Genomic DNA, 144179 nt, shown 5'->3' with positions numbered 1-144179 from the left:
AGATTCTTCTTCTGAAATGTGTTAAGTGAAAGGCTTCGAGCCGATAAAGTGTTTATTCTACTGGTGGTTCAGGAGTTATGATGAAATTCTTGTACTTTCGCGTAGCAGCATGATAGGTGCAATGAGCGGTTTGGAATTGGAATTTAAGGGTCAAGGTTGCGATCCAATTTTGACAGGAATGTCACTAGCTCGGAAGATTTGGGGATAGATTTCAGATGTTCAGAGTATGCTGGAGCTATTTTGAGTCGCCTGAGAATGGTGTTCTGTGGAAGAGGCATTATGTGTTGTTTTGTGGATTCTTAATTGGCATTTCAGAAATAGTACTGTTGATGGCATGGACATGCAGACTTTGCTACCTGGTGCGGGAAGTCGTGGAAGTATCTCACACGGGATGATCATATAAATGTTGTGTGTCAGTCATTTAAGGGGCAGAAGTTGAAATCAGGTAAGGAGATTCTGGTACTGTCACTGATGGGAGAGTTTATGTCTGAGAAATGCTCTGTTTCTTTTGTTGTGGACTGTGGGAGTTTGTTCCAGATTGGATGGTAGATTGTATGTGTCATTAATAAGGTCATTGTGGATCTTTGGAAGGTATTTGGTCCATTTTTGGATGATCGGAATTGACTTGAGGTCCGTAAGTAGGCCTATTGTGAATGTATATTTTATATCAGATCAGGTATGCTTATTCAGCATAGCATCACTTATGGATGGGTCATCGGGCATGGTGGATGATATTCCCGGCGAAGTCTATTTCAGGTGCTACTCTTTTGTGCCATGTGGGTTGCGAAACGGCTTAATTATTCACATGTGTGTTGTGATCCGGCGTAGCTTGTGGTATTATATGAGTGAGATGGCTCTCAAGATGATGGTTGCTTATTGCACCTTCATCGTGCTTGGGCTTTTGTAGTGCATGATGTTATCTGTCTCCCCAAGATAGTGTTCATGGGTATGAGCATTATGGCTTGATGGGTATTTACTTACTGATTGTTATGTGTGGATCGGGTGGCACGCCACCACGGGTATGATATTTAGATTGGGTTGCATGCGCAGTAGTGATATATTGAGTACGGTTCTTTGTACTTATTTTATGTGTTTTGTTTCTCACCCTTGTGATATTTCATAGCGTTTGTCTGGTTGATTTGAATGTTATGTGGGCTGGACAGTTCTTTACCAGAGTTCGTTCTTCTTTATTGGTCATATTCTAGTTGTAACTTGTTGGTGCGTTGATGGCGTTGTATGAGGTTTCAGACGGTGTTTGAGAAGGCTTATTGCCCAAGCAACTTGTACTGGGTGAGATAAGGTTATTGGACCTGAAATAAGTGCAATCGGATTTATATAATGTATATTAGAGAAAAAATATCACTAGTCAGTTCAGAGTAAGGCAATGGTTCTTGTCAAGCAAAGAGATTCCATGAATTATTGATTTGACGGGTGGTTATGAGTTTCTACACATCTCTTTCATCATTGCAGTATTTCGAGGGTTGGAAACAGACTTATATGTGTTATGAGGTATAATACGGGCATCAGGTTCATTAATTTGCAGCTATTGTGGTTGGAGAATGTTATTGCGGGCATATGAATTATGTGGTGCATTATGTGACTACAACATGGGTGCATGGTCATGTTTTGGTTTAACGTGTTGGGATTGATACGGTGTTTGTATGTAAGAAACAGACCTGCTAGAGAATTTTGGATGTTGGAATTTGGTTCTAAGGCTTGTAGGCTAAGGTATCAGGAAGTATCTTCAGTCTGTCTTGAGCTAGTATGCTCATGTGGGTTGTGGTGGCGCAGGTAGGTACACGAGGTGTTAAATAGTGATTTTGGGCAACTTCGGAGGTGTTTTTGGCACGTTCGAGGACAAACGTATGTTTAAGTATGAGAGAATGTAACGACCCGACCGACGGTTTGAGGCTTTGAGTAACTTCACTTCATGTATTATGACTTGTGCGTGCAGTCATATTTGTATTTCAGGAAGTTTGGAGTTGATTTGGAAGAAAAATTCTCAATTTGGAAGCTTTAAGTTGAAAGAGTTGACCAAGATTTGACTTTTGAGTAAACGACCACGGAATCGGTATTTGAAGGATCTAATAGGTTCGTATGATGATGTTGGACTTGGGCGTATGTTAGGGTTGAGTATCAGATGGTCCGGAAGCATTTCGACACTTATTGTGGAAAGTTGGCGTTTTGAATATTTTAGAGTTTCCTAAGTTTGATATGAAGTAGACTTCGGTGTAATTGATGTCTGTTTAGAATTCCGAGCTTTGGAATGGGTTCGTATTGTGATTTATGACTTGTACATAAAATTTGGCATCGTTCCAGATTATATAAGTGTGATTCGGATGCATTCGGCGAAGTTTGAATGTTAGAAAGTTAAAAAAAGTATTTTGATCGTCAATTCATGGTTTTGATGTTATTCGTGGCGTTACGAGCCTTTGAATAAGTTTGGATAAGGTATTGGGACTTATTGGTGTGATTGGACGGGGGCCTCGGGTGTGTTTCGGGATGGTTTCGGGTCATTTCTCTATGTGTTGCAACTGTTGGTTTTTGGTGTATTTGGTGTGCATCGTGATCGCAGGAGAAGGGTCGCGATCGCGAAAAGTTAAGTGGACTGGTAGGGACTTTGTTCTTCATGATCGCGAAGATGGTGTCATGTTCACAAAGCTCGATCAGGTTGTGCTTCGCATTCACATGGTGATGGTCGCGAACGCATTGAGTAAGAGAGGCTGGCCTGGGTATGGATGGTGGTTCATTGCGATCGCATGGCTTGGCCGCGATCGCATAAGGGATTTTCAGAAGCTGAAGGATTTGAGCTTCGCGTTCACGTAGCTGGCCTCACGTTCGCGAATGGTTGGGCAGGCTAAGCTTCACGATCACGAGGGTTCCCTCACGTTCGCGTAGTGTGATTTCCTGTGCAAGGTTGGTTGGCCTTCGCGATCACAAGGTGTTTTCCGCGATCGAGAAGAAGGATTGCTGGGCAGAACACTTCTTCAAATCGGATTTTGGTTCATCTCATCTTATTTTTCTCATTGGAGATGAGTTTGGGGCGATTTTGGAGAGTCATTTTCATCATCTATCATAAGGTAAGTGATTTCCACTTATTGTAAGTTAAATACATGGATTATGTATGGATTTAAATATGGAATTTTGTGGAAATTGTGGGATTTTGGAAGAAAACCTAGAATTTGATATTTTGGATTTTGACCACGAAATTGGATATGGAATTAAGAATAAATCATATATTTTAGTTCGTGGCATTATGGGTAATGATTATCTTCGAAATCTTTTGGAATCGTGGCATGTGGACTTAGAGGTTGACTTTGTTGACTTTTAGAGCAGAGTTGAAAATTGTTATAAATTATTAAATTACGAGTATTGGAGTATATTTTGATTGGATTGCACGTTGTTTGGATAGTTTCGGATCGATGGCATGGGTTTGAGCTGTTAGAGAGGCGTTGGAGCCGATTATCAAATTTTGGAACGAGGTAAGTCTCCTGTCTAACCTTGTGAGGGGGGAATTACCCCATAAGTGATATATTTGTTATGTGTTACTCGTTGTGGGGGCTACGTACACACGAGGTGACGAGAATCTGTACGTAGCTAAAATCATGCTTATGTCTGGGTAGACTTAAGACTATATCATGCGATATTTGTATTACCTGAACTCAACTTGTTAGTCTAATTACCTAAACTTATAAATGTAATTTGATTAGAGATCATGTTAGGTCGAATCTCGATACCTTGAGTTGTTTGGCGGGATATCCGATTGCTGGTAACAATTATGCTTACTTTATGTTCCTTCTCTTGGATTGCAAACATGTTACTCATAATTCGATAAGTTTCTCCTCTTTATGTAGATCGGGCTGAACGCCTCGACAATATATTTGAGGTGCATCTATGGTTTGCGCCGGTCGACCCTCGACCGTGTACACACTATTTTGGATCGGGCCATACGACATCGGCATAACTCGTACGTAATACAGTTAGGAGTCCGAATATTCATGAGATTGCCCTTTGATTGAGATCTGGTTGTTACATGATATGCCTTATTTGTTGGAGATAGCGCTTTATATTCCTTACCCGTTTGAGGTAGCCTTTGATTCTTCTATTTGTTGAGATAGTATATGAGATTTGAGAAATTTATGTTGTCATCAGGTTGGAGGATTATGTTAGTTACAGATCTTACCTCATTATTGTTGTTGTATTTCATATCTGTTTATAATCTATTATATTTATTTATTAGACTACTAGTAAGTATCGATATCGACGCCTCGTTACTACGTCTCCGGGGTTAGGCTAGATACTTACTAGATACGCGTTGATTTACGTACTCATGCTACACTTCTGCACTAATTGTGCATGTATTTTTGTGGTCATTTGGGCGCATAGGCACAGATGCCGGGTGGACTTTATGGTGAACTATATTCTATGTTACAATCTGCAACACACACAGTCTCAATCATATTTATTTACTTTATCTTGTCTATCTTACATTCCAGACAGATGTTGTATTATTATTGTACTTCCTAGTAGATGCTCATGCACTTGTGACACCGAATTTTAAAATTTCTCGTAGATGTTTATGGACCATATTGTAACCTTCTTAGTTTATGTTTTACTAATATTATGTATATATTCACGGTTTATCTAAGCATTAATTTCTTATTTAATAAAAGCCTTGATTTTAATAATAACAGAATGAATAGATAAATGGTTAGTTCACCGTTTACTTGCCTAACTATGACGTTGGATGCCATCACGGCCATTTGTGGGAATTGGGTCATGACATACCAATTGATGAATTATTATAAGCTGCGAAAGTAATCCAGTATCAAAATAACATATAATCTAGACAACTAATATATTTGGGGTTTCACGGGTTACCTCTTGAAGCGTGAACAAAGCTCCTCTATCACATGAGCTTTCAATTTCACAACAACTCAATGAAATCTCCACCATCAGCACGGTCACGATTCCGGAACGTTCCACGGTCTTAAACTGTATTACCCAAATAATATTCGAAAATAGTAATTTCGTGTGGGCGAAATTTCTAGAAAAACTTGGCTAAAATTTCCGGCCACCATCTATTACTCCCTCTAGTTGGAAAACCTTATGTATTTATAGCATAAGTTTTAAGGGTTAAAACCCTTTTTCAAAACCTGTTGGGTTTTCTTTTCCGCCAGGAAAAGAATTCCTTTATTTCCTATTATTTAGGCACAACATGAACCACAAAATTTAGTTAACAAGGTTTTCAATTATAGAATTAATTTTTAATTTTTGAAATTAATATCCACCATAATTAATTAAGAATTATTCCACTAAAAATTCATAGTTGCACTCTTTATTCAATTTCGAAATTTATCGATTAAATCTTATTTAACTTTCTATGTTACGATTCATATACTAATCAATTAAATTAAATTACTTACAATTTAATTTATTGATTATTTCCTTTAGACTTTCGCTTAACTTATTTCATGTGTCACATACAAACCGGTCGAGTTTACACATGAAAACTTATGAGCTTTCATAAAGGTGTATCATCAATCTCTAAACCGAGACATGGATTTCATCAACTAACTATTATTTCGCCAATGTACAATATTATTATCCAATTTACCAGGCATATTGACCCACGAAAGAATCTCGCCTTTTAATAAATTAAAACAATAATAATATACATAACTAATAATAATTATATCAAGATTAAGAGTATAAGTACATTTAATGGCTAGAGTGTTTATTTTATTATGCCAGTATAAAATGTTTATCTCTACTTAGTCCGTTCAATACATACAAATTGTACTAGCACAAGAAGTTAAAATTAAATTATTCCCATAATCAAGATAAATTATATTATATCTTGTGTTACAATCATTGTTTGTCTAATGTCATCTTTAGATTGTAAACACAAATTTTATACTTATAAAAACCATGATTTAATCTTCTATACATTAAATCATCTACTATATAAGCAAATGACACATACTAATATATAATCTATTTAAAACTTAATTAAAATGAATAAATAATTATTACATAATAAATATTATATCCAAATCAAACTTATGGTTAATAATACATATCCCCACACTATGGGCTGCATTCAATAGAGTATTTAATTGCTGGCACGCGCTGTCTTAAAAATTAGGAAATAGAAGGACTTGGGGTTAAATAACTCAGTTCGAGTCAACTTGAAAAATTGGATGTCCCCACTTATGTCCTCCATTCAATAGACATATACAACTATAGATCAGCAACTATATTCCCTCTCCCTTTAAATTCCTAAAATACAGCTTTAGCAAAGCGAAGATCTAATCGCTAAGGGGCTGTAGAAACTATCCGCTCCATTTACCATTCTTGCTTATCCAAAATAAAGTAAGATGGCAGATGCAGTACTGAGTTTTTTGGTGGAGAACCTGTTGCAGATAATAAGCGAAAATGTGAAGCTGATTGCTGGTGCAAAGGGAGAGCTTGAACTTCTGGTCGAAGAGGTTAAGACCTTAAATGCCTTCCTAGACGAAGCTGCAAAAACTCAAAGCGATAACAAGCTTTGGAAACAGTTTATCAAGGATATTCGAATTACAGTATACAAAGCTGAGGATATCATTGATAAGTTCTTGGTTCAGGCGAAGCTGCACGCAGATAAAAATATAGTTAAGAGAGGTTTTGATTATAACTATGCCGGTGCAGTAAAAGAGCTCGGAGAGCAGGTCGGTATCGTCCTTCAAAAGGTCAAGAAACTACGCGAAGACAATAAACAGGCTTTTCAGCCGACGCCAGTGTCTGCTCGTCAGGGGGAAACAAGTACACAGGGCCAGGAGACACAGGTACGCCAGAAACCTAGCTATTTTGAAAACTTATCTTGTAAATATAAGCTTTTCTCTCTTTTCATGATAATATATTTCAAAAGCAAAGTATCATCTACTACATCTGTTTCAATTTAGGTGGCACTCACACCATGTTTAAGAAGGAAAAAAAAATATTTTTGAAACTGCTGTATTAAAAATTTAAAAGATAAATTTGTGTACTTATAAAAAAAATTATCAATAAGTTAAAATAAAAAGTTTAAAATTAAATTATTTTCAAAAAAAAAATATTTCATATAAATTGAGGAGTAAAATGTCTACTCCAAAAATAATAATGTAATAATAAAGAGCATTTATTGTTTGAATTCGTACAGTAATTAAAGAATCTAAGGTTCAAATGAGAAAATGATTTGTAGCAGAGTTGACCAATATAGGGAGACCGCGTATAAGAAAAGAAAGAATGTTATCAATTGAGGAATATAAACTATTGATGATCTTTCAGTTTCTTATGCAATAATTTGAGATCCACAGACATTTGCTGTTTTTTTCTTTCAAAAATATACTCTGTGTGATAATGTGAAGGAAAAGTTTGTCCTCGCAAAATGATATTTTCTGGAAAATCTTATCGATCCGTGCTTTTCGCTCGAGGAATGAAAATATTTTTTTGATAAAGTTTGATAACAGTTTGATAGTGCTTACATATAAAGTTTTTGGTGTTAAAGAATGATAATAGTGTCTGAGCGTTGTTTGATACAAGTAATTTGGAGTAAGAGTTGGGATATTTGAAGGGGAAAAAAGAATATTTTGGACCATAAGTGAGGAAAATTATTTTCTTCCGAAAACAACATTGGGAAATGACTTCATTTCTGAAAATATTTCCTTGAAAATTATTTGCACTCTCTTGGCCAATGTGTATAATTTATTCTTTGGTTCATTTGGGACTGCTATTTCTCAATTTTGATCTCCGTAGTAGTTTTACATGATTGTTGAACTATTTTACAGCTCTTCATTTAGTGTAATTGTGGGAATTGGTTCGTCGTAATCAAACAATTTGCTACACAAAGTCAACAGCAAAATGGATTATTTTTTGAGTCAAATTAACTTGTTTAGTATAGGTCTTATATCTAATCATATGAGGAAAAAGAATCCAAAAGGAACTTTCACTTATCGAATTCAGAAGATTGAACTTCTTGATTAAAAGCAATTGTCTCTTTGTTTGTCAGAGACTTAGTGGGCGTTTGGACATAAGAATTGTAAAATTCCAAAATAGGGTGAAAAATATTTTAAAGTGAAAATGGTATTTGAAACTTAGAGTTATGTTTGGACATGAATATAATTTTGAGTTGTTTTTGAAGTTTTGTGAGTGATTTGAGTAAAATTTTTGAAAAACAGCTTTTTAGAGTTTTTCAAATTTTCGAAAATTTTCAAAATGCATTTTCGTGAAAATTGAAAATTTTATGAACAAACGCTGATTTCGAAAAAAAAAAAAAAATTTGAAAAAAGGAAAAAAATTTTTATGTCCAAACGGGCTCTTAAATTCTCAAATAATCATACACCTTATGATTCTTTAACAAAAAATTACTAGATTAGTTTTGTCACTTTAAAATCATACAAGTTACGATTTTTTTTTTTAACAAAAGTCACGAAACTAATTTTTGACACTTTAAAATCATTGAACTTATAGTTGATTGCTCAAAAATAGATTTGACGGAAAACTCATTATATCTGACTAGAAACCTAAGTAAACATGCAAAGTCAGTATTATGCCAAGGTAGCTTTTAATGCCAGGAAGTAGAGCTAAATATTCACCCACTTAAAGTAAATAGAGACTATAACATAAACATGACTAAAAGTGATTTGCAATAAATAATGTACAACAACAACAACCCAGTAAAATTTTACAAGTGGAGTCTGGGGAGGGTAGAGTGTATGCAAACCTTACCCCTATCCCGAAAGAGCAGAGAGGTTGTTTTCAGTAGACCCTCGGCTCAAAAGGACAAAAAGAGAGATAATATATCAGTACTATCAACAGAAAATAATAAAAATAATTATGCATAGCCCCACGACCTCATCGACTTTAATGCGCATACAGTACCTAAAGTCTCGGTGGCTCTCGGAATGCCCCAATTCACCGAGCACAATGTCTCGATCCCCTTCTTCATTCAGAAGTCTATGAAAGTAAGTATGGCATCTCTTTTTAATTTGGTCCTCTCCCATCAATACTGTATCGTCCTCATCCTTGATGCACCTCATCTGATCCAAATCTCGAGCCTTCCTCTCTCTCGCCTTGGCCAGTCGGAATAACTTTTTCTCCATGCCTTTGGCCCTAGTTCCTCATACAGACGACTAAACGCCACAGTCACAGCCTCCGTGAGCGACAATTTTGCCTCCTTCCTAGCTACCTTATACCTCTCTCTGTTCGCTCTTCTCTGTTCGCTCTACTCTCCTCCTTGTTTGTGCTCCCTGCTAACTCCAGTATGCCACCTTTTTCGCTTCCACTTTACCTTAGACCACTTCATTCCACCACCAGTCGCTTCTGTGCCGGCCAGAGTAACCCTTCGAGACCCCTAACACCTCTCTCGCCACCTCCCTTATACAGTTCGCCGTTGTCGTCCACATAGTGCTCGTGTCCCCACTACTATTCCAGGTTCCCATAGCCGATAACCTCCCCTCCAACTCCTTGGCTTTATCCTTAGTCAAGGCTCTCCACCTGATCCTCGGTCGACCTCGTACAAACCTTTTCTTCCTCTTTATCATGATACCGATATCCATCACCAAGAGCCTATGATGTATCGTGAGGTCTCACCCGGTATAACCTTGCAATCCTTGCATAACCCTCTATCACACTTCCTGAGGAGGAGATAATCAATTTGAGTCTTCGCCATCGCACTTTGGAAAATAACCAGATGCTTCTCCCTCTTCGAAAAAACTAAAGTTCGCAAACACCAGCTCAAAAGCCTTAGCGAAATCCAACAGCGAAGTACCTCCTTCGTTCTTATCCCCAAAACCGAAGCCGGTATACACCTCGCCATAGCCACCAACAGTTGACCCAATATAACCACTGAAATCTCCTCCTATAAATAAACTCTCAGCAGGCAGAATACCACGCACAATCTCATCCAATCCTTCCCAAAAACGCATTTTAACCTCCTCATCCAAGCCCGTTTGCGGCGCGTAAGCGCTAACGACATTGATGGTGTACTCTCCGACCACTAACTTGATAGTCATTAATCTATCATTCACCCGCCTGACCTCTACCATAGACTCTAAGGTCCCTATCCACCAAAATACCCACTCCGTTTTTACCCTTCAAGACTCCAAAATACCACAACTTATACCCGTCCGCATCCGTTGCCTTCGATCCTACCCATCTAGTCTCCTGGACACACGTTATATTGACCTTCCTCTTCTGGAGAATATTCGCCAGCTCTATAGACTTACCAATCAATGTTCCTATGTTCCATGACCTAATTCTCAACCTACAGGCTCCCTTAATCCCCTTACCTCCCTTGCCTCCCGTCCCATCTCCTGACCCCTGCCCCACCCCCACCCTCACTTAGGATATGACCTTACTCTACCATCCAAAACCATAGCCACTATACCTACGACAGATTAAGAAAGCTCACTACACAAAATAGGCAACGGACCAAACTGAAAGAGGACAAGTTGTAACTACAGGCACGTTACTAATATGGCTAAGTTAATGCGAACTAAAATGGGAACAAGTTAACTAACACAAAGAAGGAAACAGGATAGCGGAAGGTACCAACTCCCGAGAGTAGTATCTGAAAATTCGACTTGGTGCACACCCGATGTCACAGACACTGGCGTACTTCCTTCCAACTCCCACCAGCCTTTGCAAACACCAACCAGGGATGCTCCAAGCTGCTCGCTCGTACGCCTCGCGCTCGTCGCCAACTGCCGCGACTAACAACTTGAAAAATCACAATACACCAACCGCAAAACCAACAAAGGGTTGCTGTCAACCCGCCACCGCTCACTGGTGTTTAATTCTACGGCAGCTCGGGATGCCCAACTAAACAACGGGAAGATCGGCGGCAATTGCAGCGGGAGGGTCGAAGAAATGATGAATCAAACACAAAGAAGGGTAAAAGGGGTGGGGGAGGGGGAGTGACTCAGACAGAAGAAGAAAAGAAGAAAAAAAGAAAGAGAGGGGTCGCCGACCGGGGCTGTTGCCGGCAGAGGCTGCCTGTTAGGGTTTCCAGCGGCATGGAAAACAAAAAGGGGGAGGGGAAGAGAGCAGAAAGAGAAGAGAGAAGAAGGAGGAGAGATGAGAGGGGTCGCCGGTTGGGGAACGCCGGCAGGGACTGGGGCAGGGGAAAAGCAAAGAAAAATAGAGGGGGAGAAAGAAGAAACGGGGAGAAAGAGGGGGAGAAAGCAAAGCTCAGTTCGAATAGTAATGCTATTGATCGTAATCAATGGAATAGACAACCAGAAAAATCGATTAAGTTGGTGACTTATAATCAACCAATCATAGTTCGTTAACTTCCGAGATGTTAGGGAAAATAAATTGTTGTATGTAGACCTCCTTCTTCGGGGAGCATTTTTGCGATGATATCACAAAGGACATTATTTGGCAAAGAAAAAGAAAACAGTTTTTTTAGGACAAGTGGTTTGTTATGATAATTTTCAGCAAATTGCTTCTCTCATATGGATATATTTTTTGTGAAAACAGCCACCTAAGTTTTAGGTTATATTATTTTTTTATTTTTTTTTTAAGCAACTATACCACTCGACAGCACTTGCCTCCAAAGCTTACAAGATGTCCAAACCAAAATAGAAGTTGCATGAAGCTACTAGCTATTAAAAAGATAGAAAAACTAAAATCTAATGAACTAGCTATTACAACATAATAAGTTGAATGCTTCCTTCTCCTATCAGTGTATGTGAATCCAATTGTCATTGGCAAATACCAAGCAGCACCTATCAAGCTCTCACCAGGCGCCAGGGTATACTGTCCATAGGCTAAAATTATTTTACAAATATCTCCACCACAGAATTGAAGCCAGCATAGTCTTCCAATTGTAGCTACTATATGATCTCCATTTGCAGTGGATTGATTTTGTCCAAGTATTAATCATCTGAGTCTTTACAGAAACAACTTTGCAAGTTTTTTTTTTTGTTTTCGGGAAAGAGCTTCCGATTGAGATGGTTTTGCAAAAACCAAATATATTTTTTAAATATTTTATATGCTAAAGATACTAAGTTAAGTGCAGAAATAGTTGGCTTTGTTTGTTGACGTGAAAAGTCATCTTGGCATTTTAGATGATACGGGTGTTGCCTACTTGTCATTTGGCAAGGAGATTAGTGGAGTAGTATAGAGATAGAAAAAAGGATTTGTATATGGTATTCAGTGACTTTAAAAAAGCGTACGATAAAGTCCCGAAGCAAGTTCTGTAGAGGTGTTTGGAGGTCAGTAGCGTTCCAGTAGCATACATTAGGGTGATTAAAGATATGTATGATGGTGCTATGATTCGGATGAAGACTGTAGGAAGTGACACGGAATATTTTCCAATTATTATGAGGTTACACCAGGGGTCGACTCTCAATCCTTTTTTATTTGCCTTGGCGATGAACGTACTAACGTGGCATATCCAAGGGAATGTGCCATGGTGCATGTTATTTTCCAATGACATAGTATTGATCGACGAGACGCGAGGCAGGGTTAACGCAAGATTGAAGGTTAGAGATAGACATAGGAGTCTAAAGGTTTCAAGTTGCACACGACCAAATTAGAATATTTGAAATGCAAATTCAGTGACGAGACTCATGCAGCAAATGTGGATGTGAAGTTTGATACTCAAGTTATCCCCAAGAGAGGCTGTTTCAAGTATCCCGGGTCTATAATCAGGGTAACAGGGAAATTAACGAGCATGCCGCATATCATATTAGAGCGGAATGGATGAAAATGTATGTACACATCCAGTGTTCTATGTAATAAGAATGTGTCGCTAATACTTAAGGGTAAATTCTACAGAGTAGTGGTTAGACCAACCATGTTGTATGGGGCTGAGTGTTGGCCAGTCAAGAATTCACATGTGCAAAAGATGAAAGTATAGCAGAAATAAGAATGTTTAGATGGATGAGTGGGTGTATCGGGAGAAATAAGATTATAAACAAAATTTATTCGGGACAAAGTGGTAGTGCCTTCCGTGGAGGATAAGATACGAGAATCGAGGCTGAGATGGTATATGCACGTTAAGAGATAAAGCATTGATACTCATGTTAGGAGGTGTAAGAGCTTGGCCATGGTGGGTTTGAGAAGAGGTCGAGGTTGGCCAAAGAAGTACCGGGGAGAGGTGATTAGGCAGAACATTACATTGCTTCAGCTTACTGAGGACATGACCCTTGATAGGCAGTGCAGGTCGAGGATAAGGGTAAAAGGTTATAAGTAGGTAATTATAAGTTTCTTCTTTTCATACGAGTAGATTTAGTATAACTCATGTACCTTATATTCTTAGATCTATGTTACGTCATGTTGTTAAGTTCGCTTCAATTATCTACTTTTACTGTTGTCACTATTTGATACTACTTATTCTTTTCTTTCTCTTTTTATTTTCTCTTCTTTTTTTTCTTTCTTTCTTTTTTTCTTCTTCTGAGCCGAGGATCTATAGGAAACGGTTTTTCTACCTTTACTAGGTAGGGGTAAGGCCTGCGTACATATTACCTTCCCCTTCTTATAATAATATACTGGGTTTGACCAAATTTAATGGTTTCAGTACCATAATTATTTTTTGTGTCATAAGTTTAGTGATTTTAAAGTGACAAACTAAGTTTGTTCACTTGAAGTGTCAAAAATTAGTTTAGTTCGAACTAATTAAAATAATCAAACTAAATTAGTTTGAAGAGGCAAAAATTATTTATTAGTTTGAAAGCATCTTAATCAAACTAAATCAAATTTTGCCACTTCAAAATAGCTAAACTTATGATTGCTTACTCAAAGAATTATTCAGTGACTTCTCTAGGAAAGAAATTGAAAATTAAATTATAAGTGACAAATATTAGTCTATGACTTTTGTGTAGAAAAGCGAATGATTATTTGAGTACTAATATTTTTTTGGAGTAACTTTTATGACATACTTATTGTGGAATTATTTCACAAGACATATAAGCTGCTCAATTTGTTATTATTCGACTTGTTTACGTGGAATTTTATCTCACAGTAGCATTACACGATAAAGAAACCTTTGCCAACTCTTGGAAAATTTGAGAAAAAAAAGTAAGTTTGTGCTAAAAGAAAAGGATACTTACAGTTTTTTTGAAAATTGGTGATTATTTCGTCATAGAGAAAAAAGGAATTATTCTTGAATATTACCCTAAAGCGCCATTTCTTCAGAGAGCAATTCCTTTTTTTAAAAAAAATCTGCAAATTCTTGAAAAAACTAAACAAGCACGTTTTAAAAATCTTTCCGCGCGCTTTGGAAAAAAATTCAGCAACAAGCGTGATTATTTTTTTACTTAGAGAATATGAGAATTCTGTAGTTCTGCTTTTTGATATCCAATCCGTTTGATCATCCTAAAGGTTCCACACTTGGAGGATGCTGAAGTGGTCGGTTTCGACAAGGAAGCAGAAACAGTGATCAAGCGACTCGTGGAAGGATCAGATGAGTTAGAAGTCATCCCTGTTGTGGGTATGGCTGGACTTGGAAAAAGCACTCTCGCAATAAAAATCTATAATGATTCTAAGATTTCTTATGACTTCTTCAGTAACATTTGGGTTTATGTTGGCCAGAATTACAAACTAAAGGAGGTACTTCTTAGTATTTTGAAATCGTATACGAAACAGATGAACATATATCAAGATAAGAATGAGAATGAATTATCCAAGATAATATGTGATTTTGTGTCCAAAGGAGGTAAATGTCTCATTGTCTTGGACGATGTATGGAACCCAGAAGTTGTAGATTCTGTCATGAAAGCTTTCCCAAAAAACAAGAAAGGCCACCGAATCATGATGACCACTCGTGAAGGACGTGTGGCGAAATATGCCAATGACAATCCTCACAATCTGAAATTTCTAGAACATCATGAAAGTTTTGAGTTGTTAGAAAAGAGAGTTTTTGGCAATAGAAGTTGTCCTCCAGACTTAGTAACACATGGAAAAAGCATTGCAGAAAAATGTAGTGGAGTACCACTCGCAGTAGTGGTGATTGCAGGAGCTTTAAGAGGTCGTACGAGTGAAGGTGAATGGCAAATAGTTGAGCAAAATGTAGGCAAGTACCTTATAGATCAAAACGACCCTACAAGCAACTGTTTGAAATTTGTGGAAATGAGTTACAATCGTTTGCCTGAAGATATGAAGGCATGCTTCTTGTATTGTAGCGCTTTTCCACAAGGCTTTGAAATTCCGGCTTGGAAGTTGATTCGCTTGTGGATCTCCGAAGGATTGATTATCTCCAACTTGCCTGGCAGTACCCTCGAGAATATAGCAGAGTATATTCTGAATGACCTTGTCAATAGGAATTTGCTGATAATATTGGAAAAGAAAGCTGATGGTAAAATAAAAACATGTCGTCTTCACGACATGTTGCACATGTTCTGCAAGGTTAAAGCTACTGATGAGGGTCTTTTCCAACAAGTAGGTGAAAAACCTGATCAGGTTGGTCTTGGTATACCAGAGCAAGATACTTGTCGCCGGTTGTGTATTCAACTCTCAATTCTGGATGATTTTATCTCCACGAGACCAATGACAGAGCATGTTAGATCTTTCTTATGTTTTTCCTCAAAACAAAAAGGAACAATTGAGCTGTCCACTGGAAACATCCGAAACTTCCACAAAGCATTTCCTCTTATTAGGGTCTTGGACGTTGAACGCATCAAATTTGGTTTCTCAAAGGATTTTAATGCACTATTTCATCTGAGGTATATTGCTATCTCAGGTGACTTCAAGTCCATTCCTCCGTCCTTTGGTAAGTTTTGGAATTTACAGACAGTTATACTTAATACAAGTACATCAGAGGGCATTCTTGACATAAAAGCAGATATATGGAACATGCTACGGTTGAGGCATCTGCACACCAACGTCCCTGCAAAATTGCCGTCCCCTTCTAGTACTCCAACAAGTAAACATTCTTGCCTACAAACTCTTTCTAAAGTTGCACCAGAAAGTTGCAGAAAAGATGTGCTTGCAAGGGCTTGTAATCTCAGAAAATTATGTATTCAAGGGCAAATGGTAAGCTTTTTTGAAACTAGCAAGGGCGGGTTCAGCAATTTTGGAGAGCTAAAGTGCCTGGAACATTTGAAGCTGTTGAATGATGTTTTAACCAAAGATCTACACCTTCCTCCAACATTCTTTGGATTTCTTCGCAATCTGAAGAAATTAACCTTGTCAAAAACACAGTTTGAATGGAGTGAGGCGAACAGATTGGCACAATTGGAATGCCTTGAGGTCCTAAAATTGAAAGAAAATGCATTTATAGGGACGTCCTGGGAGTCTGAGATAGGAGGTTTTAGCCTACTCAAGGTATTGTGGATTGATAGGGCAGACCTCAAATCTTGGAAGGTTTCAAATGCTCAATTTCAAAATCTTAAGAATCTTGTTCTTAAATCCTGCGTTGAGCTTGAAGCTGTACCAATTGAGTTGGCTGATATACGTAGCCTTCAAGAGATGAGGCTGGAGAGCACAATCAAGGCAATCAAATCTGCAAAAGAAATCGAACTCAAGAAACAACAAGCTCCACAAAGCAGCAAATTCAAGCTCACTATATTTCCTCCTGAAAGTACTGATTCCAAGGCCACACAGTAAAGTTGACAAGGTTAGTCAAATTCATTTTTTCATGAGATGATTTTAAACTTCTATTATGTATTTAACTATTTGTTTGTCTTTACACTATTATATTCATGTTCAACAGTTATATATCTATTATCTGTATAGAGATTGCTATGAGACTACATCTGCATCTATACTATATGATTTCATTTTTGTGATATGAGCGTGGAAGTGTCTTTTATGATTATTCTGATCTATCAATCTATAAAATTCAGTTATTCTGGTAACACTACGCGGTGTTGTTAGTCATATGTTATAGCATTTGACAGCATGTTGTATCGGCTTCATCACCATTATAATGTGGTCTTTTAGTATCAGTTACTAAATTAAATGGCTCGACCTTGATTTAGTCCATATTATTTTATTGTAACTTATATCGACTTTTTTGTTACTATACCTTATGGAGTGTTGTGAATGAATTAGTGGTTTCTTCTCCAAACCACGTAGAGATCTGTGAGAAACATCTCCTCTGCTTTATTTTCTTGCTTGTTATTTCCAATACTAATTTTCTTCCTTTCTCCAGGAGAGAATCAAAGCATGACGTTGAAGGGACCCGTTGTCGGGCTTGAAACAACCTTCCTGCGTCTGTTGCATTTCGAATTCTCCATCATGTGGAGTGCTTTCTTTCTCACTTGTGGAACTGTTTGCGTGTTTTGTTCTGTTATGATTGTACTCCAACAGAACATGTTTCATTCTTGTATTTTCGTGTTTTATCTTCTGTTATGGTTGTATTTGCTTTGTTTCATTCAGGTATTTGTTTTCTTTCATTCTTGTACGAGTGTTGCTTTCATCTATCATTGTGTTTTTTGTCGAAAGACATGTTATTCCAACCAAATAAAATGGTGTGAGTTTTATTTTTACTCGTAATCTTTCACATGAATTCTAGTTATTTAATTGGAATGTTTCAAATTCAAATTATGACATCTAGTTTTCTCTGCGATGAGTTTTTCTATACAATGACAACATAATAGATTGTTTATATCATGTCACCGGAAAGATACTTATAGGTAATTGTTCATAAGAAGTGGGATTAATTGATAAACTAAAAAGTTAAGACAAGCTGCTACATCAAATTAAAATTGATATTGTAAAATTCTTTACAATATCATATACAAGTATCGCTCTCCAAAAAGAGAGCTTAACCGGCAATCGGTTCCATGCACTCGCATTCATAATGAAACAAGAGCATGGGTGGATTGTGTCCAATTTAAAACATAGTTGATTAGAGATAGAAATAGTCGACTAATCATTTCCAGCAGGTTCGATTGAGCAAAAGTAAATTATGTAGAAACAAAAACAGTAAAGACACATGAGTTTTATATTGGTTCAGTACCGGTGTGGTACCTACATCCAGTTCCCTTAGATCACAAGGGTTCTCTTAGATCTTCAATATTGAATCGTTACAACAGTTATGGTTTTAGTTCGTTCACCACTAACGATATTCAACAACAGTGTTTGTCTTTGCTTGACACAACTTTTGTTTTGTTTTCTAACTCTTCCTATCTTTTGTGACCCTAGTAAACTCAAGAATACAATGTTTGCACTAAGAACTAGAAAGTTATAGAAACATGTATTAAGTTGCGTCATTCTTTCTTCTATCTTCCAGCCTTTTTATAGGAATGACTTGCGGTCTTTAATTCTTCTCTTAAACTAGCCATTGCAGATCGATCATTGATTGAGGCAAGAATATTCTAAGAGATTTGATCCAAGGGTTGCCTCTGAATTCAGCTTACAAGGAAGGCTGAATCCAATTATCTTCTTTCCTTCTTGCGTTCCTGATATATAGGAATGATTTGCGACACGACTTGATTAATCCATCACCAGAATCTTCTAGTCTCTTTCTCCATAGACTCTCCTTAATTTATGAACTGATTTCCCCATAGCAGTTGCATTTGATCTTATTTCCTTTTGATAGCATTGCTTCCCTGATTTCCTGCAATTGATTAGAGTATATAAGATTTGCACTATTGTCATCATTAAAACTTAGGTGTAACAATCTCTTTTTTTTTATGATGACAATCAAAACGAGTAAATAGAGCAGATGGCACTTCCCTTTTAGTGAAGGCTCCCCGAGTGTGTGCATGCCAGAATTTTGATGCTGATGTTGCTCCCACTGAATTGTTACACTGCATTACTCTAATGTTTCTCCACCTTTGACATCAATCAAAAAGAAAGAAGAAAGTGTAGGGAGACATGAAAGTAATATGACAAGTAACATGCAAGTAGCAAATAATAAGCATGGCAGATAATGTAGAAGATATTATGCCTTTAGCTGAGGCATATGATAATGGTTCTTACATACCAAAACCAAAACAAACAGTACCAAAAAAATTATTTTAGACACATACACACATAGTGGGCCTCAGTTCCTCCCCAGAAAGTATTTCAGGATATTGATCACTTTGGTGCAGATAGCATTGTAGAACGTTTCAACTTCTTTGGTGACCTTCTTCATCTTCTCTGTCATGGAATTGAATGTCCTGATTCCTTATCTTTTTGTGGCTCCCATGTCCATCCTGAGTTTGGCTACATCTGTACCTGTTTTTTTTAGTGACATCACTAATCTTATCCATTTGCTCTTTCATGGCAATGAGCATGGTCTTTACTCCATCCAATCCTCGCTGAATTTGCTGTAAGTTGTTGGTGGCAGACGACTGAGTCTCTGGTGGTTCAGTAGTTGGCTCAACCTGCACTGGAGTACTTCTAATTATGACATGTCTAACCCATACTTCTACACTTAAAGTGTATCCCATCATAGCAAAAGTTGTCTTATCATAGATACTTGAGATGAATTTGGGAGAAAAGGGTACCAAATCAACCTTCATGACTTCTAGAATGTGGGAGATAAGCAGACCATAGGGTAAATAGGAAGCAGAGGATAATACATCTCTAATATTTTTAAGCATATACCGACGAATACACACAAACCAGTCAAGTCATTTGTTGTTCAAAAAACAGTACATAACAAAAATATCCCTAATGGTTAAAGTGATGAAGGATCCAGTCTTGGGAGAAGGGTGATTGCAATCATGTGAGCTAATACACGATATTCAAATTTAAGACTTTTGGGACCAATATCAGGGGGATTTCAGACAGGGTAGCTTTTGCCTCTTCTAGGTTTACTTCAAAATCTTATGGCCAAGAGTTCTGAACAAACACATCATAACCATGAAACTTTGCAGAAAAGATTTTCTCAAATTGATACACATCAAGCACAATACGAGTACCTAGGACAATTGACTCCAAATCATCTTGGTCATTCATAAATAGATTTGTATAGAACATTCGCACAAGTTCTTCATACACAGTATTTCCAACAGTATCAAACATAGGAGAAAGGCCTTAAAAATCAAAAATTGAAACAATATCACAGTAAACATCGAGAGAGACTTACAGTGCGCCCATAAGCCATAGATTTTGACTTATAGAATTCAAACCTCGATTTCTCAGTTGGACCATAGAAGTTCAACTTATCCTCAGGCCCAAAATCAGTGCTTCGCACTTTCCCCTTTTTGCATGTAGGCCTTTTGGATGTTTGATCCATGGGTCTCTTGCCGGCTCTTTTCTGGCTTAATACTCGATCCACCGACGAATCACTACTCTCATTATCACTTTTGAGAGGGTCTGAATCAAGAGATGATTTAAGGTCGACAATTTCTTTAGGGTTTTGAGTCTTTTGAAACCGTCTACTTCATCTTGTGACAGTTGAAGAGGAGAGGGTTTTCTTAGCTATGGTAGAGAAGTTTGGCGAGAAGTGAGGAATAATGAGAGAAATGGGGTACTTAATAGGCCGCTTGGGAGATTGAAGGATTGCATTGGTTAGAGGAAGGGTTAGGAACAGATCAAAGTAACACTTATGAGGAAGGGTTAGGAATAGATCTCCCATTAGTACCATTGGAACATCTATGGACATACGCGAATAATAAAACCTCTAGACATGTACCTACCAATAAAAGGAGGGAGGCTCGCCAAAGTATAACCAAGGCCGACTCTAAGGTGAAGCTATTAAGGCCATTTCCTTAGGCCCCCAAATTTAAGGGGGCCCATTTTTAGCAAAAATAGGTTATAGGCTTATAGTTTTATTTTCCCTATATATTGAGAAGTTAAATTTAAGAAAGACATAAACATACTTTATGGAGTTTGATATGTATAGAACCTTTAAACCTGAATTTTATCATTAACAGTGTAAGATGGGGAGTGCAAACACCATCATAAGTAAATTAAGTTCCTTTCTCATTTTTCATACATGTGTTTCTTATGCCAATGCCTCAACTATTATTGTTGAACAACATTAATTGATTTGAAGGTTCTTATTACTGGTTACATTGCTCAACAAAAAAATATTTTTCACCATTGAAATATAGAAATTGGATTTGATAATAATGGTGTAATTTATAAAAGAAAATATTTGATGAAAATGTTAATAATCGCAAAGTCTCTTGAAGATTTTTTTTTAAGTTGGTTGCTTCTTATATGTAACACACCAAGCCAAGTTCACTTCAGAATAGATTTAAACAATTTAAAGTGTATGTTCTTTAATATTTCTTAAAACATAATAGTCACTCCAATATTGACGATTTAGACTTATTTTTTAAATTAAAAATGTTAAATAATTTAAACTTACCTAAGAGCAATAATGTCTCAAAAAATATTAAACGAGTTAGCTATATTATCAATTGAAAAAGAAGAATTAGAAGAAATTGATTGTAACAAAAAAATAACTTTGCTTCTCACAGAGCATAAAAAATAGACTTCAAATAAATAAAGATTTACTTTTTTAGTTTAAGTTCTCCATTAAACTTTGGCTTTAGGCCCCTAGTGTAGTTGAGCCACCCTAGAGTATAACAGAGAATGGAGTAGATTAAACTTTGGCTTTAGGCCCCTAGTGTAGTTGAGCCACCCTAGAGTATAACAGAGAATGGAGTAGATGTATAAAGCCCCATAAATTTTAAAATTTTACTTCGGTCTAATTACGTACATAATAATGTGATTTAGAAAATCTTGATATGTGTAAAACCCACATGAGGTTGTTATATCCTTAAATATGTTAACGAGGTTATGGTATGCATTAGAGAAAGTTTGGAGTTGTAGAATAGGAAATAACCAAAACATGAAATTATATATGTTCGTCACCTACCTCGCATATACGTCACCCCCAAAATTTAACTAATATCATAGCCAATGAGGAAATTACCCTCAAACCAAAGTTAGGAAAGATATTTATCTCTTTCGGGCTAGTTTTCAATCTTGAATCGCGTCAGAATCTATATCTAGCCCTCCAATCGCGCAAATACATACCAAACATCATCTAAGGAGGTCAACAATGCCATATCAAGCAATCCCAATCCATAAAGTTTCGATCTTTGAAGAAATTTCCAAAAGTCAACAAAAGTCAATCAGGGCCCACGTGCCCGAAATCCGAAATAAATACTAAATTCTGATGGACCATAATCCCAAATATGTAATTAGTTTTCATAATTGAGTCCAAATCGGTGCTCAAATCCCCAAAATACACTCTCTTAAAGTGTAGACAAAACCGCAAATTGTCTTTCAAAAATTTCATGTTTTAGAAGTAGAAATCCATGGGTAATTAAGATATAATGTCAAATCCAAGTGACAATTGCTTACCTCCAATGTAATAGCGAAATTGCACTTTAAAATTTTTTCCTCTCAAAGTCTAGGACTTAAAATATGAAATAATAGGCAAAGTTTCGAAATTAGCAACTTAAATGCACTGCCCCGCGGTACCCTACACACGCGGTTGTACCCTCGCGATCACAAAAGATCAACCTGCCTCCAGCTCTAGCTATGAATTGCTAACTCAAAGACTCATACGCTAACGCGACGTCCACACTGCCCTGGCTTTCGTGAATGTGACGCTTCCCACCCGAATGTGATGGCCAAAATCTCACAAGGCAACAAAGCTCCACAAACGCGATGACTTTATCGCGAATGCGATAAAGAAATCACAGGGACCCCAAAACACCCTCTATGATCACGATGCTCCTTCCGAGATCGCGAATCTCATTAGAACAACACCAAAAATCAGCAATGCAACACAACCCAAATAATAATAGGGTTCAGCTAAACGTAACATGAGGATAACTAGACATGCTTTTCAGATATGACGGTCAAGGTATCAACTTTTAGAATTCACTTAGATAGATATTTAACAAGATAAAACGTTCAGGTCAAGCTCTAAACATCAAGTAGAGACATCAATTACAAAATTGGCATGAGGAGTAATACAACTTTATGCTTGCATGTCAGATTTACATGCCAAATCAACAAAGAATCATGGTTGAATATCAAGTATGCGTAATCCCAGCACATTAAAAGTGTCTAGCACTCAATGCCCCTCAATCATTGTCTCAACACACTCACGGTGCCTGGCAAGATGCCCATGGATCCTCACATACACATGCATACGTACTCTTACCACTGTACGGGTGCCTGTCATATAGCCCCTCACTCAGTACATACCAAGTTCCTGCACTCACATGACCCAAAGACCATGGGTTATCACCTGACCCAGGAGGGGCGGATCCTAACCCAAGCACTGATTGGATCAAAAGTCAACGATCATTATGACTTAGCCCAAATGGCCTGGCGCTCGCCACCTTTATATAAATACCACTCATCCTAGTAGGTGGACTGGCGTATGCGTCAACTCAATATTAATAACAATACGGATCTATGCCCCAGCTCAGTCATTAATCCGCTCAGAACTCAGTATACCAATATCTCATAGTATCAAAATCAATAAACCGCACTAATTGTGCCAACGTGCCACAAATTTTCTCAAACTCATGTTAGACAAGTAAGGACACAAACAACATATGAGATAGCATGTAAGAAGTATACAAAGATGGTGATATAACACGCGGATATAATATTATGATTGAAAAGTATGACTACGGCTAAGACAAATATGTGATGACCCGATAGGTCATTTTGAGATTTAGCCTCTATTTATGTACTCTGAGACCTCGATTAGCTCCATTTAGTGTTTCTCGATTTGCATGCGCAATCCATGTATTATTCCAGAAAGCCTTTGTTTTGACTCATTTTTCCGAAATCTAGCATTTTTGAAAGTTGAAAATTTCTAGTTTTGACCGTAAGTTGACTTCTTAGCTAATGAGTTCGGATTTTGATGTTGAAACTTGGAATAGGTATGTATCTCTATTTGAATCTTGCCCGTAAAGTTTGGTTCAATTCGGAATTTATTTGACGTGATTCGGACGCTTAAATGTGATTCTAGTGTTCTTGAGTTTCACTTTGAAAGTTCATTTGTTTTGATGATTGATTTGTAGATTTAGATGTTATTTTGGTGATTTGATCGCGCGATCAAGTTCATATGATGATATTACACTTGTGTTCATGTTTGTTTTGGAGACCAGGGGGCTCAGGTGAGTTTAAGACATATTTCAGATGAGTTTGGCTAATGCTAGGACCGCTGGTGCAACACTAGTTCTGGTGCTCTATTGCAAATCTCGCAATTGAGAGGTCAGGCTCACAATTGCAATCCTCTCTTTTGTGAATAATTGTTCGCATTTGCAAAGGAATGGTACGCATTTGCGAAGGTTGGGAGTTTGCATTTGAGAGCCAAATGTCACATTTGCGACTTCTTCTCTTCTGTGTCAGGGTTCACATTTGCGACCCATGTTTCACATTTTTGATGTTCGCAATTGCGAACAAGACATCACAATTGCAACATCTGCAGCTCGGTAAAAGAGGAGGGAAATGGGACATAGCTCATTTCTCACCATTTCTCAACCCTAAACACTCTAGAGGTGATTTTTCAAGAGCGTTTTCTTCCCAAATTCATTGGTAAGTGACTTTAATCCATTTCTTTTTAATTACCCATTACATTTCATGAGATTTCGACATCAAATTTAGGATTTCCATGGTAGAAATTAGGGATTTTGTTAGAAGTGGAATTTTTGTAAAATTGAGATTTAGACGTCGAATTGGGGTTGGATTTCAAAACAAATCACATAACCGTGATCAGGGTGAATGGGTAATCGAGTTTTACTCTGAATCTGAGTTTTGACCAATCGGGCCCGGGGGATGACCTTTCTTGACTTTTTAAAAAATAATCAAAATTGAACCTTTTCATTTGTGGGTAATTTCTAAAACTTATTTTGAATCATTTGGTCAATAATTAGCTAGATTTGATTGGTTTGGAGGCTTTCTCAAAAGGCAAGGCCGTGGTTGATTGATTTTTTGAGTTGCGATGTGAGGTAAGTATTGGGTCTAACCTTGATTTGAGGGAATTAGGAACCTTTGAACTACATGTTATGTGCATTACGTAGGAAACAACGTATATGTGAGGTGAGGAGTGTATATGCACTGTTATGTAGTTACTTCCATGTTTTTGTTACTTCATGATATATCTTGTTTCACGCCTACATGCTTATTTGACTTCCATGCCATAATCGTTACTTGTCATTTAGCTATCTTTGTATTAGATTGTCCATCTCTTTCATGATTCCATGCTTATTTGCTATTTGTCTCCACTTGCTTTACTTGCATATTTAAATTGTCATATATCTTACTTGTCTTATAATTTTGTATATTTGTTTCCTTCTATAATGTAGTTCACTTGTATAAGTTGTTAATTGGTAGATATCGATGAGTTGGTAAAGTTGAGACATTCGAGTTATTAGAGATTCTTTGATTATTATGTGATTCTTCATTGCCTTGTACATTTCCTCTCTTGATATAGAAATTCTTGTAAATTTTGATTGTTGAATTGCTATGGTTGATTGAAATCGTTTGGGGAGCGGGATGCACGCTGTATTGGAAATTGAAAGGTAACGAATTGAAATGGCGGAATAAGAATGGATTATGATATTGACAGATAATGATATGGTGTGATCGGATTGCGCGCCGCAACGGATTGTATAAGATGTATTTATTTGTAACTGTTGGATTTGTTTCGGTATTTGAGATGAGTTTATAAGACTTATTGTTATAGGCCCTTCTGGTAGTTGGATTTTGAGTTCGTTGTTATGAGTTAACTGCTTTATTTCCATTCCTGTATTTTCTGTTATTATTATTATTATGATTATTATTATTATTATTATTATTATTATTATTATTATTATTATTATTATTATTATTATTATTATTATTATTATTATTATTATTATTGCGTACATGTTATTGTAAATGACCTGTCTTAGTCTTATCACTACTTCGTAAGGTTAGGCTCGGCACTTATAGAGTACATGAGGTCGATTGTACTTATACTACACTCTGCACTTCTTGTGCAAATACCAGAGTTGATCTGAGCTGCGGTGAGTGAGGTTTTCTCAGATCTAGCTATCAGTGGAGACTTAAGGTATAGATGCATGGTGTTCGCAGCCCTCAGGTCCCCTTCTACATCATTTTAGTTGTTTATTTTGATTCAGACATTTATGTTTTATTCACACCATTATCTGTGGTACTCTAGATGCTCATGTATCCGTGACACCAGATCTGAGATTGTATTTGGATTTCGTCGTTTATTAGTTTATCACCTTATTTCAGACTATTCCGTTTTATTGTTGTCATTTAATTTGGAATTGTTAAAAATGGTTGATAGATATAGCTAACATTGGCTTGCCTACCAAGTGAAATGTTAGGTGCCATCACGATCCCAAGGGTGAAAATTCCGGGTTGTGACAAGTTGGATTTAAAGCACTAGGTTGTCTAGGTCTCACGAGTCATGAGCAAGATTGGCAGAGTCTATAGGATCGGTACGGAGACGTCTGTACTTATCTTTCGAAGGCTACAAGGCTCTAGGAAAATTTCATTTCTTCCTTTCTCTATCGGGTGGTTTATATCCATTATTGAAGTTTGAACCATTCTACTCTTGTTCTCTCACAGATGGTGAGAACTCGCACAGTGTCTATAGTCGGGCAGGAGCTAGAGCCTCCTAATGCAGCCACTACTAGAGGTCGGGGCAGAGGCAGAGCTCAGCCTAGAGCACGAGTAGCAGTAGCACCCATGGTGGAACCTCAGACTGACCATGAGGAGGAGGTCTTAGTTTAGGCTGCACCAGTCGGACTCGCTCAGTTCTTAGAGGGATTTATAGCCACTCCCGTACTTCAGGACGCTCTAGTTTGCTTAGTTGGACTCATGGAGATTGTGGTTCAGACCGGAGCATTTCCTATGGCACCAGGCATCTCTCAGGCTGGGGGAGGAGTATAGACTCCTGCCACCCACACACCGGAGCAGATGGTTCCCTTATACCAGACTCCAGTAGCTCTAGCAGTTGGAGTAGTTCAGCCCTAGTTGCTACACAGCCTGGAGAGAGCGATGTCTTATGAGGGATTGATGAGGTTAGACAAGTTCACCAAGATTTTTCCTGTTCATTATAGAGGTGCACCCTCTGAGGACCCACATGATTACTTGGACCGTTGCCATGCATTGTTGCACAACATGGATATTGTTGAGACCAATAGGGTTTACTTTGCAGTGTTCCAGATGACCGGCTCTGCCAAGAGGTGGTGGCAGGATTTTGAGCAAAGATGACCAGTCGGTTCACCTTCACTTACCTAGGATCATTTTTCACAGCTATTTCTGGAGAAGTTTATTCCTTTCACTCTAAGAGAGGACTATCGTAGGCAGTTTGAGAGCCTTCAGTAGGGTGGCATGACCGTCACCCAGTACGAGACCAGATTTGTGGACCTGGCATATCATGCAGCTATGTTGACTCCTACAGATAGAGAGAGAATGAGGAGGTTTATTGATGGTCTTACCTTCGGTTGCAGGCTTTAGATGGCCAAGGAGACAGGTGATGATATTTCTTTCCAGAGGGCCGTAGAGATTGCTAGACGGATCGAGATGGTTCGTGGTCAAGATAGAGGGTCGACATCTGAGAAGAGGCCCCGTCATTTCGGTGGCTTCAGTGGTGCCTCATTTGGAGGCAGGGGTTCTTTTGGTAAAGGCCATCCTCCTAGGTCGATTTAGTCAGCTCTTCAGGTAGCCCACATTGCTTCAAGCAGTCGTGGTTTTTATAGGTCTAGTCTTGAGCAACTAGCATTCAGTGCACCTTTAGCTCTTATAAGTGCACCACTGCGTCAAAGCTACTACATCAGCTATCTGGGCTGTCAGGATCAGTCTCAGCTTCAGCAGCCTCAACAGCCGAGGGCGTTCTTTGAATGTAGGGGCATAGTTCACATCAGGAGGTATTGCCCTAGATTGGCGAGCAACAGACCTCAGCAGGGTTCTCGTGCCATCATGCCGGCACCAGTTTCTCTACCAACCACACAGCCAGTTCGAGGCGGGTCAGGTTGTTATAGGTGGAGGTCAAGCCATTAGAGGTGGAGGCCAGCCAGCTAGGAGTCGCTCGAGGGGCGGAGGTCAGAGTGGTGGGGGCCAGCCTCATTTTTTTGAATTCTCAGCTAGACCTGAGGCAGAGTCATCTGATGTCGTCATCATAGGTATTGTTCCTTTTTGCCATAGAGATGTTTCAGTTCTATTTGATTCGGGCTCTACTTATTCCTACGTGTCGTCCTATTTTGGTTTATATCTGATTGTGTCTCGTGATTCTTTCAGTACTCATGTATATGTGTCCACGTCTATGGGAGATTCTATTGTTGTAGATCGTGTTTATCGCTCGTTTGTGGTTTCTATGGGAGCCTTGAGACTAGTGTAGATCCCCTACTTCTTGATATAGTGGACTTTGATATTCGTTTGGGCACGGATTGGATATTACCTTATCATGCTATATTGGACTATTACGCCAAGACGATAATACTAGCCATGTCGGGGTTGCCTGATTAGAGTGGAGGGGGACTCCTGGCCATTCTACTAACAAGGCTATTTATTATGCGAAGGCTCGGTATATGATTAAAAAGGGATGCCTAGCATATTTGGCCTATGCTCGTGATTCTAGTGCAGAGGTTCCTTTCATGGATTCAGTGTCTATTGTGCGTGAGTTTCCATAGATATTTCCTGCAAACCTGTCGGGGATGCCACCCGATAGGGATATTGATTTTTGAATTGACTTTGCTCCAGTCACTCAGCCTATCTCTATTCTACCATACCGTGTGGCGCCACCTGAGTTAAAAGGAATTGAAGGAGCAGTTGCAGAATTTGCTTGATAAAGGATTTATTAGGCCCAGCGTGTCGCTCTGCGGTGTGTTAGTGTTGTTTGTGAAGAAGAAGGATGGTTCGATGAGGATGTGTATATATTATCGGCAGTTGAAAAAAGTTACCATCAAGAACAAGTATCCCTTTCCAAGGATTGATGACTTATTTGATCAGCTTCAGGGTGCCAAAGTATTTTCGAAGATTGATTTGTGATCTGGCTACCATCAGTTGAAGATTAGGGCATAGGATGTCCCTAAGGCAAATTTTTGAACTTGGTACAGGCATTATGAGTTCCTAGTGATGTAATTTGTCTTGACAAATGCCCCAGCAGCATTTATAGATTTGATGCCCTACTTGAAGTAATTTGTAGTCGTATTCCTTGATGATATCTTGATCTACTCCCGCAGTCGAGAGGAGCATGAGCAGCATCTTCGGGTGGTACTTTAGACCCTGAGAGATAGTCAGTTGTACGCCAAGTTTTCTAAGTGTGAGTTTTGGTTGGACTCGGTTGCCTTTTTGGGTTATGTTGTATCTGTAGAGGGTATTAAAGTGGATCTTAAGAAGATTCAGGCAGTTCAAAACTAACCTAAACCTACTTCAGCTATAGAAATCCGGAGATTCCTGGGTTTGGCGAGGTATTATCATTGGTTCATGGAGGATTTTTCATCCATCGCAAATTCATTGACTGGATTGACCCAGAAGGGTGACCTATTCAGGTTGTCGGATGAGTGTGAGTTGAGCTTTCAAAATCTCAAGACTGCTTTGACTATAGCTTCGATATTGGTATTACCCACAGGTTCGGGATCCTATACGGTGTATTGTGATTCATTACATATTGGGCTCGGTGCAGTATTGATGCAGGATGGCAAGGTGATTACATATGCGTCGCGGCATTTGAAGATTCACGAGAAGAATTACCTTGTTCATGACTTGGAGTTGGCAACCATTGTTTATGCATTGAAGATTTGGAGGCATTACCTTTATGGAGTGTCATGTGAGGTATTTATGGATCATCAGAGTTTACAGTATTTGTTCAAGAAAATGGATCTCAATTTGAGGCAGCAGAGGTGGTTGGAGCTGTTAAAAGACTATGACATCACCATTTTGTATCATCCCAAGAAGGCCAATATGGTGGCCGATGCCTTGAGTAGAAAAGCTGTAAGTATGGGTAGCCTTGTATATATTCCAGTTGGTGAGAGACTGCTAGCATAATATGTTCAGGCCTTGGCCAACCATTTCGTGAGGTTAGATATTTCGGAGCCAAGTCGGATTCTTGCTTGCACAGTTTCTCGATATTCTTTGTATGAGTGCATCCCAGAACGTCAGTATGAAGACCCCTATTTTCTTATCCTTAAGGACACAGTGCGACACGGTGATGTCAAGCAGGTTACCATTGGAGATGATGGGGTTTTGCAGATGCAGGGGTGGATTTATGTGTCTAATGTGGATGGGCTTCGTGAGTTGATCCATCCATCCGTGTGCCGCCAAGATGTATCAGGATTTGAGGTAGCATTATTGGTGGATAAGGATGAAGAAAGATATAGTTGCACATGTATCTCGGTGTTTGAATTGCCAGCAGGTAAAAGTACGAGCATCAGAGTCCTGGTGGTTTGCTTCAGAGGCTTGAGATTCCTGAGTGGAAGTGGGAGCGTATTACCATGGATTTTGTTGTTGGGCTCCCACGGACTCATAAGAAAGTTGACGTTGTACGGATGATTGTGGATAGCTTGACCAAGTCGGCGCATTTCATTCCGGTAGTTGTTACCTATTCTTCAGAGCAGTTGACTGAGATCTATATCCACGAGATTATTCATCTGCACGGTATGCCGGTGTCCATCATTTCTAATAGGAGTACGCAGTTCACATCGCACTTCTGGAGGGTCGTACAACATGAGGTAGGCACAGGAGTTGAGTTGAGTACAGTATTTCACCCCAGATGGATGGACAGTCCGAGCGCACCATTCATATATTAGAGGATATGCTTCACATCTATGTTATGGATTTCAGGGGTTCTTGGGATCAGTTATTGCCACTTGCGGAGTTTTCCTACAACAACAACTACCAATCAAGTATTCAGATGGCCCCATATGAGGCATTACATGGGAGGCGGTGTCATTCGTCAGTTGGTTAGTTTGAGCCGGAAGAGGCTCAGTTGTTGGGTACAGACTTGGTTTAGGATGCCTTGGAAAACGTCAAGATGATTCAGGATTGACTTTTGCTCAGTCCAGGCAGAAGAGTTATGCCGATCATAGAGTTTGCGACATTTCATTCATGGTTGGAGAGAGGGTATTGCTCTAGGTTTTAGCCATGAAGGGTATGATGAGGTTCATAAAGAAGGGCAATTTGAGCCCTAGGTATATTGGACCTTTTGAGATTCTTGAGAGAGTGGGTAAGGTGGCCTACAAGATCGCATTGCCACCTTGTTTATCAGCAGTCCATCCGGTGTTCCAGGTGTCCATACTTCAGAAGTATGACGGTGATCCATCTAATGTGTTAGATTTCAGCTCAGTCCAGTTGGATAAGGATTTGACATATAAGGAGGAGCTGGTGGCCATTCTAGCCCGGCAGGTCCAAAAGTTGAGGTCTAAGAGTTATCCTTCAGTTAGAGTGCAATGAAGAGATCAGCCAATTGAGGCAGCTACATAGTAGTCCGAGTCCGGTATGTGGATTATATACCCACACCTTTTCACAAGTCCAGTACTTTTTTATGTTCGTTCAAGGACGAACGTTTATTTTAGAGGTGGAGAATGTGATGAATCGATAGGTCATTTTAAGATTTAGAATCTATTTCTGTATTCTGGGACCTTGATTAGCTCTGTTTAGTATTTTTCTATTTGTGTGCACAGTCCGTGTCTTATTTCGGAAAGCCTTTATGTTAAAAATTGAAGAAAATGTGAATTCTTGCCTTAAAAATGGTTTGAGTTGGCAACGGTCAATATTTTGTGTAAATAGACCCGTATCAATACTTTGACTATCTCGGTGGGTCCGTATCGTGATTTGGGACTTGTGCATACGCTCAAAATTGAATTCAGAAGTCCCTAGCTTATTTTGACTCATTTTGCCGAAAACTAGCATTTTTGAAAATATAAATTTTCTAGGATTGACCATAAGTTGACTTCTTAGCTTAACGGGTTCGGATTTTAATGTTGAAACTTGGAATAGGTCTGTATCCCTATATAAAACTTGTCTGCAAAATTTGGTACAATTCAAAATTTATTTGACGTGATTCGGACGCTTAAATGTGATTCTAGTGTTCTTGAGTTTCACTTTGAAAGTTCATTTGTTTTGAGGATTGATTCATACATTTAGATATTATTTTGGTGATTTGATTGCGTGATAAAGTTTGTATGATGATATTACACTTGTGTGCATGTTTGGTTTGGAGCCCGGGGGCTCAGGTGAGTTTCAGACGTGTTTCAGATGAGTTTGGTTAATGTTAGGATTACTGGTGCAATACCAGTTCTGTTGCTCTGTCGTAGATCTCGCAATTGCGAGCCTCGCTTTTGCAAATATTTTTTTGCATTTGAGAGCATGGGCTAGACTAGGTAGCCTTGCATTTGCGAGGAGGATGTTTGCAATTGCGAACTATCAGAGTTCGCATTTGCGATCTCAGAGTTGCATTTGCGATCTCAGAGTTGCATTTGCGACTCAGTGTGTTCTTGGGTTACGTTCGCATTTGCGGAGGAATGATCCGCATTTGCGAAGGTTGGGAGTTCGCATTTGCAAGAAAAATATTACATTTGCGACTTCTTCTCTTTTGTGACAGTGCTCTCATTTGCGACCCTTATCTCGCATTTTCGATTTCGCAATTGCGACATCTGCAGTTGAGTAAAAGAGGGAAAAATGGGACTTAGCTCATTTCTCAACCCTAAACATTCTAGAGGTGATTTTGCAAGAGACGTTTCTTCCCAAATTCATTGGCAAGTGACTTTAATCCATTTCTTTTCAATTACCCATTACATTTCATGAGTTTTCAACATCAAATAGGAACCCTTGAACTACATGTTATGTGAATTAAGTGGGAAACGGCGTATATGCGAGGTGACGAGTGTATATGCACTGTTATGTACTTGCTTCCATGCTTTTGTTACTTCTTCATATATCTTATTTCATGCTTTAATTGCTACATGCCTATTTGACTTCCTTACCATAATTGTTACTTGTCATTTAGTTATATTTGTATTAAATTGTCCGTCTCTTTCATGATTCCATGCTTATTTGCTATTTGTCTCCACTTGCTTTACTTGCATATTTAAATTGTCATATTTCTTACTTGTCTTATAGTTTTGTAATACTTGTTGCCTTCTATAACATAGTTCACTTGTACAAGTTGTTAATTGGTAGATATCGATGAGTTGGTAAAGTTAAGACATTCGAGTTATTAGAAATTCTTTGATTATTATGTGATTCTTCATTGCCTCATACATTTACTCTCTTGATATGGAAATTCTTGTAAATTTTGGTTGTTGAATTGCTATTGTTGATTGAAATCGTTGGGGAAGCAGGTTGCACGCCGCAAAAGAAATTGAAAGGTAATGAATTGAAATGGCAGATTAAGGACGAATTATGATATTGATATATGATGATATAGAAGAATCAGGTTGTGCGCCGCAATGGATTATATAAGATGTATTTGTTTGTGACTGTTGGATTTTCCTCGTTATTTGAGATGAGTTTATAAGACTTGTTATTTGGGGTCCTCTGGTAGTTGGATTTTGAGTTTGTTGTTAACTGCTTTATTTCCATTCCTGTCTTTTATATTATTATTATTATTATTATTATTATTATTATTATTATTATTATTATTATTATTATTATTATTATTATTATTATTATTATTATTATTATTATTATTATTATTATTATTGCGTACAGGTTATTTTAAGTGATCCGCCTTAGCCTCGTCACTATTTTGTCGAGGTTAGGCGCGGCACTTACATAGTACATGAGGTCGGTTGTACTCATACTATACTCTACACTTCTTGTGCAAATATCGGAGTTGGTCCCAGCTGTGCTGAGTGAGGTTTGCTCGTATCTAGATATTAGTGGAGACTTGAGGTATATCTGCACGACGTTCGCAACCCTGAAGTCCCCTTCTACATCATTTTAACTGTTTATTTTGATTCTCACAGTTATGTTTTATTCAGACCATTATCTGTAGTACTCTAGACGCTCATGTATGCGTGACACCAGATATGGGATTGTATTTGGATTTTGTCGTTTATTAGTTTATCACCTTATTTCAGACTATTCAGTTTTATTGTTGTCATTTAATTTGGAATTGTTAAAAATGGTTAATAGATATAGCTAACGTTGGCTTGCCTAGCAAGTGAAATGTTAGGCACCATCACGGTCCTGAGGGTGGGAATTCCGTTGCGTGCCAGCTCAACATTGTAAAAATATCCCTATTATGCTTCAATAAATACACAAATATCCTAAACATGATTTCTAGCATGAATAATAGCCCACGTATTCGTAGGAGTGGAGAATACAGGATGTCAAATAAGCATGATGGAAAAATAAGGCATTTAATGGCCTAAGAACTACCTAAATCATGAATAACCATGGTGCACACATATACACTCGTCACCTCACATATACTTCACCCAACACTTAACAAATATCAGAACCAACGTGAAACTTAGCCTCAAACCAAATTTAGGCGAGATACTTACCTCTTTCGGGCTAGTATTCAACCTCGAATCACGTCAAAACCTCGATCTAGCCCTCCAATCATGCAAATCTAAGCCAAATATCATCTAAGAAAGTCAACAATGCCATAGGAAGCGATCCTAATCCAAAAATCTTCAATCTTTGAAAAAATTCTCAAAAGTTAACAAAAATCAACTCGGGCCCACGTGCCCGAAATTCAACATAAATATCAAAATCCAATTACCCATAACCCGCCACTTCCAAAATTGAGTCCAAATCGGTGCTCAATCTCATAAATACACTCTTTTAATGTGTAGACAAAAATCCCAAATTATCTTTCAAAAGTTTAAGTTTTATGTGTAGAAATCCATGGATAATCAAGATATAAAGCCAAATTATAACGACTCGGCCAGTCGTTTTTAGTATTTTAGCTTCGATCCCCTATTTATTGCCTCCTATATGCTGTATTGTAGTTATCTGACTTGCAGGGGTGTTTGATTTTGGTTTCGGGTGAGTTTCAGAGTGACATAGTCCCTAGGATGCTTAAGTTCAAAGAGGTTACTGTAGTTTGACTTTTGTGTAGATAACTCCGGAATGGAGTTTTGACGGTTCCAATAGCTTCGTATGATAATTTTGGACTTAAGAGCGTGTCTAAATATTGATTTGGAGATCCGTAGGTCATTTCAGCTTGAATTGACGAAAGTTGGAAAGTTGAAGGTTTGGAAGGTTGAGAGATTTGACCGGCAGTTGACATATATGATATCGGGGTTGGAATCCGATCCTGGAATTCAAAATTTGAGGTCAATCGGAGTTTCCTTGGTATGATTCGGCGTTAGTTTTGAAAGTCAAATGTTCATAGTTTTAATAGGCTTGAATTGGGTTGCGATTCGTTGAATCAATGTTGTTTGATGCGATTTTTGGCCTCGAGTAGGTTCGTTATGTTTTTTGGAACTTGTTGGTATATTCGAACGTGGTCCCGGGGGCTCCGGGTGTGATTCAGATTGAATCCGGGACAAATTTGGACTTGTGTGATTGCTGAAGCATGGTTGTGTCTGGTGCAATCGCACCTGCGCACTTTGGGCCGCAGGTGCGGCACCGCAGAAATGATATTTGGACTTGTCAACTGCGACGGCAAGTGTAGTCATTTATCCGTAGAAGCAAACTCATTGGTGCAAGGAATGCATCGCAGAAGCGGAATGGGCTAGTCAGCCTTGGGATCGCATAAGCGAAGAACCCTCCGCAGGTATGCAAGCGCAGGTGCGCTTAGGGGTTCGCAGGTGTGAATCTTCAAAGCTTTAGTAGGAACTGCACCTGCGATGGATTTTCCACAGGTGCGGCATCGCATGTGAGACCATGTGCCCTCAGATGCAAAATCGCTGGGCAGAAGAGGCTTAGTTCGAGGGTTTGATCTCATTTTCATTTTTGGACCTGGAGAGCTCAGTTTGTGACAATATTTCGAGCGTTTTTCAAAGAAATCATCGAGGTAAGTGATTCTAACCCGGATTTAACTATATTACACGAATCCATTGTTATTTTCTTCATTTAATTAGTGATTTGAGTTGAAAATTTGGGGAAAAATTGTGAAAACTTCTTAGACTAAATTTTGGGAATTTGAAAGGCGATTTGAAGTTGGATTTGAGTAATTCTTGGATGATTGAACTAGTTATCGAATGAGTATTCGGATTTTGTAATTTTGGTCAAGTTCTGAGACGCGAGCTCGGGGTTGACTGTTTGAGTTAACTTTTTGTTTCTCTTTAACGATTGTACCTTTATTGTTCGAAATAGTTTCCTATAGTTTATATTTATGGTATGAAGTTGTTTTGGCTAGATTCGAGCCGTTCAGAGTTAGATAAACGAGGGAAAGGCTTACTAGTGGATTGAGTAGCGTGTTTTGAGGTAAGTGTCTTGCCTAAACTTGTGTGGAGAATTACCCCTTATGATTTGTGTTGTTTTATTTTAATTGTGATATGTGGAATCCGTGTACGCAACGTGACGAGTGTGTACACTGACTAAATGTGGAATTTGAACGGTTCTAGGTACGTATATTTCTTTCATGGCTTTAATTGTGTTACCATAATATGTTATATTCGTCAGTATTTGTCTATCTTCACATGTCTTACTTGTCTGACTTCTTACGTGTTAATTGTATTTACATGCTTGGTTGAAGTTATTGTTTTCTCTATTCCCTATTCATTATTTAAACGTCGAGTTCCTTACTTGAAATTGTTATTTCTTGGAATATCTTGTTGGCAAAATTGATATTGAGTTATAAATGTCGTGATTCACATTGAGGCAACTTGTAAAGTTGTGAAATACTATTTTTGTTGAGTTATTCACTTCTTTGTGACTCTTGTGTATATTGTGGTTGAGCCATGGGCTATTTATTATGGAAACACCGTTGTTGTTAAATTCTTTGGCATGTTGTGATATTGGGCACTTGATGTGCGATTTGTGATATGTTGTATATTGATACGTATGCAGTGGTATAAGGATTGGGGTTGAAATGCATGCGGTGAGATAAGGTCGGCTTGATACGCATGTTGCTAGTAGGGGAACTACTTGAAGCAACATGGTGTGATAATCTGGGCTAAAACGCGGGAAGCTATTTCGGAAAAGATGATTTACAAAACTAAATGCAAGTCTCCCGAAGTGATTTTCAAAACTACTTGAAGCCACGTGGCCTCAAAGTCACCCTCTATCTAGTCTACTTCATTTTCTTTCCCTTTTATAGACACTGTTGTATAGGGATGATCAGTCCTTACTCGTAGAGCTTGTGACTTGTTATCACTAGATTTTGGGAAGTTTGTTTATGCAGAGTACTGAAGTTTCTGTTATGATAGTTGTTGAGTATTTGAGAGATTTATCATTATTTCAGTTATACTCTACATGTACGTTAGGCCTACCTAATCTTAGAGACTAGGTGACATCACGACATCCTACGGAGGAAAATTGGGGTCGTGACAAGTTGGTATCAGAGCTCTAGGTTCATAGGTGTTATGAGTCACAAACAGTTTAGTAGTCTCACGTATTGGTACGGAGACATCTGTGCTTATCTTCGGGGGGCTATGGAACTATTAGTAAAAGATTCACTTCTTTGATTCCTTATCGTGCGAATTTGTTGACTTTGAAATTCTAAATCTTTGTCCTTCTATTTTCTCACAGCTGGATCTGATGATCAAACACCTGTGCCTCTTGCTAGAGCCACGAGAGGCCGGGGCAGAGGCCGAGGACGGGTACGTGGTGAAACCAGAGCACCTCCCGAGCTGCGACTGAGGAGACATCAGTAGCTCCAGTTGGGAGGCAGGCACTTGAGACGCCTATTACTTCCCCTGCACTTTAGGAGACCCTCGCCTAGTTTTTGAGCATGTTTCGCACTCTAGCTCAAGCGGGGTTGATTCCACTTGCTCCTGTCATATCTCAGTCCAGGGGAGGAGCACAAACGCCCACCGCCCGTACCCCAGAGCAGCGGGTCCAGGTTGACTAGGTCCCAGAGGCCATACCAGTACAGCTGGTTATCCCAATTCAGCCCGAGGTTAAGGCAGCATTATCTGGGGGAGGGGGGGCAGCTCAGGCTCGAGAGGTGCCAGAAGTACCATCCTCCTACTTTCAGCAGCTAAGCTTCAGAGGATGCACATGGTTTTCAGGAGGAGTGCCACGGTATCCTCCATACTATGGGTATTGTGGAGGTAAGAGGGGTTGCTCTCACTACGTTTGAGCTTAAGGGACTGGCTTATAGTGGTGGTGAGCGTACGAGTTGGGTAGCCCGGTCGAGGCAGTTTCACTCATATGGGCTTAGTTTTCAAAGATGTTCATGAGAGAGTTTGTTCGCCAGAGCCTTCGGATGCATGGCGCGCGGGGTTTGAGCAGTTGTGCCAGGGTGATATGACCATGTCGGAGTATGCTGTCAGGTTCAGTGAGTTGTCCAAACATGCACCAGCCTTAATCTCCACTGTGAGAGAGCGAGTACATCGATTTATCGAGGGTCTCAACTATTATATTAGATTCAGCAGGGCTCGTGAGACTAATACCCTATACAAGCAGGTGGTAGATATCACCCAGAGATTAGAGGGTATGAGGGGCTGGGAGAGAGAGGACAGGGAGGCCAAGAGGCCTCGAGATTCTGGCACATATAGTGGTTCGCATGCCCCAGTTACAGCCCATCATGGTAGAGGCTATTTGAGTAGTCCATTTCACTCAGCACTTCCAGCTTCCAATGGTATTTCAGCTACTCCCAGGTCTCAGGTTGCCAATTATGCACCACCACTGTCATATGCACCTCCTGCACGGGATGCTTTTAGTTGTCAGTCCAGCCGACCAAGCCCGAGCCAATTTCAGCAACCACGTCCTCTAAGGGCTTATTTTGAGTGTGGCGATACTCGTCATATGGTGAGGGACTGCCCCAAACACAGGAGGGGTGCAGCTCCACAGACTGCTCGGGCTCCACGTATTCCATAGGGTCCCCAGACTTATCAAGCAGTGGTTACCGCACCAGTTGTCACTCCACCTGCACAGCCAGCTAAGGGTGGAGGTCAGGCAGGTAGGGTTCTCCCTAGAGAGGAAGGTCAGGCCATATATTATACTCTTTCAACTAGGACGGAGGCGGTTACATCCGACTCAGTTATCACATGTATTGTTCTAATTTTTCATAGAGATGCATCAGTCTTATTTGATCTATGCTCCACTTATTCATATGCATCATCTTACTTTGCTTCGTATTTGGGTATATATCGTGATTCTTTGAGTTCTCCTATCTATGTGTCTATACTTGTGAGAGATTTTATTGTTGTTGACCATGTGTATCGGTTGTGTTTAGTTTTTCTTGGCGGTTTTGAGACCATAGTTGATCTATTGTTTCTCAATATGGTATATTTTGATGTTATTTTGTGCATGGACTGTTTGTCACCCGATCATGCTATTCTTGATTGTCACGCCAAGATGGTGACATTGACTGTGCTAGGTTTGCCGCGGTTGGAGTGGAGGGGTACTTTGGATTATGTTCCTAGGAGGGTGGTGTGTTTCCTTAAGGCATAAGCGGATGGTTGGGAAAGGGTGTGAGGCGTATCTAGCCTTTGTGAGAGACGTCAATGTTGATACTCCTACCATTGAGTTAGTTTCGATAGTGAGGGACTATCCAGATGTATTTTCGGCAGATCTTCCAGGCATGCTGCCCGATAGGGATGTCGATATTGGTATTGGTTTTTTGCCGGGCACTCAGCCCATTTCTATTCCACCATATTGTATGGTCCCAGTGGAGTTGAAGGAGTTAAAAGAGGAGTTGTAAGAGTTTCTTGATAAGGGATTCATTCGGCCTAGTGTGTCACCTTGGGGTGCTCTGGTCTTGTTTATAAAGAAGAAGGATGGTTCTATGCATATGTGTATTGATTATCGACAATTGAACAAGGTTACAGTGAAGAACATGTATCCATTTCCACGCATTAATGACCTATTTCATCAACTACAGGGCACCAAAGTGTTCTCAAAGATTGATTTGCGGTCAGACTATTATCAGTTGAATATTCGGGATCCAGATGTTCCGAATATTGCTTTTTAGGATGCGGTATGGTCATTACGAGTTCCTTGTGATGTCATTTGGGCTGACCAACGCCCATCCAACATTCATGCACTTGATTAACAGTGTATTCTAACCCTATCTTGACTCATTCGTCATTGTATTTATTGACGACATCTTGGTTTACTCCCGGAGCCGGGAGGATCATGAGCAGCTCCTGAGGATTATGCTCCAGACCTTGAGAGAAAATAAGTTGTATGCGAAATTTTCAAAGTGTGAATTCTGGCTTGATTCAGTGGAGTTTTTGGGCCATATAGTGTCGAGTGAAGGGATCAAGGTAGATCCGAAAAAGATTGAAGCAGTGCATAGTTGGCCCAAACCGTCTTCAGCTACTGAGATCCGGAGCTTTCTTGGTTTGGCAGGGTATTACTGTCGTTTTGTAAGGTTTCTCATCTGTTGCTGATCTTATGACCAGATTGACACAGAAGGGTGCTCCATTCAGATGGACCGAGGAGAGTGAGGAGAGCTTTTAAAAGCTCAAGACTGCCTTAACTTCAGCCCCAATATTGGTGTTGCCTACGAGTTTAGGGTCTTACACTGTGTACTATGATGCGTCACGTGTTAGCCTACGCAGTGTTGATGCAAAATGGTAGGGTGATTGCCTACCCATCTAGACAGCTGAAAGTGCATGAGAAGAATTATCTTGTCCACGAACTTGAGTTAGAAGCTATTGTTCATGCCTTAAAGATTTGGCGGCACTATTTGTACGGTGTCCCTTGTGAGGTCTATACCGACCACCAGAGTCTACATCATCTGTTCAAATAGAAGGATTTTAACTTTCGGTAGTGGAGATTGTTAGAGTTGCTTAAGGACTATGATATCACTATTATCTATCATCCCGGGAAGACCAATGCGGTGGCTGATGCCTTGAGTCGTAAGGAGAGAGCTTGGGCAGTTTAGCATATGTTCCGGCAGCGAAGAGACCATTAGCATTGGATGTTCAAGCCTTGGCTAACCAGTTTGTCATAATGGATGTTTCGGAGCCGAGTCGAGTTTTGGTCTGCATGATTTCTAGATCTTATCTATATGATCGTATCATAGAACGTCAGTATGACAACTCCCATTTGCTTGTCCTCAAGGACACGGTTCAGCACAGCGATGCCAAGGAGGTCACTATTGGGATGAAGGTTTATTACGGATGCATGGCTGGCTTTGTGTGCCCAATGTAGATGGTTTGCGTGAGTTGATTCTTCAGGAGGCCCACAGTTCACGGTACTCCATTCATCCGGGTGCTGCTAAGATGTACCAGGACTTGAGACAACACTATTAGTGGAGGAGAATGAAGAAAGACATAGTGGAGTATGTAGCTCGGTGCCTAAATTGTCAGCAGGTGAAGTATGAGCATCAATGGCCAGGTAGGTTACTTCAGAGGCTTGAGATTCCAGAGTGGAAATGGGAGCGAGTTACCATGGATTTTGTTGTTGGGCTCCCACGGACTCAAAAGAAGTTTGATGTGGTATGTGTGATTGTGGATAGGTTTACCGAATAGGCTCTTTTCATTCCTGTGGTGACTACTTATTCTTCATAGCAGCTGGCTCGGGTCTATATTCGCGAGAATGTCTGACTTCATGGTGTGCCGGTATCCATCATCTCTGATCGGGGTACGCAGCTTATATCGCAATTCTGGAAGGCCGTACAGTGTGATTTGGGCACATAGGTTGAGTTGAGTGTAGCATTCCACCCTTAGACGGACAAACAATCCGAGCGCACTATTCAGATATTGGAGGATATGCTTCATGCATGTGTTAAGGAGTTTGGGTGTTCTTGGGATCGGTTCTTGCAACTTGCGGAATTCGCCTACAATAACAATTACCAATCAAGCATTCAAATGGCTTCGTATGAGGCCTTGTATAGGAGGCAGTATCGGTTTTCGATGGTTCAGTTTGAGCCGGGTGAGGCTAGGCTATTGGGTACTGACTTGGTTCAGGATGCTTTGGAAAAGGTTAAATTGATTCAAGATCGGCTTCGTACAGCCCAATCTAGACAGAAGGAAGGTTTGTGATGTCGTATTCATCGTTGGAGAGTTGGTCTTGCTTTGGGTTTCGCTCATGAAGGGTGTTATGAGGTTCGGGAAGAAGGTCAAGTTTAGCCCAAGGTATACCGGACCTTTTAAGATTCTTGAGAGGATTGGTGAGGTGACCTACAAGCTTGCATTGCCACCTAGTCTAGCGTAGTTCATCCAGTATTCCATGTTTCTATGCTCTAGAAGTATCGTGGTGATCTGTCCCATATGTTAGACTTCAGCTCAGTCCAATTAGACAAGGAGTTGTCATATGTTGAGAAGCCAGTGGCCATTTTGGACAGACAGGTCCGAAAGTTGAGGTCGAAGATCATTTCTTCAGTGAAGGTTCAATTGAGGGGTCAACCAGTCGAGGAGGTGACTTGGGAGACCGAGCATGATATGCGAAGCCATTATCATCATCTTTTCACCACTTCAGGTATGTCCCTGTACTCGTTCGAGGATGAATGTTTGATTTAAGAGGGGAGGATATAACGACCCGGTCATTCGTTTTGAGTATGTTAGCCCCGATCCTATATTTATTGTCTTCTCTATGTTTTATTGTGGTTAGGTGACTTGTCGGGGTATTTGGTTTTGGTTTCAAGTGAGTTTCGGAGTGAAATGGGACACAGTCCCTAAGTTGGAGGCTTAAGTGGAAAGAGTTTATTGTAGTTTGACTTTTCTGTAGACGACTCCGGAATAGAGTTTTTACGGTTCCAATAACTTCGTATGGTGATTTTGGACTTAGGAGCGTGTCCGAATGTTGACTTGGAGCTCTGTAGGTCGTTTTGGCTTGAATTGGCAAAAATTTAAAAGTTGAAGGTTTGGAAGGTTGAGAAGTTTGACCGTGAGTTGACTTTATTGATATCAGGGTCGAATTCTGATTCTGGAAAGCGGAATAGGTCCGTCATGTCATTTATGACTTGTGTGCAAATTTGAGATCAATCGGAGTTGCCTTGGTATGATTCGGTTGTAGTTTTGAAAGTCGGATGTTCATAGTTTCAATAGGATTGAATTGGGTTGCGATTCATTGAATCGATATTGTTTGATGCGATATTTGGCCTCGAGTAGGTCCCTAATGTGTTTTGGAACTTGTTAGTATATTTGGACGGGGTCCCGTGGGCCCTGGTGTGATTTGGATTGAATCCGGAATAAATTTGGACTTGTGTGATTGCTGAAGCATGGCTGTGTCTGGTGCAATCGCACATGCACACTTTAGGCCGCAGGTGCAGCACCGCAGAAGCAGCTCTCGTGTCGCAGAAGCGAGATTTGGACTTGTCAGGTGTGACCCAGGTGTGGTCGTTTATTCGTAGAAGTGGAATGGGATAGTCATCCCTGGGGTCGCAGAAGCGAAGGACCCTCCGTTGGTGCGCTTAGGGGTACGCATGTGCGAATCTTCAGAGCTTTAGTTGGAACCGCACATGTGATGGATTTTTTGCAGGTATGGCATCGCAGGTACGACCTTGTGCCCGCAGATACAAAATCGCTGGGCAAAAAAGGCTTAGTTCGAGGGTTTGATCGCATTTTTATTTTTGGAGTTAAAGAGCTCGGTTTGTGACAATTTTTCGAGCATTTTTCAAGGAAATCCTCAGGGTAAGTGATTCTAACCCGGACTTGACTATATTATATGAATCAATTATTATTTTCTTCATATAATTAGTGATTTGAGTTGAAAATTGTAGAAAATATTGTGAAAACTTCTTTGACCAAATTTTGGGGATTTAAAAGGCGATTTGAAGTCGGATTTGAGTAATTCTTGTATGGTTGTACTCGCTATCGAATGGTTGTTCGAATTTTGTAATTTTGGTAAGATTCTGAGCTATGAGACCGGGGTTGACATTTTGAATGGACTTTTTGTTTCTCTTTAAAGATCGTAACTTTATTGTTTGGAATAGTTTTCTATAATTTATATTTATGGTATGAAGTTGTTTTAGCTAGATTCGATCCGTTCGGAGTTGGATAATCAAGGGAAAGGCTTACTAGTGGATTGAGTAGCGTGTTTTGAGATAAATATCTTGTCTAACCTTGTGTGGGGGAATTACCCATTAGGATTGGTATTGTTTTGTATTAATTGTGATATGTGAAAGTCGTGTACCCAAGGAGACGATTGTGTACACTGGCTAAATGTAAAATTTGACCGGTTCTAGCTACGTAGATTCCTTTCATGACTTTAATTGAGTTACCATAATATATTATATTCATTATTATTTGTCTATCTTCACATGCTTTACTTGTCTTACTTCTAACGTGTTAATTGACTTTACATACTTGGTTGAAGTTATTGTGTTCTCTATTCCTTATTCATTATTTAACCGTTGAGTTCCTTACTTAAAATTATTATTTCTTGGAATATCTTGTTGGATAAATTTGTATTGAGTTATAAAGGTCGTGATTCACATTGAGGCAAGTTATAAAGTTGTGAAATACTATTCTTGTTGAATTATTCACTTCCGGTTGTTATTGTTGAGACTCTTGTGCATGTATTGGTTGAGTCATGGACTATTTATTATGGAAACACCATTGTTGTTAACTTTTTGGTAAGTTGTGATATTGGGCATTTGAAGTGCGATTTGTGATACGTTGTGATATTGATACGTGTGCGGTGATATAAGGATTGGGGTTGTAACGCATGTGGTGAGATAAGGTGGGGTTGATACGCGTGTTGCTAGTAGGGGGAACTACTTGAAGCCATGCGCTGCGATAAGGTGGGGTAAAATGCGGGAAGCTATTTCGGGAAAAATAATTTTTAAAACTAAATCAAGGCTCCCGCGGTAATATAAAGAAAGATTGTGAATTATTTTTGTGGTTTGAGACTACGAGACGGTACTTCGGTAATGATTCTTGTTGATACTTTTCTACTACTTCACTTGTATTTTGGTTTCTTGTTTCCTTGGCATATCATTCATAGTTTTCTTCCGTGCTGCATTATTTGCCGTAGTTCAGTATAGCTAATCTTGGTATATTTTTTTATTGTTTCATTTCCATTGTTATCATTATTACACTGTTCAATATCTATTCAGTTTCTTATTTATTCCAGTAGGACTTTGACCTGACCTCGTTACTACTTTATCGAGGTTAGGCTTAGCACTTACTGGGTACTATTGTGATGTACTCATGCTACGCTTCTGCGCATCATTTTATGCAGATCCAGGTACCTCCTACCAGTTCAGGTAGTAGTGAAACGAGCTCAACTTCGACGACTTCAAGGTATACCTGTCGACGTCCACATGCCTCGGAATCACCCTTTATATAGTCTACTTCATTTACTTTCCCTTTAATAGACACTATTATATAGAGATGATCAGTACTTACTCGTAGAGCTTGTGACTTGTTATCACCAAATTTTGGGAAGTTTGTTTATGATGAGTTGCAAAATTTCTGTTATGATAGTTATTGAGTATTTGAGAGTTTTATCATTATTTCAGTTATATTCTGCATCTCAAGAAGGTCTGCATCATCCTATTTTAGAAACACGTTGCTCCAGCCCTCGAATCACGAAAATAGTTAGGAGAGAAGAATCAAGGGAAAAATACAATTGTACTCACAATTTATTAGTAAAAATATTTTTTATTTTTATTTTGTGATTGCACTTTATTTTTGATATGACGAAAATTTGTTGCAAACAATAGGTTCTACAATTCTCCATTAATTATCTTTCAAAGCTGTTTGATATAGAATTTGATATCCTTTAACAAGTTTTAGATTCCTTCCACCAGAAAACTAAAATTAAAATTAAAAAGCTCAGTGAATCAGTAATTCTAGGGCAAGTCTGAAATGTATAATTCATGACATGATAAACTCGTTCTCCCTTACTTTTGATTAATTGCATACAAGCACTTGGTTCAACAACAAATTAAACCTTCTTTGAATTAAGGAATTATTGAAGCTTACCATCTAGTTAAGTACTCCCTTCGTTCATTTTTAATTGTTCACTTTTTGACTTTACACTCCTTTTAAAAAAAATTAAATGAAATATAAATTTTATAATTTTATCCATAATAAAGATAGTACTTCAAAAATCTTGGGAAATGATATGGAGAATGAGTAGTTAATGATAAGGGTAAAGTTGAAAAATAAATTATCTTTCTCGGGATTTTCTAAAATGGACAAGTAAAAGTAAAAGTATATTTTTAGTATAATGGACAAGTAAAAGTAAACACATGGAGTAAAATTAAATGGACATACTCTCTAGAGTTTTTCTGAAAATGTGGGGGATCTTTATTACAACAATAACAATAACTATGTCTCAGTCCTAAATAAATTGAGGTCGTATAATGACTATTTATTTCTTTAAGCTCAATTCATATCATCATAATTATCAAAAAAATTAAAAGTAAAATAAAATAAAAGTGAATATTTGGAATATATCATTACCAAAATAAATATAGGTATATAACAAGGGTTCCCGCAAATATGTATATGTAATGTTATATATATATATATATATATATATATAACACTTATCTTATAATGCGAACTCTTTCTTATATTCCATCACATTCGGACATTGATATGATAGAACTAGAGCTTCTTTACCCACATTTGTCATAAAGTGGGAACCCTTTCATAATTTTGTAAAGGAGCTCACAAACTGTACAACTGTCACTTCGGTGTACTTAGGTATATAGTCATTATTTAGACCATAGTTAGACTAATTAACTACAATATTTAGTTTGTTAGTAATATATTAACAGTGTAAATGGACATAGAGGCAGTTAAGTAAAAATACCAAAAAATTTATTCCACAATTTCTCTCTCTACACTTTCTTTGCAGCTCGATCTTCTCCATTTGCTTTCATCCAATTCTCCAAATCTGTGAGAATTAACATGGTATCAGAGCTTTAATCGTGTGAATATAGGGGTTTTCTTTGTGGATTTAGTAGAAAATTGAGAGATTCACCCAAAATTTGCTTGTTGATTTGTGCCCTAATTTCAATGGTGGGAGATACAGTCGAAGAACAGGAAATTTCTGAACAATCAATCATGCAGGAATTGATTATGATTGATCACAATCTTCCTTTATATTTGCATCGTTCTGATGGATCGAGTTCCCTCGCATTGGGAATTCAATTGATCGGAATGAAAAATTATACACTTTGGAGCCAAGCTATGGAAGTTTCGTTGTTAACACAAAATAAATTGAGCTTTGTTGATGGTTTGATCACCAGAGATACCTATGGAACTAGGTCCAATCATATATGGGATCGTTGCAATTCAATTATCAAATCATGGCTAATGCACAATGTGAGTCGCGATTTGCTGAGTGGTGTTCTATTTCACTCTAGTGCTCGAGCAATCTGGGAAGACCTTCGTGAGAGATTTGATAAGGTGAATTCTTCACGAATGTATTATCTACATAAAGAAATTTTTATCCTAACTTAGGTAACCTCATCACTATCGGCGTATTATTCGAAGTTAAAGGATTTGTGGGATGAATATGATTCAATCATCCCTGCTCCACCTTGTGACTGTGAAAAATCAAAGAAAAACCTTGCGCATTTACAGTATCAATGACTTTGGCAATTTTTGATGGGCTTAAATAATGGTTATAGTCAAGCTCGGAGCCAGATATTAATGAAAAATAAGGCATCTTCTATGAATTAGGCATATGACATGATTTTACAAGATGAGAGTCAAAAAATGATTGTTGGTAGTCATACTATCCCTATTGAGTCCATGGAACCAACTGTCATGCTTACTTCTAGGAATAACAATCAGAAGCAGAGAAAAAATTATAACATTGAGTCCAATTTCTATCACATGAGGGGTCACACTAGAGAAGGTTGCTACAAGCTTATGAAGTGCGACTATTGTAACATGAAAGGTCAACTCAAGGAGAACTGCTATAAGATCATAGGTTATCTAGTAGATTTTAAGTCGAAAAAGAAGGGGACTTCTATAAGTGGTCATTTGGATAAAATAAAAGTGCAGTCAGTACAACAACCATCAGTGCCTCAACTTCCTGTGTTTACACCTGATCAATACAATTAGATTTTGCAAATGCTAAACAACAGGTAATCCTTTTCAGACTCTACTGCTCAAATGGCAAATACCTCTTTTCCTAGTGCACATATGGCAGGTACTTCTTGTTCTATTCCTATGAAAAAGTCTAGTTGGATAGTGGATACTAGTTCTACTAATAGAATGATTATCAATAACCAGTTATTATTGAATGGTATTGAAATAGTAAGTTCAGGACAAGTTCAAATACCAACCGGAGAGTCTTCTAGGATTACTCATGTTGGGGACTGTGAGTTGACTGGAGGTGAACTACTTAAGGATATGTTATGTGTGCCTGATTTTAAATTCAACTTTTTGTCAGTTTATAAAGTGACAAAGGATTTGAATTGTTGTGCAGCATTCTATCTTGACTTCTTTGTGTTACAGGAGCTCTTTAGTGGGAGGCTGAAGGCGATTGGTAGAGAACAAGATGGCTTGTATGTGTTGAGGTCAGGGTCCAGGAATGCCTCTCATACTCACAGCAAATCTATGACAGTACAAACAATTACATATTCTGAGATTTGGCATAAACGATTAGGACATGTTCCCATGGTTGTACTAAGGAAAATTTCCTTTTTTCAGAATAAGACTTGTTTTACTTTGAACAACTGTGATATGTGTCTACTAGCTAGACAAACTAGGATTCTTTTCTAACACATGCTAGCAGGTCCACTGAACAATTTCAATTGCTTCATTTGGATGTCTGGAGTCCCTATAACACTGTTACTTATGATTGTATGAAGTTTTTTTTTTTTTTTTACTGTTGTGGATGACTTCTCTAGATGGACTTGAACATTTATGATGTAAGTGAAATCAGATGTTTCTTATTTGCTTAAATCATTTATTGTCATGGTTTTGAATTAGTTTGAAAAGAAGATAAAGGTGGTTAGATCTGATAATGGTGCAGATCTTTTTAACTCTACCTGTGGAGCTCTGTTTAACACATATGGGATCATACACTAAAGGTCGTGTCCATATACACCCCAGCAAAAATTGGGTTGTTGAACGAAATAATAGACATATCCTTGAGACTGCTAGAGCCATTAAGTTCCAAGGTGGTTTGCCCTCAAGATTTTGGGGTTGTTGCATTCAAGCAGTAGTGTATATCATCCACAGAGTTCTCTTGTATGTTTTATATAATAAGTTTTCCTTTGAGGTTCTGTATAAATGCATTCCCTCTCTGTCATAATTGAGAATCATAGGATGCTTATGTTATGTCTCCACTCTACCCAAGCAAGATAAGTTTAGTCCTAGGGACATTAAGTCAATTCTACTTGGCTATGGTGTCTTTCAAAATGGCTATAAGCTTTATGATCTTGAGAAACAAACAGTCTTCATCAATAGAGATGTGGTTTTTAATGAATCCATCTTCCCATTCAAGACTACACAAGGCAATTCTAAAATGGCATTCCAGGGGAGGTTGATCCCTACAGATTTTCTATATATGCTTACACTTTTCATGTTCCTCCCTTGTCCTCTATTGACTCTTCAGTACCTACAGATTCACCTAGTAAGGCTGACTAGTTGTCCACAGAGGCAATAGAGACTCCTAATTTCTCGGATAGTGATGCAATGCTTTCTGATCATATTTCTGCTTCACAGTCATCTTCACAAGATCCTATCCCTACACTATCTTTAGGGCCTCACAAATCTAGCAGAACTTCCAAGCCACCTATATGGATGAAGGATTTTGCCATCCCTGCCAAGACTTAAGCTGCTCAAACTTGCTCTTATCCTCTTTCTGATGTGATCTCTATGACTCACTTTCTTCCACTTATCAAAGCTTCCTTACCAGGTTCTCAGCAGAGGTTGAACCCATAACTTATGCACATGCATCTAAGAACTCACGCTGGGTTGAAGCTATGCAACTTGAAATCAAGGCATTAGAGGATAATAACACTTGGAAAGCAGTTCCTTTTCCAGAAGGAAAAAAGGCCAGTGGTTGCAAATGGGTCTATAAAATCAAATACATTGCCGCCGGGGAAGTAAAAAGGTTCAAGGCTCGATTAGTAACTAAAGGTTATAGCCAGCATGAGGGCCTTGATTACTAAGAGACATTCTCTCCCGAAGTTAAAATGGTTACCGTACGAGCTGTCATTTCTATTGCTACTGTCAAGCATTGGACCATCCACCAAATGGATGTCTACAATGCTTTCTTACAATGGGATCTTCAAGAAAAGGTCTACATGAGTTTCCCACAAGGATTCAACTCTACGGCAGGGAAGCACACTGCATGCTGACTTCTTAAATCTTTATATGGCTTTAAACAAGCTTCAAGGCAGTGGAACTTGAAGCTTACCACTGCCTTGTTATCTTTTGGATTCATTTAGAGTAACCTAGACTATTCCTTTTTCACCAAGAGATCTTGTGGGAAGATTGTAATAGTCTTAGTGTATGTCGATGATCTCCTAATCACTGGTGATGATTTGAGCATGATTGAAAAAACTAAAAGCAATCTGCGTCAGTATTTCAAAATTAAAGACTTGGGGGAACTCAAGTACTTTCTTGGCATTGAGTTTGCTCGAAATAAAGAGGGTATCCTTATACACCAAAGGAAATACACCTTAGAGCTTATCTCTGATATGAGACTAGTTGGGGCAAAGTGTGTGGGTGCTCTTTTGGTGCTTAGTTACAAGCTCACATCTTCTGAGTTTGACAAACACATTGGTGATATTTCTGATGCATTGTTGGGTGATCTCAGTTTTTACCAGAGATTATTGGGCAGGCTTTTATACCTCACCATTACTAGGCCTGACATTGCTTATGCCGTGCAAAATCTTAGTCAATTCATGCATTCACCAAAGGTTTCTCATATGGAAGTTGTTGTTTGTTTGGTTCGATATATCAAATCTTCTCCTGGAATGGGTATTCTAATGTCAGTTGTTGCTGATAATACCTTGCCAGCATTTTGTGATGCTGATTGGGATTCGTGCTCTATCACGAGGCGATCTGTTACAGGCTATATGGTTAAATTTGATACGTCTCCAATTTCTTGGAAGTCCAAGAAGCAGACCACCATTTCTAGAAGCTCTGCTGAAGCAGAGTATCAGAGTCTAGCTTCAATAGTTGCTGAGCTCGTATGGCTCGCTGGTTTGTTCAAGGAATTGGATGTGGTTATTCAATTACCTATCTCTCTAGTCAACTATTCAGATAGATGCTAACCTTGTATTTCATGAGCGCACTAAACAAATCAACATCGATTGTCACTTCATTTGAGAGAAGGTGCTTAAAGGCCTAGTTAATATTCAATATTTACCATCCTCAGTGGAGGGGAGTCGAGCCGCTTTCACACGGGAAACACCAAAACAATATGGAAAAGAGCATACTTTTACAATTGCTAATATTAGATCTTGAGAACGAGTGCACATATCGACTATTATATTGACTTAATTTGTTGAAAACCAAAGTCCTAAAGCTCAAACATATTTTACATTCTGTCGATTTTCAAATCTCTGTAAAGGTTTTTCATGAAAAGACGAATAAAGATTTTGGGGAATGGGCATTAAAGTTTGTTGACGAAGGAGTAAGCTGTTGAAATTTTCTGGTCAAAATGGAGGAGATTCTCTTTGGGGATGGGCAGAGAGAAGGAGAAAATGAAAAAGAAAAAATAAAATAAGTGAATTTTAAAATTGGAGGACTAAAATTTCCGAAAATGGCTAAAATTATTGTCACGACCCAAATCGATGGGCTACGACGGGCACCAGGTACCTTACTCAACCGAGTACCAACATGACATATCTTTTTGTATCATACTATCATAGATAACTGAACCGGAGAGGCTGTCGTGAGATAAGTAGAATACAACGTGTAATACCAACTTATACATATGACGTGCTGGCCTATAAGGCCATACCAGTATCCGTATACATGATATTTGTCTACAAGCCTCTAAGAGTACATAAATATCATAAAGGTCGGGACAGAGCCCCGCCATACCAAACAATACATATTCAAATCATACTGACCAAATAGGCAACTCCGGAGCAAGTGGAGTGCACAAACACCTTCTGTTGAACTGATAGCCTACTAGGAGAACTGTCAAATTGTCTATCGGGACCTGTGGGCATGAAACGCAGAGTCCCCAGGTAAAAGGGACGTCAGTACAAATAAATTACCGAGTATGTAAGGCATGACAGTAGTATATAAAAGACATGAAAGAAACATGGAGTAAAGAACTCAACCTGTAATTCTGAATAGCTCTGTGAATCATGAAAATTTATAATGTCATGCATGTGCGTATAAATGCCATACCATGCATAGGTATATGCGTACATAACATCATCAAGTCTCTGAGGGCATCCCATCATATCATCTCAGCCACTGTGGGCAAAATTATCAACGTACACCAGCTGATCAGGTGTTGGTGCGTTTATAACGCCATAACCTCTTCCCATATCCCATATACATATAATATACGCGCATATAACGCCTTCTGGACATGGGTCAATGTACATGTATAAATGCATGAAATGCATAAGAAATACGTTAATAAGATTTCTCGAATATCATAAAATCAATACGTCTTTCGGATAAACTTTATCAAATACATATTTTTCTGAGACCCATGAACAGAGGATATAATAATAATTCACATGGGGAATCAAGAATATAGATATCCCTAGTATTTCTATGAATAGAGTCATTTATGAAAGTTGCGTATTTGCTCGTTTCGTTTGTATCATACGGATCATGCCAAAAGGAAAGAAGAGATAGCCTTAACATACCTTTAGTGACGATTTTATCGAAGGCGATGAACTTGGCCTTCTCCACACATAATCTCAATAAGTGAAAAAGAATCAGATTCTTTAATTAGTTACACTAGTAGATAATTTCACTCCTTAAACAGCAAGGATGCCTTCGTTGGCATTCTTGGTTCATTGCAAAATATACCTTCTAAGGAAAATTTTCTAGTTACAGAAGATTATCACTTTCAAGTTGTTTCCCTTCTTAGCATAGCTGTACGTTATTTGTGTCTTAGTAGTAGTGTAAAGTACATGTAAGGCCCACTTTCCCACCTAATTTAATAATCTTTGGAGGGATGAGTCATAGAAAGTGATTCCAATATCACACATATAGCACATTTAACAAATATCTTTTCATTATCCCAACATTGATAAGAATATCCCTTTATTAGGTGGGACCTACTTAGAAAGACAAATTAAATTCCCTATCCCCTTAATCCTCTTTAAAAGCATCACGGTAAGTGCAAATAAATAATAAATCCATGTATAGTAATACAATTGAAAACTAAAAGTCCTTATTTTATACTTTCAAAATTATTTAATAAACAACACATCATATTTCTATTAAAAAAATCATAAGTGCTTTATAAATTTAAACTATACTAATAAATCATAAACATTATGACATCTAAAAAATATATGTTATAAAATTATAATAATAATTTTTTTTTCATCCAAATATCAAGAGTATAATTTTTGTACTACTAATTCTCAAAATGGGTAAGTTATTATGCGACAAACATTTTCTAAAAAGGATAAAAACATAACTTTTCTTATGAGGAAGAAATTTCTTTTCTTATAATACATAAAATATTATTTAAAAGTTTCTTTATATTATGTGTTTAACTAAAACTTGTAAAATAATATTATACTAGTAACTTTTGATAATCATATTTATCCAACATTTACAAAAGAATGTTTCTCTTAAAAGAAAGTATAATATCAAGGCAATATATAACCTTTTCGAATTTCTAACTTACGTGGTCTTACATCTATAACTTCATGTACGGCCTTAATCTCTTCAACCTCATATGGATTACTACGACTCATCCTAATATTAAAGTACGGGATGTAACAGACGAAACTCATTTTCTTTGATTTGTTTACCATCTCACCTTCACGAAATGACTTATCACATGTTTGAAATAGCATAATACTTATAATTCCAAAATAATCTCATTCCCGAATTTACGTCAATTAACATACGACAAAACTTTAACGTACAAAAATGCGGGATGTAACATCTCATTTTCGAGCTTTCATCAATTTATTCATGGCATACTTTCACGTATAAAAAACAATATGGGGTGTAACATTATTTCTCCCTTTGGATTTGTCCTCGAATGTTGACTGATGCACTTATCATTCTCATAACCCATAGCTCTTGCGAATACTGTAGTACTCCTCTTGCCATCTAGGCAACTGTTTTGTGAATGAATCCCAAAGGCTAGGGCATCCCCCCCTCCCCTCTTTAGGCCTCTTTCTCACGTCGGAATCCTTCCAATCTCGTAAATGTTGCTATCTTTTATCATGCAGCCTGTACGACTCTGACTTTGTAAGTGCACCTATACAACTCATCTCTCCTTCTTCCTCTAGCTTTTAGCCAATCTCTAGACCTCACTTGGTAAACATATACAGAGCTCAATAAGATGTTCCTCTGGGCATCTATACTGAAGTTCTTCGCTTGGTACTTTGTCGAACTTACGAATATTGTTATATCTTATATCATAGACCTTGTTATTCATCTGTATGACTTTATTGCATCTAGGTAAGTCATACTATACCATAACTCTTACCTTGGTTTTATTATTATCGAGGTCTGCTACCCAATTCTAGGTTACTCTCTCGCTTCTTATCATAGATGTATAAATCCAAGTCCTTCAATGCTTCCTTATCATTTATTCATCTAAAGGATGTAATCTTTATCTCCTCTCATACATTGGAACTTTATCCATCTATTATTGATTTACCTTAACATTGCTCCATAATCTACCACTGATAACTTGACCTCTTATGTAACACTGCCGTTAGGGCCCACATTGCATCGTGAAACATTTGAAGTGATTTTTCCTGATCCACTTGGGGGTGATACGATACTATACTTCCATAATCGTTTGTCATAACATCCCATTGTGGTTTACCTTACGTGGGTATTTTAATCCTGTACAATGCATGAAATCATTACTCAATCGAAGGCCCAAACATCATTCCTGGATACTGAATCCCAGCGCTTCTAGCCTTCTATCCGAAGTATGGACTATTCACGATCTTCTGCATTTGAGTATCTCGTACGTTGTTCACCTTTACCTTACTTACCTTAAAATCTCGTATCACATATTCTATCTCTTTCATGACCTCCCTTCCACATAGGTATAATTCACATCCGCGACTTGAAGCTCTATTATAATACTTGCACCTCAGGTGCATACACACTCCGATGGAAGCTTCATATTGACTTCTTATAAGGCTGGTACTCTTCTAACTGACTTTATCGTAGACCATTGTATAATATGGCTATTGTACTATCTCTCTTGTACCTCAGATATTAAGAGCGATCCTGCAATGTTCTCAATCACGATTTCCATAATTTTTTGGGCCCAATAATCAAACTCCTGATTTACTTTGTTGTTGTAACTCTTTAGTTTCCTTTTCCTTCTGATCAGCCTTTATGTAGACTTAAGCTATCTTCTGATCTGTGGCTCACGGTATTAGTTATTACTTTAGCCTTTCATGGGCACTATGGAATATCCATGATACAATCTTCTAACAATTCAATCCTTTATCTATGACCTGGACTCAATTCTTTCTTTTAACTTATACCGGAGTTTTCTACGACTGTATGATTGTCAACATATATGCTGCATGGATAATACTCCATCTTAAGTACATTCATAACGTAACTAACTCTGGATCATTGATCAGATAATTCCTTTCATTTTTTCTCAGCTTTATGCCCCCTTGTTGCATGCAGACTTAGGTTATCTTAGTTCCCACACATGCCGGAATTTTCGTACAACTCATACGATCTCGAATAATACTTTTGATTTTACTTCCCGTTCAGTAGACACGGTAGGTGCCACTTTCTTATGGAGTGCATACAATATTGTAGTGAGAGTGTTGTTACAAGACCACTTCCTTTTTAGGTCACTGTGCTTAGGTTGAAGCCTTCTTCCTTATTTCCTCAGCTAGTCTTTCGTTGTAGTGCTTAGGGAAGACCTTCCGACTCTTGTGAAGCTGCGAGCTTATTACATCATATACTTGACAAATTTTTTGATGTTCTTCCTTGCCTATAATTATCCGTAGTTACTTATTTCCACGCCCTTATACTTGTAGGGTTGCTCCTGAACTGAAGTTTTGACTATCTTCCCAGTGAGACTATCTTTTATTTCCATAACATTCATATGGTACCTTTAACTACCCCGACTCCTATCTGAATATTTCTCAAGTATTACAATGTCATATCTGTGAGACTGAATTCCCCATGTTGGGGTTCACTATGTTTATCTTGCACAGTTTGTTGATTTGTCTCTATCCTCTTGTCTAGCCATAAATAGACTCTTCCTGAATCAACTACTAACTACTCATTGGCTCATTCTCATATCAATATTTTGCGTAATCTTTCATGGGTCATTTCCTTTATCTTAACTTACATCTCGCATTGGCTCCTTATCTATCAATAACATCTCAGGTGAGAACCCTTACTTACTCTCCTTGTCATTGTGCTTGCATAGTGTTCTGGAATCGTAGCATATCTGTAGGATTTGAATCAGTGAAATCTCATCCCTTTTTTTATTTTTTTTATCGCATTCTTTTACCATTCCATAGTTAATAGAACCGCTTAATTTTGACTTAATGTCACATCACTCCATATTCCCCCCTTTAAGGGAGTACTAAGAATTGGAGCTACGACGATCTACGTATAGATATTTTACCTTTTCATCTTTGGCATCTTTTTACATTATCGATGATCCTTACTCTCCTCGCGGTAATCCTTCTGTACCAGGGATAACGAAATTCCTCACTCGCGAGGGTGACACTTAGTGTAATTGACACATACAATCCCTTAAGCTTAACTTTGCTCACCTTGCTTGCTTTAGGGAAACGTCTTCCTGAATGACCTTTAAAGGGTATCCTTTTGTCCTCTATTCTATTATCGCTGGGAAGCAATCTCTGATATTCTCATGATGCCGACTATTACTCAGTCCCTAGTTCATGTTTAGTTTATTTTGTTCACCAGCCCATACTGATTTCTATTACTTTGGGGTCTAACTTTTTCTTTTGGTAATCACGTTAGAGTCATGAACTTATTTCTCGAAATGAGGATATGACTTTATGGCCTATACTCTTTTGCTGTCTCAAGGCATGTCACCTCTCATCTTTTCCTTCCCTTGATTATAGAATATGTAATACTGTATTTTTTTTCCTATCATTGTCATCCATGCATCACATCTTACTCATAATGCTTCGTTATCTCTCTTCTTATTTCCCTGCTAATATTTTTGTCTGTCAATTTATTCTGAAAATTTTAACAAGACATTCTTTTGCTTTTAGCTCCCCTTGCTTCATCTGTTAGCTCTTCGGGTTGCCTAACATTCTTTCTTTACTAAGGATCGGAGCCACACTAAGATAATATTTATCTCTTCCAGCCTTCCAGTGCCTATCTTTGTAGTACTCATATCTAGCTGTACCATTTTAGAGTGCACCATCTGGGTGTCTTACAAGGAGGTCTATTACCACATGTGCAATATCCTTCGAAAATGTCAACTGACACAAATAATCCATTCACTATTTTGGGTTACTCCAACCCCATCCGGATCCTGATATCCTTTCCTTCTCTTAAACTACACCTTTCAGCCCCCATAGGGCATAAACCGAAATGGGTGTGATCAATTGTATATATCTCCGTTACTGTTGAAAGTAACTCATAATGCTTACATTTCTCTGCTTGAATTGTAATTACTGTTAACATTCATTAACTGGATACCTCGTATCTTTCTTCACCTAGCTTTTTTTACTTATTGAAACTTGTATCTACCTTCTGATTCTCTCGTTGCTTTTTACCATAGGGGTAGATAGATATTCATGCCTTAGGGCTCCTTATCAAGAGGCTCACACGTCATAGTACACACATAATCTACTGAAGGCCTTATATTTACTCATCATAAGAATGATGCAAAATCGAGTTCCTCTGACTCAAATCTTCCACAACCACATTCAATCTCTTACCAACTGTCTTTCTGGATGTAGATGTCGTTGTATAGCGAATAAAATAGAATTTAGGACTTTGAATTTCTTTCAACTAAGCTCTACCACACGATCTAGAGTAAGAAGAAAGAGTGACAGTCCTAAATGCCTTGTAGCCGCCTGCTTATAAGTGTAGTGCACAACACACCCATAAACAAGACCCTACTAGACACGGCTTGTAGACTCCCTAGGACAGAACTGCTCTGATACCACTTTTGTTACGACCCAAACCGATGGGCTGCGATGGGCACCCGGTACCTTACTCAACCAAGTACCAACATGACATATCTTTTTGTATCATACTATCATAGATAACTGAGCCGGAGAGGCTGCCGTGAGATAAGTAGAATACAACGTGTAATACCAACTTATACATATGACGTATTGGCCTATAAGGCCATACCAGTATCCGTATACATGACATTTGTTTACAAGCCTCTAAGAGTACATAAATATCATAAAGGTCGGGACAGAGTCCCGCCATACCAAAGAATACATATTCAAATCATACTGACCAAATAGGCAACTGCGGAGCAAGTGGAGTGCACAAACACCTTCTGCTGAGTTGATAGCCTACTAGGAGAACTATCAACCTGTCTATCGAGATATGCGGGCATAAAACGCAGCGTCTCAAGGCAAAAGGAACGTCAGTACAAATAAAGTACCGAGTATGTAAGGCGTGACAACAGTATATAAAAGACATGAAAGAAACATGGAGTAAAGAACTCAACCTGTAATTCTGAATAGCTCTGTGAATCATGAAAATTTATAATGTCATGTGTGTGCGTATAAATGCCATACCATGCATAGATATATGCGTACATAACATCATCAAGTCTCTGAGGGCATCCCATCATATCATCTCAGCCACTGTGGGCAAAATCATCAACGTATACCAGCTGATCAGGTATTGGTGCGTATATAACGCCATAACCTCTTTCCATATCCCATATACATATAATATACGCGTATATAAAGCCTTCTGGTCATGGGTCAATGTATATGTATAAATGCATGAAATGCATAAGAAATACGTTAATAAGATTTCTCGAATATCATAAAATCAATATGCCTTTCGAATAAACTTTATCAAATACATATTTTTCTGAGACCCATGAATAACGGTTATAATAATAATTCACATGGAAAATCAAGAATATAGACATCCCTAGTATTTCTATGAATAGAGTCATTTATGAAAGTTGCATAATTACTCGTTTCGTTTGTATCATACGGATCATGCCAAAAGGGAAGAAGAGATAGCCTTAACATACTTTTAGTGACGATTTTATCGAAGACGATGAACTTGGCCTTCTCCACACATAATCTCAATAAGTTACACTAGTAGATAATTTCACTCCTTAAACAGCAAGGATGCCTTCGTTGTTGCCATTCTTGGTTCATTGCAAAATATATCTTCTAAGAAAAAATTTCTAGTTACAGAAGATTATCACTTTCAAGTTGTTTCCCTTCTTAGCATAACTGCACGTTATTTGTGTCTTAGTAGTAGTGTAAAGCACATGTAAGGCCCACTTTCCCACCTAATTTAATAATCTTTGGAGGGATGAGTTATAGAAAGTGATTCCAATATCACACACATATAGCACCTTTAACAAATATCTTTTCATTATCCCAACATTGATAAGAATATCCCTTTATTAAGTGGGACCTACTTAGAAAGACAAATTAAATTCCCTATCCCCTTAATCCTCTTTAAAAGCATCACGGTAAGTGCAAATAAATAATAAATCCATGTATAGTAATACAATTGAAAACTAAAAGTCCTTATTTTATACTTTCAAAATTATTTAATAAACAACACATCATATTTTTATTAAAAAAATCATAAGTGCTTTATAAATTTAAACTATACTAATAAATCATAAATATTATGACATCTAAAAAATATATGTTATAAAATTATTTTTTCATCCAAATATCAAGAGTATAATTTTTATACTACTAATTCTCAAAATGGGTAAGTTATTATGAGACAAACATTTTCTAAAAAGGATAAAAACATAACTTTTCTTATGAGGAAGAAATTTCTTTTCTTATAATACATAAAATATTATTTAAAAGTTTCTTTATATTATGTGTTTAATTAAAACTTGTAAAATAATATTATACTAGTAACTTTTGATAATCATATTTATCCAACATTTACAAAAGAATGTTTCTCTTAAAAGAAAGTATAATATCAAGGCAATATATAACCTTTTCGAATTTCTAACTTACGTGGTCTTACATCTATAACTTCATGTACGGCGTTAATCTCTTCAAACTCATATGGATTACTACGACTCATCCTAATATTAAAGTACGGGATGTAACAGACGAAACTCATTTTCTTTGATTTGTTTACCATCTCACCTTCACGAAATTACTTATCACATGTTTGAAATAGCATAATACTTATAATTCCAAAATAATCTCATTCTCGAACTTACGTCGATTAACTTACAACGAAACTTTAACGTACAAAAATGCGGGATGTAACATCTCATTTTCGAGCTTTCACCAATTTATTCATGGCGTGCTTTCACGTACAAAAACAAATATGGGGTGTAACAATTATCCTCCGACAATGCTAATTAATCTAATTGGACAAGGATTAGTATTTAAAATTTAGCCATTAGTAAATAAGGGTAAAAGTGGTTCAGTTTTTATGCGGCGCAGATATGTTTTAAATCAAAATATAACGGAGGCAAAAAAAAAAAAAAAACTCTATTCAAAAGTAATTTTAACCCTTTTCTGTACATAATATTAGACAGTTGGTCATGAAAAATAAACACTAGAGAGTTGCTGGCACTATTTTATACTTTGGTACGAGGAAAATTTTCAAATTTTTTCATGTTTGGTTGACTTAAATATTTTGGAAAGAGAGGGAAAATACTTTTAAAAACTATTTTTTAACCTTTCCCACCCTATTTTTCATTCCCACCAACCCACCCCCACCCTATCCCCCACCAACCCACCCCAACTCCCATCCCCGCCAACACACCCCACCCTAAATAGAAATATTATTAATGGTACTTTCTTTTTATGTTATTGATAGAGTTTTTTTTTTTCAACAAATGAGTACTATTTTTATCATGATATAAAAAAAGTATATTTTTTTTATTTTAACAAAAAAAAAAGTACCTTCTTTCGTGATGTAGAAAAAGTATTTTTTTTCATTTCAACAAAATGAGTATTTTCTTTTCATGATATAGAAAAAATATTTTTTTTCATTGCAACAAAATAAGTACTTTATTTTCATGTTGTAGAAAGAGTACTTTCTTTTTTAACCAAAAAAAGATTATTTAGTACTTTCGTTTTTAACCGAGAAAGAGTATTTTCATTTTAGTTATGGAGCACAAATTTCAACGTTATTTTTGTGTAAAAAGTTAATGCAGCACATTAGTACCTTTGGGTTTATTTGAATTTTGAGAAGAATAATTAAATTCCTGGAAAAAAAAATAAAGCTCTGAAAACGTTGGGTATTTGGGGGAAGGAGAAGGGGGGGGGGGGGAGAGCACAGGAAACATGGGACTTTGGGGAAGAGGTGAGTGAGGAGAGTAGCATAAAAAATATCTTCCTAAAACATATTTTCTACTCTCTAAGCAGAAAATATTTTTTGAAAAAAGTTTTTCACTCACCAACTAAACAAAAGAAAATAAGTCATAAAATTACCTATTTTTCATGAAAATATTTTGCGGAAAACATTTTCCTAGAAATATTTTCGGTCGTACCAAACACACCTAAGACATGCTCATCCTACACATCTTTTTTTCTTCGGAACTGAAAATAAAAAAAGTTTTATAAAACAAAAAGATTCACCCTATTTTTGAAATAAAGCCCTTACTGATATCTATGATATAATTGAAAAAAAGAAATCTGAAGAAGCAGGTTACTTGCAAAATTCAAATTTTACATCTCGCCCAAAATTCCACAGAGAAATGGTAAGCTTTGTTGTCGTATTACTCATTTACCTAAATTATCAGATTTCATAGACTGAAACCTTGCACCGTTGCACATATAACTTAATTTCTTTCCTTAAAGGAATTTGATTTGGCATTACGTCTTGCTATTAAAAAGAGTTGGTTTAGTAACAATTTGTGCTGTGTCAACTATAGGGGAGCTTTTGTAGGGGCCCTGCAAGAGCAGAATACATCTTTTAATACTAAGTATTATAGACTCTCTTTACTCAAATTCCTAGGACAAGAGTCCAGAGGCGGAGGTAGAGCGGGAATCTCAGTATCTTTTGTTCAAATCATGTATTTGTAAAAAATTCATTGAATATGCACAACTTATTAATTTAGAACTCAGTAACTTAAAAGGATTATAATTCTGAACCCATAAGTTTCAAATCATGGCTCCGCCTCTGGACAAGACTGTACAAAAATAATGCAATCATATATATATATATATATATATATATATATATATATATATATATATATATATATATATATGCTCTCGTTCATACTGAAAAGTGTAATCAATTTCTATCAAATTTCTCGCTGATTCACACTCTTCGTAACTCCATAGTTTCTCAATTAAACACCTATATTTGGTAAAGCATCACGTAATCTTTGATATGAGATGTGATCATCAGAAACTTTATTAATGTTTAAATTGAAATTGAATATTAACTAATATATCTGATTTTACCCGTTGAAATATTCATTATCGACCTATGATATCGTGACCGCGCCTGGAGTATGTGGGTAAACTAATGAGTATGACCAGTTGTGAAGATTTGTGCTCTGAACGTAGTAGATAAAATGAGGCCATCCAAACCTTATTTCTTAAAAGCTAGACTTGTAGAATGAGAAGTATAGGCATCTGCGCTTTCCAGTATTCCACATGTCTTAAGTCTTTAGTCGCCAGAAATATTAATAAAATAGAGCGACCAACTCTCTCATATTCCGAGTCCGGAACTCAAATAATGATTAATTAGACTCCAGCTGCCAAACTGTGGTGGAAAGAAAAAGAGGAAAAAAATAGGTATAACTCATTAATTAAATGCGTTATATCCATTTTTTTAATCCTCTTTTTTTTCTTTTTACAATATACATAGCGCATTAAAAGCAGATAAATATTATTTAATGTACTAAAAGAGCAATAGAATGTTGTGCGATACAAGGCCAGATTTAAAAGTGGGTTTTGGCCTTGGAATCTAGGGTTCAGTTCTGGCCACCTACAAAATTCTACTTTTCTCCAAAATCCACTACCCTAACTCCAGCTTAACAATTGCACTACCTAGTACTCTATTACAATTTTGATACATTAAATGTCTTTTATCTACTTTTCATGCGCTATTTATATTTCAAAAAGAAAGAAAGAGGGGATGGACGTTAACCCCGTTCGTTAAAAAAATAGACATAACGCATTTAATTAATGTGTTATACCTATTTTGTTCCCTTTCTTTCGTCGTAGTTTGATCGCTTAAGTCTAATTAGTCATTATTTGGGGTCCGTACTTCTCATATTCCCTCCATCACGTGTACCATAAAATATACTCCTAAGACACAAGAAAACTTTTGATACCTGTTAACTAAACATATCATATATAATATTTTTAACACTATTAAACTATTTCATAAAAAATAAACTTGAAGTTTCAAATTAAATAATTTCAAAATATAAAAAACTACTACTAATCATTTTTTTTAAAAGACAAGAAAAATGCAATATATAAAATGGGAGAGAGAGAGTACATACTAATGTGAAAGTCACCAGATCCAAGTATAATGTAATACCTTCATAATGTCATTTTATTTAATGAAATTTCAGTCGGTAGAATTCATTATCATTAATCGTCGACTCCGCTCAGTTATTGTGCTAAGTCATTTTTACTGAGAGGTCATTATTGATTCCCTTATGTTGGGCTAAACCAGTCTGCATATAGTCTTAACATGGTGTGATATTATCCGTTTTAAATTAAGCCCGCATATTTTTACCAAAAGGTCTCACATTATTAAGAAATTTTTATACTCGAACTAAGTTTTACATGGCCCATTACCATAATACACAGGTCTCCCCTCGAACTAAATTCCATGTGGCCTAATTACCACAATCCACAGGTTAATTTTCGAGATTTACCCACAACTAATTTCTTCTTATGTGCACGTCTCCATGCTCGTAAGGGGAAGCAACTCGAATTGTGCACCATCACTATGTTATTGCCACACTCGTCCCGTTGAACCTGGGCTCTGATATTAATTATTGGGTGAAAACAGCTCAAGACGGAGATATTTACCTAGCTATACTAGTTTTGGAACTTATTTACCCTCAATATTGAGGTTTTAACTTAATTACAAGTTGAAATACAATTTACTAATTGTAACGACCCGACCGGTCATTTTGAGTATCTTAGCCCCGATTCCCTAATTTATGATTCTTTTATGCTATAATGTGGTTATGTAACTTGCCGGGGTATTTGATTTTGGTTTCGGGTGAGTTTCGGAGTGAAATGGGACACAGTCCCTAAGTTGGAAGTTTATGTTGTAAAAGTTGACCGTAATTAGATTTGTGTGAAGATGACTCTAGAATTGAGTTTTGATGGTTTCAATAGCTCCGCATGATGATTTTGGTATTAGGAGCGTGTCCGGATGTTGATTTAGAGGTCCGTAGGTCGTTTCGGCATGAATTGGCGAAAGTTGAAAAATGAAAGATTTTGGAATATTTGACCGGGAGTTGACTTTATTGATATCGGGGTTAGATTCTTATTCCGAAAGTTGAAATAGGTCTGTAATGTCAATTATGACTTGTGTGCGAATTTTGAAGTCAATCGGAGTTAATTTGCTATGAATCGGTATCAGTTTCGAAATTTGGAAGTTCATAGTTCATAAGCTTGAATTCAGGTTGCGATTCGTAGAATTTACATCGTTTGGTGTGATTTTAAGCCTCGAGTAGGTCCGTTATGTGTTTTGGAACTTGTTGATATATTCGGACGGAGTTCCGGGAGCCCCGGGTGTGAATCGGATCATTGTTGGACTTAGTGTTTTGCTGAAGTGTTGTTGTTCTGGTGTCATGGCACCTGCGGAGGGTTTGGCCGCAGGTGAGGACACGCAGGTGCGCCATGGTCATCGCAGAAGTGGAGGATCCCAGCCCAGGTCTGGGTTCGTAGGTGCAGACGCATGGGTTCAGATGCGCTTCCGCAGGCGCGAGCTTCTCTTCCGCAAAAGCGGAATTGGGAAGGCCTTGTGTAGGACCGCAGGTGCAGTCTAGTCTCCACAGAAGTGGGCTCGCAGGTGCAAGAAATTTATCCGCAGAAGTGGAATTTTCTGACCTTAAGTGGAATCCGCACCTGCGATGTTTTATCCGCAGGTACGACTTCGCAGAAGCGATACAAAAGCCGCAGATGCGAGGATCGCTGGGGCAGAAAGGTCTTGTTCGGGGGTTAATCTTCATAATCCATTTTTGGACTTAGAGAACTCGGTGGGAGGCGATTTTTCGAGGGTTTTTCAGAGAGATCATTGGGGTAAGAAATTTTAACTCGGTTTTGGTTAATTTACAAGAATCTATTGTTAATTCCTTCAGTAAATTAGTGGTTTGAGTTAAAAAATTAGGAAAAAATGGAAGAAACTTCTTAAACTAAATTTTTGAGTTTTGAAAGGCGAATTGAGGTCGGATTTGAGTAATTCTTGTATGGTTGGATTCGATATCGAATGAATGTTCAAATTTTATAATTTTGGTCGGTTTCCGAGACGCGGGCCCGAGTTGATGTTTTGGGTCGACTTTGTAATTCTTCAAAAAAATCGTAATTTCATTGTTTGAATTAGTTTCCTATAGTTATATTTATAGAATGAAATTATTTTTGCTATAATCAAGCCATTCGGAGTTGGATAATCAAGGGAAAGTCCTTCCAGTTGATTAATTTAGTGTGGTTTGAGGTAAGTGACTTGTCTAACCTTGTGAGGGGGAGGGAAATTAACCCATAGAATTGGTATTATTTGTGATAATTGTGATGTGTAAAAGTCGTGTACGCAAGGTGACGAGTGTGTACACAGGCTAAATGTGAAAATTATCGATTTTTAGTTATGTAGATTCCTTTCATGCGTTACTTGAGTTACCTTCACATGTTATAGTCATCATTTGTAGTCTAATTTCACATGTCTACTTATCTTATCTCTTACTTGCTAAATGTTCTACATGTTTAGTTAAAGTTCTTGTTTCCTTTATTCTGTATTCATCATTAACTATCAAATTCTTTACTTCAAATTTGCTACTCTTGGAATATCTTGTTGTTGAAATTGGTATTGAGTTTCAAGGGCCGTGATTTCTATTGAGGCAAAGTGTTAAGCTGTGAAACATCATTCTATTGAGTTATTCTTCTACTTGTTATTATTGTGACTTTGTGTACATTGTAGTTGAGCAGGGGACTCTTTAGTGTGAGATTCTGTTATTGTTTGGTTTCTCTGGCAAGTTGTGATATTGGGCACTTGAGGTGCAATTTGTGATACGTTGTGATATTGATACGCATGCGGTGGTATAAGGTCTCGGTGTTGAAATGCATGTGGTGAGATAAGGTGGGCTTGATACGCGTCTAGTAGGGGAACTACTAGAAGCCATGCGGTGTGATAAGATGGGCTAAAACGCGGGATGCTATTTCGGAAAAAATAATTTTTAAAACTAAATGTAAAGGCTCCCGTGGTGATATAAGGAAAGACTATGAGTTACTTTTGTGAATTGGGACTACGAGGCGGTACCTCGGTAGTGGCCCTTGTTGATCTTTCTCTATTTGTTGTACTTGTCTTTGCTTGTTGTTTCCTTAATATGTAAATCCTTGTTTCCTTCCGTGTTGTATAATCTGCCTTGATTCTGTGTAGTTAACTTTTGGTAAAATCCTTATTTGTTTCATTTCTATTATCATTATCATTATATTGCTATATCTTTCGTCCTGTTTCTTATTATTTCCAGTGGGGTCTTGACGTGACCTCGTCACTACTCTACCGAGGTTAGGCTTGATACTTACTGGGTACCGTTGTGGTGTACTCATGCTACGCTTGTGCACATCTTTTTGTGCAGATCCAGGTACTTCCTATCACTCCCGGCACTAGTGAGCTGAGTTGCATTTGAAGACTTCAAGGTACACCTGCCCGCATTCGCAGGTCTCAGAGTCCCCTTCTATCCCTTTTTATATTTTTACTCCTTACTAGACACAGTACTATAGGAATGATTTTGGTATTGTCATAGAGCTTGTGACTTGTATTACGCTGGGTTTTGGGTTGTTGTATACACCTTGAGCTATACAGATTTCCCTTTTATATATGTTGTTGAGTTTGAGTTTTTAATTTACTGTTTTATTCAATTTCACATGTTTGCTAGGCTTACCTAATCTTAGAGACTAGGTGCCGTCACAACATCCTACGGAGGGAAATTGGGGTCATGACAAGTTGGTATCAGAGCTCTAGGTTCATAGGTATTACGAGTCACAAGCAGATTTAGTAGAATCTCGCGGATCGGTACGAAGACGTCTGTACTTATCTTAGGGAGGCTATGGAACTGTTAGGAAAAGCTTTACTTCTTTGATTCCTTATCATGCGAATTTGTTGACTTCGGGATTCTAAATTTCTGTCTTTCTATTCTCTCACAGATAGTGATGACACGTACATCTTGATCGTATGACCAGATACCTGCGCCCCCTGCTCGAGCTGTAAGAGGCCGGGGTCGGGGTAGAGGCCGAGGACATCCACGCGGTGCATCCAGAGCACCTGTTCGAGCTACTATAGAGGAGCCACCAGTAGCTCCAGTTGGAGAGCAGGCACCCGAGATACCTGTTACTGCCCCAGCACTTCAGGAGATCCTCTCCCAGTGTTTGAGCATGTTTGGCACTTACGCTCAGGTAGGGTTGATCCCACTTGCTTCTGGCACATCTCAGGCCGGGAGAAGAGTACAGACTCCTGCCGCCTGTACCCTAGAGCAACGGGTCCAGTTTGACTAGGTCTCAGAGGTCATACTAGTACAGTCGATCGCCCCAGTTCAACCCGAGGTTAGGGCAGCAGCTTCTGAGGGGGGAGCAGCTCAGGCTCGAGAGGTACAAGAAGTACCACCTTCCTACTTTCAGCGGTTTGGAGTCAGAGGATCCCTAGGTTTTTCTTGAGGAGTACCATCGTATCCTTCGTACTATGGGTATCGTGGAGTCTAGTGGGGTTGCTTTCACTACATTCCAGCTTAAAGGAGCGGCTTAACAGTGGTGGCGAGCATGTGAGTTGGGTAGTCTGGTCGAGGCAGCTTCACTCACTTGGGCTCAGTTCTCAGATATGTTCTTGAGAGAGTTTATTTCCCAGAGTCTCAGGGATGCATGGCGCACAGAGTTTGAGCAGTTGCGCCAGGGTTCTATTACCGTATCGGAGTATACAGTCCAATTTAATGATTATTCCAGGAATGCACCAGGCTTGGTTACTACTGTTTGAGAGCGAGTCCGTCGATTTATCGTGGGGATCAACCTTGGCATCAGATTCAGCATGGCCCCAGAGTTAGAGATGAACATCCCATACCAGCAGGTACCAGTAGGTAGTGGAGATCGCTAGGAGATCGGAAGGTATATGGGCATGGGAGAGAGAGGAAAGGAGGCGAAGAGGCCTCGAGATTCTGGAACATACAGTGGTGTTCGTGCCCCAGTTGTAGCTCGTTATGGTAGGGGTTATGTGAGCCACCCTGTTCATTCAGCACCTCCAGCTTCCATCAGTATTCCGACCACTCCTAGGCCCCAGGTTCCCCATTATGCACCGCCATTATCTAGTGCACCTCTTGCACTGGGTGCTTTCAGCGGTCAGTCCAGCCGATCAGGACCGAGCCAGTCATAGCAGCCACGTCCTCCGAAAGCTTATTTTGAGTGTGGTGACACTCGTCATATGGTGAGGGATTGCCCCGGACTCAAAAGGGGTGCACCTCCACAGACTACTCAGGCTCTACATATTCCACCGGGTACTCAGGCCATGGTTACCGCACCAGTTGCCAGTCCACCTGCACAGCCAGCTCGAGGTAGAGGTCGGGTAGGTAAAGGTTGCCCTAGAGGGGGAGGCCAGGCCAGATATTATGCTCTTCTTGCTAGGACGGAGGCAGTTGCATCTGACTCAGTCATCACAGATATTGTTTCGGTTTTTCATAGAGATGCATCAGTCTTATTTGATCCAGGCTCCATTTATTCCTATGTGTCATCTTACTTTGCTCCATATTTGGGTATATCCAGTGATTCCTTGAGTTCTCCTATCTATGTGTACACACATGTGGGAGATTCTATTATTGTTGACCGTGTGTATCGGTCGTGTTTAGTTATTCTTGGTGGTTTAAAGACCAGAGCCGATCTATTGTTGTTTAGTATGGTAGATTTTGATATTTATTTTGGGCATGGATTGGTTGTCGCCCTATCATTCTATTCTCAATTGTCACGCCAAGATTGTGATAATGGCTATGTCAGGTCTACCACGGATAGAGTGGGTGGGTGCTTTAGATTATGTTCCTAGCAGGGTTATCTCATTTCTAAAGGCTCGACGAATGGTTGAGAAGGGGTGTAATACGTATCTAGCCTTCGTGAGGGATGTCAGTATTGATATTCCAACCGTTGAGTCGGTTCCGGTAGTGAGTAATTATCTAGATGTATTTCTGGCTGACCTTCCGGGCATGCCGCCTGACAGAGATATCGATTTCAGCATTGACTTGTTACAGGGCACTCAGCCCATTTCTATTCCACTATATCATATGGCCCCACAGAGTTAAAGGAGTTAAAGAAGTAGTTGCAAGAGTTGCTTGATAAGGGCTTAATTCAGCCCAGTGTGTTGCCTTGGAGTGCTCTAGTTTTGTTTGTAAAGAAGAAAGATGATTCTATGCGCATGTGTTTTGATTATCGCCACTTGAACAAGGTTACAGTGAAGAACATGTATACATTGCCACACATTGATGACTTATTTGATCAGCTACAGGGTGCCAGAGTGTTCTCAAAGATTGACTTGCATTCAAGCTATCATCAGTTGAAGATTCGGGAGCCAGATATCCTGAAGACTGCCTTCAAGACTCGGTATGGTCATTACGAGTTCCTTGTGATGTCATTTGGGCTGACCAACGTCCCAGCAACATTCATGCACTTGATGAACAATGTATTTCAGCCCTATCTTGACTCATTCATAATTGTATTTATTGACGACATCTTGGTGTACTCTCGGAGCCGGGAGGATCATGAGCAGCACTTGAGGATTGTGCTTCGAACCTTGAGAGAAAAGAAGTTGTATGCAAAATCATTAAAGTGTGCATTTTGGCTTGATTCGGTGGCATTTATGGGTCATGCAGCGCCGAGTGAGGGGATCAAGGTAGATCCGAAGAAGATTAAAGCAGTGTAGAGTTGGCCCAGACCGTCTTCAACTACTGAGATCTGGAGTTTTCTGGTTTTGTGATAAGTAGGGGTTTTGACCGCTTACTTGCTCTCTTTTACTTGCGTTTTAGCTCAAAAATGCTTAAAGGTATTCTTGGGAACTAATAAAATGTGCTTTCGTGCAGGAATATTGGGAGACGAGCCAAAAAAGTCAAAATCAATTCATAAAGGAATCAAAAATGGATAAGGACCAAAACAAGGCAAAAAGGCCGATAGTGCGGACCGCACGATACTATGTGCTGCCGCAGACCAATGAAACATCACTGTCAGATGTCCTTTAGAGTATGCGGACCGCACAATTATTGTGCGGCCATAGAAGAGAAGATTCAGAGAGTTAGTTTTTGGGCAGGCTGAAGATATGCGGACCGCACCATAATTGTGCAGACGCAGGATGACAAGTGCGGTCGCACTCACAATTGTACGGTCTGCAGAAGAGAAGAATCATAGAGCCATGTTCCAGTCCATGTTCAAGTGTGCGGCTGCACTTAGAATTGTGCAGTCCGCACAATCAAATGAAGTGCGACTGCATCCCACTTTTATGCGACCGCAGAAGGCCCAGTTGACCAGTCAAGCTTAGAGTGTGGACCATACACAGAATTGTGCACACCGTACATAGAATTATGTGGCCGCACAATCTCCGCAGGGGGATGTTTGTCAGATATTTTCAGCTTAGTATAAATAGAACTTTTTGTCATTTTTTGGGCAAGTTTTGTTTTGGGAGAGCACCTGAGCCATTTTTCTTTACTGTTTTGAGTAATATTGTACTACATTAGCTTCTAAACATTAGATTTTCTTTCCCTAATCAATTATTATGTATTCTATCTTAATTTCTTCTTGTATTTCTTCATTTTTCATGAGTAGCTAAATTTCTAGCTAGGGTTGTGGCCCAACCCTAGTGTGGGTACTTAATGGGTATTTGATTTAGGACTTGTTTGTGATTGGGTTAGTGATATTTAGTCTAGTTCTTGCTTGAATTCAAGAATTAATGGTTGCAAACATTGATTCATGCTTAATTGACTTAGTCTCTACTTGAGAAAGAGAGACTAAGTCTAGGAAAACTTGGCTAACAAGAAATTGGGGTGAACTCAAGAAATTGATAGCCCCAATTAAAGGGGTTGAATCTAGAGATAGTAAGAACCGACTTGAGCATTTATCACTTGTTTTGTGCAATACCCATTTGGGCTTGAGAAAGCCAAATTGGGCAAAACCACTCAAACTACCGAGAGGTATAGAGTGGGTAATTGCGTGTGATTTCTATATTACAACCCCGACCAATCAAACTTGTCCTAGAGTTTACAACCCTTTAGGTAACCACCTAGGTGTGTGGTAAATCAACTCGCCGTCGGGAACTTCATGAACACACCTTATGCCGAAGCTTGTGAAATTTTGGATGAGATGGCGGATACCTCATCGGCATGGCAAAGTAGGGCCAATGTTCCGCAAGGTGACCCCAATGTCATTCACCTACACAAGGAACTATATCATGGGCAAGCTATCGCAGAGTTAACAACCACAATGAACCAATTGGCCAAAGCTCAGCTACAACAAGTTCAAGGGCCGAAATAAGTGAATGTGATGGAAGGCGTAAATATGATGATGAACAAGAGACGGCAAAAAGGTCAACAAGGGCAAAGACGTCCAGAACAATTCATGCAAGATGATAGTGGGTATAACCAAGGTGATTCGTATAATGAGCAAGAAGAAGAAGTGCAATACGTCAACAATTATCAAGGACAAAGAAACAATGCTCAAAATCAACAACAATGGAGATCACAAGGAAATCAAGGAAATTGGAGCAACCAAGGCCACCAAGGCAATTGGAGTGGTGGCAACAACAATCAAGGCAATTGAGGAAATAACAATAATCAAGGAAATTGAAATAATCAAGGAAACCAAGGCAATTGGGATGGCAACAATCAAAGTAATTGGGGAGGTAATCAAGGAGGGTGGAACAACAACAACAACAAACGGGGGTCGGGTTTTCAAAGACCCCCAATGTTCCAACAACCGAGCAATCTACCTCCCTATCCTTCTCAAGGCTCGAGCTCTTCTAACAATGAGATGGGACGGATTGAAAATATGTTCAAAAAAATGATGGAGAAAAATGCTAACTCTAATGCTCAATTAGCCTACCACAACACTTCAATCCGCAATTTGGAGTTTCAACTTGGCCAAATCTCACAAGCATTGAACACTCGTCCTAAGGGGGCACTACCAAGTGATACGGTGGTGAACCCAAAGGGTGAGAATAATACGCGACATGCTATGGCCATGACAACAAGGAGTGGAAGAGGTGGAGATGCAACCACCTCAAATCAAAGAAGAATTATGGATGATGATGTAGTGGTTCAAGAAGATGAGATTCAAAGCAATGTGGTTCAAGCTAATGAAGAAGTGAAAATTGACATTGATGAGAGTGCGGAAGAGACCCAAGAAGAAGTGAACCCGTCTAGGGAACACGTGATTGACATATCGAAACCGGTAGTGCCAATGTCCAAGGCACCAATGCCAAGGCCTCCTCCCCCATACCCTCAAAGGCTCACCAAGCAAAATAGTGAGAACTAATTCAAGAAGTTTATTGACATGATGAAGAGCTTATCCATTAATGTGCCATTGGTTGATGCATTGGAACAAATGCCCGGTTATGCAAAGTTCATGAAAGATTTGGTGACAAAGAAAAGATCAATAAATTGTGAGACTATCAAGATGACACATCAAGTGAGTGCTATTGTGTACTCAATGGCTCCGAAATTGGAAGATCCGGGTGCTTTCACAATCCCTTGCACTATTGGGAGCATCGACTTTGCCAAAGGTTTATGTGATTTGGGGGCAAGTATTAACTTGATGCCCTACTCTGTGTTCAAAACTTTGGGAATTGGGCAACCAAGACCCACATCTATGAGGTTGTAAATGGCGGATCGGACTATAAAGAGTCCATTGGGAATTATTGATAATGTGTTAGTCCGTGTTGATAAGTTCATCCTTCTAGCGGGCTTTGTGATCCTTGATTATGAGGTTGACTACGAGGTGCCTATTATCTTGGGTAGACCTTTCCTTGCTACGGGGAAGGCTCTTGTTAATGTGGAAGCCGGTGAGCTCACTTTCTGAGTGGGTGACAAAAAGGTGATTTTTCATGTGTGCAAATCGATGAGGCAACTAAATAGCAATGAAGTTTGTTCATTCGTGGATTTAGTGACTGAAGAAATTATTGATGATTCTAGTGCCACAATGAATGTTGAGGATAATTTGGAAGCCGTATTGCTCAACCTTGATGATGATGAGGAGAAAGAAGGCTATGTGGAGTGTGTGAATGCATTACAAGGGATGGGGTCGTACACTTATGAGCCCTGCAAGCTATCTTTGGATCTTGAAAACCGAGACTCCTCCAACAAAGCCCTCAATCGAGGAGCCTCCCACTTTTGAGTTAAAGCCATTGCCTCCGCATCTTAAGTATGAATTCCTTGGCCCTTCTTCTACTTTACCCGTTATCCTTTCTTCTTGTTTGACTAACATGCAGGTAGAGTCCACATTGGAGGTGCTACAAAGGAGGAAAAGAGCAATCGGATGGACCTTGACGGATATACTGGGCATAAGCCCCGCCTTTTGCATGCATAAGATTATATTGGAGGAGGGTGCCAAACCCTCCGTTGAACATCAAAGGAGGCTAAATGAAGAAATGCAAGAGGTGGTCAAGAAGGAGATCATAAAGTGGTTGGATGCCGGGGTTGTTTACCCCATTTTCGATAGCTTATGGACTTCTCCGGTGCAATGAGTCCCAAAAAAAGGGGGCATGACTATGATAACAAATGACATGAATGAATTGATCCCCACAAGAACTGTCACCGGGTGGAGAGTGTGCATGGACTATAGGAAGCTTAACAAAGTCACTCGGAAAGATCATTTTTCGCTTCTATTTCTTGATCAAATGTTGGATAGGTTGGCCGGACGTGCTTTTTATTGCTTCCTGGATGGATACTCCGGCTATAATCAGATTCTTATTGCTCTTGAGGACCAAGAGAAGACCACTTTCACTTGTCCATATGGTACCTTTGCATTCTCGAGGATGCCATTTGGGTTATGTATTGCACCGGCGACTTTTCAACGGTGTATGATGGCTATTTTCACCGATATGGTGGAAGATATTCTTGAGGTCTTCATGGATGATTTCTCCGTCTTTGGGAATTCTTTTGATGATTGCTTGAACAACCTGGACAAGGTATTGGCAAGATGTGAGGAAACTAACTTGGTTTTGAATTGGGAGAAATGTCACTTCATGTTCGAGGAAGGCATTGTTCTCGGTCACAAGATTTCAAAGTATGGTATTGAGGTTGATAAAGCAAAAATTGAAGTGATCTCCAAACTCCCTCCCCCTACATCCGTGAAGGGAGTGAGGAGCTTCTTGGGTCATGTAGGGTTCTATCGCCGATTCATCAAAGATTTTTCCAAAGTGGTGAACCCTTTGTGTTAACTTTTGGAGAAGGATGCCAACTTCCATTTCAATGAAGATTGCATGAAGGCATTCGAGTTGCTTAAGTTCAAGTTGACTACAACTCCTATTATTACCGCACCGGATTGGAGCTTGCCTTTTGAGCTCATATGTGACGCAAATGATGTGGCAGTTGGAGCGGTGTCGGGGCAACGTATCAACAAACTCTTCCATCTGGTCTATTATGCAAACAAGACTATGAATGATGCCCAGGTCAACTGCATAGTAACCGAAAAAGAGCTCCTTGCTATTGTTTTTGCTATGGAGAAGTTCCGTCTGTACTTGATGGGTACAAAGGTGATTGTTCACACCGACCACGCGGCGCTTCGGTATTTGATGAGCAAGAAAGATTATAAGGCAAGGTTGATGCGATGGTTGCTTCTATTACAAGAGTTTGATCTAGAGATTCAAGACCGCAAGGGTAGCAAGAATCAAGTGGCATAACACTTGTCCTGATTGGAGGAGGAGGGGAGGCCAAATGACGGCCTTAAGATCAATGATTCATTTCCCGACGAGCAACTCCTAGCCATTTCAATGACCGGGATACCATGGTTCGCCAACTTAGCAAACTATCATATGACTGGCATTGTACCGAATGAGTTCTCTTCAAACCAAAGGAAGAAGCTCAAACGGGATTGCCTTGCCTATTATTGGGATGAGCCGTATCTTTTCTGAATATGTACCGATGGTGTGATCCGACTATGTGTGCCGGAGGAAGAACAAATGGGTGTTCTTAAGGCTTGCTACTCTTCATCGTATGGTGGTCACCATGGTGGAGCAAGAACGACGGCAAAAGTTTTGAGTTGTGGATTCTATTAGCCTACTCTCTACAAGGCTGCTAGTAAGCTTGTTAAGCGGTGTGATGAATGCCAAAGGGCCAGTTGGATCTCAAAGAAGAATGAAATGCCTCCCACCACCATTTTGGAGATAGATATCTTTGATGTGTGGGGTATTAATTTTATGGGTCTGTTTGTTAGCTCTTGTGCAAACACCTACATTCTAGTTGCGGTGGATTATATATCTAAATGGGTTGAGGAAATTGCTTTGTCCAATAATGAAGCAAGGAATGTGGTGTCATTCTTGAAAAATAACTTCTTCACGAGGTTTGGTACCCCAAGATCCATTATTAGTGATAGGGGTTCGCATTTTTGCAACAAGGCTTTTGATACCTTACTCACAAAGTATGGTGTCACTCACAAAGTATCAACCCCTACCATCCTCAATCAAGCGGACAAGTTGAAGTCTCCAACCGGAAGATAAAGAGTATTTTGTCAAAGACAGTCAATGCCAACCGGACGGATTGGTCAAGAAAACTTGATGATGCTCTTTGGGCTTATAGAACGGCCTACAAAACACCGATCGGGATGTATCCATACCGGTTAGTGTTCGGGAAGGCATGCCATCTTCCGGTAGAACTTGAGCATAAGGCCATGTGGGCTTTGAAGAAGTTGAACCTTAAATGGGATGTCGCGGCAAATCTAAGGATGTCACAATTGAATGAGCTTGATAAATTCTGGTATCATGCCTATACAAGCTCGTCACTTTATAAAGAGAAGATGAAGTACCTCCATGACAAGTACATCCACAACAAGGAATTTAAAGAGGATGATCTTGTGCTATTGTTTAATTCCCGGTTACGGATATTTCCGGGCAAGTTGAAGTCAAAATGGAGTGGCCCCTTTGAAGTGGTGAATGTAACCCTCTTTGGTGCCCTAGATTTGAATAATAATAATTATGAGGTGTTTAGAGTCAATGGATACCGGGTTAAACATTATCTTGGCAAGGTTGATGATGGCCACATTGTGGCGGTTCTTCATTTCAAATGATTGGTAATCTGCGTCGTGCCGCGATGTTAAATCAGGCGCTTCTTGGGAGGCAAGCCATGTACCCTTTTCTTTTTCTTTTTCTTTTTCTTATTTTTCTTCTTTGTTAGATAGCTTTTTTTTGTGCTAACTAATTTTGAAGTGTATGTAGGAATGGGTGTGCATTGCAGAGACTGTGCAAGAAAAATTGGCTAAGTGTCACAAAAGTGCGGACCGCACCAAAATTATGCAGACCGCATAATCACTCTACGGTCGCACAGTTCTGTGTGCGGTCGCATAACTGGAAGATCAAAAATGCATGGTCTCTGAAGTTTGGCCTGTCAAATTTCCTTAACAATTTGCGGTCGCACTCACTCTTGTGCAGACCGCAGAAATTCTTCCAAGGTACAGGTAAGGAGTGCAGACCGCACTCAAAATTATACGGCCGCACTCAGGTAAGTTCTGGGCCTGACGGGTCAACCTATAAATAGGGCTTTTCATAACTTTTCACACTTTACACTCTCTGAAATCTCAAGCCCTAAGCAAGCACAGTGCATACCCCATTAGCTCTAAATATTCTCTTATTTCATCAAGTTAGATTCTCACTTGCATCATTCACTACTGGTATGTTCAATCCATTTTAGATTTATGTTCTTTCTTCTTAATTTGTGTTCTTGTTTTCTTTGATTAGTTTAGTTATTTTTAGGCCTATAAATGTCAAATGTGCTTAATATGTGCTTCAAAATCATGTGGGTAGCCTCGTATGTGTTAATTAGGGACTGGGTAGACCACTAAGCTTGTCAATTTGTGCAAACCATGTCTAAATTGTGAAAAATTGCATGAACCTTAGTTTACTGCCCGTGAAATTCAAATTGTGCGGCCGCACACATTTTTGTGTGGTCCGCAGTCCTTTAACTTAGGGCCTCTGTGTGCTTGAATTGTGCGGACCGCACTAAAAAATAGGCGGTCCGCAGTGAAATTGTGCGGTCCGCACTGATGAATGATCAGAGAACCCAGTATTCTGAACCTGGGGCTATGCGGCCGCACTTAAAATTGTGCGGTACGCACTTTTGGTTGTGCGACCGCACTGACTTTTGTGCGGTCCGCACTTGGAAGTGCGGCCGCACTCATTTTTGTGGGGTCCACACTACCTCTTCTGTTTTTCCACAACTGGCCTACAACTGTCATGCATATATCTGTGTCCTATGAACCTGAACTCTAACAGATTCTTATTGTTATGAATTGCAGACGATGGTTAGATCATGTGGTAGAGGAAATTCATCAAAAGGGAGGGCAGAACCCTCCCGAGGCCGAGGCCGAGGCAAGAGTAACCTACCACTTGCCATTCAGAGGACCATAGGCAAGAAACCAACCACCAACAGAGTTGCTGAACCCTCTGAGACCAGTGAGTATCTCCCATCTGGGGAAGCTTCTGAGGGTAACTCCATGCAAGCACAGCCGGAAGCCCAATCACAACAAGTCCCGGGTAGATTCCACTTGGTAGATGAGTTATCTTCCGCTGCTAGTTCTTCTAAAGGTTCGGAAGAGGGTAGCCCAGATTCTGAGCCCTCTTCCTCACATGCCTCGGCTGCACCAATCAATGTTGATGATGATGATGATGTCCCAAATGATGGTAGAGGGGGTGATGCTACATTGGGGGGTTTAGAGAGGTCGAGGAGAAAGGAGATGTGGGAAGATAGATTTGTCAGCTTGACTGCCTTCAACAGATTTAGAGAGTGGTGGACCCAGAGATAGCTCACTCTTGAGCGACAATTCTTGATGAAGGATTTGGACAAGCACAACCCAAATGTCCTCGGACAGTTCCAGGAGAGAAAAAGATGGAAATGTTTCAGCCAAAGCGTCCTGGATGCAAATAAGCACTTGGTTAAAGAATTTTATGCCAATTTGGCTCACATTAAGAAGGGTACCAAGGTGACAAAAGTGCGAAATCTGAAGAAGTGGAGGCAGTCCAATACTTGGGAAAGCTGGCTATGGGTGATGCAGCTCGCCCGTGGCTAGCTGAGATTTTGTCTATTCGTGGATCAACACCTCTGTGGCTTACAACAGGGGTTCTTATAGTTCGGGCCACCCTAAATTTTGAAGCAAAAGGGTGGCAAACATTTGTGTGCAGCCGCATTGATCCGTGCCTAAATGAGAACAACCTCCAGTTCCCCGTACAGTCCTGGTGGCTTCGATTATGGCTGGATATCCGATTAATATTGGTGCCATCATGTCCACCAACATCACATTAGGTGTCCAGAAAGATGAGAGATCATACCCGTACCCAAACTTCCTCACAGAATAGTTCAAATATCAAAAGGTGGAGTCGAGGCAACATGATACAGAAGTAAAGGCCAAGAAGCCTTTCTCATGGTACCACATGCATGGTGCTGACAACCTGAAGTTCAAGGGTAAGGCAACTACCTCCGTTGGCCAATCTGAGAAGCCAGTAGTAGTAGTTACTGATTCAACTGCTGAGCCATCCATAGTAGCCGGTCCTTCCATCGGGACAACAACCATGCCACCATTGTCGTCTTCTAGACCACCAGCTTCATTATCAGTGCCATTATTAGTGCCAACTTCATCTACTTATCCACAGACTACACTGCGAGTCTCCCAGACATTGGCGAGTCTCAACAACTTGATGCAGGCAGCTACTTCAAAGCTGTCTGACATATCTAGAGATGTTGCAGCACAGTCAGCAGCCCCAGTAGCACCACAGGTACCTCCGTTAGTGGAAGAAATATTGAAGAAGATTCTGGACAACCAAAAGACCATTATGAAGACTCTAGTGGCGCATGGGGAGGTCATTGAGGAGTTGGGAAAGCAAACAAAGAAGATGCGGAAGTCTCAGGTATCGAAGAGGTCAATGGACAAGTTGAGAAAAGTGGTTGCCAAAATTGCATCTGCCGCAGATCTATCACTGGACTTACTTATGGAGGGAGCACCTACAAACCCAGCAGCATAGGCAGCACCAGCAGTACCAGAGGCATCACATATAGCAGCCGGCCAGTCTGAGGAGCCGGTTGCGACTGCCCACACCGCTGAGGAGATGATCCAGATGCTCAGCAACCCTGTTGTCCTTCAGCCAGGTGATGATGAGATACAGCTTAGAGGAGACAGAGGGTGCTGTGGATCCCATACAGACTGAGACCACATAGGGAGTTCTCTTAACTCTCAACCATTCGCTGTTCTTATTTTTTGTTAAGCATTGGGGACAATGCTTATTTTTATTCGGGGGGTGGTCTATTTTGATTGATTGACATTGACATGTGGCCTGTAATAACTCTTATACTATTTTTTTCCTTTATCTTTATTTTCTCTTTGGTATGTATATATTCTCCCCCTTCGTTTGATGTATATATTCAATCTCTCTTATGTATATATTCATTTTACTTCGGTTTGTATATTCATTTATCTTTCTTTCTTTAGTTTATTTTGTAGTTTCTTTACTTTGTCTTTCTTAGTAGTATAACTTCTTATTTACTTTAGTAGTTTCTTTTTGATTTGTTAGCTTCTTTTTACGATTGAGTGATCAATAAGCCTTTGGTTTTCTTAGTGCCACGGTTCTTTCCAAAGGTGGATTTTGTGTGAACCGGGTGGCTCTTTCCAACGATGGATGGCGTGACAACCTTATTAAGGGATTGAGTCAGTTTTCTTTTATGTTTAGGAAAATATAGTAATAATGAATAAAAGGGTCTCAAGCATGCTTCACTTGGTACCAACACATTTACCTCCGACCGTATGGTTAAAAACAAAGTTGTTAGCATAAACTAGCTCTAGTTGTGACCTTTTGACTCTTGTGTTGACTTAAATAGTCATTGAGTAGTTCAGTCGAGCCATTTGTGATTCTCAATCTTAACTAGGGTTGTTGTGGGCCCTCGACTCCATTCTCTTTATCAATCCAGCAGCATGAAAGGGGAGATATTGAATTGCAAGTCCAAGTTCTTGCGCTAATAGTCTAGAATTTGCCCCAAATGTTTTTCTGGCGAAATTCTAAGTGTAGCTTGGCTTGAGAAATTATTGTAGGCTCTCCTTGATCCGATTTGGATTTTGAAATATTCCATATTCTACCAATGTGATATCCCTAGTCAACCCATTTGAGCCTAAGCCTTTTTTTAATTCTTTGAATAACCACGTTACAAGCCTTTATCCGTTTTGTAATGACCCTCTCTTGGCACCCAATCTTTCCTTAGTATTCTTGAGAAACAATTGGCAAAAAAATAAGTTTGGGAGAGATACGAGGTGTTTGAAAGTTATAAAAGGTACAAAGAAGAGAAAGAAAGGAAGAAAAGAAAAGGCAAATAAAAGAAAGAAACAACAAAAAGAAAAATGCCAAAAAGAAAGTGAATAAGGTATAAAGTTGAAGGGATTCAAAGAAAACAATGATGAAAGGCATGGAGTAAATATAAAAGGATAAAAATGAATGGCATGACCAAGAAAGAGTGACATTACGTCTCTCTAGTTCCCCCAAGGAAAAAGGAATTGACTCAAAGAGTCGACAAAGTATGAGCAAAAAAACAAAAAAAAATGGAGTGCTTAAGGAAATATGAAACCAATCTATTCTAATAAGTCCTACCTTAGTCCAAAAGCCTTCATTACATTCCGCAAAAACCCTACATGATTTCAGGTTGAGTGAGCTTACATTAGTGATGATTTACATATGGGGCAAGCTTATGGTACTTAGAGCCGGACTTGTGACATTCTTTTGAGAGAGATGAGCGATGTTTTCACAATCCTTGCATCGAGTGTTACATTCTAAAGTGAGATATGCTAATGGAGAGTAGAGGAGGAGGAGTTTGGGATCCATAATGACCTACATGAAAGAGCGAGCTTCCTTAATGAATAAAGTCAACTCTTGATGCTCTAGTGTCACATTAGAACTATTGTACTCAAAAAGTCAAATCATTGCATTGTTGATAATTCATACGTGTTGTGGGTAATTGTTGGTCCCAATTGATGTGTGATTATTTCATCTTAGGCCAGCTGAAATATCCCTTTTTCTAGTGGAGGTGGGAATTGCCCTAATTGCTTGAGGACAAGCAAAAGCTTAAGTTTGGGGGAGTTGATAAGTAGGAATTTTGACCGCTTGCTCTCTTTTACTTGCGTTTTAGCTCAAAAATGCTTAAAGTATTCCTCGGAACTAATAAAATGTGCTTCATACAGGAATATTGGGAGACGAGCCAAAGAAGTCAAAATCAACTTATAAAGGAGTTAAACATGGACAAGGACCAAAACAAGGCAAAAATGCCTACAGTGCGGACCGCACAATACTGTGTGCGGCCGCAGAACAATGAAACATCACTGTCAGATGTCCTTCAGAGTATGCGGACCGCACAATTATTGTACGGCCGCTGAAGAGGAGATTCAGAGAGTTAGTTTTGGGGCAGGCTGAAGATATGCAGACCACACCATAATTGTGAGGCTGCAGGATGAAAAATACGGCCGCACTCATATTTGTGCGGTCCGCAGAAGAGAAGAATCAGAGAGACATGTTCCAGTCCAAGTTCAAGTGTGCGGCCGCACTCAGAATTGTGCGGTCCGCACAATCAAATGAAGTGCAGCCCTATCCCACTTTTATGCGACTGCAGAAGGCCCAGTTGACCAATCAAGCTCAGAGTGCGGACCGCACACAGAATTGTGCGGCTGCACAACCTCCGCAAGGGCATTTTTGTCAGATATTTTCAGCCTAGTATAGATAGAATTTTTTGTCATTTTTAGGGCAAGTTTTGTTTTGGAAGAGCACCTGAGCCATTTTTCTTTACTGTTTTGAGTAATATTGTACTAGATTAGCTTTTAAACATTAGATTTTCTTTCCCTAATCAATTATTATGCATTCTATCTTAATCCCTTCTTGTATTTCTTCATTTTGCATGAGTAGCTAAATTTCTAGTTAGGGTTGTGGCCCAACCCTAGTGTGGGTACTTAATGGGTGTTTGATTTAGGACTTGTTTGTGATTGGGTTAGTGATATTTAGCCTAGTTCTTGCTTGAATTCAAGAATTAATGGTTACAAATATTGATTCATACTTAATTAACTTAGTTTCTACTTGAAAAAAAGAGACTAAGTCTAGAAAAACTTGGCTAACAAGAAATTGGGGTAAACTCAAGAAATTGATAGCCCAATTAAAGGGGTTGAATCTAGAGATAGTAAGAACCGACTTCAGCATTTATCACTTATTTTGTGCAATACCCATTTGGGCTTGAGAAAGCCAAATTGGGCAAAATAACTCAAACTACCGAGAGGTATAGAGTGGGTAATTGCGTGTGATTGCTATATTACAACCCCGACCAATCAAACTTGCCCTAGAGTTTACAACCCATTAGGTACCCACCTTGGTGGAAGTCACGACCCTAGATCTTTTATCATTTGGAAAACAACCTAAATCAAAAATATTGTCTTCAGTTTTATAATTGCAATTAATAGTTTAAAGTAGAAGTAGAAACAACAAACAAGAATGTGGAAGTGTAATCTAAGGCATATCATACAATTACACTAAATATCTACTAATATTCTAACTCCCTAAGGATTCGACCCCGACTTGCGTTGGGTTTTATTATTGCTTCGACCGCCTCACTACCAATATTTATGGTGTGAGTTTGGGCGACATCAGTTTTGGCAGGGTATTACAGTCAATTCATAGAGGGTTTCTCATCTAATGTTGCACCTATGACCAGATTGACATCGAAGGGGGCTCCGTTCAGGTGGAACGAGGAGTGTGAGGAGAACTTTCAAAAGCTCAAAACTACTGTCACGACCCGAAATTACCACTTTCGGGACCGTGATGGCGCCTAACATTTCATTTGCTAGTCAAGCCAACGTTAGAATAATCTTAAGCATTTTTAAACAATTTAAATCAAAACGGAAGTCAATTCTTAAAATAAAGTGCGGAAGACCATAACTACCAAATCATCAAAATACATTCACGAATCTAGTGTCATAAGTACACGAGCTTCTAGAATAATACAAACAAGGGTTTGAATAAAATAAAGCTGTCTGAAAGAAAGCACACAACTAAAATAAGTAGAAAGGGATTTCAGAACTGCAGACGCTGTGCAGTTATACCTCAAGTCTCCTCTGGGTAGCTGAATCCAAGCAAGTCTATGGTACGCCGCTGAGACCAACTCCAAAATCTGCACAAGAATTGCCGAGTGTAGTATGAGCACAACCGACTCCATATACTCTGTAAGTGTCAAGCCTAACCTCGACGAAGTAGTGACGAGGCTAAGACAGGTCACTTACATTAACATTTACGCAATAATAATAATAACCACAATAATAGAAATAAAACAGGTAACTCATTTCAACAGTTGAAGCCAACTCGGCAGTCATAACCAATTATTATTTCCATAAATTTCCGTTGCGGCGTGCAGCCGGCTCCAACAATATAATTCTTCAATAAATTTCTGTTTCGGCGTGCAACCCGCCATATAAACTTAAAATATAATATATTACAGCGTGCAACCCGATCCCTTAATATATTCATTTTTATTTTCATTGCAGCATGCAACCCGCTCCAATAATATAATTTAACAACTCTTAAATATAATAAAAATACTCCCATAAATACCACATTCAGTTAGAAATTATTAGGCAACAAAGCACGCAATATTTATAAATTATTTAGGAAACAAGTAATGACAAGTAACAATTAATTGTGAAAATCATGGAGAAAATAGGCAATTTCATATTTAATATGCTAAATGCCAAGTAGCAATTAAGACACATAAAGCAAATAAGCATGTAACAATTATTGCATAAATTCAAGAATTAATATTTGACAAGGAATATGAGAGAAATAATTATTATAATAATTAATTCCTGTCTTAAGATAATTTATGATTTTAAATAATTATGCAAATAATTAATTGACAAAGTATAGGCACTCGTCACCTTGCCTATACATCGTTACACATGAAATTCACGTAACAAATAATTCAAGGGTTCTATTCCCTCAAGTCAAGGTTAATCACGACACTTACCTCGCTTTGCAACCAAATTCAAGATTCCAATCTTTGCCTCGCGAATTCATGTCAAAAATCCTCAAATCTAATCATAAGCAATTCAATATACTCAATACAAATCGTAGGAATTAATTCCATATGAATTTACTAATTTTTCGGATTAAAATCCAAAATTTATTTTAAAAATCAACAGTGGGACCCACATCTCGAATCCTGGAAAAACTCATGAAAACCGAACACCTGTTCCGATACGAGTTCAACCATATAAAAATTATCGAATTCCGACATCGGATTGACTTTCTAATCTTCATTTTATATTTTTGGAAGATTTTATAAAAATCTCAATTTCTTCCATCTAAATCCAAAATAAACGATGAATATTGACATGGATTTATGAAATGTAATCACTTTCGGATATAGAATACTTACCCAAGTCGAAATCGTGAAAATCCCTTTGCAATCGCCTAAATCCGAGACTCAAAACTCAAAAATGAGTAAAAATGGTTAACTTCCGATTTTATGGGTTCTGCCAGGCTTTTTCGCATCTGCGGACACATAACCGTATCTGCGGTTCCGCTTTTGCGGAGATTGGGGTCGCTTCTGCGGGCTGGCTCGCTTCTGCGGACGCGCTTCTGCTAAGAAGCATCCGCTTCTGCGACAAGGCTGCCCCTTCCCCTTTTCCACTTCTGCGATGCCCCGTCCGCTTCTGCGAGCTCGCACCTGCGATCTAAAATCCGCAAGTGCGATTACACCAGAAGGCCAAAATTTCAGATTTTCCTTAAGTCCAAATTTTGATCCGTTAACTATCCGGAATCCACCCGAGGCCTCCGGGACCTCAACCAAATATACTAACAAGTCCAAAAATATCATACGAACTTAGTCGAAACCTCAAATAACATCAAACAATGCTAAAACCACGAATCATACCCTAATTCAAGCTTAAGGAACTTAAGAATTTTTAACTTCTACATTCGATGCCGAAACCTATCAAATCAAGTCCGATTGACCTCAAATTTTGTACACAAGTCATAAATGACATAACAGACCTATTCAAATTTCTAGAATCAAATTCCGACCTTGTATCAAAAAGTCAAATCAATGGTCAAACATTAAAAATCTTTAGCCTTTAAATTTCTAGCTTCCGTTAAATGGCCATAACTTGAACTAGGGATGTCCAAATTAAATTTCAGGCATACGCCCAAGTCCCAAATAACTATAAGGACCTATCGGAACTGTCAAAATGTTGATCCGGGTATGTTTGCGTAAAATATTGACCAAAGTCAACTTAATTGAGTTTTAAAGCTCTATTTTACATTTTAATCAATTTTTCATATAAAATCTTTTTGAAAAATTATATGAACTGCGCACGCAAGTCGAGAAATGATGAATAGTGCTATTTGAGGTCTCAGAACACAGAAATAATTATTAAATTTAAAGATGACCTTTTGGGTCATCACAACTGCCTTGACTACAACCCCAGTGTTGGTTTGCCTACATGTTCAGGGTCTTATACTGTGTACTGTGATGCATCGCATATTGGTCTCGGTGCGGTGTTGATGCCGGACAGTAAGGTGATTGCCTATGCATCTAGACAACTGAAGGTGCATGAGAAAGAACTATCATGTCCACGACCTTGAGTTAGCAGCTATTGTTCATGCCTTGAAGATTTGGTGGCACTATTTGTACGGTGTCCCTTGTGAGGTCTGTACCGATCACCGGAGTCTACAACATCTGTTCAAATAGAAAGATCTTAACTTTTGACAGTGGAGGTGGTTAGAGTTGCTTAAGGATTATGATATCACCATTCTATATCATCCCGGGAAGGCCAATGTGATGGCCGACGCCTTGAGTAGTAAGGCAAAGAGCTTGGCAGTTTAGCATATCTACCGGTAGCAGAGAGGCCATAAGCCTTGGATGTTCAGGCCTTGGCCAACTAATTTGTTAGATTGGATGTTTCTGAGAAGAGTCGAATTTTGGCTTGTGTGGTTTCTCGGTCTTCACTATATGATCGCATCAGAGAGCATCAGTATGACGACCCCCATCTGCTTGTCCTCAAGGACACGGTTCAACACGGCGATGCCAAGGTGTTCACTATTGGGGATGACGGTGTATTACGGATGTAGGGTAGGCTATGTGTGACCAATGTGGATGGTTTGCATGAGTTGATTCTCTAGGAGGCTCACAGTTCGCAGTACTCCATTCATCCGGGTGCCTCAAAGATTTATCAGGACTTAAGGCAGCACTACTGGTGGATGAGAATAAAGAAGGATATAGTGGAGCATGTAGCTCGGTGCCTAAATTGCTAGCAGGTGAAGTATGAGCATCAACAGCCAGATGAATTGCTCTAGAAGCTAGAAATTCCAGAGTGGAAATGGGAGGGGGTTACTATGGATTTTGTTGTTGGGCTCCCACGGACTCAGAGAAAGTTCGATGCAGTATGGGTGATTGTAGATAGGTTGACCAAGTCCGCTCATTTCATTCCAGTGGTGACGACTTATTCCTCAGAGCATCTGGCTAAGATTTATATCCGTGAGATTTTCAGGCTTCATGGCGTGTCGGTATCCATCATCTCTGACCAGGGTATGCACTTTACATCGCGGTTCTAGAGAGCCGTACAACATGAGTTAGGCACACGGGTAGAGTTATGTACAACCTTTCACCCTCAGACGGACGGACAGTCCGAGCGCACTATTCAGATACTGGAGGATATGCTTTGTGCATGTGTGATAGAGTTTAGGGGTTCTTGGGATTAGTTCTTGCCACTTGCGGAGTTTGCCTACAACAGCAGCTACCAATCGAGCATTCAGATGGCTCTATATGAGGCTTTGTATGGTAGACGGTGTCGGTCTCTGGTGGGTTGGTTTAAGCCAGGTGAGGCTAGGCTAATAGGTACAGACTTGGTTCAGGATGATTTGGAAAAGGTTAAAATAATTCAAGATCGACTTCGTACAGCCCAATCCAGACAGAAGACTTATGCAGATCGTACGCCCATGAAGGGTGTTATGAGGTTCGGGAAGAAGGGCAAGCTGAGCCCCAAGTATATCGGGCCTTTTGAGATTCTTGAGAGGATTGGAGAGGTGGCCTACAGACTTGCACTACCACCCAGTGTAGCTGCAGTTCATCCAGTATTCCACGTTTCTATGCTCCGTATATATCACGGTGATCTGTCTCATGTGTTAGACTTCAACTCAGTCTATTTGGACAAGGTTTTGTCTTATGTTGAGGAGCCGGTGGCCATTTTGGACAGGCAGGTTCAGATTTTGATGTTGAAGAACATTGCTTCAGTGAAAGTTCAGTGGAGGGATCAACCAGTCGAGGAGGCGACTTGGGAGACCGAGCATGATATGCGTAGCCGTTATCCTTATATTTTCACCACTTCAGTTATGTCTTTATACTCGTCCGAGGACGAATATTTATTTTAAAAGGGGGAGGATGTAACGACCCGGCCGGTCGTTTTGAGTATCTTAGCCCCGATTCCCTAGTTTATGATTCCTTTATGCTATAATGTGGTTATGTAACTTGCCAGAATGTTTGGTTTTGGTTTCGGGTGAGTTTCGGAGTGAAATGGGACACATAGTCCCTAAGTTGGAGGTTTAGGTTGTGAAAGTTGATTGTAGTTAGACTTGTATGAAGATGACTCTGGAATAGAGTTTTTATTGTTCCAATAGATTTGTATGGTGATTTTGGTCTTAGGAGCATGTCTGGATGTTGATTTGGAGGCCCATAGGTCGTTCGGCATGAATTGGCGAAAGTTGGAAAATAGAAGATTTTGAAAAGTTTGACCGGGAGTTAACTTTTTTGATATCGGGGTCAGATTCTTCTTTCAAAAGTTGGAATAAGTCCATAATGTCAATTCTGACTTGTATGCGGATTTTGAAGTCAATCGGAGTTGATTTGGTATGAATCGGCATCGATTTCGAAATTTGGAAGTTCATAGTTCATAGGCTTGAATTTGGATTGCGATTCTTAGAATTTACATTGTTTGATGTGATTTTAGGGCCCCATTAGGTGCGTTATATGTTTTGGAACTTGTTGGTATATTCGGACGAGGTCCCGTGATCCTCGGGTGTGAATAGGATTAAAATCGGATCATTGTTGGACTTAGTGTTTTGCTGGAGTGTTGTTGTTCTGGTGTCATCGCACCTGCAGAGGGTTTGGCCGCAGGTGCGGACACGCAGGTGCGCCAAGGTGATCGCAGAAGCGGAGGAGCCCAGCCCAGGCCTGGGTTCGCAGGCGCGGACGCCTGGGCGCAGATGCACTTCTGCAGGCGCGAGCTTCTCTTCTGCAGAAGTGGAATTGGGAAGGCCTTGTGTACGACCGCAGGTGCAGTCTAGTCTCAGCAGAAGTGGGCTCGCAGGTGCAAGAAATTTGTTCGCAGAAGTAGAATTTCTTGACCTTAAGTGGAATCCGCCTCTGCGATGTTTTATCTACAGGTGCGGCTTCGCAGAAGCGACACAAAGGCCGCAGAAGCGAGGATCGCTGGGCAAAAAGATCTTGTTCGAGGGTTAATCTTCATAATCCATTTTTGGACTTAGAGTGCTCGGTGGGAGGTGATGTTTCGAGGGTTTTTAAGAGAGATCATTTAGGTAAGGAATCTTATCTCGGTTTTGGTTAATTTACAAGAATCTATTGTTAATTTCTTCATTAAATTAGTAGTTTGAGTTGGAAATTTGGGGAAAATGGAAGAAACTTCTTAGACTAAATTTTTGAGTTTTGAAAGGTGAATTGAGTTCGGATCTGAGTAATTCTTGTATGGTTGGACTCAATATCGAATGGGTATTCAGATTTTATAATTTTTGTTGGGTTACAAGACGCGGGCCAGGTTGACGTTTTGGGTAGACTCGGTAATTCTTCACAAAAATCATAATTTCATTGTTTGATTTAGTTTCCTATAGTTATATTTATAGAATAAAATTGTTTTGGCTAGATTCAAGCCGTTCAAAGTTGGATAATCGAGGGAAAGGCCTTCTAATTGATTAATTAACATGATTTGAGATAAGTGACTTGTCTAACCTTGTATGGGGGAATTACCCCTTAGAATTGATATTTTTTGTGATAATTATGATGTGTAAAAGCCGTGTACGCAAGGTGACAAGTGTGTACACAGGCTAAATATAGAAATTACTGATTTTTAACTATGTAGATTCTTTTCATGCCTAAATTGAGTTACCTTCACATGTTATAGTCATCTTTTGTTGTCTAATTTCACATGTCTACCTGTATTATCTCTTATTTGCTAACTACTCTACATGTTTAGTTAAATTTCTTGTTTCCTTTATTCTGTATTCATCATTAACTGTCAAATTCTTTACTTGAACTTTGCAATTCTTGGAATATCTTTTTGGCAAGGGCCGTGATTTCTATTGAGGCAAAGTGTTAAGCTGTAAAACATCCTTCTATTGAGTTATTCTTCGGGTTGTTATTGTTGAAATTTTGTGTACATTGTGATTGAGCAGTGGGCTCTTTATTGTGAGATTCTGTTATTGTTTGGTTTCTCTAGCAAATTATGATATTGGGCACTTAAGGTGTGATTTGTGATACGTTGTGATATTGATACACATGCGATGATATAAGATCTAGGTGTTGAAACGCATACGGTGAGATAAGGTGGGCTTGATACGCGTGGCTAGTAGGGAAACTACTAGAAGCCATGCGATGTGATGAGATGGGCTAAAACGCGAGATGGTATTTCAGGAAAAATAATTTTTAAAACTAAATATAAAGGCTCCCGCGGTGATATAAAGAAAAACTATGAGTTATTTTTTTAATTTGGGACTACGAGGCGATACCTCGGTAGTGGCCCTTATTGATCTTTCTCTATTTGTTGAACTTGTCTTTGGTTGTTGTTTCCTTAATATGTAAATCCTTGTTTCCTTCTGTGTTGTATAATCTGCCTTTATTCTGTATAGTTAACTTTTGGTAAACTCCTTATTTGTTTCATTTCTATTATCATTATCATTATATTGTTATCTCTTTCGTCCCGTTTCTTATTATTTCTAGTGGGGCCTTGACCTGACCTCGTCACTACTCTACCGAGGTTAGGCTTGGCACTTACTGGGTATCGTTGTGGTGTACTCATACTACGCTTCTGCACATCATTTTGTGCAGATCCAGGTACTTCCTATCAGTCCCGACACTAGTGAGCTGAGTTACATTTAGAGACTTCAAGGTACACCTGCCAGCATCCGCAGGCCTCGGAGTCCCCTTCTATCCCTTTCTATATTTTTCCTCCTTACTAGACACAGTTATATAGGAATGATTTTGGTATTGTCAAAGAGCTTGTGACCTGTATTACGCCTGGTTTTAGGCTATTGTATACACCTTGAGTTGTAGAGATTTCCCTTTTATATATGTTGTTGAGTTTGAGTTTTTAAATTACTGTTTCATTCACTTCCATATGTTTGCTATGCTTACCTAGTCTTAAAGATTAGGTGCCGCCACGACATCCTACGAAGGGAAATTGGGGTCGTGACACTAATTCTATACAAATTAGTGTTAATTGAGTATCCTTAGTTGTAGACGTTTAATTTGGTAACGAAATCCCATATATTCAGTAATCTCCCTCCCCTCATCGTCACTCTCTCTATCTCTCTCTTTTCATTCTTTTGCCTATTTTTCTTCTTTAGATCTTATATGATTCTATTTTCTTTTCTATCTCCTTTTTTTTTCTTCTTCAGAGAATTCAATAATGGATTTGACGTCGTCTCCTGTTACCAACGAACCAGTCCTTGTCCGCTGCCTCACCAGATATTGACTGTCATAAAAAAGTTTCAAAGCTTTGATTTTGAATTTGAATTTTTAATTTTTTTTTTTATGGTTGTTGCAAACAATCAGGAATATCCTAATTGGGAGTTTATATCTCAATTTTGAGGGTATTTGGTGAATATTAGAGTTGATTTTGGATGAATTTTTAGATTAAAATTCGAAGAGGAAGAAGATATATTATAGTTATATAAAATTTGTAGGAAAACTGTATTTAATTATATTCTGTTGTAGTTGTATTTTCTTGCGTGAATATCGAATGAAAGTTGTAAATAAAGTGTATATTATATGAAATTTGTATTTAAGTTATAAATACTCTCTTTTACATAAAGTTGTATTTATGTATCAAAATTGTATTAAAGATGTACTATAGTTGTATGAAATTTGTATGAAAGTTATATTATATTGTAGTCGTACTATTTTTTGTATGAATATTGTATGAAAGTTGTATACATGTATCAAAATTGTACTAAAGTTATATTATAGTTTGCGAAAGTTATTTTAAATTGTATGATATTGTAGTTGTATTAAATTTGTATCAATGTTGTATGAAAGTTATAAATAAGTTTCATTATCCAATCTCAGTACGTCAATAAATTTCATGTTACCGGAGAAAATGATCCAAAATTGGGAATAATTTTTCAATCATCACGATTTCGTTTGAATCGCTGAATTTATTTTCATGATATAGAGGATACTTCACGATCTACAACTCAATGGCATCAATTAAAATATGTGGCATAAATTGAAATATATGGCCTTTTGTAAAAATCGATGGCAACAATATATGGCATAAATTGGCAGCAAATTAAAAGAAGAGGAAGGTGACACAAGAAAGAGGGAGAGGGGAGAGGAGAGAAAAAAAAAAAAAGGTGTAATTGAATTCCTTAATTAAAGGCACTAATCTTGGTTTGGGAGCCTTTTAAGAGGAAATATATATGAATTGTAAATATTATACAGTCATAGCGGGCAAATAACAAACTTTAGAAAAATTTGGTAAATAAGTTTGAATTATGGTACAGGAACGAAAAAATTTCCTCAAGATAATCTTAACACGGTGTGATATTATTCGATTTGGACCACGATTTTTCTCCAAAAGGCTCACACAATTAAAAGATTTCTAAACCTTATATTTAGGCTCTCAATCTTTTCATTACAAATGTGAAACTTAGTTGGCACATATCACATTTTTAGTGGATAAAGTGCTACCAAAGGATATGATTAAGGAAAAATGTTTGCAACTTTACAAAGTTCAATAGACATTCAATTTATTAGGGGGTTCAATGGTTCAGTTCGGGCTGGTTATTTTATAAAATTTATATTATATTAATTTTTTCGGTTACCTTATTTTATATAACAAAAATTAGACTTTTCGAAACCGTCTTGATCATCTCGATTTCTCTTCGGTATCGGTACGGTTCTGTTAATTTTCGATAATTTTCTTAAAATGTTATGTAAGAGTTGCTAATAGTAGAAGTTAGAGCGCGATAAGATACATACTTACTTAGGAATTCGGCAAAACTCTCTAGATATTTTTACAATTTAAAAGACGATGAATTAAATGAATATGAAAGATAGCCAGAATAGAGATTCATTTCACTATTCTACTACAACATAAGAGAAATTAAGCAAAGGCAAAAAAAATATAAATCACACGAGTTGGAATATATTAATCAAGATTGGACTCAAGATCGAATAGAGTCTATTAGAAGATTAAGTATCAAATATGAAAAATCTAAATAATATGAGAGGAAAGATATTCAATACTTATGATTTGCCACTCAAGATCGCTGGAATACCTGTGGCATGCTACTCAAGATGCTAGCTAGAACTAATTTAGTTTCAATAGGATTAGCATAATAGATTTGAGAGTTGAGACTTTGAGTTTAAATTACTTTTTGGCCATAAACATTTCCATAATCACAAAAGCCATGGAAAAAAATTAACCTTTTGTTATTTTAAAACTTAATATATATAATATAATTTTCTTATATAAAATTATTAGGTACAGTTCGGTATTTTTTTCGATTTATTTATAAAATTAAAAATCTATCTTAATTATCGGTACGTTATAGATTTATATAAAAATCTATGATTTTATTAAAATAAACCTAATAATCTGTTCGGTACGACTTGGATTGGTCGATTTTGTAGAACCCCTACCATTTACCCACCGATAGAAATAGTCAAATCGAATTGCTAGGTCACTGTCCACACCTTTAACGAATCCTTTCCACGCATTTTGTTGTCCTCTCCATAGCAATCCGCTATATTTAGTTCATTCACATTGATCTACCTAGCTAGTTCAACGGTAAATTAATACAAACAAATATAATCTAGGTAGAAAAATGGAATTGAAGCGCAAAGGAAATGAAATATTAAAATTCGGAAAGGCCCCTAACAAATGGCTATCAACTTGTCTATATTTAATTCCTCGTCCATTGGTAAACCAATACGAAAAAAGATAGTCTAGGAAGAAAAATGGAAGTGTGCAAGAAAACGAAATATTAAATTCTGGAAAGGCCACTGACAAATGGTTACCAACTTGACTATATTTTAATGAGCTACGAGAAGTCATCCTAGAGTTGTTAAATTGCTGGTGCATTCAAAATAAGATGTTGAAATACTAGGTTTTAGTAATTTAGAAATCGTATGATCACACTCACCTGTATAATCCATGATCAGTTGACCTAGTCCTTTCCCTCTCCATTACTTCACATGTTCTCAAGTCTTCAATTATTGTGCTATAAAATAGTGCCACCAGCAATTTGTTATTATTATCAAAGAAGTGGCAATGTGAAAGGAAGCTCGCCATGTCTACCGGCCAGATCCAGTTCTAGCGGTTAGTAAACTTAATATAATTGCAAATAACTCCATTTAGAAATAATCAATCGTCGACTTGGCTCAATTAATTAAGCCAAAGTCTTTTTATAATCAAGTCATTCCCATCATAGCGCTGCGGGGTCGTGGAGGATTCAACCAATAGCCGGCCCCAAGTATACAGTGGTAATTAATGGCACTTCTGTATAGGTCAAAATCTACCGCCGAGCATTTAGGGCGAGGTAGTATAGAGGGAAGAGGCAATCGAGGTCGATTAAAAAACGGCGAAGCTCGTGATCAGGATGTCAACAATGACTGAGATCGAGCACCGTAGAAAGGATTGTAACGACTAGTTTTTAGAATAATATAATGGATGAAATATTCTAAAGAATATTCTTGGCACATGTACTATGAGCTATTAGGGTTTTTTAGGACACGTCCCATATAAAGAGGAAAAAAGATAAGGAAAGGGGATAAGATAAGAACAGACTTCTCATAAAGATTTGCTCTCTTTTAAAAGATACAAAGATTATCTTTTCATCAAGATTCTTGTTCATATTATTTCACACTTTTCCGTCAGATCCGAGAATAGTTCGAACATTTTAAGATGTATTTGTCACTCATCATTGTCATGAAGAATAATCATCTAGTTCATTCATTATTGGGTGTCATTTATTGTTATTTATTGCTAGTTACTCCTCTATTATTGCTCATACCTTTTGGAATATTTAATGCATGTTATTGTCAGTATCCAACCGAATATGTTCCACATTATCCACATGTTCAGAATTCGCATTTAGAGATATTATCATTAACTAGGTTTAACCTATCATTACATAAATACAATAGTTTTAATCGAAACTTATACTTTTTGGTCAAACAATTTTGCGCCATCTGTGGGGATTTTCTAGTTAAAATTTTAGTTTCCTCTAGATCTATAACTAACACGGATCACTAACATAAAAAAAAAAAAAAAGCAAGAACAAGATCTCCTTTCTTTGTATGTACAAATCCAATATGGCACGTAACATAGAAGAAAAGGACGAGAATAATAAGTGACCTCTCAACCAACCTCACGAACATCATCAACGAGAGCTGTGAAACAACATACAGAGACGCAAAGCCCAACGCCTCCCCTGGACAAGATGGATCACCTCCTCCTCACTGCAGCATCATAAAATCTCTTGGTAAGGGAGCCTCTACCTCCATGGCGGAGGAGACACCCCCGACTGTAAAAAATCTCCTTGAGACTTGGCTAACTGATACGCTAACCAGTGTCCTCCATAAGCCCGCTCGGGACACGGCTACAAAAAACGCAAGGACTTGCGTTATACAACTAGCAGATGAGCAACATGACCAATTTCCTCTTCCCCCAACGACATGTATTACTCACAATGTCATTAATAGTGCAAGTGATGACAATATCGCAGCCATTCTGAAAAGATGGAGGAAATGGAGAATAAGAACAAAGCACTTCGGGACCAAATGAGAGAACACCAAGAAAGGGTCGATAAGATACCGGGCGTCTCTAAGCTCTTGCCGAAGAGAGATGTCGGTTGGTTCGTCGAGCAACCGTATAGTGATGACCCCACCCCACACGCCATACCAAAAACCTTTAAAATGCCGCCCTATCTGAAAATAAATGATGGCACGACCGACCCCAAAGACCATGTGACTCACTACATCACTGCCTGAAAGGCAATGATCTCTCCAAGGAACAAGTATTCTCCATTTTGTTGAAAATATTCGATGAGACCCTCATGAGGGGAGCATTGCCATGGTATTCACAACTGCCTGCACGTTCCATTAAAACTTTCGAAGAAATGGCCGACAAGTTCGTAATGGCCCATGCTGGTTCCAAGAAAGCCGAGGGAAGAGTAAATGACATATTTGCTATTAAACAATCCCCGAGAGAGGGATTGAGGGAATTCCTCGCCCGGTTCAACCGAGTAAGAATGACTTTGCCAAACATATCGGAAGGGATGGTGGTCGCAGCCTTTCAGAACGGGCTGAGCAGAAATGGTTCAGGGGCAAAAGAGAGTTATTAAGTCGGATCATGAAGTACTCCCCCCCCCACTACTTGGGATGAAATACATAATGCGTATTGTGTCGAGGTCCGAGCAGACGAAGGTGATCTCAATGGACCGACTCATCGATTGGCCTCGGTACAGGCCGAATCCAGAAAAGATCGAAGGAATGATATCATAAAGGACCTCGCGACTCCGCGATCCAACATGGAACAACATCTATCATATGTCAGAGTTGCCATTGCGTCCTCCTCCATCCATGAAGAGGGGCCACCCAGTCCTCCTCCATCCATGAAGAGGGGCCACCCAGATCAAGGATAGGGACTCACCGGAACGAAAGAGGTATGCCTCATTTATTATCTGCTCACAATTTTTGTGTGTCACTTACAGAAATAGTCTACGCCCTGGAGAAGCTCGGATCAAATGTGAAGTGTCTGCAAAAGATGAGGTCGGACCCGAGTACCAAAAAATCGAACACCCTTTACGAGTTCCACCAATAGCGTGGGCATGAAACCGAGGATTGCATTGCCCTAAGACAGGAGGTCGTAAACATGATACGGCAGGGACACCTCAAAGAGTTGTTGAGCGACTGGGGAAGGACCAACTTTGCCAGAGGTCGTAAACAACATCAAAGACTGCCGAAATTGCCCTCGTCGACCCGCACCGTCCACATGATCATTGGCAGCGGCGACGATGCTTCCATTAACAATGTGAAGTTCACCACAACCCACAAGCTCAAATGGTCAATCACCCACGAACGGTATGATGAACTCGAAGAAAATATCATTTTTGATAAGTCAGATACCAATGGTTTGGTTTTCCCTCACTATGATTCCCTTGTTATCACTTTACGAATTTTATATACCGATGTGAGATGCATTATGATAGACGATGGGAGCAAACATGGATACACACCATGAGAGCAATCCTTTCCAGCTTGTACCAAGTCATCAAATTCCCAACTCCATGGGGGATATTCAGTATACGATGGGAACAACGCACATCCCAGGAATGCTACCGCATCGCCCTAGATTGTACATTCACTCAACAAATAAAGGACAAAGAAAGAAAGGCATAACAATCAACAGGGTCGAGGTCGATATGTGATAATAGCGAGGACGTCATCAGAGACCCCGATACGGTCGAAACCGCGAGATCGACCATAGAAGACCTCGACCCCGTTCAATTAGACAGCAACGACCACAGCAAGAAAGCTTACATCGGCTGCAAACTTCAGGAACCAAGTAAATTTTGTCAATTCTTAATTGCTAACACGAACTTGTTTGCTTTTAGCCATGCAGATATGCCAGGAATCCCGAAGGAAATCGCCACGCATAAGCTGAACGTTGATCCATTCCACCCCCCGGTGAGGCAGGTTAGGCATAAGTTAAACGCCACAATTAATGATGCGGTACGCGACGAGGTGGAAAAACTATTAGAAAATGGCTCAGTCAGGGAGTCGAAATACCCCCAATGGGTCGCCAACATGGTCATGGTGAAAAAGAAGAATGGGAAATGGAGGATGTACGTAGATTTCACAGATTTGAACAAAGCATGCCCCAAGGATTCATTTCTGTTACCCCATATCGACCAACTCATCGACGCAATGTCCGGACATGAACTACTGAGCTTCTTGGACGCCTACTCGGGCTATAACCAAATCCTCATGGAAGAAGATGATCAGGAAAAAACTACTTTCATCACCCATCAAGGGACGTACTGCTACAGGGTCATACCCTTCGAGTTGAAAAATGCAGGGGCAACTTACCAAAGGTTAGTGACGAGGTTGTTCAAAGACCAACGAGGAAAAACAATGGAAGTCTATATAGAGGGCATGCTGGTCAAGTCTGAAAGAAAGAAGATCACATCGACCACTTGAGAGAAACCTTCGACATACTCAGGAGATACGGAATGAAACTAAACCCCGAAAAGTGTGTATTCGGCGTGGCCTCGGGAAAAGTTTTAGGCTTTCTGGTATCACAACGAGGTATCGATGTCAACCCTGATCAAATCAAAGCTATTGAAGGGATACCAGATCAATTGACCACCAAAAAACAGGTTCAGAGGTTGACCGGTCGTATAGCCTCCCTTTCAAGGTTTATTTCGCGATTGTCAGATATGTGCCACAGATTTTTCGGCGTACTCAAGAAGGATAACGGCCTCCAATAGTCTTCTGAGTGCGTCCAAGCCTTGAAGGAGTTAAAAGCATATTTGTCATCACCACCATTGCTCTCAAAACCAGAATCAGGGAAATGCCTCCTCATCTACCTCACTGTATCCAAAGTAGTTGTGAGGGTCGTCCTGGTCCGAGAAAATAAAGGTACGCAGTCTCCCATCTATTACATTAGCAAAACACTAATCGAAGTCGAGACGAAATACCCTCACCTTGAAAAACTAGCCCTGGCCTTAGTCGTAGCTTCACGAAAGCTTAGACCATATTTTCAGTGCCATCCCGTCTCGATCGTCACGACTTTTCCCCTAAGAAGTATTTTACATAAACTCGAGCTATCAGGCAGGTTGGCCAAAATGGGCCATCGAACTAAGCAAGCACGATATCACATATCAATCGCAAACAACGATAAAGTCACAAGTTCTTGCTGACTTCATCACCGACTTCAGCGCAAAAATAATGCCTGAAGTTGAAAGAGAGGCCGCCCATGCTTCTCCCCAAATACAGGACCTCTAGGTCCTGTACACTGACGACGCGTCCAACACGTCCAGGTCCGGGTTGGGACTCGTACTCGAAGTTCCGACTTGCGAAGTGATTCGCCAGTCCATACGGTGCCCGGACATGACTAACAACGAGGCCGAGTATGAGGTCATAATTGCAGGGTTAAGGCTACTACTCAAATACGGGGCGAAACAGTTAAGACTATCTTGCGATTCTCAACTCGTTGTCAACCAAGTTGCAGGGAATTTCCAAATCAAGGAACAAAGGTTGCAAAAATACCAGACTGAAATCTACAAGCTGCTGCCCGAGTTTGATGAATGTCAACTTGACCAGATCCCTCGAGCACAGAACACCGAGGTAGATGGCCTCACCAAATTAGCCACAGCTACCAAAAATATTACAACCGGAGACAGAAGTGTAGTACACCTTCTCAATTCATCGATAGACCAAATCGAGGTAAGAACCATAAACCTAACTTGGAACTGGAGCAACCGTATTGTTACATACTTGTAGGACGACGTACTCCCAAGTGATAAAAAAGAGGCGAAAAAGTTGCGAATGAAAGCATTCAGGTACAACATTATTCAAAACGACCTATATAAGAGAATGTACGGCGTCCCTCTAGTGAAATGCTTGGGCCCAAATCAGATGTGACGCGTCCTCGAAGAGGTCCACAAAGGCCATTGTGGAGCTCATTTCAACAATCGGGCTTTGGTCAGATGCCTTATACGGGTAGGGTATTACTAGCACACCATGAAAAAAGAGGTCGCAAACTTCATAAAAAAATGCAAACAAGGCCAAAAGTATGCCCCAATGATTCACCAAATTGGCGCACACCTCCACTCAGCCACTTCCCCTTGGCCATTCATCAAATGGGGAATGAGCATCGTGGGCCCCCTCCCGGAAGGGCAAGGTAACATACGATTTCTTTTAGTTTAACTGACTATTTCTCTAAGTGGGTAGAAGTAGGAGCATTCGCCCAAATACATGAACATGAAGTGATCGCCTTCATATGAAAAAATATCGTATGCCAGTTCGGCCTCCCCAAAGAGATCAGTTGCGACAATGGACCCCAATTTACAGGAAAGAAGGTCGTTGAATTTTTTGAGAAGTGGAATATCAAAAGAATATTCTCGACGCCATACCACCCCGCGGGCAACGGACAAGCAGAGTCCTCCAACAAGTCGATACTGAACATCATGAAGAAAAAACTTGAAAACGTTAAAAGGCTATGACCGAAAATGTTACCAGAAGTACTCTGGGCTTACTGAACAACGCCGAAGACAAGCACATGAGAGACACCTTACTCTTTAGTCTATGGGACTGATGCAGTAATACCAATTGAAGTCGGGGAGCCCAGCCTAAGATACTCCCACGAGAGCGGACCAAGGAATGACAAAAACAGAAGGTAGGAGCTTGACAAAATCGAAGAACGACGAGACATGGCCTACATAAGTATGATCGCCTTCATATGGAAAAACATCATATGCCGGTTCGGCCTCCCCAAAGAGATCAGTTGCGACAATGGACCCCAATTTACAGGAAAGAAGGTCGTTGAATTTTTTGAGAAGTGGAATATCAAAAGAATATTCTCAACGCCATACCACCCCGCAGGCAATGGACAAGCAGAGTCCTCTAACAAGTCGATACTGAACATCATGAAGAAAAAACTTGAAAACGTTAAAGGGCTATGACCGGAAACGTTACCAGAAGTACTCTGGGCCTACTGAACAACGCCGAAGACAAGCACATGAGAGACATCTTACTCTTTAGTCTATGGGACTAATGCAGTAATACCAATTGAAGTCGGGGAGCCCAGCCTAAGATACTCCCACGAGAGCGGACCAAGGAATGACAAAAACAGAAGGCAGGAACTTGACAAAATCGAAGAACAACGAGACATGGCCTACATAAGTATGATCGCCCCAAAACAACAAGCAGAACGCTATTATAACAAGAAGGCAAAGGTCATGCCGCTCAAAGTCGGGGACTACGTGCTTAAAGCCAAAACACAAGCAAGCAAAGACCCACAGGAAGACAAACTGGGAACAAATTGGGACGACCGTACAAAATCATGGCAACAGCGAACAATAGATCATTCCAACTAGAAACAATGGAAGGAAAGCTACTACCAACCAACTGGAATATTACCCACCTCAATACTTCAACTTTTAAGAGGTAAGGCGTCCCCCAAGTCGTACTCTTTTTTCCCTCACTTGAGTTTCGTCCCAATTGGGTTTTCTCAAAGCGGTTTTTAACGAGGCGACGAAGGGGACACTTCAAGTCAAAGTACGCAAAAATGGAGGCCCAAGATGGCTAGTTCATTGCCTGACCTCTCAAGCCTTCTCCAGGATGACCAATGAAGGGACTAGATAGACTGGGACTGGAACGCCAACCAACACCCGAAAATTTGTAAATTTCTCCAAGTGTATGAACAAAACAACAATGCATGAAGTTTATTTCTATTTTATCCAAATGTACAACCAAGGCAACAATGCTTAAAGTTTACGATGTCGACAAACTCCGCACCTAGAAGCATATCTTTCTAAAAATATATTGTGTCTGACCTCATTCGAACCAACACCTAATGGCCCTCGGCCATAGTCAAACATAGGTCATGTTCGACCTTGTTTGAACTAACACCTACTGGCCCTCGGCCATAGTCAAACATAGGTCATGTTCGACCTTGTTCGAACTAATACCTAATGGCCCTCGTCCATAGTCAAATATAGATCATGTGCGACCTTGTTCGAACTAACACCTAATGGCCCTCGACTATAGTCAAACATAGGTCATGTTCGACCTTGTTCGAACTAACACCAACTGGCCCTTGACCATAAGTAAACATATGATATGTTCGACCTCGTTCGAACCAACATCTACTGGCCCTCGGCCATAATTAAACATATGATATGTTCGACCTCGTTCAAACAAACATCTACTAGCCCTCGGCCATAGTTAAACATAGGATTTGCTCGACCTCGTTCGAATTAACGCCTACTGATCCTCGGCCATAATTAAACTTAGGATATATTCGACCTTATTCGAACTAAGTGATTACAGCTAAGAAAATCAAGGCAACCAAGCGACAAAATCAAAAAACGTACAAGTATGAACCGCATGAAGAGAATAAGGTACAAATAACAAAGTTGACATTTCATACTTAGAATATTTTCAAAAAGGCTCGTAAAGACGCCTACAAAATACGCACAAGTTCACAGCAAAAATAAGAAGGAAAAAGAAAAACTACTGGTCACCGCCAGGCCCATCAGTACCATCGGGATTGACCATCTGGGCCATCTCCATCTGCGCCCTCACCATCATTACCGCCCTCAGGGGTATGCATCTTTGTACCAGGCGTCCTCTTTAATCCGGTCCACACCCACATCCCTCTCATCGTCATCGGCCTCCGGCGTAGCAGGATTATACCCGCAAGCAATTTGAGCTTTATAGGCCTTGACACGAGCATATTCAAGGGCGGCCGCAGGAACAGATCCCTCCGCATGCAAATCTCGGAACACATCCAACTGAGCCTCAGCGTGAATCCATTCCTCGTACAGGCCCCGGGGAACGCTTGGGAAATCTGAAGTGTGAGAAGATGATGGCTGCGCAAGCATTTGCACCTTCTTAGCTTCTAAGGCGGCCACCTGGTCTTGAAGGAGGGAGTTGTCTTTCTCCAACTCCCTAATCCTCTCATCGAGCCGCTCCTCGTTAGCCGAATACGAAGTCGATGACCCCTCATGCCATAAATTATCAGAAGCCACAACGGACGGCCCTTCAGCTCATACCACCGCAAAGGGAAGAGGTACTCCCTCAACGGCCTCCGCCAATATCGGAACATCACACACCAGCACGATGTCGTCCTCAAGTATTATGGTCGCCGTCTCACAGATGACAAAATCATCCATTACTGAATCTACCGCCCGGGCGACCTCATCACCAACATCCACCGATTTTCTCTTACGGGGAACTAAATTCCCGCTGCTTGGCGACGATTCCTCCTCATCCACAAGACAGTGCAAGGGGGAAGCCGGAAGCTCCGCTATCGAAATATCCGCAGGCGGAGAAGAAACCGATGCTGAGGCAGCAGTAGATGGAGCCGACGACCGAGCAGACCTGGCCGCGGTTGAGGAAGGAACAAAAGCAGATGATCGAGCAGGCCTAGTCGCAATCACAGTGGGAATAGACGCTGAAGAGGAGGCAACCTTCATCTTACGAAATGCAGGAGGAGGATCCCTCGGCCTCCTCAAAGATCTTCGGATTGGAAAAGAAAAATCAAAGTAAGGTTATCACCACCACCAAGAGCAAACTATAATAAGTAGGCGACCACGAGGCCAAAACAACAAATATATATATATATATATATATATATATATATATATATATATATAAACTCACCGGCCAAGGAAGGAGCAGGCCCGAACTTCTTAAAAAAACCCGGCCACTCACGAATTCCCATGATGTGAGGCAGAATCCGACTAACCCAATCAGAAATGTCCCCGACCAAAGGAGGGGGCGTAGTCTTGGCTGCACGAAGAGGGGACAAAATTTTAGAGCCTACGACTAAAATAGACAGATCAAATGTTTTAATAAAAGAAGAAAAGACGCTTACGAGTGTAATTCCAAGTCTCGGGGAAGCCGTTCGCATTAGCCACCACATCTTCGGTTCTGACAAAGAAATAATTATGCCAGAACTGTCAATTTGCCTTGTCATCCATCTTCACCACTAGGCATTTGCCTCCTCGATGGCGAAGGTTCAACATTATCCCACTATAGAAACTAGGGGCGAAGAGATGCATCAGATGACGGAGTGTGATCTCAACCCCAACCAACTCCGCAAATTTAGTAAGCATCTTGATGAGCTTGTAGATATATGGGACGAGTAGAGCTGGGCACACGCCATAGTAGCGACCGAATTCCTCCGCCAATGGGAGAAGAGGAAGAACGTAGCCAACCTGGAAGAGATATGCATAGAACGCTAATACCCGTGGCGGTGGATTTGTACCACATCGCGCCCTTCTGGGACCAAATCGATGCGGGCATGAATGTTGAATTTTCAGACCTAACTTTCTCACCACGAGAAATTATTTCCTCCACCGTAGGAAAGTTCTCATCTTCGATGGCGACAAAGACGTCATCAGAGGCATAAGCACGGGCAAAGGGACAAGGTTCCCACATCGGAACCAGAGGATAGATTAGCCATAATTTTGATGAGAGAAATGATATTCAGGCAAAGAAGGATTAGAAGCAACATGAATCACTAAAACTAGGAAAGAAGACACACAACAATGGAGGAAGGAGAAGAAGGCACAAGGTTTTGATGAGAAAACACATAAATAACAAATGAATGGCATCACATCTCTATTTATAAGAATTCGGGCATCAAAACCAAGAGATTATGCCATCATTACCCAACACTGGAATCGAAACGGCAGCCCCAAGTGACAGTGGCACGGGAAATGATGCAAAGCATCGAGAAAATGCGCTATAATGACGTCATTCTAGTGCAGAAACGACGTAGCCCCGAAAGTTGCGGCTCACGAAAGGCCACATTGCCAGCTCGTCCCAAACTTAACTGCCCGACCCACTCTTCCACTCTTCTCGACCATAACCAACAAAATCCGCTCATCGATGTTGTATGAGGACGACCTCAATAAGCGGAGGGACTAACTGTATAGGTCAAAATCTACCGTCGAGCATTTAGGGCGAGGTAGTATCGAGGGAAGAGCCAATCGAGGTTGATCAGGAAACAACGAAGCTCGTGGTCGGGATGTCAACAATGATCGAGCTCGAGCACCGTGAAAAAGGCTATAACGGCTAGTTTTTAGAATAGTATAATATATGAAATATTCTAAAGAATATTCTGGCACATGTACTATGTATTATTAGGGTTTTTAGGGAGATGTCCCATATAAAAAGGAAAAAGATAAGGAAAGGGGGCATGGGATATTCACTAGATAAGAACAGACTTCTGATAAAGATTCTCTCTCTTGTAAAAGATATAAAGATTATATTTTTATCAAGATTCTTATTCATATTATTCCACACTTTTCCATCAGATTCAAGAATAGTTCGAACATTCTAGGATTTATCTGTCACTCATTATTGTGAGGAAGAATAATCATCTAGTTCATTCATTATTGGGTGAACCACTTCTCATATTTACTTAAATGTCATTTATTATTATTTATTGTTAGTTACTCCTCCATTATTGCTCATATATTTTGGAATATTTAATGCATGTTATTGCGAGTCTCACACCAGATCTGTTCCACATTATCCACATGTTCATAATTCGCATTTAGAGATATTATCATTAACTAGGCTTAATCCATCATTACATAAATAAATAATTTTAACCGTATACTTCTTGATAAAACAACTTGTGTGATCTTTCGAAAGAGAAGGCCTTTTGAAAGAGAAAAAACACAATATAGAATTTCCCACGAATCTCTAGTATTCGTCAACTACTACAAACAAGAAAGAGTCTCGAGGAAAGTACCAAGAACACCACCTTAACATTGATTGGCCAGAGCCCACAGAATAATGGAACCCACTAGCAAATACTTATCTTTATGGGCAAACATTAAATAATTCAGAATGAGAGTGAAGTTAAAAACACAGTATTACATTCTTTATATAGGGCAGTGGTGAAGTGAAGATCTAATCGGCATCGCTATGAGCTGAAAAAACTATCCTCTGAAAAATTATATATCCTCTCCATTTACAGATTTAGGTACCCAATTCTAACCAGATGGCAGATGCAGTGGTGAATTTTCTGGTAGAGAACCTGTTGCAGCTATTAACTGATAATGTAAAGCTAATTGGAGGTGCAAAGGGAGAGTTAGAAAATCTGTTGAAAGAAGTTCAACACCTAAAAGGGTTCTTAGACGATGCTGCAAAATTACCAAGCGACAGCGAGCAGTGGAAAGTGTTGGTGGAGGAGATTCAAAAAACGGTACATACCGCAGAGGATGCCGTTGATAAGTTCGTAGTTCAGGCGAAGCTGCACAAAGAGAAAAGTAAAGTGGGAAGAATCTTGGATGTTGGTCATCTCGCTACTGTCAGAAATCTTGCAGCTGAGGTCAAAGGAATTCATGAGCAAGTGAAGGAACTTCGTCAAAACAATCAAGCTCTTCAGGCCCGCCCGACTCTTGAGCTGCCTAAAAAAGGTGCCCCGGAAACAACTGATCAGCAGGTATGCCTAATGATACCCAAAAGTTTTTGATTTTTCGAAATTGTTCTAATCATCTCGGTTTCTGTTCGGTATTAGTAAGATTCGATGAGTTTTCTATTTTAAAAAAGAGTCGCACTGATATTGGACTCTTGTCTTCACGGATTTTTGGCCACAGCAAATATAAATGAGATAGTATAATTAATTTCACTAATAGTTACTGCACTATATTCATGATTTTTCTATTTCTTTAAGTCTTTAAATGGCAAAGTTTCAAAAAGGTTAAACCTAACAAATCAAATTATGTAATAAAATAGATCAGATACAGACATACTAACAAATCAATGCTGCTAGTATTTGAAAATTATCATATGCATAAAGATATAGCAGTAGCATTGATCTGTATGATATCCAATAAGAGAAGATATAAATTACACGAGAGTGGCATGTTTCTCAAGATCACTGGTCGCTGCAACATTTAGTTTCAATAGGACTATAGAAGTATAGCACAATCGGTTTGCGATGGGGACTTTGGGTGTTAATTACCTATAAGCTTGTTGTTGTTCCATCACCTAAATGATAAATGGACCTTGAGCCTAACTTAATGCCAAAAACTAGCTCATGAGGTGAGAATTGCCAAAAACCATATCAAGAGACCTTCCCATCCCTTAATGGCCGATGTGGGACTGAATACCCCATCCCCCTGCACGCCCAGGATGGGACATTTGGAGCATGAACAATATAAGATTTGGGGGGGAGGGGACAACATCGGTAAATGAATTGGGATGGCCCTGACTCTGATACTATAAATAAGACTTTAGGCTTAACTCAACACAGAAATTCGATACGACTATAGATTTATATTGAAATTTACGATTTTAATTATTAGAATAACCTAAAAATCAGTTCGGTTCGATTCAGTTCGATTTGACCGATTTAGTCGGTTTTCAAATAACTGTTGATACCCCTAGCGTCATCTATTCAGATTGTTGACCAATGCATCACAAACAAACAAGTGCTTCTGTGATATGTAGTAGTGATGATGTAAAAACATAAACATTAGCAAAATTATGACAATAAAAGGTAAACTCGATGTAACAAGTATTGATTGATAACACAGAATAATTAAATTGTACTAAATAATATGTTATAATAGATCAAATTATATGATAGTACAAAGAATTTCTATACCATATATAAGGGCGTATTTACGTTAAATATCACGAGATTGAAATTGTAATACATGCCCCTTCCTTGTGAAGATTATATATCTACTCTATTTTCTGATGTGATCCCTTTTATTATCTTGAAAAAGGGTCCTGCATTGGAGGATGATGAAGTTGTCGGCTTTGATGAGGAAGCGGACAAAGTAATCAAGCGACTTGTTAAAGAATCAAAGGATCTAGATATTATTCCAGTGGTGGGTATGCCGGGACTTGGAAAAACCACACTAGCAAGAAAAATCTACAATGATCCTCAGCTTTCATATGAATTTTTCGGCGTCCATTGGGTTTACGTCGGCCAATCTTACAAAATAAAGGATGTTTTTCTTAATATTCTCAAATTCTTCACAAGACGCACCGAAGATTATCAGCATGAGGATGTGGACGCATTAGCTAAGGTGATAGCCGGTTTTATCAAGAAAGGAGGTAGATGTCTCATTTGCTTAGATGATGTTTGGGAAACAAAAGTCATTGATTATGTAAAGAAAGTTTTCCCAGAAAACGAAAAGGGGCATCGAGTCATGATGACGACGCGTGACAAAGTTTTGGCTACTTATGCCAATCCAGAGCCTCACGATCTGAAATTTTTGACTCCAAAAGAAAGTTTTGAATTGTTGGTAAAGAGAGTTTTTGGCAAGAAAAGTTGTCCTAATGATTTAGTAGGACATGGAGAAAGCATTGCAGGAAAATGTGGTGGAGTACCACTTGCAGTAGTAGTTATTGCAGGAGCATTAAGAGGTCGTCCGAACACAAGTGATTGGATAAGAGTTGAGAGAAATGTGGTTCAGCATCTTTATATGAATAGCGAAGAAAGCTGCTTGAAATTTGTGGAGATGAGTTACGATCATTTGCCCCAAGAAGTACAGACATGCTTCTTGTATTGTGGTGTCTTTCCTCGAGGATTTGATATCCCTTCTTGGAAAGTGATTCGCTTGTGGATAGCGGAGGGGTTGATAAAGCCGCAGGAATCGTACACTCTGGAGGAGATAGCAGAGTTTTATTTGAACGATCTTATCAATAGAAATTTAGTGATATTGCAACAAAAGAGGTCTGATGGTCAAATAAAAACTTGTCGTCTTCACGACATGTTGCATCAGTTCTGCAAAAAGGAGGCTAGTAACAAATGGCTTTTTCAAGAAGTCTGTCTAACTCCTGATCAAACTATTCCTATGGAAGACCCAAATAAATCTCGTCGATTGTGCATTCAACCCTCTAATCTGAAAGACTTTCTCTCCAAAAAACCTTCTGCAGAACATGTTAGATCTTTCTATTGTTTTTCCTCAAAAGAAAAACAAATCAGCGGGTTGACTCCTAATGACATTAAACTCATCCACAAAGCATTTCCGCTTGTCAGGGTTTTGGACGTTGAATCCCTCAAGTTTCTCTTCTCTAAGGATTTTAACCAGTTATTTCATTTGAGATATATTGCTATCTCAGGTGACTTCAATGCCATTCCTTTGACCTTTGGTAAATTTTGGAATTTACAAACTCTTATTCTTAATACGAGTACCTCAGAGTCCACCCTTGATGTAAAAGCAGACATATGGAACATGTTACAGTTGAGGCATCTTCACACCAACATACCTGCAAAATTGCAACCCCCTACTGCGACGACATCAGGTAAAGCTTCTTGTCTACAAACTCTTTGTATGGTTGCACCAGAAAGTTGTGAGAAAGAAGTGCTCGCAAAGGCTTGTCATCTGAAAAAATTGAGCATTCGAGGACAAATGGCAGCTTTTCTTGGTGCTTACAAGGGTGGAATCAACAATCTTGAAGAGCTAAAGTGCTTGGAACAATTGAAATTGTTGAATGATGTTCTTTACATGAATAAAGCGCCCCACCTCCCTCCAACATTCTCCCAACTTGTACGTACTGTGAAGAAGTTAACTTTGACAAATACAAGGTTTGCTTGGAGTGAGGCAGATAAATTGGGGCAATTGGAATCCCTTGAGATCCTAAAGTTTAAAGAAAACGCATTCGCCGGTGATTCCTGGAAGCCAAAGATGGGATTTAGTGCACTCCGGGTTTTGTGGATTGAAAGGGCAGAATTTGAAACTTGGGAGGCTTCGGAGCATAACTTCCCCGTTCTTAGGAACCTTGTTCTTATGTCTTGTGATAAGCTCGACGCTGTGCCATTTGAGCTGGCTAATATATCTAACCTTCACGAGATGCGGTTGGAAAACACAAGCAAAGCGGTCAAATCTGCAACAGATATACTGGAAAGCAAGACATCTAAAAGCATCAAATTCATCCTTACCATATTCCCTCCTGAAGCTGGATCCAAGCCCACGCAGTGAACTGAAAGGTCAGTCGAATTTATTTGTATTGATAGTCTTCGCTAAACTCTTGTCTGCACGACTATATTCTTTTTCAGCTGGCATACATTATCCATGAAATTTCATAGTTCCCCTTACTTTCTGAATTACACTCTGCTCATGATTCGACCAAGATTCAGATTAGAAAATACCCTTCGTTTTATTCTAATATAAATTAATCTCTTTCATAGTATACGAGTATATGGGTTATTGTGAATGATTACTAATAGTTTCTTCAAAACCTCTCTGCAACAGTTTTCTTTTCTTTGTTTCCCTTTTTTTCATTTACTAATTTTGCTCCTTTTTACAGGAGAGAATGGAGACATTGAGGTTGTTGGAAATCTGGGATCATGGATATGGTGCGACTCATGTTTTCTGATAAGATTGTACCAATAAAGAAGCCTTTTGTTTATACAAGCATTGTCATTTTTGAAATAAATGACATATGTTTAAATAAATGCACCCCGCTCTCGGCTTGAAACAAACACCCTTCCTGGGATTCTTGCAGTTCGAGTTACGCATCATGTGGAGTATTTTCTTTCTCAGTTGTAAAACTACTGTTTGCATGTTTCCAATTCTGTTTCCGTTGTATTTGGTTTGTTTCATTTTTGTAAGACTGTTGCTTTCATCTATCATTGTTCTGTTGAAAGACAAATGTCATTCCATTCCAAGCAAATAAAGTGTTGTGTGTTTTATTACAAACTTGGAATCTTTCAAGTTCAGATTATGCATCCATAGGTTGCCAAAATGAGTTTAACTATGTACTGAAAGTGTCATAGATTTTTTACAGTATTAAATTACCTAAAAGGTAATTACAGGTAATTTTTGCTCATAAAAAGTAGGATTAGTAACTTAAGAAATAAGGCATATTACCTGCTTGGCTCAACAGATGAATGAACTGCAAAAACACATGACCACGTCAAAGAGCATTCTATTTGTTTAAGAAGCGATGTCACCCTGAATCCCCCCTGCAGAAAGGAGGAAAATAAGAAAAAGAAGAAAGAGATTTTTACACTCTGTCACCTGATCCAAACTTACAAATAAAATGAGCCACGTTTTTCAGCCCTTATCCGAATTTGCCCATATTGTATAATATAATTTCAAAGTTAGGTCACTTTCCCCTATTTTCCTTCTTGCCCCCTCCTGATCGTTAATTGACAAACTCGATTTATTGTTGGTGTTTGGAGCTTAAATCATAGTTAGAGTACTGATTTTGTAAGATTGGGTTGAAAATTCAATTAGAAAGATTATCGACCTTTGCTAAAAAAGCTTGAAGAAGTAGAATTTAATATTTGTGAGAAATTTGGAGAGGATCTTGTTTATGCTTGTTGGAAATAGTCCAAGGAAGTTGTTCTACAAAATTTAAAATCATTTGGTGGAGATTTGGAGTAAGTTTGAACAAGAACTGCAATTGAACAATAATTGCAGAAAAGTTTGTCTCTATAGCTCACCACATGTTATACACTTTTATATATTTTTATATGGGGGTTGATGTATATGGGTATATAACTACTAATAAATAATAATAATAATAATAATAATAATAATAATAATAATAATAATAATAATAATAATAATAATAATAATAATAAAAGTATATAAATACTGTTGCAAAAAACAATGCAGGCAGTGCCGATATAAACTGAAAAATATGGCTACGTGGATACAATATATGTTGTGTTGGGCAGTATATATTGTAAACGGCAAAGGGCCAAATATATCCTTTTATTTTTGAAAATGGTCTAAGAATACCCCTCGTTATACTATTGGGTTATCTATACCCCTGCAGTCATACTTTGGGTTCAAATATACCCCTCATTTAAACGGAGGGACACGTGTCATCGTCCTGTTGATCAATTCTAAATATCTCCTAATTAATTAAAAAGACCCATTACTAAAAACTGAAAAAAATAATTTTTTTTTTTTACTAAAAATTGAAAAAAACGAATTTTTTTTTTCCAATTTTTATAAAAAAACTGAAAAATAATTTTCTAAAGAAATTAAAAACTGAAATAATTTTAACTAAAAACTGGAAAAAAAAAATTGTTTTTTCAGTTTTTATAAAAATATTGCTTTAGAAAATTGCTTTGTAGTTTTTTTTCAGTTTTTTCAAAAATATTATTTTAAAAAATATTTTTCAGCTTTTTTTAAAGCAGTGTTTTTTTGTAAAAACTGGAAAAAAAATATTTTCCTTTTTTTCAGTTTTTAGTGAAAAAAAAAATCAGTTTTTTCAGTTTTTACAAAAAAAAAATTGCTTTAGAAAATTGATTTTCAACTCTTTTTTTTTCCAGTTTTTACAAAAACATTGTTTTAAAAAATATTTTTCAGTTTTTTCTAAAGCAGTTTTTTTGTAAAAACTGCAAAGAAAATATTTTCGTTTTTTTTCAGTTTTTATTAAAAATAATTTCAGTTTTTTCCATTTTTATAAAAAAAAAAAAATTGCTTTAAAAAACTATTTTCGGGTATGGGTAATGAGTTTTTTTAATTAATTAGGAGATATTTAGAATTGACCAACAGGACGATGACACATGTCCCTCCGTTTAAATGAGGGGTACATTTGAACCCAAAGTATGACTGTAGGAGTATAGATAACCCAATAATATAACGAGGGATATTTTTAGACCATTTTCGAAAATAGATGAGTATATTTGGCTCCGTATTTTAAAACTCCTGAAAGAAAAATAAGAGAAAAGTGTTGCAGATAGGTTTATTTGCTAACAAATCTATTTGTGCTCTGGAAAGATACCACTAAATCATTCACATATATTCTTAAAAGTCAATGCAAGTAGATCGAACCATATGTTTAACAAATCAACACAATACACCGGTAATTATCCTTTAATTGGCTTAATTGTGTTGAAAAAACTGTTATACTATCAGTATAAAAGTTAAAACTCATTTTGGAAACATATGGATTCAATAAAGAAGAAAGTCAATATCCTGATCCCTCCCGCAGAAAGGAGGAAAATTAGTAAATGAAAAAATCAGAAAGCAAAGAGAGGAAAACTGTTGCAGTGATGTTACGAAAGAAATGATAACTATTGTTGTAGGCAAATTCTATGAGTGGCAAATGATCATCCCAGCTACCTTTGAAGTCTAGAACACAAGCACGCAATATATCCTCAAGCATCTGAATAGTTCACTCTGCCTGCCCTTCAGTCTGCGGGTGAAAGGCTGTACTAAGATTCACATGCGTACCTAGAGCTTGCTGAAATTTCATCAAAAAATTAGTAGTGAATTGTGCTTTGTTAGGATCAGGAACTCGGGTAGTGCGGAATTTAGCCAAACAATGTTATAATGACAATAACAAAGACAATGCAAGTCGATAATAATGGCAATTAAAGTAGATAAAGAAGAACCCAATTTAATGTGGTTCGGTCAGTGTGACCTACGTCCACAAGCGAAGAGGAGCAATTTCACTATACCAATAAGAGTACAAAAAAAGAGTACAAAATTAGAGTAAATACTCTAATTAATCCCAAATACCATAATAGAATAACCTCATAAGATCACTCCAAAGAAAGGGTTTACACAAGTGCTTCCCAACACTTAACTCTCATACAAAACACTCTTAATAAAAGAGGAAAGGAAGAAACAAGAAATGAATACTCAAGTCTTGTTGGTGTGTCTAAAATGAACTAATGGCCTTCCCTTTTATAGGCAAAAAAGTCTTGGCCTCTTAGGTGTAAAAGAAGAGATACAACTTGTGCAAATGATGTCCACTGCACAATGCAATATCTTTGGGTCTCAAAGAATATTGCCAACAAAGTCTACACTTTGCAAAGATGCTTATGCTTATGCTTATGTGAGATGAACTCCATTAGACAAAATATTGGCCATAATTACAAATCTCCACCTTGGCCTAATTTTGGCTGATATAGTAAATTTGCTCCACCTTCTCCGCAAAAGCCCCAAAGGGCATATGTCAAGTTTTAATGCCATCAAAATCAGACAAGTTGTCTGATACCGAAACTGTAGTAGGGTCGATAATAGTGGAGCCCAATAAAGTATACAACGAACCAGATCTGTGTGCTTTCATGATCGCAAGAGCACCATGAGAAACTTTCAGAACTCTACCTTCACTGGTGTACTTGCACCAAAGAGATTCTATAGTGCCCAAAGAGATGAGATTTTTCTTCAAGTCAGGAACATGTCGAACATCAATGAGAATTATCACCACACCATCGTGCATTTTGATTCGGACTGTACCTTTTCCAAAAACTTTGCAGGTAGTATTGTTGCCCATAAAGACAACTCCACCCCCCATAGATTCATATGTGGTAAATAAACCCCGATTGAGACACATATGATAAGAACAATCCGAATATAAAATCCACTCATTGTTTAGATTTGAAACTATTATTAGTTGCTAAATATATAGTTCCCACAGTCTCATCAGCAGCTACACTAGCTTCGGCGGTGTCAGTATTTTTGTGCTAATTTTTTCTTTCTTTATACTTTTCTTTATTTTACAATTTATAGCATTCAGAGATAATGTGACCTTTCTTATGACAATAGCGACGCTATAAATTAGTGTTTCTGGATATGGAGTCGGATTTGCCCCTAACAAACAAGCCAACTTCCGCTTGAGTTCCACTAGCTTCCCCAGTAATATCACTATCTATCTATTCTTTTAATTTTAAGATAGATTTAATATCCTTGTAAGAGATATTATCCTTTGCATAAATCACGGTATCTCTTATATGCTTAAAAGATAGGGGTATAGAACAAAGCAGTAACACGGCTTGATCCTCATCTTTAATTTCAGCATCTATATTACTCAAATCCATAAGAATGGAATCAAAGGTATCAATATGAGAGAGAATAGAGGTACCATCACCCATACAAATTGTATAAAGCTTCTGCTTCAGGTAAAGTCTATTTTCCACCGTCCTCTTCATATATAAGGTTTTTAGTTTTTCCCACATGCCTTTGGCTGTGGTTTCTACAGAAACTTCACGTAAAACCTCATTTGAGAGATTTAAAATGATACCTTCTTTTGCCTTTTTGTCTACGACGACAAACTCCTCATCCGTTATTTTATCCGGATTTTTCTCCTTTCCTTCCAACGCCAAATATAAGCCATCCTAAATTAGGATAGCTTTCATATTTAATTGCCACATTCTGAAGTTTGCACATCCATCAAATTTCTCAACATAAGTCTTTGTTAAAGTCATATTGGCTACTGAAACAAACCCGGTTAGATCCGGCTCTGATACCAATTTGTTAGGATCAGGAAATCGAGTAGTGCGGAATTTAGCCAAACAACGCTATAATGACAATAACAAATACAAGAACGCAATATATCCTCTAATTAATCCCAAATACCATAAGAGAATAACCTCATAGGATCACTCCAAAGAAAGGGTTTACACAAGTGCTTCCCAACACTTAACTCTCATACAAAACACTCTTAATAAAAGAGGAAAGGAAGAAACAAGAAATGAATACTCAAGTCTTGTTGGTGTGTCTAAAATGAACTAATGGCCTTCCCTTTTATAGGCAAAAAAGTCTTGGCCTCTTAGGTGTAAAAGAAGAGATACAACTTGTGCAAATGATGTCCACTACACAATGCAATATCTTTGGGTCTCAAAGAATATTGCCAACAAAGTCTACACTTTGCAAAGATGCTTATGCTTATGCTTATGTGAGATGAACTCCATTAGACAAAATATTGGCCATAATTACAAATCTCCACCTTGGCCTAATTTTGGCTGATATAGTAAATTTGCTCCACCTTCTCCGCAAAAGCCCCAAAGGGCATATGTCAAGTTTTAATGCCATCAAAATCAGACAAGTTGTCTGATACCGAAACTGTAGTAGGGTCTATAATAGTGGAGCCCAATAAAGTATACAACGAACCAGATCTGTGTGCTTTCATGATCGCAAGAGCACCATGAGAAACTTTCAGAACTCTACCTTCACTGGTGTACTTGCACCAAAGAGATTCTATAGTGCCCAAAGAGATGAGATTTTTCTTCAAGTCAGGAACATGTCGAACATCAATGAGAATTATCACCACACCATCGTGCATTTTGATTCAGACTGTACCTTTTCCAAAAACTTTGCAGGTAGTATTGTTGCCCATAAAGACAACTCCACCCCCCATAGATTCATATGTGGTAAATAAACCCCGATTGAGACACATATGATAAGAACAATCCGAATATAAAATCCACTCATTGTTTAGATTTGAAACTATTATTAGTTGCTAAATATATAGTTCCCACAGTCTCATCAGCAGCTACACTAGCTTCGGCGGTGTCAGTATTTTTGTGCTAATTTTTTCTTTCTTTATACTTTTCTTTATTTTTCAATTTATAGCATTCAGAGATAATGTGACCTTTCTTATGACAATAGCGACGCTATAAATTAGTGTTTCTGGATATGGAGTCGGATTTGCCCCTAACAAACAAGCCAACTTCCGCTTGAGTTCCACTAGCTTCCCAAGTAATATCACTATCTATCTATTCTTTTAATTTTAAGATAGATTTAATATCCTTGTAAGAGATATTATCCTTTGCATAAATCACAGTATCTCTTATATGCTTAAAAGATAGGGGTATAGAACAAAGCAGTAACACGGCTTGATCCTCATCTTTAATTTCAGCATCTATATTACTCAAATCCATAAGAATGGAATCAAAGGTATCAATATGAGAGAGAATAGAGGTACCATCACCCATACAAATTGTATAAAGCTTCTGCTTCAGGTAAAGTCTATTTTCCACCGTCCTCTTCATATATAAGGTTTTTAGTTTTTCCCACATGCCTTTGGCTGTGGTTTCTACAGAAACTTCACGTAAAACCTCATTTGAGAGATTTAAAATGATACCTTCTTTTGCCTTTTTGTCTACGACGACAAACTCCTCATCCGTTATTTTATCCGGATTTTTCTCCTTTCCTTCCAACGCCAAATATAAGCCATCCTAAATTAGGATAGCTTTCATATTTAATTGCCACATTCCGAAGTTTGCACATCCATCAAATTTCTCAACATAAGTCTTTGTTAAAGTCATATTGGCTACTGAAACAAACCCGGTTAGATCCGGCTCTGATACCAATTTGTTAGGATCGGGAAATCGGGTAGTGCGGAATTTAACCAAACAACGGTATAATGACAATAACAAAGACAATGGAAGTTGATAACGACACCTAAAACATATAAAGAAGATACAAATTTTACGTGGTTCGATCAAAGTGACCTACGTCCACAAGCGGAGAGGAGCAATTTCACTATTCCAATAAGAGTACAAAAGAGAGTACAAAATTAGAGTAAATACTCAAATTAATCCCAAATACCCCAAGAGAATAATCTCACAAGATCACTCCAAATAAAGGGTTCACACAAGTGCTTCCCAATACTTAATTCTCATATAAAACACTCTTAATAAATGAGGAAAGGAAGAAACAAGAAATGAATACTCAAGTCTTGTTGGTGTGTCTAAAATGAACTAATGGCCTTCCCTTTTATAGGCAAAAAGTCTTGGCCTCTTAGGTGTAAAAGAAGAGATACAACTTGTGCAAATGATGTCCATCACATAATACAGTATTTTTGGGTCCTAAAGAATATTGCCAACACAGTCTACACTTTGCAAAGATATTTATGCTTATGTGAGATGGATTCCATTAGCCAAAATATTGGCCATATTGCAACAAATAGCTTCAATCTCAACCTATATGGAAACGAAGGGAAAGGAAGTCAGCTATAACTAACTCGTAACTAACTTCCGAAAGATTCCAGCTCCCTAACTTCCTAGCTAACTCACTGCACATGTGCGCCTCACATGACTCCCTACTTATTTCACAGCTGAAATTTCAACCATTTGACTAGAACCTGTGTAGTAGCCTTGCCATTTTGGAGCCAATCTCCTATCTAGAATAGCCTCAAGTGCAAGTAAGACATGACCATGTTCAACATGAACAATTGGGAGTGTAAGAGAGGTTGTGTGAGAATCTAGATTCGTTTTTAGCCGAGAAATGTGAAATGTGGGGTGGATCTTCAATTGAACAGGCAAGGCTAAGGTGTATGCTACGGGCTCGACCTTTTGAATGATTTGAAAAGGTCCATAGTATTTAGCTGACAACTTTTGAAAGGAATGGCTCTTCAAAGACAATTGTCTGTATGGTTGCAGCTTAACATAGACCCATTCTCCCACTTCATAAGCTTTGTTAGTCCTACCTTTATCAGCCTGGGATTTCATTCTATTCTGAGTCTTCAACAAATGGAACTTCACAATTCTAATGGTGGCTTCTCTCGCCTGCAAGTTCCTGTCAACAACACCCAACTGAGAGTCAAAGGGCATATAGGGTACCAATGGCGATGGTTTATGCCTATATACCACCTCATAGGGTGTCATTTTTATAGTTGAGTGATAAGTGGTGTTAAACGACCATTATGTTAATGACAACCATTGAGGCCACTCTTTTGGTCGATCAAAAAGTCATACATCTAAGGTAGAACTCCAAGCATCTGTTAACCACCTCAGTTTTGCCATGAGGGTGGTAAGCAGTTGATGTTAGTAAGGAAGCCTTCTGCAACTTGAACAACTCCCTCAAGAATTTGCTAGTGAAGACTACAGCTCTGTCAGACACAATAGTCTTAGGCATTCCATGGAGTTTAAAAATATTATCCATGAACACTTGAGCCACCTCCAAGGCAGTGTAGGGGTGCTTCAGAGACATGAAATGAGCAGCTTTGCAATCCTATCAACCACCACAAAGATGACCTCCTTGCCATGAGCTCATGACATGCCTTCTATAAAGTCCATAGAGACATCTTGCCAAACGCTATCAGGAATAGTTAAGGATTGTAATAACCCTAGATAAGCCATATTCTCATTCTCACACCATTGACAGTTGCCACATTCTCTCACAAAGTAATATACAACTTGTTTTATTTTCTTCCAATAGAAATCTTGTTTTAGTCTACTAAAAGTGACAGCAATCCCAAAATCTCCACTAATAGAGCTGCTGTGGTAGAAGGCTATCAGCGTTTTCTTCAAATTTTCATTGTTTCCAACCATCATTTTTCCCTTCCTACTCAAGATTCTTGCTTGAAGCCTGTAATATGGCTTGACTATTATTGTTGTCTGCAGATTTTGTATAAGCTTCTGTAAGGCAGGGCCATGCACCCAGGATTGCTTAACTTCCTCCAATAGGTCCATTTGTATTGCAGAAATACTACAAAGTTGTATTGCCTTATCCTTCCTAGATAGAGCATCTGCAACAATGTTCTCCTTCCCACTCTTGTATGTTATGCTGTAATCATAGCCAAGCAGTTTAACTAACCATTTTTGCTGACTAGGTGTAGTAATTCTTTGCTCAAGTAGGTACTTAAGACTATGGTGGTCAGTCTTAATTGTAAAGTGCCTACCTAGCAGATATGGCATTCACTTTCGCATTGCACACACCAAAGCCAAGAGCTCCCTTTCATAAACTGACAATGCCTTATTTCTTTTGATATACCTTTACTGAAGAAAGTTATGGATCTACCATCTTAAATGAGCATTGCACCAATGCCTTCTCCAGATGTATATGTTTCAACAATAAACTCCTTAGAAAAATACGGCAAGGCCAGAATATGAGCTAAAGTTATCATTTTCTTCAATGTTTCAAATGCCAATCTTGTAGCTTCATTCCATACACGCAACATGTTCCTTATGCCGGCAGTAGACATCTAGCTCAAGATGTGGTTGACACTATCAAGAACTCTTCGAGGCCAGTTCGCACACCACCAAGCCATCAGAACTGAACTTCCCCAACTCAACCAAGTCATGCAAGTCGTCATACCCAAGAGTATTGCTACAGAACGCTGGTGAAGCATTACCATACCAAAAGAACCAGTTACCTTTGTTGCTATGCTGACCCAACACCACCGAGCTGACCCATTTATTCAAATCCTCCTCGATTTGTTTTCAGGTCAACACTTTTCCTTGTCGGTACACAATGATCCTAAGTCAAATCTCGCTGCAGAAGACCCTAGCACGAACCATGTCATCTGAAAGCCCATAAACTGTGGTATTTCCTCTGGAGCACCCATGAATGCTGCAACCGAGATACCCACTTTAAAGAGACCTTCTATGAATCTGAAGATGTTTCTCTAACCTCTCTGGTACTGGAATGTAGATTTAGCAATGATACAGATATACCGCAAGTTCCAGCATCATCCCATGAAAATCACAGATCTTAGTCTTGTACAATTCCGGGGAACCCCTCAACACTATATATATACCTCAGACCCAAAACTGATATGACACCTGTCCATGCAATCTGATCGTCGATAGTAGACTCTCCCACTTGGCACGGAGTCACAACATCCAATGATCCATATTACCAACCTTCATAAGCTCGTACAACACCAATCAGATACACGAACCAGTTGTATCCCATACTTGAATAATTGAAGATTTTCCAACACATCTACATCCTTAGGTTGTACAATACCTCAAGAAAATTATCGAGCGTCCATGGCCCCCTCGTAGCCCATCTGCAACATTACCAACCGTCGGAGCATAACTGATACCGAGCGTGCAATATCATATATTAGTAGATATAAACGGATATACGATATATACTTCAAGTTGAATCAACGTCGCACGATAAGGAATGAAAGGAGTGGAATTTCTTAGTAGTTCCATAGCCTCTCGAAGATAAGTACAGAAGTCTCTGTACCGATCCGCAAGACTCTACTAAACTTGCTTATGACTCGTAGCACCTATGAACCTAAAGCTCTGATACCAACTTGTCACGACCCCAATTTTTCATCTTAGGATGTCGTGATGGCACCTAGTCTCTAAGACTAGGTAAGCCTAACACATGGTGATTTAATAACATAATTGAACTATTTAATCATTAATCATAAACCAATAAATGACATACAAAACTGCAAGCGGCCAGTAGTTGTACATTTCCCAAAATCGGAAGTACGGAGTCATAAGCACTACTGAAACACGCTAAAATTTCTAAACACAATAATGTTTTGAATTATAATTTAACAGTAGCATAACGAGGTAAGATGGTGACTTTGCGGCCTGCGAACGTCAAGCAAGTATACCTTGAAGTCTCCCTCCGTGCAGACATAATTGTCAACAACATGATCAGAATACATGGATCTGCACAAAAATGTGCAGAAGCATAGCATGAGTACACCACAACGGTACCCAGTAAGTATCAAGCCTAACATTGTAGAGTAGTGATGAGGCCAGATCAAGACATCTATTAGACATCGAAACATGTTCAAGATATACATAAGCTAACAATAGAAAGAACATCAATGTAAGACTAATGGCGAAAAGATTATTGATTTATAAATAAACATAAATGACATCAAGTAGTAAACGAGTAATAAAGAAACAACATAATCAGAACACTAATGAGATGTAAATGAACTCAAATAAGGAAAAACGGATGACAACTCAGATAATCAAATCGCTCCCAACGCATGGACTTACAACAAGAATTACCCCAAGGAACCACACCTCATAAACCACACGTCATGAACCTCAAATTCCAAATCTTACACATATGGCACTCGTGCCCACAATAACAATCACCTTCACACGGCAAAGCCCACGTGCTACTATGTACTTTGCAACCATGACAAATATCAATTTAGATGAACGAGAGATATAGTTAAACACCATAAAATATAATAACAATCTTGAATAAAGTAAGGTGTCAAATGAGATAATGAGTTTATTTTAAAAATCAGGTAAAGTAAAATAATATACAATTTATACGAAATAGAGTATCGGATGAGTTTAGTTTAGAAATCAATAAAATTGAGCAAAAGTGTCATTTTTAAACAAAGCAAAATATTAGTTAATTAACGAATTAAATATAGAATTTATTAAAGAAAAACATGATACAATTTAAAGTAAGGCAAACATCTAACAGGGTGATGAGTATAATTTGAGAACCTAATTATAGTGAAAGTACGATAATCACTTAGAATAATAAAACACCGAGTGAGATAACAAGTTCTATCTTAAGAGGCACATAGAATAAAGCATGTTAATAATTTTTTTATTTAAACCATTATGTTACCAACAACTCAACAAATATGATACAGTGACTCTACGCAATTAAATTCACATTGACAATCAATTCACCAAGTTATAACGGAGGCACAGATTGGCATGTTAAAGCAACACAACAAATCACGTAGAATGCATGACTCACATAAGAAACCACAATTGTTCCAACACCAAGATAACAACGTATAACCAAAAATAATTAAAATGCGGATGAATGATTGAAGGAAAAACAATGACTGTCCAAATCAATAAGTTATTCCAACATGGAATGTACAATGAAAATCACAATCGAGGTACCGCCTCGTATTCATATTTCATAATTTCAATCCTAATCTTTCCTTATATCGCCACGTGAGTCTTACATTTAGTTTTGAAAATCATTTTTCTACAAATAGCTACACGCATTTTAGCCCACCTTATCTCACCGCGTGGCTTCAAGTAGTTCCCCTACTAGCAGCGCGCGTATTAAGCCCACCTTATTTTACCGCATGCGTATCAACCCCTAGCCTTATACCACCGCATGTGTATCAATATCACAACACAATTAAAACTCATACCACAAGCGCCCATATGCCACAACTTGCCACAAAGTCAACAACATCAATGTTTCCACAACAAATAGCCCATGGCTCAACTACAACGTGTACAGGAATTTCAACAATATCAAAATGAATGAGAATGCTCAACAAGGAAAGGTATATCAATAATTAACAACTTCGCCTCAATGTGATAACGGCTATTACAACTTCAACACCAATATTTAAAAAGATAATATTCCACGAAATAACAACTTCAATAAAAAATGATTCAATAATTAAGAGGTAACCCGACAATAAGGAAGGCAATAACTTCAACTTAAGAATATAAGAGCAAAATAACAAGTAAGAGGTAGAACAAGTGTTAACAACGTCAAATTCATATAAGAGTAGATTAATATTGAGAGATATAACATGTTATAGAAATTCAATTAAAGGCATGGAAAGAGTCTAGATAACCTAAATCGGTCAAATACCACATATAGCCCATGTACCTACTCTTCACCTTGCGTACAAGGCTTTCACATAACACAAATAGCACAATCAACTCAAATCCTAAGAGGTAGTTTCCCCCACACAAAGTTAGGCAAGATACTTACCTCAACTAGGCCAACTCAACTCTCGAAAATAGTTTTTTCCCTAAAATTCTCCTTCACACGGCTCAAATCTAACAAAAAATAATTTAATAACATAAAATAATGCAAGAGAAACCAATTACAATAAATAAAGCTATGATCTTTACAGTTTTCTTAAAAAGTCAATAAAAATCAACCCCGGACTCGTCCAGTCAAAACCCGGGTCTAAGGGTAGATTTCGAGAACCCATAACCTCACGGGTCTATATATGTGTTTTATTTTCAAATCCGAGTCCAAATAAACTCTCAAAACTCAATTCTTCATTTTTCAAAAACTTGACAAAAATTTTCAATTTCCCTCTTTGATTTTCATAAATTTGATGTAAAATCTAAGGTATATTCATGAAATATAGTTGAAAAATTAAAATCACTTACTCAATTTTTGTAGATGAAAACCCTCTCCAAAATCGCTCAAAACCGAGCTCCAAAACCTTGTGAGAAAAAGTAACTAAATTCTGAAATAAGAAAAAACAATATAGCAGCTGTCCTACCTCGATTCAGGTCCTAGATGATTCTGAAACTCATGTTTGATAAATCCAACACGATTTTTGCGAGATTACACCCAAGATAGCCTCTTTAATCACCCAATTTGGCCTTAAAATGAAGGAGTTATGATGTTTTGAAAATTTAAAAGCAATCTGAAAATTTTAGGAATATAAATGGCATTTTTGTAATTACTTGCACCAGAAAAAAAAAACCAACAATATGAAAATCTTCGTTTTAGCACCCCAAACTCATTCGAAATATGCCGGACACAAACCATATATGTATTTCAATCATAAAACACGCTACAAACCTGCTCGCAAATTCAAAACACCGAAAAGAGGTCATCTTGACCCGATATTGACCATGGTCAAACTTTAAATCTTTAACATAACTACTTTCTCAACCAATGATCCGAAACACACCCGAACACCTCAAGACCCCGTCCAATCATACCAAAAAGTACAAATACATCATCCAAACTTATTCAAAGCCTCAAAACACCCACGGGAATATCACAACAAAGAATCGAGGCTCAAACTGAATAGAATTTCTCTTAAGTTGTTAAATCTTCATTCTTTCAAAAGTGTGTCTAAATCACACTTAAACACTTCGGATTAGTTTCAAATTTTACACACAAGTTCAATTCAACTATATAGACCTTTTCAAAGTCTCGTACACCTATTGGAGTCCAATAATATCAAAGTCAACTATTGGTCAAACTTATGAACTCTTAAGTTCTTCAAATTGCCAACTTTCGACAAATTGTGTCGAATTATTCTTGGAACTTCCGAAACCAAATTCGAATATACGTATAAGTCCAAAATCATCATACGAACCTATCGGAACAATCAAAACCCTATTCCGAGTCCGTTTACCTAAAAAGTCAAACATTGGTCAACTCTTCCAACTTAAAGCTTATAAAATGAGAATCATTCTTCCAAATCAATCCCAAATCGCTCGAAAACCGAAATCAACCATATACGTAAGTCATAATACATATTATAAAGCTACTCAAAGTCTAAAATCACTGAATGGAATGTTAAAGTTCAAAACGACCGGTCGGATCGTTACATAGGAAAAGACTTAGAAAATCCCTTAACTATGCCTATAGATTAGTTTTATCCCTTATCTATACGATTAAATATAAAATATCTCTAATATTTGTAAAAGTGTACAACTTTAGTCTTCCCCTTAATAGGGTTTGCAAAACTAATGGATAAGAGCCGTGGAATGACATCAAGTAGCCACCTTTAAGTATGTTGTTAAAAATATATCCACAATTTACAATGTATTTAAAGATTAGCCAACTTCGCTCAAACTTCAGGACACTGTGTCCTAGAGTTTAAACCTCAAAGTTCAAATTTCAGGACATCGTGTCCTAAAGTTCAAAAATTATGTATCTTATGCCCTGGATTTTAAATTAGTAGTTCAGAAATTCAGGGCACTTAGTCCTGAATTTTAAATTAGCAGCTCAAAAATTCAGGATACTAAGTCGGACACTAAGTCCTGAATTTTCAAATTCAGGATACTTAGTCCAGAAATTTTGGTGAATTGGCTGATCTTTAAATATATTATAAATTGTGGATATATTTTAAATAGCGGGCTTAAAAATGGCTATTGTTGCACTTCTCAGTTTGGGTTAAAAATGACGGATCTTTATCCCCATTTAAGGGTGGAAAGTAGCTCACTTAGCCCATTTAGCCCGCGGGCCGGGACCGTTTAGCCCGGGACCAAACGGTCCCGATCCCGGTCCTGGACCGGTCCTTACAAAAAGATCACTTAGCCCGGGACTGTTTAGCCCATTTAATTTGGGACCGGCCCACTTGCCACCCTTATCCCCATTAAAACCTAGTAAAAATTCTCTCTCTCCAACCGTCAACCCCCTTTCCCCCAAATTTCCTATCATACTCGACCTCCTTTCTCCCAAAATCCCTACAAATCCCACCTCTATAATGCTGAAGATAGGATCCCTATTCAGCGAGTCGTGAAAGGAAATCAAATTTCAATTGAAGAGAAATTCTTTCGATCCCTAATCGAAGAAGTGAAATGCAGACATTGAAAAGTTTGTTAGTAATTCATCCATTTTTTTCTCACTCAAGTAATATGGTAGCTTTTTAGTTGAAATTTTTTGCAATATGAAAACTTCTAAATAATCTATGGACAGCACAACCTGTAAAAATCTGCAAACGAAGAAATTCTGCACCATTGCGAGCCTGGACTGCAACTTGAAAATTCTGCAATACAAAAGTTTATGCTTTATGAAAAGTTCTGCACAACGAAATTTCTGCAATCTAAAAAATTCCGCATTATGAAAAAATTTTGCACAAAGGAAATTTCTGCAATTTGTAATCTGTTCTGAAATAATATAATGCATTAAATTATTGAAACATAGTTATAGCAGTTTGCTCAAACCATGAACTACATATTTGTATACGGTTAAAACCAATCCTCAATCATGAAGATCGATCGAGGATCGCATTTCAGTCAAGGGGTATCTTCATGGAGAACCCGAACGAATTTCGAGATGGGGGCGTCGAGCTCGGGGCGTTCGAATCGACCGAGGTAACGTCGACCGATACAGGTCCTGAACATCAATGCCCGACAGTGATCACCTAGCTCGAAACCAAGGCTGAGGTTTCGATCCGATGCCGAGCTCGAGTCAGTATCAAATTCACAGACAAAAAGCTGTTACAATCGCACCAAAGGAGAGAATCTCGGCGGAAATTAAGGAGGAGACACACCATCATGGGTCCTACACTAGTAATATTATTCCATCATGTTGCTATAGATAAAGTAGTGATCCTTGGCTATAAAAGGCAAGATAGATTGTAATAGAAGGGACCTTCGCTGGGATTCAGAATTAATTATGTTTATCTTTCTAAAGCTCACTAAATATCTCTGTTCATCATTTTCTATTTTTGCACCATAAATACGTGTATTGTTATTTTCGGATCAAAGGAATCTACTTGCCCTTAGAACCATACATAAATTCAACGTTATCCGATTTTTCGGGTAAACAGTTTGGCACCCACCGTGGGGCTAAGGATAACAAGTGGTTATTTGATACAAATATACAGTACACTTCAGCTTACAACTTCATACCAGCAATGGCTCCGCCAATCGACCTCGAAGCCGGCCTTCAGGATGAAACCAACAACTTAGTGCCCGTGGCCGAAAGGCTACCCAACAACGGCAACGAGGCTCGAATCGAGGAACCCGAAATTCGAGCCGAAGTACCAGTAAATATCAATTCACGAATAGCTCTAGAAGCGAATCAACGTTCCGAGCAGGAAAGAAGCATTCAGGGTGGCGCTCGACCCATAGCCCGAGACACCCACAGCACGAGGGAAATCGGGGTCAGCTTGCGTATGATTTTCGAAATGCTACAAGCCCAACAAGTAGCGATTGCTCAGTTGTAGAGCCAAACTCATATGCAAAGTAATCCAAGCTCCAATCCACTTCTTCAAGAAGTAACCCCAGAACGGAGCCCGACACAGTGAAATCGAACGAGCGAAAATCAGGAATCGCTCCTGAAATTGCTAAACTGCTCGAGGAACTAACAAAATGAGTCGAAGCCAACGATAAAAAATTCGAAACATATGATGCTAGGATCGATCAGATCCCGGGGGCTCCGCCCATGATGAAAGGGTTGGATTCGAAGAAATTCATACAAAAGCCTTTTCCATCGAGCGCGGCCCCGAAACCGATCCCAAAAATGTTTCGTATGCCCGTAATTCCCAAATATAACGGTACGACTGATCCTAACAAACATCTCAACTCCTATACATATGCCATCAAAGGCAACGATTTGGAAGACGATGAGATCGAGTCCGTATTATTGAAAAAGTTTGGAGAGACCTTCGCAAAAGGAGCAATGATCTGGTATCACAACTTGCCACCGAATTCTATCGATTCTTTTGCCATGTTAGCAGATTCGTTCGTAAAAGCACATGCTGGTGCCATAAAGGTCGCAACGAGGAAATCGGATCTATTCAAAGTAAAACAAAGGGGTGACGAAATACTGAGGGAATTCGTATCCCGGTTTCAAATGGAACGCATGGATTTGCCACCAGTCACGGACGACTGGGCCGTACAAGCTTTCACCCAAGGGTTGAACGGACTGAGTTCGATAGCATCACGTCGGCTGAAACAAAGCTTGATCGAATACCCTGCAATAACTTGGGCGGATATACACAATCGGTATCAATCGAAAATCAGGATCGAAGATGATCAATTGGGATTTCCGTATGAACCCACGCGTCAGAACCGCGCAACCACTAAAATTCTGAAGGAAACCAATAGAGAACAAAGGTCAAACAGAGACCGACACCAGCCGTACATCACAGATCGGGTGAACCACGGTTCGGCACATGAGACAGTTAGGAATAACCGCAGGTATGATCGGGGGAAAAATTCTAGGGGACTTATGAGCAAGAGAGGCTTCGATAAATATGCCGATCCTATAGAAGTTCCTCGATTATCGGAATATAACTTCAACATCGATGCATCCGCCATCGTATCGGCTATCGGACGCATCAAAGATACCAGATGGCCTCGACCGATGCAGACCGATCCGGCCCAAAGGAATCCCAATCAGATATGCGAGTATCATGGCACCCATGGTCACAAAACGAAAGAATGCAGACAATTAAGAGAGGAAGTAGCCCGCTTGTTTAACAAAGGGCACCTTAGGGAATTTTTGAGTGATAGGGCGAAGAACCATTTTAAAAACAAGGACTTCGGCAAGCAAAACGAAGAAGAAGAACCATAGCACATCATTCACATGATCATCAGCGGCGTCGATACCCCTCAGGGACCTATGCTCAAACGCGCTAAAACGTCGATTGTGAGGGAAAAGCGATCTCGAATTCAAGATTACACTCCCTCAGGGACTTTATCGTTCAATGATGAAGATGCAGAGGGAATCATCCAACCCCATAACGATGCACTGGTAATATCCGTACTCATGAATAAAATTAAAATTAAGTGTGTGTTAATTGATCCAGGTAGCTCGGCCAATATCATCAGATCGAAGGTCATAAAATAGCTCGGCCTACAAAACTAGGTCGTATCCGCAACTTTGGTTTTAAACGGATTCAATATGGCATGCGAAACCACCAAAGGCGAGATAACCCTATCGATAAACGTCACCGGAACAATTCAGGAAACAACGTTTCACGTGATCGAAGGCGATATGAGATATAACGCCCTTTTCGGAAGGCCGTGGATCCACAACATGAGAGTTATACCTTCGACCCTACACCAGGTCCTCAAATTCCCAACACCAACAGGTGTCAAAATAGTGTACGGAGAACAACCAGCTGCAAAGGAAATGTTCTCCGTCGAGGAAGCAAAACCAACATCTTCGTCTTCGCCAGTGAATGGATCGGGTTCAAAAGGAGGGACAGTCGAAGACCGGAACGCCAAATAGCAACCAAAGACATCGGCCCCGACCCAGCCAGATAAGCAGAGCATCGAAGAAGATAATGATCAGTGGATCCCTCGATCCTTCGTGACCCCCGATGACTCCGATGCCACCAAATCAACTATTGAGGAATTGGAGCAAATCATTTTGATCGATCACTGGCCCGAACGAAAGATATAACAGGAATCCCGCCGGACATAACGACACATCGACTAAGTGTGTCCCCTAAATTCAGACCGATGAAGCAAAAAAGAAGACCCCAATCGGGGGTGAAGCACGCATTCATAAAAGATGAGGTAACTAAACTGCTCAAAATAGGATCCATTAGAGAGGTAAAATACCCCGAATAGTTGTCCAATGTGGTCGTAGTGCCTAAAAAGGGAAACAAACTTAGAATGTGTATAGACTACAAGGACTTGAACAAAGCATGCCCCAAAGATTCTTATCCACTGCCCAACATCGATCACTTGATCGATGCCACGGCCAGCCATGAGATCCTTACTTTTCTCGATGCCTATTCCAGGTATAATCAAATCCAGATGAACCCGGAAGACCAGAAAAAGACTTCGTTTGTGACCAGATATGGAACATATTGTTATAACGTAATGCCCTTCGGGCTAAAAAATGCAGGAGCTACTTATCAACGCCTAGTAAATAGAATGTTCGAAGAACAAATAGGTAAATCAATGAAAGTCTATATTGATGACATGCTAGTCAAGTCCCTGCGCGCAGAGGACCATTTGACCCATTTGCAGGAAACATTCGATATTCTGAGGAAATACAATATGAGGCTCAACCCCGAAAAATGTGCTTTCGGAGTCGGCTCGGGTAAGTTCCTCGACTTCATGGTGTTAAATTGGGGAATCGAGATTAACCCAGAAAAAATCAAGGCCATTGAAGACATCACCATCGTGAACAGCGTGAAAGCTGTACAAAGGTTAACAGGAAGAATAGCATCCTTAGGCCGATTCGTTTCGAGATCATCAAATCGAAGCCACAAATTTTTCTCTCTACTCAAAAAGAAGAACGACTTCGCTTGGACACCAGAATGCCAACTAGCGTTACAAGAACTGAAATGATATCTATCAAACCCACCACTGCTGCACACTCCAAAAGCCGACGAAAAACTTTACCTGTACTTGGCAGTATTAGAAGTCGCCATAAGCAGCGTCCTGGTTCGAGAAGAGGAAGGTACACAATTTCCTGTTTACTACGTAAGTCGGACCTTAGGGGAAGCAGAAACTAGATATCCGCACTTGGAAAAATAGGCGCTTGCGCTGGTTAGCGCCTCTAGGAAGTTACGACCGTACTTCCAGTGCCACCCCATAAGCGTATTAACCACCTGCCCACTTTGTAATATTTTACATAGGCCTAAACTATCGGGCCGATTGGCCAAATGGGCCATCGAACTCAGCGGGTATGATATCGAATATCGACCTCGAACGACCATCAAGTCTCAAATTTTAGCAGATTTCGTGGCCGATTTCACGCCGACCCTCGTACCCGAAGTCGAAAAAGAACTACTGTTAAAATCAAATTTATCGACGAGGGCATGGATCCTCTTTACGGACGGAGCTTCGAACGTAAAGGGGTCCGGGCTAGGCATAGTTTTAAAATCTCCCACGGGTAACATTATTAGGCAAGCTATTAAAACTATGAGGTTGACTAACAACGAGGCCGAGTATGAAGCCATAATTGCAGGTCTCGAGCTAGCTAGAAATTTGGGAGCGGAGGTCGTTGAGGCCAATTGCGACTCTTTGCTAGTGGTGAGTCAAGTAAACAAAACCTTCGAAGTCCGAGAAGGCTGAATGCAAAGGTATTTGGACAAACTGCTTATCACTTTGAACCTTTTCAAACAATGGAGTCTACGACATGTTCCACGAGAACAGAATAACGAGGCCGATGCGCTTGCTAATTTGGGATCATCGGTCGAGGTGAATGATTTGAACTCGGAAACTGTCGTTCAACTTTCAAGATCTGTAATCGAAGAAGGGCACGCCGAAATAAATTCTACTAGCTTAACCTGGGATTGGAGAAACAAGTATATTGAATACTTAAAAAACGGAAAGCTCCCTTCAGACCACAAAGAGTCCAGGACCCTTCGAACTAAAGCTGCTCGATTTACTTTGACTGCGGACGGAACGTTATATCGAAGAACATTCGATGGACCGATGGCGGTATGCATAGGTCCGGGAGATACCAATTACATCCTACGGGAAGTACACGAGGGCACTTGTGGCAATCACTCTGGTGCCGATATGTTAGTTCGAAAAGTGATCAGAGCAGGGTATTATTGGATCGATATGGGCAAAGACGCAAAAGAATTTGTTCGTAAATGCGATAAATGTCAAAGGTTTGCTCCAATGATCCATCAGCCCGGAGAACAACTTCACTCGGTCCTATCGCCATGGCCATTCATGAAATGGGGAATGGACATCGTCGGCCCCTACCATCGACCCCAGGTAAAGCCAGATTTATTTTGTTTATGACTGACTATTTTTCTAAATGGGTTGAAGCGCAGGCGTTCGAGAAAGTAAGAGAAAAAGAGGTTATCGACTTTTTGTGGGATCATATCATATGCCGATTCGGGATACCATCCGAAATAGTATGTGATAATGGGAAGCAATTCATTGGCAACAAAATCACAAAATTCTTCGAAGACCACAAAATAAGAAGGATACTAGCAACCCCATACCACCCCAGTGGAAACGGACAAGCCGAATCAACAAACAAAACTATTCTTCAAAACCTGAAAAAGAGATTGAACGACGCTAAGGGAAAATGGAGAGAAATCCTGCCCGAAGTCCTTTGGGCATACCGAACAACATCGAAATCTAGTACAAGGGCGACCCCGTTCTTCTTAGTATATGGCTCCGAAGCATTGATACCAGTCGAAGTCGGAGAGCCTAGTCCCAGATTTCGATTCATGATGGAAGAATCAAATAACGAGGCTATGAACACCATCCTTGAATTATCGGATGAAGGACGAGAAGCGACCCTCATCCGGTTGGCCGCACAAAAGCAACGAATCGAAAGGTATTACAATCGAAGAACTAAACTTCGCCACTTCAAGCCAAGGGACTTGGTGTTAAGGAAAGTCACCATCAATACTCGGAATCCAAACGAAGGAAAACTAGGACCAAATTGGGAAGGACCGTACCAGGTGCTCGAGAACTTTGGGAAAGGATCGTACATGCTCAGCATCATAAACGGCAAACAACTATCAAGCAGTTGGAATATATCACATCTAAAACGGTACTACTGCTAAGGTCCGACCTTTCCCATATTTATTCAACTGTCCCGTACAGAAGTTCGAACAAAGAACAGAAGTATTCTTTTACTCAAAAGCACGTGTTGCACTCTTTTTTCCTTAGACCAGTTTTTTCCCAAAAGGGGTTTTTGGCGGCAAGGTTTTTAATGAGGCAACCATCGATCGTGCTGCGCTTTCAAAACAGTATCCGAGGTTTTCGACCCTTAGCCCGAACGGCCTCGAATACCGGGGAGGGCACCAGGGCCTCAAATACATCGAGTTCAGATGCAACAAAGTCTTCTCACAACAATAGAGGAAAAATTGTAAGAGCCAAAATGGTCAAAATGAACCATGCTCATATTAGATTGCCCCAAAACATATGTACAATGAGTTGAGCCTACGGGCTACTTCTATATCAAGTTCGAAATACTCAGTCGACCGTTGAGCCTACGGGTTACTTCAACATCGAGTTCGAAATAATCACTCGAATATTAAGCCTACGGGCTTCCACATTATCTCGAGTTCGAAATAATCACTCGAATATTAAGCCTACGGGCTACCACATTATCTCGAGTTCGAAATAAACACTCGAATATTAAGCCTACAGGCTACTTCTATATCAAGTTCGAAATACTCAGTCGACCGTTGAGCCTACGGGTTACTTCAACATCGAGTTCGAAATAATCACTCGAATATTAAGCCTACAGGCTTCCACATTATCTCGAGTTCGAAATAATCACTCGAATATTAAGCCTACGGGCTTCCACATTATCTCGAGTTCGAAATAATCACTCGAATATTAAGCCTACGGGCTACTTCTATATCAAGTTCGAAATACTCAGTCGACCGTTGAGCCTACGGGTTACTTCAACATCGAGTTCGAAATAATCACTCGAATATTAAGCCTACGGGCTTCCACATTATCTCGAGTTCGAAATACTCACTCGAATATTAAGCCTACGGGCTGCCACATTATCTCGAGTTCAAAATAAACACTCGAATATTAAGCCCATGGGCCACTACTATATCAAGTTCAGAATAAACACTCAAATATTAAAGCCTACGGGCTGCCGAGTTCGAACAAGGACCCAATCGAGTTTGAAACATTGAAAAAGCTACGTTTACTCAGAGTTTACGTTAACCACCACATTATCATCAACTCAACAAGCAAAACGTCACTCCAAATCTGATCGATCAAAATCGACCTTGTTATATATATACAAAATTGCCTACATAATTAATTTACAGATAATGAGAATTAGACTCTAAGCTTCTGGGTCGGGGTCTTCCCCACCCTCGGACCCGCTTTTGCTACCATCATCGTTATCATCGTCATCATCATCAGAAGCCAAGGCTTCCGCTTCCGCTTCAAGCTCTTTTGCCTTTCTTACCTCTTCGGTAAGATCGAAACCTCGAGCATGAATCTCCTCGAGGGTCTCCCTCCGAGATCTACACTTAACAAGTTCGGCAACCCAATGAGCTCGAGCATCGGCAATCTTCGCCGCTTCCCGGGCCTCCACCTGAGCGGCCTCAGCATCAGCTCGATATACAACAATAGACTTATCCGCCAAAACTTTCGACGACTCAACCTCCGCCTTAGACTCAGCAAGTCGTATCTCAAGCTCATCAATTTTCTTAGCCTAAACCGACACCTTTTGCTTGACGTTTCGAAGCTGAACGTCGACTGATAATAACTTTGTTAAGATGGTTTATTTCTCCGCTGCTAGGCGGTCCATAGTCTCCTTCCACTGGTTGCATTCGGCCCGGATTTGATCGACCTCCTCTCAAAGTAGCCCGATTTTCTTGATCTTTTGCTGCAACTGAGACAACGGAGGGTTAACTTCCACAGTCGAGTCGAATCCATACTTTAACAGAACGAGGCTCACCTGCTGATCGAGCTCGACCCTTTCTTCACGAACCTTAGCCAAATCCGCTTGGAGATCCTTTATAGCCTCCTCCTTTTTGCTACAAAGAAGCCGAAGGTCATCTCTTTCACCTAGGACCTTCCGGAGTTCGGCCTCACACTGGCTAAGATCAACTCGAAACCTACTAATAGTCTGCATAGTTAGAAACTGTCATCAACACCAATAAAGCAAAGAAGGATCACCGATATCGGAACCGTCAAGCATGGAAAAGAACAAAAAAGCCAAGTATGGAAGAATCATTACCCGAGTAATAAAACGCTGAGCTTCCTCTAACAAAAGAGAAGCATCACCGATATCGGAACTGTCATCAACACCAGTAAAACAATCCTTAAAAGGATCCGCTGCACCTGAGCCAACACCAATATCGGGAGTCTTCAGCTCTCGAGCCTCCTTCAACGCCTCCTCAGAAAAAGACGGAAGGGAAGGTGAATGACCCATTGCCATTTCCCCGAGCAAATCACTCGGAGTACTCCGATCAAGACTTAGGTCTTCGGAAGCAACCTCGATGGGCACGACCGCCATCGGCTCAGCAGCTCTAGCAACCTCGACTGCCTCCGTAGGTCGGACTACCAAAGTCGAGGAGCTATCTTCTTCTTTTTTTTCCTCCCTCAGTCGTTGGACCGAGTCGATCGAAAGGGCAATGATTTTTCTCCTCACCTTTCGAGTTTTGGGCTTAGGGTCCTCCGACCGAGAGGAAGCCTTTCGTTTCTTTTCTTTTCTCGTTCCAGGACCGTGGGTTTGCTTCCTTCATCACTGCTCGAAGGCCGCAAAACGGCATCCCTGGTTACACCTATATACAAAAGAAAAGTCGATAACGAAATGAACGCAGAATATACCTCGAGGGAAACAGGAACCAAACCTCACCATGATTCTTGGCCTCCCATCTACCTTTAGCCAAATCGCGCCAAGCGCGCTCGGCATAGGATGAAGTCGAGGCTAACTTTCGAACCCAATCCTCGAGATCAGGCACAACTTGTGGCATCCAAGGTGTAGCTGGACATCAGAAAATAATATTAACAAATACGGAAAAAGACACGAAAAGCAAACATGGATCACTTACGGTCAAAATTCCATTTTTCAGGAAATGACATCTTTTCCTCCGGGATAAGATCACGAGTCCTCACTCGAATATATCGACCCATCCAACCTCGATCCTTATCTTTATCGATGCTCAACATCAAAGCCTTCAATGCCCGACGATATAGCCTAATTAGTCCATGATAAATCTGAGGCCGATACAGTCGTATAAGGTGGTTCAGAGAAAAATCCAACCCTCCGGCTTTGATAGAAAAGAAACGCAATAAGATGACTATACTCCATAAAGAAGGATGAATTTGGCCGAGGGTGACCTGATATCTCCTGCAAAATCAAAAATCACGGGATCGACAGCTCCCAACGTAAAGGGATAGGTGTAGACACTTAAAAATCCCTCCACATAGGTAGTGATGCTCTCATCGGAGGATGGGATTTGTAACACAACCTTAGAACCCCAGCCGCAGTCTTTTCTGACGGCCTCGAGGTGAATCTCCGCTATAGAGCACGTATACATTGATACGTGCTCACACCGACCCGGAACGGACGAAGGGTTCTCCACCTTAAAATCAGTTCTTAAAATACACGGGCCGGGAATATAATCTTGAACGGACGGCTCGGTCGGCGCCTTATCGTCACACGGCCGTGAGGAAGAAGCTTTCTCCTTGTGAGGTACGATTTTTGAAGTTTTCGCCATCAATATGAGAAGAAAAAGTCGCAAAGAAAGATGAAAGAGGGGACAACACCAAAACTCTGGTATAAGCGGCACTAAAGCAACGAAATAAGAGAAAATAATCAAAGGGAATTTGGGAAAAGAGGAAGCACAAAAGTGGAAAACATTAAATCGGAAAACTATTTATAAGGCATGGCGATTCATTTCTAGCGGTAGCCGACCACTGACTGACATACATTAAATGCCTCGATAAAACCAAATCGATGGGACAACGCACGTCATTGTCAAAGTCGATAGAAACGTCATCATTGATTCGGTCGAACCTTAGGGAAATCACATCGTTTCTCGGCATCTCCTTTTCAAAAAATGAGGGGGCTATCTGTATACGGTTAAAACCGATCCTCGATCATGAAGATCGATCGAGGATGGCATTTCAGTCAAGGGGTATCTTCATGGAGAACCTGAACGAATTCCGAGATGGGGGCGTCGAGCTCGGGGCATTCGAATCGACCGAGATAACGTCGACCGATACAGGTCCCGAACATCGATGCCCGAAAGTGATCACCTAGCTCGAAACCAAGGTCGAGGTTCCGATCCGATGCCGAGCTCGAGTCAGTATCGAATTCACAGACAAAAAGCTGTTACAACCGCACCAAAGGAGAGAATCTCGGCGGGAATTAAGGAGGAGACACACCATCATGGGTCCTCCACTAGTAATATTATTCCATCATGTTGCTATAGATAAAGTAGTGATCCTTGGCTATAAAAGGCAAGATAGATTGTAATAGAAGGGACCTTCGCTGGGATTCAGAATTAATTGTGTTTATCTTTCTAAAGCTCACTAAATATCTCTGTTCATCATTTTCTATTTTTGCACCATAAATACGTGTATTGTTATTTTCAGATCAAAGGAATCTACTTGCCCTAAGAACCATACATAAATTCAACGTTATCCGATTTTTCGGGTAAACAATATTGTATATGATGTTCAAACATTTGAAAAGTAAAAACATTTAACAAGAATTACTTTCATTGTGACTAGAAATGACAAAAAATATGAATAAATAATATCCATGCTTCAAAGTCTTCAACCATTCCTAAACAGCAGCAAATGTGACTAGAACAACGTCCAAGACACAACAGCTAAGAATTTCAACAATAGAATATCTTCAATAGTAGTGAGAACTACCATGTTATACTTCTCCTATTTTAACCGACAAAAAACAGAAAAATGGTTCAATGTGTAACATATAAATGGTACTTATTTGAGTAGTTTTAGTAGTTACATATTCTATTCAACTTCCAAAAAGACAAATAGCAGAAATCATGAGTTAAACATCATAAAAAATAACAACAAAAGTAATTCGAAGAGCATCCAACTTTTACCTCATTTACTTCTCCACTTCTAACCTACAAAATAGAGAAAGTGTGGTTTAACTTTTAACTTGTAAATAGAAAGGCGATTTAAAAATTACATCAGATTTAAATATAATACCGGCAATTTTTTAAGATGTGATGATGTAGTCGATTGCTAAAAGACTGGCTCATTTAGGTCATATTATCTCTCCACATAATTAAACTTGCAAGTTCTCTTGTTGTGACCAGGCTTATGACAAATGTGTCACGACCCAAAATCTCACCACATGCGTCGTGATGACACCTAGTCTTTAAGACTAGATAAGTCGATTACTTACAACAATTAAGCCAGTTTTTTTAACAATGATAATTTAAAACAGAGTTTAATATGAATACCAAAACAAAAGTGAAATAACCATACGCAACAATAATTATAACAACCTCCCAAGATTAGGTAATACATAGTCACGAACTCTAACTGAATACATAGAAAGATCTCAAAGATCGAAATACAATACTGTTCAAATAACAAGCTCGTAGTACAATGAAAGAAAAGGACTCCAAGGGACTGTGACGACCAAGCAGCTCTACCTTGAATCCTCGCGATCAATAAGCTAATTCTGCCCGAGTTCAATATCTCCAATACCTGGCTCTGCACAAAATTGTGAAGAAGTGTAGTATGCGTACACTACGGTCGGTACCCAGTAAGTATCAAGACTAACCTCGGTGGAGTAGTAACGAGGTACAAGTCAAGACACTCACTAATCAAAATAACTTGTGCAGCATAGAAGTATAAAATTGATAATGAAAGAAGGAATCAGTAAATGGTAACAAGAATCAACATGTGATATAAATAGTAAAGTAATAAGATCACCATGAAAGTACCACTGAACCTAAATAAGGAAAACAATAACAACCAATTAATAAAGTCGTTCTGACACACGTTTCGCAACGAAATTACTCCGAGATACCTTATCTCATATTCATAAGTCACGAGTCTCAACCCACAAATCATATACTCATGGCACCTTGTGCCCACATTCCAATCACGACCGCACGGACAACTCACGTGCCAATATCTCATTCCGCTCAGCATGATCACATGCTCATAATCACAATACGCCCGGCGTGGTCACAGGCTCACTATCACAATTCGCCCGGCATGGTCACATGCTCACTATCACAATCCGCCTAGCATGGTCACACGCTCAATATCAACATGAAGCAGATAATACAAGAATACGTGGGCATGGTCAATAGATGTCAAGTTTCCCGCTCCTGAACTAGTATAAGTGGCATGCTACGGTGTATGCTTGTGTGAGTATACTATTATAGCCCAAATCAACAAGTAATATCAAAGGCATCGAGTAGCTCATCGACGCAGCACAACAAGTCACGTGAGGTAAATGACATATACAAGAAAAAATACACCATCACACGAATATCACTAACAAAATGTCCCCAAGCCATCACACTTCATCCCTGACATTGCCACCTTTATCTCTCTGATAGCCACACGTATCACTCCATCCTCACAATATCATTAACCGCTCGTATCACTCTGATAGCCACCCCTATCACTCTGTATATAGCCACCCTTATCGCTCTGTCCGGACGATAACACAATAGCCACCCGTATCACTCCGCACAATCAACAATGGTGAGATGCCACCCTTATGTCCCGCATAACAACAACAGTAAAATGTTACCCTTATACTACGCATAATAACAACTAATCTACACAATAATTCACATGTGCTAACATCACAACGACACGACATATTGACTCATATCACAAGTGCCCATAGGCCACAACCTTTCCAAAGAACCAACATTATCAATATTTCCACAATAAATAGCCCACGGCTCAAATACAATGTGTATAGAATCTCAAAACAACAAAATAAATGGGAAAGTAACTCAACAAGGAACAACACCCCCTTTAAACACAACTTCAATTAAAATAGATTAATGACTTCCAATAACTTCCACTTCAATTAATTTTTTATGGATAAATTCGATAAAGAAGGTATTTCTATAAAATGGCAAACTCCGGATTCTAGTGTATGAAATAGGCTAAGAATGAAAGAGATTTCATGAACTAGCAACTACGTCTAAATGCATGAGAATAACCCGGCAACAAAATGATATTATGTAACAACTTCAAATAAGCATGTGATAGTAAACATGACGAATAAGAGATATAACATGTGCCAACAATTGCAAATAAATACATGAAAGAAGTCTAAGAGTCTAAATCGGTCAATTTTTACATATAAGCCCGAGTATATACTCGTCACCTCGCGTTCACGGCTTTCACATAACGCAAATAGCACAAACAACTTAAATCCTAAGGGATAGTTTCTCCCACACGAAGTTAGGCAAGATACTTACCTCAAAGAAGCCAAATCAATATTCTAAAATGATCTTCTCACGTGAAACAATCTTTGAACGGCTCAAATATAGCCAAAATAACTTAATATCATAAATAAAAATCATAGGAAACAATTTCGGATAATAAAGTTTCGATCTTTAATGAAAACTAAAAAGTCAACCCTGGTCTCGCACCTCGAAACCCGACAAAATTCACAAAATCTGAATACCAATTTCGATACGAGTCCAACCATACCAAAATTATCCAATTCTGATATCAAATCGTCCTTCAAATCATTATTTTACATTTTTGAAAGTTTTTACAAAAATTCCTATTTTTCTCCAACTCAAATCACTAATTTAATGATAAAAACAAAGATGGAATCATGAAATATAATCAAATCCGGTCAACAAACACTCACCCCAATCCAAATCGTGAAGAACCCCTCCAAAATCTCCCAAAACCGAGGTCTACAACTCAAGATATGATAAAAAAGGGCAAACCCTCGAATTATATGAAATCTGCCAAAGATTCCGCTTTTGCGGTCATAAGGTCGCTTCTGCGAAAATACCTCACCTCAGCCAATATCACTTATGCGACCAGGAATGCGCTTTGGCGCTCGCGCTTCTGCGTTAAGAGTTCCACTTCTACAGTTGCGCAGATGCGCCCAGACATCCGCTTCTGCGATTTTCCTCATCCATCTTTGCTTCCGCTTCTGCGCCCCCTTCTCTTCTGCACTTGCGACCACCGCACCTGCTCCCACTGGTTCGCAGGTGCGACCACACCAGATCCTGCCCAAGCCAGCTTCACTCAATATTATCCAAATGATCTGAAACCCGTGCGAAATACACTGGGGCCCCTTTCGAACATACCAACAAGTTCCATAACATATCGCGGACCTACTCGATGCCTCAAATTACATCAAACAATGTCAAAACTATGAATCGCACCTCAAATCAAACTTAATGAACTTATGAACTTTCAACTTTTACAACTCACGTCGAATCATATCAAATTAACCCGGAATGACGTCAAATTTTGTATGCAAGTACCAAATGATACAACGGAGCTATACCAACTCCTAGAATCAAAATCTGAACCCGATATCAGCAAAGTCAACTCCCGAAATTAAAATCTGTACCCGCTATCAACAAAGTTAACCCCCGGTCGAACCTCTCAACCTTCCAAACCTTCAAATTTTTAACTTTCGCCAAAATGCATCAAATCAACCTACAGATTTCCAAATTTGGACATACACCTAAGTCCAAAGTAACTATATGAAGCTATTGGAAACATCAAAATACCATTCTGGAGTCGTCTACACAAAAGTCAAACTCCAGTCAACTCTTACCATTTAAGCTTCTAACACAAGAATTATTCTTCCAAATCGATCCCGCATCATCCGAAAATCAAACTCGGCCACATACGCAAGTCATAATATATAATACGAAACTAATCGAGACCTTAAGCCACCGAACGGGATGCTAATTCTCAAAACGACTCTGTCGGGTCGTTACAAAATGCTACATTCAATAGATGTTTGCTTTATTTTCATCCTCGTTCTGCTCGCTCCTGCTTCACCAAATTCCTTTCTCCTTAATTTTTGCTTTCTTCCTCTCTTTTGTTTCACATTCTTTGGAGTTAAAGGGGGAGTCTTACTAGATTTAGGCCACAATTATTATCCATTAATTGGAAGAATAACATATTCATAAATTCTCCTATATATTTCCACCATGTAGCAGTCATCGACGTAATTAATTACCTCATCCTTTTTAGCCTAAATTGCCGAAATGGCATGTTTGCAAGGATATCCGGTTATAGTCCACTTCCTACAACTATATATTTTGTTATGTAGGTCCACTGCATAATTATCATCCATGATCTCTCCAACGATTACATAATTCCACTTATTTGATTTTTTTGAGGAATAAACGCTGCTGCTGCAGACTCATTTTTGTGTAAAATATCCTTGAACCTAGGGAAAACATCACCCAAATTCTATTTTTCTTCTTTATCTATGCTAGCTTGTATCTGAGCCATCAATATTTATCTTAAGTTCTCTAACAATGTTATAATGGGCTTGTCTCGAGCCTCAAGTTTCATGCTATTAAAGGATTCACACTTGTTATTCAACAAGATATCACACTTAGCATTTGGATTGAAGTGATATCTAGACACTTCACTTCGTGATTTTTTATTTAATCGAGAAATAGCATCTACATCTAAATTTAAAATATCAGACATGCGATCATGAAAGAACTTTACCGTCGTAGCCTTTGCAACAGGCCAAAGTGTATTCCTTAAGGAGAAACCACTAAAGTCAGCTCTCTTGAAATTGATATAGAGGTGTCTTATGCAGAATCTGGCTGACGAATTAAAACACATCATTAAATGCTTCAAGAAGACCTTCAATAAAAAGACTATATTTTTAGTAAGAGTTTCAAACTAAAATATTGAAGCAAGCAAAAATTGAATATAAAAGCAACTCAAATTCAATAAACTGAATATAAATTTTTCAATAAGGCCTTTTGTTTTATCTGACATGAAAGTACAACCACCATGATCACCAATCTCCAAATCAATAGACAAGTAGTTCAAAAACCATGACCATGTATCCCGTGTTTCCTTTTCAACAACTGCATATGCGATTGGAAAAATGTTATTATTAGCATCAAGTCCAACTGTTGTTAACAATTGAAATCCATACATTGGGCCCTTTAACCAACAACCATCTACACCATCTACCTTTCTACAACCAGCCTTGAAGCCTTACTTATAGGCACCAAAGAATATATAAATTCTTTGAAATATATATGGCTTGTTAGCCATTTCATTGTCTGATAATTTCACATGAATCGAACTACCTGGATTTGTCCTTTCAAGCTCATAGATATAGTCCCACAACATAATAAATTTATCTTTAGTGTCACCATCAAGCAATTCAATGGCCTTTCTTTAAGACCTTCTAGCTTGAGGTAAACTCATATGAGTTTTACTGTATTTCTTAATTTAGAAACTTTTAAATCCCTGTTTGAACTGATGGTATCCAGATATATCCTCGCAATAAAAGAAGATGTGATCTTCTTATTACAGTGATGCCAATTTTTATAACTATACTCAGGATTGTAAGTTTTTATTTGAAATCCCTTGTCTCTGTGCGTTTTTGATGCAATAATTTCCCACTCATAAGTCGGGTGTATGCACTTTCCTCTTATTCTTATCTAGTTAATTTTGTGCCACTTGATATACTTTCCAGCTTTTATTTCATGAGTTTCCACAGCATATTTAAACTCTCTTTTTTTCAAATGTATATTGTCGTGACCCCAAAATCCCATCTGAGGTAGTCGTGATGACACCTAATCTCTAAGACTAGGTAAGCTTAACACACAAGAGAATTTAATAGAAATAACGATAAAATTCTCAAAACCGGTGAAACTGAGTCATAAACTCTAAGAATTACACTAGAAATTTCTAAATGCAATATTATTTTGAAGATAAATAGTAGAAAAAGACAATAGTGGAAGGTTACTCCGAGGCCTATGGGCGTCAAGCAAGTATACCTTGAAATCTCTGAGATATCCGAGTCAACTCACTGGCGTCCGACACTAGTATAGGTACCTGAATCTGTATAAAAATATATAGAAGCATAGCATGAGTACACCATAATGGTACAAAGTAAGTATCAAGCCTAACCTCAGTAGAATAGTGACGAGGCCAAGTCATGACACCTACTAGACACATAAACCTAAATAGAATATTAACATAATCTAACAACGGAAAGCAAAAAAATAAATGACAATAGAGCAGTACAATGATATAAGGCTAACAACGGAAATTAAGGCAATAAAGGGCTACAAAGAGTGAACATATAATAAGAATATCTAGTGATCAAGTACCGTGAAAATACAAGTATAATAATGAAGAAAAGATAATAATCGTTCAAATCAATAAGTCTTTTTAACATAGAATGTCCACAAGAATCACAAACGAGGTACCACACCTCATATTCACATTTCACAAGTCACAATCACAATCTTCCTTATATCACCGTGTGAACCTTGCATTTATTTTTAAAATATTTTTTCGGAAATAGCTACACACATTTAGCCCCCTTATCTCATTGTGTGGCTTCAAGTAATTTCCTTACTAGAAACACGCGTATAAATACCTTATCTCACCGCATGCGTTTCAATACCCACCCTTATACCATCGCATGTATATCAATATCACAATACAATAATCAACTCGTACCACACGTGCCCATATGCTACAGCATTACCAATGTTACCACAACACATAGGCCCGACTCAACCACAATGTGAACAAGAATTTCAATAACAACAAAACGAGTGAGAAACAACTCAACAAGGAAAGATATCTCAATTATCAACAACTTCAACCTCAATGTGTTCATAGCTTTCACAACTACAACTTCAATAACTCACAATGAAGGTATTCCCATGAAATGGAAACTTCCAATTCAAATACGTAGCATAAGATTACAAGGAAAGAGGCAACATGAAATAACAATAACGTCTAAATGCATGAGAATAACTCAACAATGAAGGGAATAACATGTAACAACAATTACAAATAAATGCATATAAGAGTAATCTTGACAATGAAAACTAGAACAAGTAATAATAACTTCAATTAAGGCGTGTAAGAATAACTTGACAAAAAAAGAAGAAGAAAGAACAATGATTATAACTTCAATTAAGAGTTTATAAGTAACCTAAGAGTCTAAATCGGTCAAATACCACATATAAGCCCGTGTACACACTCGTCAGCTCGTGTACACGTCTTCCACATAATTCAAATAATACAATCAACACAAATCCTAAGGGGTAGTTTCCCCCACACAAAGTAAGGCAAGATACTTGCCTCAACTAGGCCAAATCAATATTCAAAAAAAGTTTTTCCCTTAAAATCTGCCTTCGCACGACTCAAATCTAACAAA

The 144179-nt window shown here is 39.0% G+C and overlaps 4 protein-coding genes and 1 long non-coding RNA gene across 5 annotated transcripts; 4 read left to right on the top strand and 1 right to left on the bottom strand.

Annotated features, from left to right (window-relative positions):
• The first annotated feature begins 6211 nt into the window (after positions 1-6211).
• LOC104120472 (putative late blight resistance protein homolog R1A-3) lies at positions 6212-17456 on the top strand. The gene is made up of 3 exons (XM_009632225.4): positions 6212-6827; positions 14350-16582; positions 17120-17456. The coding sequence occupies exons 1-2, from the start codon at positions 6381-6383 to the stop codon at positions 16570-16572; spliced, it is 2670 nt and encodes an 889-aa protein (XP_009630520.1). The 5' UTR covers positions 6212-6380; the 3' UTR covers positions 16573-16582; positions 17120-17456.
• A 20764-nt stretch (positions 17457-38220) lies between these two features.
• LOC138909473 (uncharacterized) lies at positions 38221-38787 on the top strand. The gene has a single exon (XM_070200672.1). The coding sequence runs from the start codon at positions 38221-38223 to the stop codon at positions 38785-38787; it is 567 nt and encodes a 188-aa protein (XP_070056773.1).
• Positions 38788-49975: 11188 nt separating this feature from the next.
• Positions 49976-68291, top strand: LOC108949265 (uncharacterized mitochondrial protein AtMg00810-like). Its single transcript, XM_070200671.1, has 4 exons — positions 49976-50080; positions 50231-51013; positions 67508-67720; positions 68166-68291. Exons 1-4 carry the CDS (start codon positions 49976-49978, stop codon positions 68289-68291), a joined length of 1227 nt encoding a protein of 408 aa, XP_070056772.1.
• Positions 68292-105532: 37241 nt separating this feature from the next.
• On the top strand, positions 105533-110192 carry LOC104091216 (putative late blight resistance protein homolog R1A-3). Its single transcript, XM_009596500.4, has 3 exons — positions 105533-105976; positions 107268-109480; positions 109801-110192. Exons 1-2 carry the CDS (start codon positions 105533-105535, stop codon positions 109470-109472), a joined length of 2649 nt encoding a protein of 882 aa, XP_009594795.1. The 3' UTR covers positions 109473-109480; positions 109801-110192.
• Positions 108960-110935, bottom strand: LOC104091217 (uncharacterized). Its single transcript, XR_685100.3, has 3 exons — positions 110529-110935; positions 110364-110458; positions 108960-109604 (listed from the first exon to the last, which is right to left on the bottom strand). It is a non-coding gene; the product is annotated as an uncharacterized lncRNA (long non-coding RNA).
• Positions 110936-144179: the final 33244 nt, after the last annotated feature.

The sequence above is a fragment of the Nicotiana tomentosiformis genome, chromosome 4, assembly GCF_000390325.3.
Source record: "Nicotiana tomentosiformis chromosome 4, ASM39032v3, whole genome shotgun sequence".
Taxonomy (NCBI): Eukaryota; Viridiplantae; Streptophyta; class Magnoliopsida; order Solanales; family Solanaceae; genus Nicotiana; species Nicotiana tomentosiformis.
Note: the sequence above shows the minus strand (reverse complement) of the source record. Positions and strands in the feature narration are given on the sequence as shown.

Coding starts and splice junctions, on each gene's coding strand:
- LOC138909473 (XM_070200672.1), top strand. CDS start 38,221: ATGTCGGAGTATGCTGTCAGGTTCAGTGAGTTGTCCAAACATGCACCA.
- LOC104120472 (XM_009632225.4), top strand. CDS start 6,381: ATGGCAGATGCAGTACTGAGTTTTTTGGTGGAGAACCTGTTGCAGATA. Junction 6,828..14,349: donor CACAGGGCCAGGAGACACAG/GTACGCCAGAAA, acceptor ATCATCCTAAAG/GTTCCACACTTGGAGGATGC.
- LOC104091216 (XM_009596500.4), top strand. CDS start 105,533: ATGGCAGATGCAGTGGTGAATTTTCTGGTAGAGAACCTGTTGCAGCTA. Junction 105,977..107,267: donor CGGAAACAACTGATCAGCAG/GTATGCCTAATG, acceptor ATCTTGAAAAAG/GGTCCTGCATTGGAGGATGA.
- LOC108949265 (XM_070200671.1), top strand. CDS start 49,976: ATGGTTACCGTACGAGCTGTCATTTCTATTGCTACTGTCAAGCATTGG. Junction 50,081..50,230: donor AATGGGATCTTCAAGAAAAG/GTCTACATGAGT, acceptor GGATTCATTTAG/AGTAACCTAGACTATTCCTT. Junction 67,721..68,165: donor TGTTTGGCACTTACGCTCAG/GTAGGGTTGATC, acceptor TTTATTTCCCAG/AGTCTCAGGGATGCATGGCG.